The sequence below is a fragment of the Labrus bergylta genome, chromosome 13 (genome assembly GCF_963930695.1).
Source record: "Labrus bergylta chromosome 13, fLabBer1.1, whole genome shotgun sequence".
Taxonomy (NCBI): Eukaryota; Metazoa; Chordata; class Actinopteri; order Labriformes; family Labridae; genus Labrus; species Labrus bergylta.
This window is the reverse complement of record NC_089207.1, coordinates 4,382,161-4,526,339: the sequence shown is the minus strand read 5'-3', so window position 1 is coordinate 4,526,339 and position 144,179 is coordinate 4,382,161. Positions and strand designations below refer to the sequence as shown.

General features: G+C 39.5%; 5 protein-coding genes across 18 annotated transcripts; 2 read left to right on the top strand and 3 right to left on the bottom strand.

Moving 5' to 3' along the window:
• Positions 1 to 1,506: 1,506 nt before the first annotated feature.
• On the top strand, positions 1,507 to 28,115 carry impg2a (interphotoreceptor matrix proteoglycan 2a). 2 transcript variants are annotated; one of them, XM_065962498.1, is made up of 22 exons: positions 1,507 to 1,816; positions 1,917 to 2,153; positions 4,231 to 4,397; positions 4,497 to 4,516; positions 4,636 to 4,668; positions 5,196 to 5,242; positions 5,494 to 5,585; positions 6,326 to 6,481; positions 7,314 to 7,372; positions 7,457 to 7,477; positions 9,779 to 9,990; positions 11,672 to 11,715; positions 13,535 to 13,715; positions 13,881 to 14,569; positions 15,389 to 15,676; positions 15,776 to 15,995; positions 16,738 to 16,948; positions 18,520 to 18,708; positions 20,207 to 20,408; positions 21,705 to 21,784; positions 22,125 to 22,188; positions 23,673 to 28,115. In XM_065962498.1, the coding sequence occupies exons 1-21, from the start codon at positions 1,750 to 1,752 to the stop codon at positions 22,165 to 22,167; spliced, it is 3,258 nt and encodes a 1,085-aa protein (XP_065818570.1). In that variant the 5' UTR covers positions 1,507 to 1,749; the 3' UTR covers positions 22,168 to 22,188; positions 23,673 to 28,115. The 2 variants fall into 2 exon arrangements, with proteins under 2 accessions (XP_065818570.1, XP_065818571.1); XM_065962499.1 differs by lacking the exon at positions 4,636 to 4,668.
• A 26,375-nt stretch (positions 28,116 to 54,490) lies between these two features.
• On the top strand, positions 54,491 to 85,768 carry LOC109996896 (target of Nesh-SH3). Of its 12 annotated transcripts, none has more exons than XM_020651227.3 (24): positions 54,491 to 54,817; positions 61,531 to 61,710; positions 62,517 to 62,585; positions 62,663 to 62,795; positions 63,800 to 63,990; positions 64,334 to 64,377; positions 65,164 to 65,212; positions 66,872 to 66,937; positions 67,145 to 67,240; positions 67,905 to 67,931; positions 69,091 to 71,055; positions 72,482 to 72,559; positions 72,943 to 73,131; positions 73,939 to 74,004; positions 77,875 to 77,937; positions 79,067 to 79,189; positions 79,577 to 79,666; positions 79,806 to 80,015; positions 81,204 to 81,309; positions 82,789 to 82,868; positions 83,479 to 83,508; positions 83,656 to 83,814; positions 84,453 to 84,575; positions 84,663 to 85,768. In XM_020651227.3, exons 1-24 carry the CDS (start codon positions 54,712 to 54,714, stop codon positions 84,776 to 84,778), a joined length of 4,359 nt encoding a protein of 1,452 aa, XP_020506883.2. In that variant the 5' UTR covers positions 54,491 to 54,711; the 3' UTR covers positions 84,779 to 85,768. The 12 variants fall into 12 exon arrangements, with proteins under 12 accessions (XP_020506883.2, XP_020506882.2, XP_020506885.2 ...); XM_020651226.3 differs by having other exon boundaries at positions 73,936 to 74,004; XM_020651229.3 differs by lacking the exon at positions 67,905 to 67,931 and having other exon boundaries at positions 67,145 to 67,222; positions 73,936 to 74,004.
• Positions 85,769 to 87,810: 2,042 nt separating this feature from the next.
• On the bottom strand, positions 87,811 to 105,578 carry tfg (trafficking from ER to golgi regulator). The gene is made up of 8 exons (XM_020651225.3): positions 105,418 to 105,578; positions 102,330 to 102,543; positions 102,147 to 102,230; positions 97,882 to 98,028; positions 96,511 to 96,678; positions 96,227 to 96,373; positions 89,192 to 89,284; positions 87,811 to 89,088 (listed from the first exon to the last, which is right to left on the bottom strand). The coding sequence occupies exons 2-8, from the start codon at positions 102,511 to 102,513 to the stop codon at positions 88,658 to 88,660; spliced, it is 1,254 nt and encodes a 417-aa protein (XP_020506881.2). The 5' UTR covers positions 102,514 to 102,543; positions 105,418 to 105,578; the 3' UTR covers positions 87,811 to 88,657.
• A 1,036-nt stretch (positions 105,579 to 106,614) lies between these two features.
• jagn1a (jagunal homolog 1a) lies at positions 106,615 to 108,552 on the bottom strand. 2 transcript variants are annotated; one of them, XM_029280649.2, is made up of 4 exons: positions 108,425 to 108,552; positions 107,750 to 107,850; positions 107,168 to 107,637; positions 106,615 to 106,979 (listed from the first exon to the last, which is right to left on the bottom strand). In XM_029280649.2, exons 2-3 carry the CDS (start codon positions 107,836 to 107,838, stop codon positions 107,175 to 107,177), a joined length of 552 nt encoding a protein of 183 aa, XP_029136482.1. In that variant the 5' UTR covers positions 107,839 to 107,850; positions 108,425 to 108,552; the 3' UTR covers positions 106,615 to 106,979; positions 107,168 to 107,174. The 2 variants fall into 2 exon arrangements, with proteins under 2 accessions (XP_029136482.1, XP_020506890.1); XM_020651234.3 differs by having other exon boundaries at positions 106,615 to 107,637.
• A 930-nt stretch (positions 108,553 to 109,482) lies between these two features.
• col8a1a (collagen, type VIII, alpha 1a) lies at positions 109,483 to 123,971 on the bottom strand. The gene is made up of 3 exons (XM_020651240.3): positions 123,815 to 123,971; positions 113,465 to 113,768; positions 109,483 to 113,248 (listed from the first exon to the last, which is right to left on the bottom strand). Exons 2-3 carry the CDS (start codon positions 113,757 to 113,759, stop codon positions 111,312 to 111,314), a joined length of 2,232 nt encoding a protein of 743 aa, XP_020506896.2. The 5' UTR covers positions 113,760 to 113,768; positions 123,815 to 123,971; the 3' UTR covers positions 109,483 to 111,311.
• Positions 123,972 to 144,179: the final 20,208 nt, after the last annotated feature.

The following is a 144,179-nucleotide window of genomic DNA, read 5'->3' as shown; positions in this document are numbered from 1 at the left end:
CAAAGTTAATTTTTCTAGAATATTCCTGTTTAAAAAAAAAACTCCCTTTTGCACTATTTAAAGACGAGAGGAAATATGAAGTCAGGCTGTGCAATATGTCGCATTGAAGGCAGCGAGCAGCGTTGAAACTGCTAGTCTAACAACGATGATTTTAAATGTATTTTAAATATGTAAAATAAATCATTTTTTCAGTTAAAGATCCCCTCTACTGTTGGATGTCCATTAAATTAAATTCAGACATTTATGGTCCCCAGAGAGGATGAACCATCATAACTTAAGTGACCCCCTCTATCGCCACCATGAGGTTGTAACTGGGGTTTATAATTAACTATCCAAACAACTGTTGGAAATAAAAAGAATGGGTTATTAGATTCATGTTCTCCAGAGGATGTATCCGAATGATTTTCACTACACTAACACTACAGTTGTGTCCGATTTTAACGTCTTCACCAAAAACAAAGACATGGCACTGTATTGCAATTGTTAATTGGAAAATGTTAGCAAAGCTTATATTATGAACATGGTTAATGGTGTACCTGCACCAAGATATTAGCATTATCCTTTAGGCTTATTAGCATGTTAATTTTGGTGATGGCGGGACATAATCATATCGTATTAACACATTCCCACATAAATTAAAATACTAAACAGAGCATCTTGGATAAGTAGATGATATGTAATATTAATTAATTAAATTTTTTTGTCATTTAAATTATATAGACCCTAAGGTTGTTGGCCCTCATTACATGCTCCTTTCTTATCTCTTTCTTTTCCCGTACGCAAAGGAGCCACTTAGAGATAAGAACAGAACGCTTTCCCTTTTAAAAACAGGATAAAGCCCACGGGGAAGTGTTTGGGGGTTAAAGGTTGACTCAAAGCTAAGCTGCACAACTCTCACTGTTGTTAATATATACATACTGAGAGGATTTCAGTCACTGCTCCTTAGCTCATGGTCTCAGCTGCTGGACCAACCTGACGCGTCATTGGTCTGTATGTGTGTGTGTGGGAGGGGAAAGGGGGACTGTGTGTTGAAGATGTCTACAAATAGCAGTGGTTCTTTGTACAGAGTTTTTTTTTTAGATTATACAAATTATTAGTGCTCATGAAAGAATTTATAATCGAAAAAAAGATGGATTTTTTTCAAATGTCCGTTATAACAGTTAAAGAGACGGTCCTTAAACTGGAGGATTACAACATTATTTAGAGGCAAATATTTGCTTCTCCTGCAGAAATCATTCAAATTCTGCTTGGAAAAAACAGTGCACTATCATAATATACCAAATGTAATGATCCATATTGGAATGTGCTGTTGATTCTGAGGCCTGTGTAGCTCACCTCCGTCCATGTTTCTTCCACGCTAAGCACCCACCCCTTCCCACTGGTGCTCCAGTAACTTCTTGGCGAGCTCCTCTAAAAGGCTTAGAGTAAACAGGATTACAGAGCATTAAAAAATCCTCCTCTCTCCAAGAGCCATCTGCCTATCTACCTGACCGTGGAGCTGTCCTTTCAGCACCATGCGGGCTACACCTCTATTCAGCTGCAGGGGGAAAGAAGGAAACCAGCGTGTCATAGAGTGCCACTTCATGTTTTTTAGCTTGGGCTTCTGTGATCTTTCTGCACCTGGAGACTTCTGAACTATGCAAACTTGTAAGAAGCTGTTAGCGCTCCTATTACATGACTTGAGAGGAAGTACATATCTACTTGATCCTTTTCCAACTCCTCGGAATTAAACACATTTACGAATTTAACATGAAGATTGTGTCGTGGAGATGTTTTTTGTATTCAGTTTTATTTATTTTTTTGGATATAAGGACAGGTATGTATCATTGAAATCTTCTTTCATTCCACTTACTGAAAGAAAAGTCTTGTTTTTTAAGTCTAAAATGTGTTGTTTATTTGTCACTGTGGTATTCCAGTTGCAACACAGGAAGGTTCTGCTATGGGTTACCTGAATCTGCCTTACAGCCAGGAGCCTGAGGTGTATCCAGGTGTTGATGTTGCTCCTGCATTTGATGACAAGATTTTAAGTGAGGACCTTGCAGTTATCCCCAGACGGAAACGAAACATCTTTTTCCCGAGTGGAATCAAGCTTTGTTTTCAAGAGACCGTCGAGCAAGTAGCTGCAAACCACTTGAGCTACTTTTACCTCAGAGGTAAGACTGAACTGAGAAGATCTCTATACATTTTATATGGATATTTACATAGCAGGAAGTGGTTTCAGCAACAACAATTAATATCTTTGAATAAAGGTGCAGTGTCTGCAAACTAATTTATCCAACCAGTAAGAGTTTTAACCTTTGTTAAACTTACCCCGAGAGGTCCAGGAGCATGTCAGCCGACATCTGTGTGGACACTAGTTACAATTAGGTGTTAAGAGATTTGCATTTTAAACAGGTCAACTTCTGATGTGCTAGATATAAATCCTTTCAAGGTCAGCTCAAATTAAAAAGAAACATTTGTTCTTATTATCTCAGGTATGTGCAGATTCAAACATGTTGCAGATATTTTTTTTAAATTGTGACAAGGTTTAAATATGTAGGTTTAAATATGTAGTCTAAATCAGTAGACTTCTCTTAAAAAAGAGAAGTCTGCTGATTTAGCATTGAAATTATTAGATGCTAAGAGCTGACATTGATAAAAAATATTAACAACTTTAAAAATACATCCAGCAATACTAAATATGTTTCTTCCTTGTATTCTTCATTCTTGTAAAGACATGGCTCCTACATTTCCCAGAATGCTACTCAAGCGTTGACAGTTGGGTCAGAGCTTGGTCAGGTGCCTTTAGCTTCAAGCTAAATGTGAGGCTCAAGCTTCAATGTCTGTTAAACTTACTTCTTCTTAACTTTAACCCCTAAATGAATATATATTTGTTTTAACAAGTGACGTGACTTGAGTCGTTAATAAGGAAAAAATGCTTCAAACACATGCAGTAGGCTAGAGCTACTAATATCAATTTTATTCTGAATTTCTTTGTGATGCTCAAGTCAGAAAACATATCTAAAAATAATCAACACCAGCATGTCTTTAGGGATTTTTTTTAGAGATTTTTTTCCGGATGAGGCATTTGAAAAGTCGAACTTTGACAAAAATATCTAAAAAATAAATGAGCTTTTACCGCCTTTTTTCAGCAGAAACTTCTGAGTTGGAGAGGACACACTGACCAAAGTTGTGGGATCTAATTAAGTAATTGATAACTCAATTTTTCAAATTTGTGAACAAATGTATAATATTTTGAGGCCCTTGCATTCGAGTTTTAAAGTTCTTTACTACTTTATAATTTTACTCACAACATTTCAGACAGAATTATGATACTTCTCATGACACCACTTGTATAATAGAGCCTTTAGTACAAGTTGCTTTGTTCATTTTAAACATAAAATATACATTTCACCAACATTATCGAATAAACTATCAACCAACAACCAATAAGGGAATATTTGATCATATAATATGCATGGGGGGGATTTGCCTTTACACTAACCCTAACCCATTTTTTGTAGTTTTAATTGCATAATATTACAAATAAAGAAGACTCTTAAGTGTAAAAGAGTATTTATCTCGTTAAATGCTATTTCTTAAGGATATAATCTAAATTGTTCGTGCCTCACCATTGACAGACTGTAACCTCCAGAAATTAGTGGGAAGATATAATTTCTTATATAGGGGAATTAGTGTTTTATCTTCTTATATATATATATATATATATAAAATGTCACTTATTGCTAGAACAAATTGCAGTTGTGCAGCAGTTGGCAGAAATCAAGGTATCATTTCATGGGCAGCCAAATTTAGACAAAGACAGTTGTCATTGTTGGCGCCAAGCGACAGTCTGACTCTGTGTCTGTGAAAAGTTGAGGTTTGTTATGTAAGCTCGGGTTGGATTTGGAGATGACCTGTGGTGACTCACTCTCATGGACAGTGTTGATTAAAGAACACGGTTTAAGAATAACATGTCTGTTCATTGTCTTTGGATCAATGCTGTGTAGGCTGATTCAGGAAAAAGGTCATGTCATGGGGATAACATGGAAATGGAGGTTCTCCCAACCTCCAGCTAATAATATGAAGGTCTTATTGTCATGATTTGCATTTAATTTACCTGCTAAAGGACAAATTGAGACCATCACAAAGATTTGATTCGTCCGTCTAGATGTCATTCCAACCAAAGTTATTTGGAAACAGGTTCAATGGGTTTTCTAAGTCCATTGTGTCTTTCTCTGGTCTAATAAGTGTGCCAGGAAACCATATGGGAGGCTTTCAAGATCTTCTGGGACCGTCTGCCAGAACAAGACGAGTACCAAAGCTGGATGAGCAAATGCCAGGAGGGTGCAGTCACGGCACAAGATGTTGGCACCTACTTCAGCCAATCAGAGGAGCATCGGGCCCTGGTTAAAAAGGTAAGTGGAGCAATGAAGCATCTGTAAGTAAAACCGATCCTGATACTCAACAGGTGGCTGTTACTGAAACTCAACCCTTTATCTTTTTCTATTCCCCAGAGAGCGTCAGTGTTAAACAGGTAAAGGAAAATACTTCAGTACTTTCCACCAGTGCTAATCCACCATTTTATTCATGAAGTTATGATCGTGTCATAAAGTGTGTGTTTTGTAAATGTGTCATCTTTCCCACTGTCTGTAGTGAGCCCACGAGGTCCTGGCAACATATGTGCAGGTGAGGTTGTTAAAGCTCTTCAACCTTACCTGTTCATATAAAGACTTCAGAGTCTCATGTTCATTTGTTTCCTTTGTTTTTGTTTTATTTTGTTTTTTATTAGATTAGATACTTCTATCTAAGCTTTACTGTATATGTGATTTCAAATGTTCTCAGCCTAAAACAAAAACACTCTGGCATTCTTTTATCTTTTTATTATTTGCAACAAATCCCATGAAATGAAAAAAAAAAAAAGCTAACCATTAAAAAGTAACCAGAGGATGATATTTTTATTGCTTGTTTCTGAGTCTGATCTGGATAGGTTGAATTAAAATCAGGGTAGTAGAATTTTTTCTCAAGAACAGACAAACAAAAAGCAATGAAAACTGGTCGGCTGGTTTTGGCATGTTATGGGGATTTGTAGTAAAAAAGTAAAAAAAATAAAACAGCCATATCCTCTCTTGTAGTCCTTCTTGTATCTGTGCCCACAAGGTTATAATAATCATTTTTCTATCAGCATTATTTAACAGTTTTTTTTTCTTTCTCAGCACTCCGACACCTGACACACCGAAATCTATTGAGGCCCCTGAGCTTGGTGAGTGACACACATGCCCCCATGCATTGTCTTTGACGTGTTCATATTCTTAAAATGTTCATGTTTATGTTTATGTACAGTCAGTTAGTGACTTGGTAATGTTTGGCATGCAAGTTGGCTGTAGCCCACTCCTACCTGAGATTTAAAAAGCACTAAGGATCAGGGCAGTGTAATCATGCATACAGTCAGCGGGAATCAAAGCACTTTGAAATAAACCAAATCTTCCTCGTTTTTTGTTTTTTTTACCCCAGAACTGAACCAAGTGCAAGAATTCGAAGAAATCACTAAAGAAGACATGGGAGACAACGCAAACGACATTATCCCAGTCCTGGAGGAGAGCTCAGTGTGTACACACACACACACACACACACACACACACACACACACACACACACACACACACACACACACACACACACACACACACACGCACAGATTTACTAATGTGCAAGCTTGAGTAATATATAGGGTTATGTCTTTTATATTTGTTCTCACACTGATACCTGTACCGGAGATGGCTCCAATACTGCCTAAAATGCATTATTGGTTATTGTGAAGTACGCCAGCCAACACACACACATGGCTTTTAAAGGCTTTATATGCGAGCACCAGCATGAAACCAAAACAACTCGCGCTGCATTGTTGTGTTAGCATGCTAATGCTAGCGATCTTTATTATGCTGGTATCTTCACACTGCATGTAAATTTACCTGAAATGAGCGTGATCTAGAAACACAGTTAAGCAGTGAGTACAGTATGTTATTCTTCTTTTCTCTAGTCCCTCAATTAAACAACTTTTATACACGAGGGGAGGAGTCAGCCGGCCGTCCGGGCGATGTAAACAAACTGAAGATAGGACTCTGAAAACTCTGAAAACATCACAGACAGTGGGACTCGGGTGTTACACCCATTGTAGACAGTCATGACTCAGAGAGTTATTTTCAGAGGATATACTTGATTTCTACATTTAAGTGTGAAAAATCACATATAAAGCCTTTTTTTTATCTCACTAGTATCAGAGCGATACTCAAGTCTAGGTGTAGAAAATGTACTATTATAAGAGCTCTCATTTTTTCTTTCACAGCTGGACAACGACATTGCCGTGCAGCCTCCCACTCCTGCTGTGCTGGAACAGGTGGTGAAGCTCAGCATCCTCCTGACCGGAGAAACGTTCAGCAACAACCTGGACGATCCGAGCAGCCTGCAGTACCAAACACTCAGCACACAGCTCGCTGAAAAGGTCTGTCTTTGGCTCCAACTGCTTCTGTCTGTCTCTCTTTATGACTCCCTTTAGTGCTACTGTATCTTGGCTTCAGTCTGTTCTCTACTAGATCCTCTGGTTTATGGTCTGTGATGGATGCGTTGTTAGCTTTTATAACACAGACTTTAGCAGCAGGGGTAGTTAAATCCAAACTGTTAGGCTAGACTTCAAAAGCACAAGTTTTATCTGTATGCATTACGTGTTCTAATGTGTATTGTGTCTGGTGTACCTGGTGTGTGTACAGGTACGTAGCTTTGGAAGCACCTAAAGGAGTTTTACAGGAACTTGAAAAAGGCAATACATTTATTTCGGTACTTTTTCCTTGAAGTAATAAGGCACTTGCATACCATGTAGATAAAAGTAATATTCAGAGCATATATTCAAATTTTTTGTCTTCAAGGCAAGGCCTCTCTCTTAGTCGTTGAACTGATATTTTTCTTGCCCGAATCTGCCATATGAAAGATTTCTGCAAAACTTGATTTACTGCGTTCACATAAGCTCTCATGCCTGAAAGAGATTACAAGTCGATGTAGAGGAAGTGAAGTAGAAGGGAGGACAGGGGCTCAAGATTCAGAGCTACAGGGGAGGGAAATGGAGGACAAGCTGGGAGACTTAAGGCCCTGGAGACCTATTTTCATCCTCTATCTTTAATGGAATAAATAAACGTGGTCAGGGGGAGTCAAAAAACGGGATTAGGACTGTTTTATTCGTAGTATAGAAGCAAAAGATGATCACAGAGCAGTCATGTAATGCACGAAAAGACACAAAAGTACTTTGAACTCATTCCTAATGCCTGATTTTGTTCTTGCAGATAACAGACGCTCTGAAGGGGCTTCCTGGATTTAGGAGTGTGTCTGTGCTCGACTTCAGGTAAGTCCCTTTGCTGTGAATCTCGATCGAATATCGATGTAATCAAATGTTTGCATGAACACATTTTATCTCTCCTTTCAATAGACCCGAGAAGGACAACCAAGGGTGAGTCAAAAGTTCTGTCCTATAGTGGTAGTTTAACCTTGTATGGGTCTCCCTTCCTGTGCTCTATTTAAGCCTCCAGATCCCTGCCAGCCATTGTCTACCTAGAACCCACGGGCGTGTGTGTGGTGGTGTCACCTTCATCTCCCACCATGTTCCCCTGTGAGTGCGGGCACGTGTATAGACGTGTCTCTGGTTGCCTGTGTTAATGGTCTTAGTGTGGTCACTCACCTGGTAAGTGGGATCAGGATGGGTTCACTGGAGTGAGCAGGTGCTCCTCCATAGAGACGATTATCTGGGCTTTACGACCGTGCAGGAGGGCTAGAGGGAAAGAGGTTGTGTGTGTCAGGGGAGCAAAAGAGCGGAATAGAAAAAGACGCAAGTAAGCACAGGTGGAGAAGTCAGTGGGTAATGATGTGAGTGTGTGTCTTGCAGGTGGAAGAAGGATTCAAAGTTTCCTTAATGGTCCTTCATTCTGATTTTTTAAAATTAAACAATAGATACAAATTTTCTGGCGGGGTAAAAATTGAATTAGTTAAATATTTAGCTGCAGCTGGTTAGCTTTGCATAGCACAAAGCTAACCAGCTGCTAATGCCTTGCTTTGTCCAAAACGAAAAGAATACACTTTTTTAGTTGCTTTAATTCTCTATATTTGTTGCAGTTAGTCAAAGTGGAGCTAAATTGACCAATTTTATTAACTATTTTGCATTTTAATCCTAAAAATGAACAATATTGAGCTGCCATTTTTCTTTAACCTGACATGACTCATATGTTCTGCTTTCTCCTTGTAATCGTTTTCTATTAACTAAATGGCAAACAGTGATGCAGTGATTCATTTAGTCTGCTACCATTGATTGCAGGTCATGGGGCACAAAAGCGGTAGAGTTTTATTTGTCTGCCTCTGTGTGTGTGTGTGTGTGTGAAATTAAATGGGGAAAACTTTGGATCTAAATGCAGCCGACTGTGGGCTCGCATGTGCTCAGCAGTCCGCCAGAAACCCGTCAAACTAGGTCACAGTGGAGGGCTCCCAGCAGTCAAATTTAGGCTGATAAATTGCTTTTTTCCATGGCCTGGAATCTGTTGTGAGGCTTTCCATGTTTATTATGATGATATTGATCATTCTGCTGACTTTGCAGTTTTTTGGCCTATACGGTTGAGCGTGTGCATACCAAGCGGGAGTAAATCTCTTAAGTCATCAGTCATCTGTGAACGCTCGAGAATGTTTTTTTTCAACAGGTTTGACATATATAATAACGCATTAATGCCTTGGCGATTTAACATCGTCAAAGAAAAGTAGTCTCGGGTCCAGGAGACGTTATTTCATACTCTCGTCCTAGTACACACGTCTATAAGATAAATGTGAAAATGTTGTTTAGGTGCAGTTTAGGTCCAAGTGTTTTGACTGGGAAATGTGTGAAAAAAAGAAGCAAGAAACACTCAACTGTTTTATTGCTCTTGTGGAGCTGTACGACGGCCATTAACAAAAAAGTCAGATAAGCAAATCCAGTTAGTGCTTTACTTGGTCTTTCAGATTTCAGAAAATGTAATGAAATATCAGTCCGTGCAATTAAAGGCTTTAAATGCGATTTTTCACACTTAAATATAATAGAAATCAAGTATATCCTCTGAAAATAACTCTGTGAGTCATGACGGTCTACAATGGGTGTAACACCCGAGTCCCACTGTCTGTGATGTTTTCAGAGTTTTCAGAGTCATATCTTCACTTTGTTTACATCGCCCGGACGGCTGGCTGACTCCTCCCCTCGTGTATAAAAGTTGTTTAATTGAGGGACTAGAGAAAAGAAGAATAACATACTGTATTCACTGTTTAACTGTGTTTCTAGATCACGCTCACTTCAGGTAAATTTACATGCAGTGTGAAGATACCAGCATAATAAAGATCGCTAGCATCAGCATGCTAACACAACAATGCAGCGCGAGTTGTTTTGGTTTCATGCTGGTGCTCAAGGGCGACATCTGCTGGATCAAAAAAAATCACATATAAATCCTTTAAGAGAGAAAAATTACCTCTTAAATCATCTTGTTTTGTCCAATGGTCTGTCCAGCTCTTCTCTTGTTATTACAAACACCTATAAATATAATCTAGTCTAGTACAACACCAACGCATCCTCCACATGAAATATACAACAAAGCCAAGAATAACTGAAGATTATAATCTATCTAATTTGGAACATCTATTCTACTGCATTGCATTTTATAGGAGTGTCTATTAAATTAGCCTGGGAGTGAATATCACGATCCTGAAGGGATCAGATGTAACTGGTTTGCATTTTTGTCTTCAGGCAAGATGGCGTGATGGTGGACTTTGCTGTCACACTGGTGGTGGATGGAGAAGGAGCAACCAATGAACAGATGGACTACCTGACCCTGCAGTCCAACCTGGTGGAGAATTCGTATCGCGAGGTCATGGAGCTGAAGCGTCCTACAGCCTACACCATCAGCGAGATCAAAAACTTTGTCACTGAAGCCATGCAGCCACCCGAGCTGGAAAGTGGTAAGATGCTGGCCAGAGTGCGACGGCTGAATCTTAAAAATACTCCCTGGACTGTAACAGAACACACAAATGCCACCATTAGAGCTATTTATTTAATTGGCATGGCAGTGAAGTCATCGGGGGAAAGCGTTGGCAGAGGGAGTGCAAGCAGAGCAGGGGAAAACCTCCAAGTGTCATATCAAATAGAGACGCGTTAGATCCAGCATTGATATTATTACATGCACTACACCACTTGAGAAAACATTCCAGGGACTTAATAGTTTCATCTGTTTCTAATTTGTCTGCTCTTTCCGTCAAAGAGGACAGAGACATATTTATAAAAAAGTATCGGCTCAAAAGTGGGGCATTTCTAATGGACAAATTACAGAGTCATCAGTTATAGAAGCTGTGTATTTATTCAACGCTACAGTTTAATCCTCATCATTTAACGGTCTGCGAGAGACGGGTAAGAAAAAAGGATGTTTGAAATCCGAGCCCTCGTGGTGTTTTTTTTAGCCGTACTCAAGTCTTTACTTTGGCTTAGACCAAGTGGATCCTGGGTAGTGACGGAGCCAAGAGTTGGTAAATGATGAGCCTGCAGGATGAGACAGGGCGGTGTGTCTTTCGCTCATGCTGTTGTGTTATACATCAGTTCTAATCCTTGGAGGCTGGCATGCTGTGTTTTATCAATCACACCAAGGCTAGAAAATAATGGCGTTGTTTGGTTTAGCTAAAATACAAGAAGTCATGATGGTAGAGCTCCAAACTCCATTGGATCTGCAGAGTCCCTCTGCACCTTTAAGAAAAAGCTAAAGACCCAGCTCTTTCATGAATACCTACTAACTTAATGATGATGGTCTCCATATTATTGATGATGATGATGGTAATGACGATGGTTTTTGTTTGATAACGACGACTTATAAGATGGTTTCTATACTGATTAGAGCTCTCAAGAACTGCCCTCAATGTTGTGCTTTGCCTCTGGTCACTTCCTGTCAGCACCTGTGTGTCCAATCAGACTCAAAGCTGATCGTTTGCTCTTACTGACATTGTTCCCTTTTTTCTAGATCCTTGCTTGTGTTGTTCTTACTTTCTGATGTACGTCGCTTTGGATAAAAGCGTCTGCTAAGTGAATTGCTTCTTTACCCCATTATTGTCGAATCTCTATTTAATATGGTGCGATATGGAGGTGGAGTCCCCCTTTCTTTCACAAACATTGACGATCCTAAAGAACACAGAGAGATATGAAACCCTGCTTGTCTTTATCTATACATCATTTAGAAAGATAGATAATCCTCTGCAGAACGCTGAGCTCGCTAAGCTTCCCTGGAGATCAATGCCAGCTGATGCTTTTTATGAAGAATGGGCTTGGACAAATGATAGCTAAACACTCTCACATGGCTGTCATGTGTGGCTGCGGGGTAACTAAAAGCCACATCTTGTCCTTGTTTTTCCTCATTTGTGGTGATGCTGAAATTGCTTTGGCCCACAGCGAGATGCTAATATTCTCTCCAGATTCAACACTGATTTGTGGATATTTACCCTCGAAGGTGATGCTGTCAAAATAAAGTCAGTGCTGAAAATGGTAACGATTAAAAGGATTCTGTAGACTCCTGCAGGCACGATTGTTTCAGCCATATGGCTCATTTGCCTCTTTTGTGTCAGTTTGAATTAATATTTGTTTCCCCGCTTGGTTCCACAGTGTCTGAGGTCCCCGAGTCTTTTAACACCGCAGGAGGAGCCGCGGTGAGTAACAAGTTACCTCCACATCTCATGACAACAATCCCTCTCCAGGGTATCCAGCTACTTCGAGCTCCCCTACGTTGATAAATCACTTGTGTTTAAAAAAGCTGGCAGTTGTAGTTTGACTGATGTTGCAATAATATGGAACTGGCTTGTGATGTTCTCCAGACCACACCAGTGCAGGTAGGGGATGAGCTCACCAGCAAGGATGAAGGGAGGCTTTCAGGATTAGTGTGGCTCTTGTGGTAATAATCCACTGCTATTTTGGGTAAAAAAAGCTACAGGACACCTTGTCATAGATAGTAAAGCAAACAGACAGCACATGTTATTTTTTTGCAGACAAGCAATGCAATCCAAAGTCAGTCATCGCTTGCGGGTGTTCTTGTGGTAGACTGCGCTCTTTGATGCTAATCAGTGTTTGGATTGCATTAAATGTGTCTGCTAGTTCACTTTAGAGCTCAGCTTGCTCAGTGATTAATATGACTCATTATTTGTATTGGGAGGGCTTGGCACACTTCTCATTAGTAACTGATTTACAGGCATGAGCTCAGACCTACGGAGTCTGTGGGATATTTAACATTTAGTTAGTGTGTTTTTTTTTTTACAAGGATCGTACATTTTCTAATTAAATTTGCGCTCATTGGATTCATTGATGAAATCAAAGTAAAGTCTTTCTTCTTACAATGCATAGAAGTGCGCAGAAATGCAGTAATATCTTGACTTTTTAAATACGGCAACTGTGCAGAAACACATCAGTTTGCAAAAGGGTGATCAGCGTTCTGTATCTATGACTGCGCCTGCACTGGACGCCATCGCAAAAGAGCGTTCAGCTGACACCAGTTGCCAGAAGTAGCCAGATAATAATTTAATTTTCTGAACCTTTACATCATCTGGTTAGATTCTAACTGACATCTGATGGGTAGACTTCTCACTTTGCTGCTGTGTCCAATGTGTCTCGAACAGTCTTGAAACTTCAGGCAAACATGGGGATGTTTTTCTAGATGACCTTTCAGCTGGTTGTTAAGCTCTTACTAAAAAAAACCTTTTAACAAATATGTTGTATATAATTCTAAGTTTTTGAACTTCAAGCCTTATTAATGAGGTAATTATTTTTATCGAGGTTCAAATATCCACTATTTTCTATCTCTTCTCAGCATCTACGATAATGACATATTGGCTCTTTATTGGTCAATATAAAGCACTAATTAACACATTATTCTACATAACTATGTTGTACAACTACTCAGATGTTTGATACGATACAATTTATCTCAATGACTGTCACCTAGTAACTGCAGATCGATAGCAGGTCAGTAAGTTGTAAATTAATTACAATGTTATTTTCCCCTGCTCTGTTTTGTGGTGTACAACAACATCTTTACATTCAAAACGCAGAAATTAAATGGTCATTATAACTCATCAAATACAAATACAAAGCCAAGATGCCCTAAATATACATGCTAATAATTAACTGGTTACAAGTAAATATGTGTAACATATTAGAAGTGTAATCAATATTTCTTTTTCACACGTGACTGCCTATAATATTCCATCTCAAAATTGTTTTTTATTGTTACGTTCCAAGTTTACGCCTTAAGTTTATGTTGTACATTTTGTCATAGTTGCTCGTAGTGACAGATGTTGATGCATAATATCTTTTTCAAATGATGTCAAACCTAACTGAGCACTAGCAGGAGCAGGAGCTTGAATTGACCTGACCAGCAAATTTAAAAACAGCCTCTTACTTAAAACTCCTATAGCTTGGCACACTCTATGGAAAATGTGTAAATAGATTAGACAACAAAGCCTGATTGTGATGCAGGTCAAAGCTGCAGATGAGCCACAAGAGGTCACGATCATCAGAGAGGACAACGAAGATGTCAACAAGGAGGATGTTCTCAGGGCGCTGCAGGCGACCGCGGAAAATGATGTCATCGTCCTGGAGGAGAGCACAGTGGCGTCTCCTGCTCCTGTCCTGACCACGGCTGCACCTGAAGCCCGCAGTGAGTGTTCATCATCCAAAACCCAAGCTCACATTCGCATGTACAGTTTATTCCAATGATTTAAATCCTAGTTTATCTTGTGGCCTCTGAAAAAAAAAACAGTTTCTGTAAGAAGAGCCCCAGCAGAGAATGACTTGAGTTTCTTGTTGTCTTTGTTTTTTCCAGGCATTGAAGAGGAGGGTCTTTTGCTGAAGGAAGATGTAAAAAACCCTCCAATCAAGGAGCCCTCGGATGTACTTCTGCCCGAACCGCCAGTGGAAATTGAGTCCTCTGGTTCAGGCACAGAAGACCTGGAGGTCACCACGAATGCAGGTGCAAAGGAGGTCACTGCTGTGGGAGAAGAACCAACGGCTGCAGTAGTGGTAGAGGAGCATCTGAATGAGCTTGTTGTGGAGGAGGCAGAGAACCCAGAAGAGCTGGAGACCTCTACAATCACAACTGAGACCATAGAAGAAGGCCTGCCTGATTTGGTCCCTCCGACGGCGGCGGCTGTAGAGCCAGTGAGTGACGCTCTAGAGCTGGAGACGTACACAGAGGTTCATGTAATCGAAGAGAGCGGCATAGAGGAAGTGGCACAGAGCGAGGAACAAGAGGTGAAGGAAGCGATCGCACCTGAAGCTCCAGCAGTAGAAGAAAAGTCTGCAGAGGCTCCAGCCATCTCGACAGAGGATCTTACCGAGGATGAGATACTGCTCGTCGACAAAGAGGAATCAGAGCTAGAGGTGACGGGCACTCCGAGTCCTCCTAAACCGACTGTTCTGTCTCCAGAGAGAGAGTCGCCTTTCACCCGTATCTATGAAGGAAACCTTGCCTCTGAAGGGCAGCCAGACGTCATCATCTCTTCAGTGGTTGAGGTAACGGACGAGAACCTTATGTTGCAAAAAGTAGCAAATGTGACAAATTTACAAAGTCCAACATAAATTTGAATAATACAAAAAAGCATGAGGCTTCTAGGTGACCATTTCCCTTAGCAATGATTCAAGATATGGCAAAAACACTAATACGAAATGTCTACTCAACTTTTTTTCAAGTCTACGTAGTGTTTCTCTTTCAAATGAAGAGAATACTCGTATTAGCTTTGCTTGCTAAGATTAGCATTGATTCCCACAAGACATTTATTTTCTTTGATGTTATTTCAACACCTGTGTTGATTGATAGGAACAGTTCCTGCAGGTTTTGTCATGCATTACAAAAGGACCGTGTTTAATGTAGCAACAAGGGGACTTGTTACCTCACCTCATGGTTCATTACCAAGTGTTTTAAATCACAAGTCATAGGGGGTACTCGCTACTCGGGTAACACTGAAAGCAAACAATGTTGGACCCTAACTTCCCTTGTGGCCACTGGAGGTGAAACTTTCTTTCATTCTGTTTTTACTGCCTATCCACGTTGATACAGCACAAATAAAAATAACCAAAAATAAAATCTGCTGCGCTATCCCTCCAGGTAGATAAAAACATCTTAAATAATTTTTTTCTCAAATGCAATTTGGACCAACTGTCGACAGACAGTAAGTCAAAACAATCAGGGACATGCTCTGACATTTCATTTCAGTTTCACTTTAACATTTTAGAAGTTTGCGGCACAACTATAAAACAGAGGAAACACTGTTGTACATTTTGGTAGATGTGAAAAGTACCAGCTCAGAAACAATCCCCTCTTTTATCCCACAGATCCAGACCATTGATGAAGACCCTGATGATGCCACCACTGGAGACCAGGAGTATGATTTGATTCAGTACGGTTATGGTTTGATTAATCACACTGAGGACGGCAGTACTAGCTTTCCGTTCGGGGTGGCACACGGCACAGACCAAGCCAGTATCGCCATGCCCTCTAACCCTGGAAGAGCACTGATGGTTTTCTTCAGCCTCAGGGTGACCAACATGATCTTCTCTGATGACCTCTTCAACAAAAGCTCTCCAGAATACAAAGCTCTGGAGCAACGCTTCTTAGAGCTGGTAAACGGACACTTACTGTACCTGTCGTTATCGGTATTACCACTGTGTCAAGGCCTCCGCTTTCAACTTAAAACTGTACCTTTTGTAATCTTTCCCCAGCTTGTTCCCTACCTGCAGTCTAACCTGACTAACTTTGAGAACCTGGAGATCCTGAACTTCAGGAACGGGAGCATCGTGGTCAACAGTCGGATGAAATTTGGCAAGCCTGTGCAGCAAGCCGTTACCAGCACCGTTTATCTGATCCTGGAAGACTTCTGTAACACAGCCTACCAGACCATGAACCTGGCCATTGATAAGTACTCACTGGACGTGGAGTCAGGTGGGTTCTCAGCTCTGTACACTGTAGTGTTTTTAAAAGTGCTTCGATCTAGACAACCCCTGTGTTAGCATTAGTTCTTAAAGGAATGTTTGGTATGTCGGGAAATGACCCAGCTGACGGTTAATTAAACTAGTAAGAAAAAGGGTGTCAGTAGGTAAAAGGGGCTAGCCTAGTTCCATCCAAATGTAAAAAACACACACTCAAGCTTAGTTGGAGTTGTTGGATGTAGTTTTAATTGAAGGTACAGATGTAAGCGTTTATCTTACTTCTTTCATTTAAGAGCATATTTACCAAAATGTTAAACGTTTTCAGTGGGATAAAAGAACATTATATTGTAAAGACGAACAGAGCTTTGTAAAGAATCTGCATCCAGTTTGTAGTGAACATGTGTTAGTGTGTCAAACGGCTGGGGAAAGCAGCTGTTGAAGCCCTGTCGTGACACTTCCTGAATTTAAGAGGCAAACGGCACGGTCTCATCAGCAGATGATGAGTTAATCTTGGCTTTCATGGGCAGCCGCCAAGTTAGCACTTAGCACACATCATTAACTGCACTTTGACAAACTGATTACTATGTGCAGCTCTGGTTAAACACAGTTTGTGTATTATTAACATGGATCAGTTATGGACCTCACAAACTACTTTCTTATAACAAGAAGAACCATTAACAACTTCAGCAAAACGTCTTTCTTTGAAGTTCTTCCTAAACCCTAAACTTGGCACTTATTGGTTTTCTCGTCTACAGGTGATAGAGCTGACCCCTGTAAGTTTCAGGCGTGCAACGAGTATGCCGAGTGTAAAGTCAACAGGTGGTCGGGGGAGGCGGAGTGTGTCTGTAACGCGGGCTACTTCAGTGTGGATGGCCTGCCCTGTCAGAGTATCTGTGACCTGCAGACAGACTTTTGCCTCAATGACGGCAAGTGTGACATCATCCCCGGTCAGGGAGCCATCTGCAGGTGGGTGGGGATTAGTTGGAAATGATAAGCATGTGTGTTTGCATGTGAGTTTGTAGGTTTGCAGGACCAATGTTTCTGGGAAGTCTGAACTGATTTTCAAACACATTGTCACAGCTCATGCAGGAGGCTCTTGGTGATACTGCTCGGCTGAATGTTGATCAGAAAGATGACATATGCAATATCAAAATGCAATACAAGAATGTGTTCATTAGCATTTTCTTTTTAGATTGGCTGATCATTGTCAGGAGCTTCAATTTGTGTACTAGTCCAGTAGTTCCCGACCTTTATTTTTGTATCTTAGAAAAAGTTGAACCTCCACGAAAAAAAGTGATACATTACTGTCAAAAATTCCTTTTTAAATGTACTTTTATTTACTTTTTTTAAATAGATAAATTCCTATTAGAATAGGCATGAACACTCTTGTTCTTACCAAAAGACCTCTGTATAAACTATCCAGTAAGTTATGATTTGATTTCAGGTATGCAAATCTATTTTAGACGACCTCATAGCAGACAAAGTCTACTGCCCCGCGGGTTGGGAACCATTGTTTTAGTCTAAGGAATTACAACCACAGCCAACTAGATAGAATACAGATTTAAGTTACACCATGTTGAAGCAACAATCAACCATCACCCGCACGCTTTATTTGCCTGGATAACGTGTTTTTAAAAATATAAAGTTAACAAGATTTGCTGTTTGTACTAAAATCTTTGGCACTTGACCTTTTTTCATTTAGTCCATCCCTCTGGCAGTAAAGAATTATAAATGGAAACAATGAGATCCGTCTGGGAAGTCATAATTGATTATTATTGTGATGCATTGTTTTCAGCCCCAGGATGCACATTATCACATTTTTGTTCAGTTAAATATTGTTCATTTTTGTTTTATTGAAGATAAGTTTAATTCATTTTTATATATAAAAAAAAAAATACTTGGGCTTGCTTTTCAACTGTTTTCATGTGTGTGTGTTTGTGCATGTGTTTCCATATCCAACACAGACTTTTCAGAGGATTTTGTCTGTTAAATGTGACAGAAGATATCCCAATAATCCAAATCAGAGACAGAAAGCTGTCTTTGCTTAAACTTGTTGTGTAAAGTGAACTTCAGATGAAATGATTATGAACAAACAAACAGGACATTAGCCAGGCCAAGACAAGCAGTAACCTCTGTTTCACACTCAAACTAACATCATAAAACACGCAAGCAGCTCCAGATGCTCATGGATTCTTATTGATTTCACATCATGATTGTCCCACTGAAAGCTCTGTGTTGTTCCGTAGAAACAGGAAGGAAATATTTTGAATTATTGCACATTCACAAACAAGGAAATCATTATTTTATGACACATACAGAACATTACAATTATACACGTTAATAACCAGTTCAAGAGAAAACGTAACATGAGGATTCATTTATTTTTTAATATTCTTTAGAAATTCACAGAATAAAAACAAAATAAGAGTTATGCAAGTCGTGTTGTACATTTTGTCTCTAAAGTTTTAGGAAAGTAAGTTCTAGTTTTGGAACTTATTCTAAGATATTGCTAATATTTCCTGAACTCGTTGTCTCAGGTGTCGTGTTGGGGAGAACTGGTGGTACCGAGGGGAGCACTGCGAGGAGTATGTATCCGAGCCACTCGTGGTTGGCATAGCGATCGCCTCAGTAGCTGGATTCCTATTGGTGGCCTCCGGAGTCATCTTCTTCCTCGCCAGGACGTTACGGGATCAGTATGACAAGGATGAGTCAGAGGACCCCATAAGGTAAGGAGCAGCTTAAGTACCTATTGTTACCTTAATGAAGGAGTCGGACACATTAATGAGATAATCCATGACTCATTGTATTAACAACACAGACTAGAAAAACTTATTTCAGGTGGACGCACCGGTAAGTAAACTTTAATCGGAGGGATTGAGGGCATACATTTCTGACTCTTTCCATCCGTCATAAGTCTTTATCAAATTAATTTATCATAACTCTTTGCTACTTTACAGTATGCAATTCCAGATTCCAGTTTTTTTTGTTTTGTTTAGTCATCCGTGGGTAACAGTGGTGCAAAGTTTTCCCATATTTAACGTTTTATTCAACTGATAAACCACTTCATCCATCTTTACATTGTGTTAAAATAATAACAGAAGAGGAGGAATCAAGACACTATGAAGTCAATTACATTATATCTGTTTTACATATGACCTCTGTTTTTATTTTATTTTAAATGCACTGTATGTTCAATCAATCAATCAATCAATCAATCAATCAATTTTTATTTGTATAATGTCAACTCATAACAATTGTTATCTCGAGACACTTTACAAAAAGCAGGTAAAAGACCTTACTCATTGCTATATTACAAAGTTATCAATGAGTTAACCAACAAGACGATTGTTCTCCAGCTGCCAAAAGATTTTAACTTAATTCATGAAATTACACAAACTTTACTTTCTCATTCATCATGAACAGAAAAACTTCAATTTAGTCTTTGGATGAAAATAAGTTGACACACCCCATGACTGTATCCTCAGAGTCTCCTGCAGACTTAAGACCTGCATACACTGTTGGTTGTATTAAATTAATGGGGGAATATCAGCTCATACTGAATGACTGATTTCGTTTATGATCTGCGACAAAAGCTCACGATTTATGTGCTCACACTGTACGACCTGATTGTTGGATAGGACCTTAGAACTCACGCTGTATTGTTGTCAATAGATATATGTGTATTTCAGTTGTCTCAAATGCCAACTCAAATACACACACAGACAAAAACACTCTGTCTCTCACACACATTAAGCATCACCAATAAACACAAGCTTACTGAAACCTAAATCATAACAAATATTCCCTGTCAGATTGAGGTTTGCCTAACCCTAACCCTTTACAGCCGTTGGGCAAACCCCCTTCCTGTCCATTCTTTTGATCTCTCCTACTGTCCGGCTTTGAACCTCTATTTCCTGTTTTCTCTCCTTTTTGCAGACGTTAACACACATAAGTATCTGTTCATTATCCTGCTGTGAGTGCGTGTGGCGTGGTTCCCGGAGCACCATGTGGAGAAACCTTTTGCTAACCTCAGCCAATTAACTGATCAGAAATGGTGCTAATCTGTTCTTAAAAAGCCTTTAACACCTCAAAAAAAAAAAAGCCTGAAAGATCCGGATCTGGATCCGGCAGAAATGCACCGCCACATCCAAGGTTAAGGTCGATTATTTTATCATCAAGGCGCTGCATTGGGACTGATTTCTCTCTTTTGGTTTTGCTTTGCAGGCGAGCGGAGAGTCTGCCATCTCTGGAAAGGGCGACCAAGTACAACCCCATGTACGAAAGCGAGGCCACCACAGGTTACAGCCACTACTACCGCCGCTACCCTGAAGCTCTGGTGTACAGCAGTGCCAGCGCAGAGGCCTCCACTGACTTCAGCAGCGAGGAGATACGACACATTTATGAGAACAGTGAACTGACCAAGGAGGTGTGTGTTTGCTGCGACCCACCACTTGATTTAGAAGAGAGCCACATAAAGGCAGCATTTCAATCCCATGACCTTTGAAAAAACGTTTTAATGTTTACCAGCCAATCAGGATAGGCTGCTGGGCTGCTGTGATGATAAGTTCATTATTTTATACTTTCAGTGTAGTGTGACCCACATCAACATAAAATGATGGCATAAAAGGTGACAACCCTCGACCTCAGAGGTCTGAATTTTAAGCAAGGAAAAACCTCTTGTGTTGAAAAATGAAGCCAACGCAGATGTGAAAAAAAACCCTGCAGTTCCTTGAATGTCCACTTGAGGCTGACTTCAGAAAGCAAGAAATCCCCTGGCCAATTCTTGCAGCAGAAATCTAAATGTTTACAGTCTTGTACAGTTTTGGTTCTAATAGCTAATTTCTTAATTTGTAAACTTGAACTCTTACATACTCATACATTTTGATTATATTAAGGCTAAGAGTTATGCATAATTAGGCATAATAAGGTGGCTGTAATGACTGACATGCGGGCATTATAGCTGTTTGCCAGGAGGCAAGGCATGACTATCCAAATCCTGTTACTGGCCATGAACTCTTAGCTCTGTTTGTGCTGTTTTCATGTTTTGAATGTACTAGCTTGTTGATGAGCTAGATGGCTGTGTTTCAGCAAATAAGACATTTATTCCTACTGCTTTAACTCCACCTCTTTGCCTGCTTCCAATACGGGGACTGCCATCGCTGGCCTTCATATTTGCCCCTTTAGAAACTAAAACCATGTTTTATACAGTATCTGCTTTTAGGATGTATACATTCTACCAGTTAGTCAGTCAATATATCATCACTTCCAGTCCCAGAGGCATATCTGAAGAACATTTTGATAAATTACGATTGAAGTGAACAAAAATAAACACTGCTTTAGGGTCATCAAACTGCTGGAACTGAGACAAAAAGAGGCATATTGTTATTTAACAGGCCTAATGTGAACTGGATTAACGCTTTTTTGTGGAAATGTATTTTCTCATGTAACATACAATTCCTAATGTTCTTAATGTTTGAAAGTAGTTAATGACAAAAGCATAGAACATCACTCTTATTTACTTTTAATTTTATCTGATAAGTGTTTTAATTTGGAAAACCTAGGATGTAAAGTTCACCAGCTGGCATTTAAAAATCAGTGCATCTATTTGGAAGGTTAAATGTGTCATGATGTTGATCAGCTTTTGACAGCCTGTAGTTAACTCTTCATATGCCTGTGATGTAATGTTCTTAACCAGACTGCTATCATGTTTTTTTTTTTGCAGGAAATCCAAGACAGGATACGAATTATTGAGCTCTATGCCAAGGACCGGCAGTTTGCAGATTTCGTACGGCAACATCAAGCGTGAGTGCCTTTCTAGCTTTTACCTTTTGTAGTAAAAAAAAGATAAACACACGCCAAAGAAGTCTGGGGGGGGGAGTGGGGGGGGGAGTGAAGGAGGAAGGAGGGAAGTGAGTTTAAGATAAAGGAGTCTTGGTGAGACAGGAGCCATTAGAAGAAAAAGTCGTCTGCCAGCAGCTTGGCAGTGGCAGTGTGTTTGTATGTCGTGCTTTTAAGTTGTATCTGGCTGTAGATCACCGCTCTGTGTGCCAGATACAACTCTGTGTACTTGTTGAGTAAATAAAGCAACAAACTCACTTAGAAAGATGAAATCTTATTGGTATTTGTTTATATTTTTCTGCAGTGTCCTGGATACCCGCAGGGAGAGCTCCTCTGCACAGGCATGAAACTCTCCTGTGAACAACAAGGTACTTTTTCATTTTATATGACCGTGTAGCAGTTTCTTTCTTTTTTTTCTTTTTAGAGGTTTAGAGTTTGTAATTTTGAGCCCCTAACCATACAATTAAAGGTTTCATATAATCCTCCTTTTCAACAACTTTAAATCAGTCTCAGAGGTTCCAAAATATGCCTGTGAAGTTTCTTCCGAAAAATCCACTCTGATCCTGTATTTGATCATGCCTATAAACCCCTCTATTTCAGCCCTGCTCAGAACAGGCTGTTTCTGTGTCTGTACCTTTAAATATGTAAATGAGCTGTGTCTGACCACGCCCCCTCTCTGGAAGGGCTCGGGTGGCTCAGACTTTCTTGCACCACGCCCAATTGTTTACGGTGAGAAGTCAGACTCAGAGGGCAGAACAAACACCTAGCTGTGGGAGTGTCACCCACCTGGGGGAGGGGTTACTGCCCTTTGTGATGTCATGAAGGGAAAATCTCAAAATTGCCTTTTTGAGCACACATTTTCTGAAAAGTGGAGCAGGCAAAAGATGGAGGTGATGGACTTTTCTTATGATTGGGGGGCATAAGACAGGCTAAGGACACATAACAGACTTTAAAAAAAGTCTATTATATAATAGTGTATTTAGCATAATATGTGACCTTAAATATACTTTAAAACTAATTAGATTCTGTACAACATAATGAGGGAACCAACCGCTAACAGCTACAGTTGTTTTCTTTAATCAGATTGAGCATGAACTAATGGAACAATTTAATTTTGAAGAAGGCAGTTGAGGTTTAGAAATGTTTGTAAATGACCGATGATGATTTGTTCCCTTGTGAAGGACAACAATTCTAACGGAATTGTTAGAATTTGTATTCATCTGAAATACAGAGAATAAACATATTTTTCTTATTATGGATTTTCTAAATAGTGTTATGATCTTAAACCCAAAAGCAAGACTAGAAAACAGGGTGGTGGGTAAAGGGGTATTTATTGAAGTGAGGCTGGGTGGTGAAGCGCTGGAGCTCGTTGGTTGGAGGCACTGGAGAAAAAAGAAGACAAGGGAATATTTAGTGACGGGTAATTCAAAGCACAAAAAAAGTCTACTGATACTTAAAAGGCGATCTACCACGGTGTAGGCGGAAATAATCTGGCAGCTTGGGAGAGTTGAAACAGGGTATAAATGCTGCAGCCGGTGATTACAGATGACGAACAGGTGAGTGATTGCAGAGAGCTCCAGCAGCCAATAAGCCACACCCAGCCTCTGAAAGAAAAAAACCACAAGCACCAAACAAGGAAAAATACACAGAAATGTCCAATCACCACAAATAGCTTACAGAATGTTGTTTCCTTGGCTTCCTTTTTATCTTTTTAAATAAGTAAGAAGATGGAAGAGACTCTGTAAAGTCAAATATTATTGAACTCACCCTTTAAAAAGGTAAAGACTGTGGTTTGTTTAGCTTTAAAGTATTGTTTGTTCCTGCATGCTAAGACTCTTCTTCTGCTTTACAGAAACATGTCTCTGTGTTTGAATAAAAGAGAAGCTCCCTGTCAAGACTCTCCTCTTGTTCATCACAACACTCACAATCTGGAGTGTTTAAGGGAGACTTATTCGGTCAGCAGACTTATCTGCTCCTCACCAACGACCCCTCTTGTTACCTGTTTGGGCCGGAGTTCTGACTGTTCGTCCTCCTTCCTCGGTGCCTTCTCTTGACTGGGTGAACAGGCCGGCTGTGACATCGAGAGATATGTTCACTGTTGTCATACAACCAAAGACTCCCCTTTGGGGGAAAACTGGACCATATCCTGTTACTTGAAATATTGGCAGATATATCAAACCTGTCTACACTAGAACTCACCTTTAGGAGAACCATCAATTTAGTAACTGTCCTCATTTTAAAGGCAACAACTTCAGACTGTGAATATGTATAAAATGTCCTCTACTGTTTGTCTCGATGAAGCTCAAATGTACTCTTTAGGTCGTCTCAGAGGCGATGGGAGAGCTCTTTGTAGTCAATGGTGCTATCTTTAATTTCAAGAAAAGGAGTTGTTAATAATGACTCAGTTGGGGCGGCTGTGGCTCGTTGGTAGAGTCGTCGCCTCTCAACCCGGAAGGTCGAGGGTTTGATCCCCAGCTGAGCAACGTGTCCTTGGGCAAGACACTTAACCCGCTGCTTCAGTGGCAGTGTATGAATGGATTACTGTTGTACTCTCTGATGTACATTGCTTTGGATAAAAGCGTCTGCTAAGTGAATTGTAGTTTAAACCCAACACTAATGGATCGGTTGTAAATATACTACTGTACATTACAGACTCCAACAGTTCTGAAAACATTTGAACAACTTGAGTTGAAGCCTTTAATCTGTCGAATATGAAACTATTTAAAAATAATTTAGCCCAAATACTCTAAACAAGGTGAAAAAGCTTACCTGACTCTGTTTAAAATAAACCAAACTGTGTCCATGGAAGTATGGACATCTGAAGAAAACAGTAATTTAACATCAACCAGAAGGACACTGAAGAGCACAGGCTTACACATCTTCCACAATGTGCAATTGTGCAGGTGATACTACTACTATACAGTATTTATTGATACACTTCCAAACACCCCAATCTCCCAGAATAGAAGCGTCTCCCTGAATCCTTCAGACAAACAAACAGCACCAAAGACAGAACCTCCTAGGTGAAAGTAATTAGTGAGCTTCAGAGCTTTAGGCACCAAAGCAGACTAATTACGGATTTCACAGATTAATCACTGAGAGTAGGTGTATTTTGAAACTTTTTGACAAAGCCGGCTTGCTGTTTGCAATCTTTGAGCTAAGCCAAGCTAAGCGGCCATACACACAAACAATTATAGAATGAATGCAAATCTATAAAAGCAGCATCGATCTCTTCATCTAAATATGAGCAGAAAACCAAGAAATGTCAAATTTATCCTGTAAGATGGCGAGTGTATGAACTTCCCTTATCATATAATCGTAAGACTGGGTGGAATGTTATTCTTGCTGTTTTTCCTACTGACAGGTCATTTTAAGAGCTTAACGAATCACAAACTTGTGTTTTTGTCTGTAAATAAATGGTGTGTTAGATGTGAAAACAGTGGTGATGGGAGACAGGCAGATAGCATGAACTACATGAAATACATGTACTCCTGGATCCTAAAATATGTCAAAACATGTTTGAGCGGAAAAAATCTGGTTGGGAAAGCGGCCCACGGTTTTGATCTAAAAATCTGATATGATGTATGTAATGCAAATGGGGAAACAAACAAATAGCGAGATGAAAAACAAATTGCATTCTTTGGACAGACAGCCTCACACTGCGCCTCCTGTTGAAATAACTTAAAGTTTACAAGAAATACATGAAAAATGATCTGCCCTGCAACTTACTTCTTTGGCTGTGATCCGGCGCCTCAACCTGGAACCTTCTGACAGACGAACTCCAGCGTGGTGACTAATCCTTCTTGTTCCTCAAGTGGACCCTCACAGCTGCAGCTTATAATGATCACTATGTTTTCCTCTGATGTAGGCCAGTGTGACCGTTAGAGGTCAGAATCAGACACGCACTGCACATCATGTCCTAGCTTATTGTTTACATTACATGCTTCTTGTCATTTGCTCTTCTTTTAGAAGTCTACACGAGCGAAAATCACCAGCGAAGCAGACTCCCATCACAGTGTTATGCCTTTGCTGTTCATTCACATTTTTTATATGCATGTTTTTTATTTCTGCAGACAGAAATGTCATCTGCTACCAATAGTGAGGGCCAATCATCCCACACAGTGTTCTATCATGTAAATAATATTGAAGATATTATCAACGGCTGTAGAGTGTAAATCATGTTTTATCTCAAATGTTTCAATCTATGAAAACATTCCTTTTTATACTGATAACTGTTTCATTATTTAACAGTGTTGTTATTATACCGCGCAGCTGTGTAAATTACTACAATTAATTGTGACATGTACAAAGATTAAATATTTTATATAAAATGCAGACCCTGGTTAAGTGATGTTTTGTACATTTACTTAAGCTCTGTTGTTAAGTATAATTCTGAAATACTTTGTGTATGGAGTTTATAAAAAAATGTGATGATTAGTCAGCAAATAAAACTTAACTTCAAGACTACCTCAGTAATCTACACCAATTTACTGCTAAACTGTCATAGTGCTAATCTAATGATGTAATATAGTCATTACGGTAATATGAGGATTTATGTAGGTGTTTGAAATGTATGAACTTTTAGAATTGATACTGAAGACTTACATTTCTCTAGTCTTCCTGCAACTTCCTGTCACTAGTCTCACATGTGAGACAATATGAATGCAAGAGATCAGCGTCCAGTTAGCTCAGGCTTGGCTCTGTCTTAAGATCAAATCTGAAGTAGCTTCATATTTTAGTTTACAGACCAAGCAACAACTTACATATACACATCACAAAATGTCAAAATATTCCTACAGACACAAATTCTGAATATGGGACTTTTACTACACAGTCATTTATACTTTTTGATTGGCTTAAAGCTCCTGTGAGGAACTGTCTGTCCATGTCATTTTTGGCGCACCCCTATGGACAAAGCTAAACCTCTTAACTCTTTACTGAGCTTGTCCTGTACATGTGTAAGTGGTGTTTTCTGATGGATAACCTCTTCTTGCTGTCTTTTAAACAGTCGTATCACTGAGATAGTTCTTTGTAGAAAATGTAAAGACTGTTTTCTGGATTGTTCTGTAACGTCCATAGGTTGCTACATATACCTGACATCAGCAGTAATAAGCATTAAAAAATAACCATCTTCAAATGATCAATCTTGTTGCTCATGGTCTCATTCGGTTTTGTAGGTCGTATTGAGGCATCAGTATTCATTTCAGTGGATTTCATAAAGAGTCAAAAAGTCTTCACAGCACTTTAAGTATAGGAAAAAAGTAAGAGCAGAGGGAGCAGACTTGCTCATATATCGTCTTTTTTCACCTTGGTGCTAAGCCAAGTGTTTAGCCTCTTGCGGATAATCCAAAAAGCAGATTAGCCTCACTGTGTATGGATTATAGGCTCGTCATGTCCATTTACCGAAAGGATGTATACCAGTAATCAGACTGCATCACATGACCATGTACTGGAATTGGCGGGGTGATTCTATGCATATGTGTCAGTAGGGATTTGGTCTCGGTCTCTGGTGTGGACAAAGTCTGGAAATTGTATTGGTAGCGGTAGAGTTGCCAGTTCACTTCCTGAGCACTGCCAAGGTGTCCTTGTGCAAGGCAACGAACCCCTAACTGCAAGGTAGCTCTTTGTGCAGCCCCTCACTCTGACATCTCTCCATTAATGCATGTCCATAGAATCCTGTCTGTGCATGTGTGTGTGTATTTCCTGTGTCTCATGTCTCAATAACAGAGTGTAAAAGTAATTACAAAAACATTGTGTGTACTTGTACTACAGGAAGAAATTGGATCCAGCTGCTGTTGTTTATTGTTCTACTTTGGTGTGAGCATTCTTCCAGATTGGATTATATTTGGTGTGGTTAGGTGAGGTCATTGGGTGCGTTGGTTGGCAAATGGTGCTTCATTTTATTAAATGTTTATTAGACTATCAAAATGGACATGATGATGGAGGAGGAGGGTGTCCCTGCATGAAGGAAGGATCAAAAAGCAGTGACAACAAGGGGGTTCCTGCACCTGCGTGAGGAGGAAACCATAACTGTATTGCATAGACTGGTATCTAATGTTTTCAGTGTGGAGCACATTAAAAGTTACTGGGGGTGGAGGACATGCAGATGAGGTGTTTGCATGTCTGAGAAAAGCTTGCAGCTTCAAATTTCCAATCAAGTTATTTGGTGTGTTATTCATGACATCAGAATTGTGTGCGAGCAGCCATTAGAACAGTATGAAAACAAATGTATCCCTCGTGCACAGCTGACAAATGTGTTTTGTGTTTTAATGTTTGGTGTCAGACAAATCTCACTGCTTTATAAATAAACTATAAACAAAAAAAGGTGACATGTTTTCAAATCGAATATTATATATTATAGGGTGGTTCTAAAAAAAGGGTGCAAGTAGGGTGCAGTACCCCCGCTCCAAAAAGCGTCACTCCACATTATCACCCCCTTCAAGTACAGTGACACTTTCTCTCAGGAACCAACAACAGAGAGCAAGACGGCCTCTCCTTCTTAACAAAATACTAAACGATTAATTAAATTTAATTGGTCAGTTTTTTTTAATTTTTTAAATCTATGGTCTGCACATCCACAAAGTGAGGAGTCTGTAATCGTTCTTATCGTGTGCAACCACAAGAGGGCCTTGAATCTGTTTGTCTACACTCTCAATAACAACAAAAGAAAGCTTGATTTTCATGTTCCTTTGAATTAATGTTTTATTATTTTCACAGGAAAGTTGTACTTTGAAGCTACTCTCAGTGTAAATGTTGACTAATAAGCCAAGGACATGGAAAGTAATCCTCAGCTCTTCCTGGTAGAAATAAGTGACAGGACGCTGACAGATCTTTTTCCCTTCCTTTCTGCCTCTTCCTTGACAACAGGAGGTAATTATGCTGATAAGCTTACTTGGGTGTTATTTGATATCTCAATGGGGCTGCAGCTCATTCTCTCATGTCCCTGCAGACTCTTGTTAAATGTCTTATAAATGTCTGCTGATTTATAGGCAGATGAATGAGTTAGTGGAAAGTGCAACCCCGGGCTCCTCCAGCTGGCTGTGAAATGCTGCACAGAACTATGGAGTTTTATCTCCTGTAACTGTGCAGCATGAAGAGTTCTCCATCAGTGCATCTGTTTGCAGAATAAAAACCTATTTGGAAATAAGTATGTTATGCATTCCTCTCTGGAGCTATTAGGGAAGTTTATTTTTGTAACTTTTAAAGGTCTTGTTATTGGGTACATTAGCAAATCATTTTCCCCCCCAAGGCAACACATAATGGCAAATGAAGTTTGGTTTATAGAGGTCTTCTTTGACTTGTCAAGGAATAATACAATGTTTTACTCACTTTCGCCCTTTTTAGGTTATTTGTGGTAGTTCTTTTTTTAATCTCTTTCCTGAAATCTGTACTGCACCAGGCCATCCTTCCAACTTTTATCTACAACTATGTGTTTTTCCTTCTAATCCTGATGTGAACCCATTAATGCCTTCAGTATGTTTTTTTCTGTGGGTGTGTGTCAGTGGGAGAAGGTCGGAAGAGAGGAGCGAATCAAATTGAAGGAGGAAAAATCCAAAAAGGCACGTGGCTGGATCACTGCCCCCGTTTTGGCCCACGTGTCTCACCCAGCAGTGTGGTGCCTGTTATGGGTGACCAAGAGTTCAAAAACTGATGGGAGTGTACGGGCCATCGTTAGCTTTTCACAACTCCTACTGGCCTGGCCTTTTGCATGGGCTCAATCTGAATTCTATTAAAAAAGCCAGACTAGAGTCCTTATTTATCTGCTGCAGTGAATTAGTGTTTAGCAAGTGTGACCACACATACTGGATTGGCCAGGGTTATCCAAATGTATCCAGGGCTTGGCCCAGGTTCAAGCTGAGTGACCTGACTCCTTTTTACAATTTATCGGTGAAACACAAATGTGTCAAATTTCAACATTTATCACAAAACTGACCCAGTTTCATACACAATTAAAATTCTAATTATAATATTACACTTTTTAAATTTGAGAAATCACTGTCTGTCCCAGTCACTTTAGTTTATTCAACACAACCATATGAACCTTGCAAACAAGCATCTAATTTCAACACTGATTTGTGTGTCATTGTTTCAATCAGTCCATGGTCCTGCTTATTAATGACTTGTGATACTCTGATAGTATGCTAAATGTTAACTGTAAGCCCTGAAGAGAGCTGGTCTGATCAATAGAGCAACGAGAGGCTCACTCCAGTCTTTGAAAATGATCTTAGTAGCCCAAGTTTGGACTTTTGAAAACAACGTCTCCTCGCAATAATTTACACAGTTGTTTTCGTTTTCCAGCCAGAAACTTACCTGTCTTGGTTCGAACTGGTTGCTATAATAAGTACTAAAATGTAAGGCTTGTGTTCACTTTTTTTTAGAGTATCTATGTGATTCCGGCAACATTTCACATTGAAAATGGTGTTTCTCAGGGAAGTATTCTAGGTCCTCTCCTCTTTTCACTTTAAGCTGCCTCGTGGTAAAATGGGCTTAACCAGGGTCAAGCTAGACAGTTAATTTGATGGTTCTTAATGTTTTTGTTGTGTGTTTCCTTTAACTGATCTATTTTTCACAAACACTTCGGGCTGCATCTTTACATAAGCGGTGCTATACAAAGACAAAATAGTTCTTATAATCATTCTTAATGCCATATGCATAATTCTAGTAAGTTTATTTATCCTGGCCTGAAATCACAGTGCTGAATACTTCCTTTTATTTATCATATAATTCATAGTAGTCTAGAAGGAGCCAAATCAGACAGATTAACGTCCACACATTGATACAGACCTCTGGTGATAGATTTAACATAATGGGGTGTTGATTTCAGTTTGCAGTCACACCACCCAAGTTTTCAGTCTGCTCCTACTTCTCATTCTCAAATCCCACTTGAAGCATCATTTCATATTTTTGGCAATTAAAGGTGATGTATTGCAGTTACTGATCGTTAGATTCCTTTACGCTTGCTTGGCAGTTGCTGCCAAAGGCTTCTCCCCCTTTGACTCTGAGGCCTTGCGGTTTGTGAGGTAACCTTGCTTAGGGTAATTTATGCTACCCAGATGTTATGGGACGAGCAGTTATCCTGTTGGGAAGTAGGCTAGTGTGTGTGTGTCTCTGTGTTGAGTGTAATGCCATTGGCTGTGATACAGGGCTGTCAATGGTACTCTGCCGGGGAAACTCTTAGGACCTATTGTTCTACAATTTAATATTTATATTGACTATCAAAACAGGAAATAGCAGTCGACTATCACAATGGTTCAGAACCTTGTCTGTTTTATGAAAAATGTAATTGGTAAAGTCGGGTACATTTAGCATTTCTACCACAATATACAGTATATTTCACAGTAACAATATAAACATTTCAATTAATTAACTTCAAATTCTATCTACGTCATTGTTATCCTAAATCTTTTTCTTTCTTTTATCAAATAAATGTCAGCTTATTTAACTGTCTTTTAAATTAGTTTTTGCTTAATGTTTGCTCTGACTACCCATGTCGAGCTTTTGGCTAGCTAGTTCAGTGTTTCTAAACATTTTGCCAAATACTTTTCCATATTATTTTCTTATTGATTTCAACTTTTAATATTTTACTATTTAAATCTTGTATCATGCTTTTCTCTATAGAATTGCTTTTGGCAAACAATGTACAGTATATAATGTATGTATTACTTTTAGCTGAATATTTACTCTAATCCATTCCTTTAAGGTCACTAATTAAACCTAAATTTGGGCTACCAATTTCATCCATTACCAAGTACTTAAATCTATTTCAAAGAAACAAATAGAGACCTAAGTGAAACATTAACCTGTTTTTTTAAGCCAACTTATTCAGCCATTCATCCATTTCTTTAAGGTCATACTTAAAAATTGCTCCATTACTTTACAGGTTGAATCACATTCAGCTAACTTTCCTGTTAGCTTGCTGACAAATGTATTTTTTGACAAACCTTTTTTTGTGAGGTGTCAAAGTATAGATTTATTGAAAAAATCATATTGTTGTAATTTTTCATCCACTCACAATCTCCAAATGATCTCGTCAGCTGCAGAAGTTGGCTTCATTCTCTTTTATATCAGACTGCATACTTGTCACTAAGCAACTTTTGTGATATATACTAAAGTCGTTTCTCCATCAACAAATTGATTGACATTGTACATTCTTCTTTCCTCACGGGAATACATATATAACGATTAACACTAATGAGCTTCATTGTGGGATAAAGCTTAAAGTCAAGAGCAGCTCTTGCTCTCATCTATCTCTAATCAGGGATTGATTCAGACCGGCTTCTTTGGCTGCAAAACGTTCTCTTTGGCTATACATCAGCCAGTATCAGTTGTAAGTTTGGCAGCGGTTATGCCTCCATTTAGGTTTCTGTTGTTGTGTTTTGCACTCAACAGACCTAGAGTAATAGTCTGAGACAGTCTGTGTATGCGAAAACACTCTGAAGCAATGAGGCACTTTTCCCCACTGACATGAAAAAATGGAAATTGAATATTTTCTTTCGGGTTTTTCCCAATTATGTCCCTGCACTGTTATGTAATGGAGTATTTACTCCATAACCTTATTTAAAACTGCCTGCACTAGCAAACATTAAATCAAGAGTGTGAAAAACATGATCACAGCTGTCTTGTTCAAGAGACCTCAGGGTTGGGTTGGTACAAAGTGTTCCCTTGAGGGAAAAGATGTTGTGGAGGGAAACATCTTTTGGCTTGTCAATACTGAAACATCTTCTGGCTTGAAGAGCAAGTGTCCTGGATTGGAGAAATGATCCTCACTCAGCTCAAGAACCGATGTCATTCACCTTCATTTAAGTTTCCAGATTTTTACAAAGATGTGCAAAATAATAATATGTTCTGGTTTGATTCATTAATGTTCTCTGTTTATGAATTTATGACTTTACAGTATCTGTTTATATGAGATCATCAGAATTATTTTTCTGTTTTGGTTGCATAACCGCTCCATGGTGTTAATGTGTCAGAGAGAGTTTCCTCGGGTCATTTCGAACAAAGTCATAAACATCGTTTCGTACTTTAGTGGGCTTTCTGTGTTTAATAACAGTTCTCGATTATCCCCAAGTGTACTCTCACTGTGATATCACAGTGTCTTTAACAGGACTGGGCATGCCAGGAAAGCCTCTGCTCAACTCACTTCTACAAATCAATGCACTCTCTCTGAGCGTTTCTTTCATTGGGTCCAAAGTGGTGCATGGGGATCTTTCTATTTGCAGGACAAATCCTTTTCCATTACAGACCCTGATGAGATAAATCTAAAGATTAATATTTTAAGTCAAGCAATTCATTTATATAAATACTAAAGTGTTGTAATAGAAAAAAACAAACACCACCACAGCAGCAAAGACACCTTATCCTAATTGGAAGTGACGCAAATGGCCTTAGATCAGATTTTTCAATTGTTTAATTGTTCTTTAATGTGCTGCTCAAATCAAATCACTCAACAACCTCCAGTTTTTAATGGATCATAACTCCTCCTTCGGCCTTGAGCTGTTTATTAAAACAACTCACATTTCATTCAATACCTCTGTAAAACATACCAGCGGTAAATCTGTAACCTGTGCGGAAAAAAAGATTGGAAATCGTCTATCTGCTGTGTGGCAGGGTGAAAGACAGATGAGAAGCAGACAGATCAGTCTCACATAGTGCTCCTCTCCTTTCATCTTCGGACATGCCTCACAGCAACTACAGAGCCTGAGAGGCCGTTTGTAAAACACTGCCAAAGATCAGCCCTGCATGGTTATTGTTGCAACGGTGGGGGATTAACTGTTTTGACCTGATGTTTGAGGGTTATAATATTTGTTACATTGACCTTTCTTTTCAGTAGTTACTTTAAACTTTTTTGTTTTTATCATGGCCAATTTTGTCCGTTACATGAACACTTTGTGTTTTGGTCAGATTTACACTTGTAAACACCAAAATTATGTGTTAGAAAGTTTGTGTTACCTTTGGTCAGATATCCAGCAGTTTTTTATTGCTTCCAGTCCTTATGCTAAGGCATGCTAAGCTAGGCTAAAACAAACTTGTTTTTGCTAAAATAATCCAAGCACATAATGTAATGTGCTTCTGGCTCCAGCTACATGTTTGAAGCCTCTTATTTTCCATAATGTCACAAAAAAATGTTTTTAATAAATGTAGGAAATTATGAACTCCATCCACATTCCCATTAGGGCGACTCAGGACTTTCTTGAATTTATTATTGGGTAAAACAGATTTTATACAACAGCTTCAGCCTTGTGTTTCAGTCCCATGGTTTATTTACCTTAGGTATCTTCGTCATATCTATGGTCGACATCAATAAAGTGTAAAGTGTAAAGTCTAATGTTACAGAGGAAATCACCAACCAGCAGCAATAACTGGATCAATATAAGATTTTTTTTAAACAACCAGTAGTAGTAAAACTTTCTTTCAAATAATCATTTGTTCCACTTTTGTATCTCCAGCCACATCTCAATACCTTTCATGCTGTCCAGTGTGATTTCACTCCTCTTCAACCCACTATTTTTGTGCTAACCTCTCCTTCAACTTTGTTTTCTCTACTGGCTTTAAAGTTGTCCAACTGGCCTTGTGACATATCGCCGATCTAATGGGCTGTGTGACAACTTCGACAACAGATCTGGCTATTCCTCATAGATCGGGGAACCCTCATATCATCAGAAACATGTGCATGAACTCATTTTAACCTCTGTCGATTTTTACGAGCAGGAATTGTGTTTTCAATTAATCTTCACCTATTTTAAGATTTGAATTGAAATCAGGGATGAATATCAAAAAAATATGCAAACCCCTAAAATAATGGTTAAGAATATCTAACAATAAAGGAGCAACTTTTTTACTAATTAAAATTAATATTACAAAGTTCTTAGACCTTTTCTTGGATGGAAACAAGGTCATGAAACCCACATTTAAAAGTAAAGAAATAACCTGCTGCGAGATTATTGGGAATTACGTGCCAGACTATCTTGGCTGGGCTCAGTTACTTCCTGGTTTTGCCAAGAGACTAGCGGAGACTCCAGAACATAACACATGACCGCACATAATCCCCCCGTAAAACCCCAATTTGACGTTTTACACTTGGATTTATGTACAGAATTGACAACATAATCTGTTTTGGGGCTTGCCAGTGGAAGTCATTTAATTAACTGGGAACAGAGGCAAGCTAGCTGTCCCCCCCTGCTTTGATTCCTAATGTTAAGCTAAGCTAACTTACTGTAGCTTTATATAAGCTATAGTGGACAGATTTTCATTTTAGCCTGGGGAATTTAGACTCAGTGCTAAAACATTAGCTTGATAGCTATTGCACATGAACTATTCCTTATTCCTAAGCAGTGTTGGGGGTTCTATGTTACAAAGCAAAGCACTAGTGTACTAGGATTACTGTTTTTTACCTAGGAAGACTACCCCCTGTTTCTGTTTTCTTTCCAACAGGGCAGGCAGGTAGACTGGAGGCGACATTTTTTCCCCTAGCTGTGTGCATGCTGAAAGCAGACAATTTGGCTAGCATCATGCTACCCACCTCTGCTGGCCAATAGTTTTCCGGGAGGCAGACACGATACTTTTAAGAGTAAGATCAAAATGTAACTTCTTGGTAAAGCTTACAGTTAGGGCTCACGCAGGCATGGACCAGCTCCTACTTATGCTGCTATAGGTTTAGACTGCACCCTGAGCTCCCATCTCTCCTTCTCTCTGTGCAGTCACGTCATATTACTGCATGCCTTTATCTGTAAATCTAAGTTACTAAACTCATGTTTTCCTGGGAGCTCCTGAGCTCTCATATCTCGTAGGTTCTCCTGGATCGTTGGTGGGTTTGTTTTTGAATAATGCTAACATATGCACTTGTAGTTAGAGATGTAAAGACATTTATTAATTTGTGTGCAGCTACTGTTGTTTTAAATAAAAAATTGGGTGCGATAGTACATTCATGGAGCATCCATCTTTGTGTTGGGTTTTTTAATAGATCAGAGGGCTTTCTCTTCTATTAAGGAAGCAAGAGAAACTCCGCCAACTGCTGATCTAAGCAGGGCTGATATTTTTTGGTTTCCGGCCAATAGTAAGAGTTGTTCCTGAAAGACATATGGAAACCAGATGGTGCTTTACCCAAACAAATCTTCCAAGGCTGTAACCAGTGTGTGTAATCAAGAGATGGTGGCTTACACACCAACCTGTCAAACTTAAGATAAACAACCCAGTCTTGTGTGTTTCATAATGCCTAGTGTAATACAATGCATCTATGTGTGTGTATGTCACCAAGGCCTCTTTGAGTCCAGGTTGTTCTTCGCGCTCTGATTATTGTGGATCTATCTCCACTGTTTGTTGACACACGCAGTGGTTTGTTTGCATCATGCTTCACCGAAAGCTGCCCACACACATCCAACTGCTAATATAATAAAGGTTGGAGGCCAATTGGGATGCTATTTGTATTTGTGTGTGCATGTTTGCATGCGCCTGAGTATGGTGTGTGCAGAGTCGGCCAGGTGGATTAAGGAATGTTATGGAAAATTAAAAAGGCCTGTGAGGGAGAAGGGCCAGTCAGGGTGACTGTGGCATTTGGAAGCAGGGGCAGTTTTCCAGTCAGTTCATCGTTCGCTAGCTGGTCACCTGCTCACAATTAGATCTGGATGTCTTTCCTCCTCTCTCCTCCTCTGTCTACAGCAATCTTTGTCCAGACAGGGCCTCTCTCACACAGGTCGAAAGACTGGAATCAAAGACAGAAATTGCAGCCAAGAATTACACTTTCATGTCAATGAAATTAGCTCTTTGGTTTTGCTATTCAGCATTTCATAGTTTTTCTAAGAGATGCAAAACGATTTAAGCGTAGCCACTTATCATAGATTTAATTAAACTGTGATATCATTGTGCAGCTTTGACCAGGGAAATGCAAGGTTAGTCAAAGAAAACATTTTCAGTTATTTGAAAGTCACTATAATAATCATTCTAATTCAATTTAAATTGTTCACAAAGATGGAAAAGGGGATGCATATCTAAGTTTGTTATTTTGATGCTATCACATAATGGAAATTGCCATTGATGGGGCAAACAGATATATCATCACGGCCTGTTTCTGTTTGCTGTTGGAACATAAAGGACCAGAGCCGTTGAAATGTCTCCACTGCACCACGCCATAGTTGTTCTGATAACTTCAAAGCACAAGTTTAAGACTATGGCGCGTTATATAAAAATGATCACCCAAAAAGCCTTGATGGAAAAGAATACAGAGTTCCAAACCCGATTGGCTGTAACAATGTTCAGGTCTGCTGTGAATTTCTGCCTTTTTAAATTGGGAACTTGTCAACTGGGGATTGACTAACTTTTTAAGCAAACCTCAATGGGCTATTGAAGGTACTGCAGATTTTGACATTTCAATGTTCATAATTCAACAATATCTATCTAGTTGGTAAACAAACAACAAATTGGAGGGAAAATGGCTCCAAAGCTTAATAGCTATGTCTAAATCAAATAAATGATACACTCATATAGTTGATTCAGAGCTTTTATCTCAGATACTCAGTGCGTTTACATGGGGTAGCTTGATAGGATTAAGCCATATACCGATTTTCTACTCAAACGGACAGCTGTCACTTGTCTGAGTATATATGCCGATCAGAGAATTGAATAAATGGCCGGAGCATGTCTGACGCCGCTACGCTATGTGGCGCTGTACCCCTTTCAACAAGTGGTTATAGAGCCACTTCCGGTTGACTTATACGTCACAGCAACAACAAACTATCCGGCGGCATTCAAACAAAGATGGTGTACGAGGAGATGGACGACGCTACAGCTACGTACATTTCGTGCATTATTTACATTTTAATAATGCATATTAGAAGAACAACAGTTCTTCACTACTATTTATTATGTCGTCTCCTTCCACTTCCGAGTGAAAACCTCGGCGGAAATTCTCGAGCATGCGCAGAACGAGAAATCCGATTACGATACGATGGCTGAGTTTACACGCCGTTAGTTTGCCGACTATGAACGACTTATCCGATTATCTTTTCCGATTATGAGATGTCTGTTATGATCAGATTTTGGTCCGATGTACTGTAGGTCGGACTGTGATGTTTACATGCATTTAAAAAGTCCAAACAGTGTCGGAAATTCGAATATCTAGCGCCATGTAACCCTACTGAGTGACGAGTTAGTTTGACTATAATTGAGGATTAACTGATACTTAATCCTGATGTTGCTAGAATAGTGTGACTTAAAAATGCAACTCTTTCAATATAATTTTGAATTATTTTAGATACATTTTTTTGCATGATTCTTGTCAATTACTAGTTTGGTCTCTACCTTTAAACTTTTCATTTATAGTTTTCCATCGTTAATGCTCACTGTATTGCCATCCCCTTGTTTAAAATGTGTTAACAGGACGGTTCTATAAGTACAGTTCACCTCAAATACCAGTAGAAGTTTTGCAGCTGGATAAAAATCATGTGCCTACAGATGGAACCATTTTGGTGTACACTTCATCCTCTGTCAAATGTCTTATTTCGCACACATTGTCCATATGGTTATCTTTAACACTCTTACCTCAGTAACGTAAATTGCTTGCATCTTTCAATCTTGCAAACTGCAAACAAAAAACATCACAATACAGCAGATGCATATAATTCTAAATGTTATTTGTAATGTTGGCGTTATCTGATTTATACCACAATTGATACTTAACATAGAGTAACGTTTGTTTAGAGGATTTAAAAATAGTATAGTACGTTCTAAAGACTCAGCTGAACAGTTAAGAGCGTAACAATTGGAGACGGTCCATGAACAGATTCAGGGTCTAGAGTTCATCTCAACTGTCTGGCAAACGCTCCAGCAGGTATTACCTGAGGCTGGCTGTTTCAAATCCTCTTCCCAGTGGCTGGAAACTATTTTAATGGAAAACACAGGGATGGATAATAATAAAAAAAAAAGAAGTTAAGAGTTAGAACTTCCCTCTTCTCCAGTCCCAATTAGATGTTGGCCTGTTTCTGTCAGGAAACTTTCAGCAGTTTTTCGGGAATCATACTTTATTACACCAGCAGCCCATCTCCTCTTCGTAGTGGACGGTATATGATCCTCTGAGAGAAAATGGTTTTAAAAAACAGCTGAATATTTACACCTGTATTTGCCTGTCATAATATCCCGTTTGCTAATGAATTGGAGTATTATGCAATAATTGGACCTTGTAAATTGTTAGATAATATGGTCATTTGTATGAAATTAAATGCAATCAGGTATGTGCATGGTCATAAGACTGACCCTGACTGCTGCCATGGAGAATATCTTCCACGTGCCGCACATGATGTCAAGTTATCTCCAGTTCATTGTAGCATATCCCACCTCCATTAACTTTAATTTTTCTGGTCTTTTAGGGAAGCATTTGCGCTTTAGATGTAGTAAGGGTTGATTCCACTGATCATTAATGGTTTTCACTTGTGTGTTCTTCTGACAGTTACTTGATGAAAGGACAAAGTCTGTGCTTGGGAATGTATTCTTAGGAACAGCGTAGGAAAACAAAACCCTCACGAAAGAGGAAATGTGGATTACATGTGTGATACAAGTTTGAACTCTGTTGTCTGATGATGTGAGGAAGGCGGGTGTATGTTCAACATGGAGTGGTGTTGTCTGTCTGTTTCACCAATGTCTGACTTCTTGGTAGTCTTGGAGTCACTGAGTGCAACAACCAGAAATATAGAAAACACAAAACAAACACCACTTCAATAAAATGAATTAACACTTAATCACTCAATTACGTAACGAAGACAATTAAATAATCAGCTGCATTAATTCCAGCTGCAATAATCTGAAAACAATGGTTTCCTGGATTTGGGGAAAATTTATAAAAAAATGGCATGCTGGGAAATGGAAAGTAAAACAGTATCTAATGGCCTAAAACATTCAAAACATCGGCAGGCATGTCATCCAAAGGATTAAACATAACTTGAGTATCGCGGCTCTAAGATCTGAGTTTACACTGGAAAGCTCTTACAGTATATTTAGTCCTTTTTCTTTAAAGGTCTTTAGTAGATGGTGCAACTTTTCCCAAGTCTCCTTGAAAGCCTGCAACAACTGCAAAACATTCTGTAATCACATCCATCTCTATCCAGTAGAAGAGTTTGTTGCTGCTCTGTATGCAGCAAAGTGGTGTTGATGAGTTGTCATTACATCTTGAATAGTTTCCAAGTTCACCAAGTCACAGTCTCTGTGGCTTTGTGTGGAAAACAATTCCTGCCTGGCTTGTATTGAGTGTAATCCTCCCCTGCAGAGAAGAAAATCCACTCTCCATGTGAGTCCATGTGAATGGGAATTGAGTGTTTTTGTCATTAGGGGAGATTAAAAACACAGTAAACAACCAAAGACTAATGTATCGTGACTCGTCCTGTCACTTTAAGGATATGACACCATAAATAGTTGCTTACAGAAAAGTCTTGTCTGTTCTGTTTGAAACTCTAATTCATCTGACAAAGTTTGATATCATGTTTCGTTCTGTTTTTGTCTTAAAACTCCCAGGTACTCTGACCTCTATCATCAAATAAACTCCCTTTCCAAGTGTTGGCTCTACAGGACTCTATCTGCTTGGAACTGGCTCGAGCACTTTTCTGCCTTGTTTCACTTCTGATAATAACTACTCACTGTTAAAGGAGTACAGCGAGGATGCAATGTACTGCATTTTTTGTGGTTTAAACTCAACACGAGCACAGGCAAAAACTGCGCAGCATTTCTTTTCTTACTTGAGCCTTGGGGGGGGCTCAGTACTTTTAACATCTTTGCTATCAATCATAATGTATGTTTTAACTTAATCTGGATGCTAACAGGCTGATAGCTACAAAGGCACTTCAAGCACAGAGTCCTCTTCAGTTTAAATTTGAAGTTTGCATTAGCTTTTACCAAATCAGTGTTTTTTTGCTATTAATAACCTTCACAACAGGGTCCTAAGTCTCTAACTAGACTCTTCTCCTCTGTCGCCCCCCGGTGGTGGAATGAACTTCCAAACTCCATGTGATCTGCAGAGTCCCTCTGCACCTTTAAGAAAAAGCTAAAGACCCAGCTCTTTCATGAACACCTACTAACTTAATGATGATGGTCTCCATATTATTGATGATTTTGATGGTAATGACGATGGTTTTTGTTTGATAACGACGACTTATAAGATGGTTTCTATACTGATTAGAGCTCTCAAGAACTGCCCTCAATGTTGTGCTTTGCCTCTGGTCACTTCCTGTCAGCACCTGTGTGTCCAATCAGACTCAAAGCTGATCGTTTGCTCTTACTGACATTGTTCCCTTTTTTCTAGATCCTTGCTTTTGTTATACTTACTCTCTGATGTTCGCTTTGGAGAAAAGCGTCTGCTAAGTGAATTGTAGAATAATACAATAGGGTACTTTCTCACAGATTATTTTTTAAGATGGGCCAGCTCAATTTTGGTCTACTTTAGAGCCTGAATAATCACCAGATTGCTTGTTTCTTAGCCTTCTTGGACCACTCTGAATAAAGTCCTGTTTACAGACCTAAAACATTTTGAAATACTTGTGATTAATGTGATGTGATTAAAACGTCAATATGTTCAGTTAAAAACTACAATGGTGACACCTAAATTGTTATAATTATGACATTTCCCTTTAATCGTCCTGAGCAGTTAAGTTGTACAATGTCCTATTAGTTCTGCCACATGGACACTTTAACCAAGGACATTTTGAAAGAAGAGTTTTCTTTGTGGGAGAGGGACATCTGGAGTTTTTTGGGCCATTTCCATAATTTCTCACAACTATTTTTTAATATGCTGCTCATGTGAAATCTTTCTTCACTTGTTCTTGTTCACACTGGGCACTGAATACTTTTTTTTTTTCTTACAATTGTTTTCTATGGCTTAAACTATTCTATTCTGTCTGCCTCTTCTTCTTTCAATCCCTCAATCTATCATTTGACGAATCCCGTGCCAGTGTACGATGCACTCGCAAGCTCTGCTTCAGCACAAACCCTCCACTGTTTCAAATGAAGACAAATAGATGAAACCCTGCAGACACACCTGTTGAGAGTTATGCATCTCATGTGAGGTCAAACAAGGACTGCACTGTATCTGTACAGCACCTCTTAATTTATCAACTGTCACATGTTTTCCCTGGTTCAAATCCCCCACAAAAAACCGAATTTTTCAAGTCCAGACGGTATGATAGATAAATGAATGGAGACAAAAATGGAACGACTGAACAATTAGTTTCTTTAAAAAGTGTCACATAGCAGATTTCCAGGCTGTTACATCATTTACTGTAAAGTATAGTGATTGCATTCAGTCCTGCAAGTGTGAAATGATGTGTCAAGGTGATGTGGAGTGGGTGATTATTTTCCACAGTCCCACACACTGGCCTCCCTTTTTGCTTTCACCTATACTGAGCTTGGTTATACTAAATCTGTCCAACTCTCTCCTGTTCCCTCCGTTCTGTCTTCCAGAGCCTGTCTTAGTTTGATCCCGTGGTTTATTTATCTTAATCACTCAGAGGCCCAAAGGCGGAGCCGAGACTAAAGAAGGCATTAGTTCAATCATATTACCAAGCCAGGAAAACAAACTTGCTTCAATCAGAGGTTGTTTCTCCATCTTCTCTTTCTTTCTATCTGTCTACCTCCCTACCAGTCACTCTGATAATTAATTAACCGGTCATTGAGTGGCAGGCCTCATGGCTCTGGGCTAGATCACCAAAATCAATATTTCACTTTTATTGGAAAAAAAAAACCCTGCTAAGTTTACATTTAGCCTCAACATGCATTCCCTTTTCTTTGTGAGACAACACATACCTGTCCATGGAAAGACACGCTAACAGTAATTATTATCATAAGTTATAATAACATCACTTCTACTACTACTAGTTCCACTTCTACTGGACCGTCTTGGTGAAGAGGAAGCTGCAGTCTGGAGGCAAAGCTTCCAATTTACCAGTTTTTGGTTGTGACTGAAGGAAAGAAATCTCCTAAGCATGGTTGGACCCAGCCTTGGAGATTAGTTCAGGAGCTAAGACATCCGGAAGGAGCTGGGTGTAGAGCCGCTGTCCCTTTGCGTCCAAAGGAGCCAGTTAAAGAGGCATCTGATCAAGACCTCCCTTGATCAGATGCATATACTGTATAGTCGATCTGGCCTGAAAACGCCTACCCCAGGAGAAGCTGGAAAACGTAGTTGGGACGTTTGTGTCGACTTGCCTAGCCTGCTACCTTTGTGATATGGCCACACATAAGCAAAATAAAATGATTGGATGGTTGGACACATTGACAAGTAATGGTTCAAGCTCTTTGACTTTCATTCATTTATTCTCCTAAAGTCTGTAATTCTGGATACCGAGCTGTTGTGTAGAGGCCAAAACGAAGTCTGTCACTGTTGCTAAGTCAAGGTGATATGGGTTCCCAACCGACTTTCCATTTTTTGGCAATGCACCAGGTGAAGAAAAACGACTTCAATTCAAAGCTGCCTTTTTCATTTTAAAAATGTAAACACATAGCAACACTGATGTTGATGTTTGTTCTCTGGACATTGAAAATGGCAAGAAACTATCTATATTTGTTCACAAAACTGATGTTTTGATGGAATATCAATTTTGAAACAGCTTGCTTTCTGGGGAAGCAGTTTAACTAACGTCATCTCATGGTGTTTGTTTTAGCTCTGGAGCGAAAAGTGCATTGCTAGATCTAAACTGATGAAGTGCAGGTATGGAATAAAGTGAACTGTGAACAAACACATCTAAACAGTTTATCTGTTGGCTCTTGAAGGTCTCCTGTGTTTGCTCTGCTGCATGCACGCCGATCCCAATCCAGAGAAACTCACATACAGTACAAGACTGCCCTCTCATAGCCCGCCAATGTTCCACCATAAAATGTTATTACAGAAATGTGTCCTAACCTTAAAACTCAATGTGACGCTGGATTTTTGCTTGATAGGAGGCAAAAAATAAGTGCTTTTCATGGTGTTAGTTCCTGAAAATGACTTAAGCAGAATGTCCATCTGCAATGTGATTTTAGTCATAAATGTGTTTTAACTATTGTCAAAGATGCGGCCTCTTCCCTGTTTGACTGGCCTGTGTTTTAGATTTAGATGCTTAATGGACTAGTGGAATCTTCTTAACTGCAGTCAATATTGTAATATTTTAAGGTTGGTTGGTTAATAACACACCTCATTAAGCCTCAAGTTATGTTTGTTTTGTCATTATTCATTCTTTTCCTGTTATTCACATAGCAGAAATGTTTTTCTGCGTAAGCTTGGGTATAAGCTTTGGGTCCTGTAAATAGAAAAGTATTGGGTAATGTGCTTTCACTCTTTCTTTCTGCTAATTTATTAACATATTCTAACCTTTGGTTTATATAATAAATAACCTGCTGCTATAGAGCCAGCAGCAGGTTAGCTTATCATACAGACTAAAATTATGGCAAGCGTGGCTCTGTCCCAAGATATAAAATCCAGCACCTTAAAGAGTTTTTGGAGAACATTTTTCCATGTAAATCCAGGTCAGAGATAGGCTAACTCTAGGTGCTAAACCAAGCTAACCCTCCCTTGTACATATGTTTGATTTTTAACTTTTAACTTCCTATTTTTGATAATAATATTCCTGTTTCCTGTTTCTTGAGCTGTTGTGACAAAAAAATTTCCCCCATGGGGGATCAATAAAGTTCATCTTTATCTTTATCCTTAGCCGGAGGTTGGTGCCCAGTGATATGCAGCTCCACACTCCCAATACTATTCAGTAGGGAAGCAAGTAATTTTTTGACTTTTTTGCCGACTGCGTTGAAGTGGATAAAAGCTTAAAAAAACACTGATGTATTGTCACCGTGAAGTCGACCTTGTGAGCATTCAGTTGCCTTTTGGCCACAGGAAAAAATATCAGTCCAATATCCTTCTCTTTCAGCTCTGGTTTTCGTATCAATCACCCGAAGAAAAACATCTGTGCTTTAGCTGCTACATGCTCCCCTTTGTTAACCTTCTATTTGCTAACTGAACTACCTTCTGTTTTGGGCTGGGAAGGTTTTTTATCGCCCGTTTTCTTTTTGTAATAGCTTCTTGCAGAAACTAAAAATTATGCAAAGGGGAACGATGAAATATAGCTGCTAATGGGCAAATATTATAATGTACATTTTCCCAACAAATGAATCTGTAACCTGGATCTTTGGTACTGAGATTGTTGAAACTCTTGAGGGTGATAGCATGGTGCAGTAGCAGAAAGAGAAGATGTTGAAAAATGTGGGACTTTTACGAGTCCTACATCTGTGTGTTTTTGTTTCTGCGTATCAGTGCCGGATTCTCACTTAATGCCTGTGGATTTGTCTCGTATCCTATCTGCTGTCAGCTCTAAGCTGCAGGCCTGATCCTCCCTTGTAATGTGGTTATTTATCTTTCATATGGAGGATCCATCCTGACAAGAGCACTCACATACTTAAAGCATGCACACATGCACAGACACAGTGAGCGTGCGCATATACGAACAAAGGCACACAAAATGAGAACCACATTGAGCTTTTGGGTACTGTCTTCTGCTCTCAGACAAATTTAGAGTGGATGAATTATCTCTTTTTTCTGTCCTTGAGTCCCCCTAAATACTTCGGCATCATCATGCAAAACCTTGTCCCCCATCACTTTCCAGCAAGAAAGATTTGCTGATTGCCACATGGCAGTTGGCAATAACACTGGTCTGTCATCATATTGTGGTTATGGGTCTAATTTGCACAAAGAAATTGCTGGTACAGGCTTGTGGAGTGAATGCCAAATTTAGAACCTATAAAAGAATGATCTCTTATGTAGGTTTTTGACTTTTTTAAAGTATTTTCAGTAGATGTGGAGAGATGCACACGTGTTGTTCACCTGTCCTGTGTACGTGTGTGTGTGTGGGAGGATGTGAAGTTTTGTGCAGCTATTGAGCAACAATCATAGCAATTGTTACGGTATTCATCGATGAAATCACACTCGAGAAGGATCCAGGTATCGCTGCGGTATTGAAAATTACAACTGAATAGTATTGTCAGTAACTTAGTAGCTGTGATCAACTATTTTCTACACAAGAAGGAGGAGGTGTGAGTGTGCATTGTGGCTGCTTAACTGAAACTGAGTGAGCCCATGACCTCTGAGAAACTGAGAATATTTGGAACAATATTCCATACATCATCATATTTTCCACTTTTCTGCAGAATGCAGAGCAGAACCCTTTATCTGGCAAGAAAACCAGACTTACTGCACTACCACACATCCTGACAGGCACATAATAAATTTCCAAAAATGGAGCAGGGTCAGATGTCAGAGACTTTTTTTCCATCGAATGTATTGGCACAGAGGTTATAATATAGGAATGTGATGATACATATTGATGACAAAGTGGTGCGACTTCTACGGTGTGGCATGAAGTAGAGTATAAGAAGTGTGAATACGAGTCTTTTTAAGTCTGATACATTTTTGCCCTCAAAGTGCTCTGACCTGGGTATGGAAGCCACTGTAACTTAATAAGCCACTCCATTCATGGCATCAGCAGATTGGAAAAAGAGTGGAAAAAAATCTAAATTATTGTCTTTTTCCATTCTCAAAAATCGAAACCAGTCCAAGTGAGGAAACTTGCACACACTCCACTGAGCTGTGAAAGACCTTCTGCTCTTGGCCCTGGCAGCAAAAGTTTTCCAATCGCATGCACCTAGTAGCTGGAAGCAATCAAAACGGGTGCAAGAAAAAAAAGTCATGATCTTTATTTAAACTTTGATATTTATATTGTAAAAGATTCTGTATGTTTCCACCCAATTAAAGGTAATCCTTTTCCAGGTAGTGAAGTGGTTCACTAGAAAGAAGTCTGATTGTTGATTTTATCACCATCAACATTACTTGATATGCAGGTATCTTAGGCCGCTTGACCTTTTTGGCATCCTTCCTTGATACAGTTTTCAGATAGTGGGGTGTTGGCCGGTGGGGATGATGATGTGTTGAAAATCTATAAAAGAAAATGAATTACGATTCTTTCAGGACATAGGCAGGATGAAGACGGTTTGCCTGCCCAATTCTCCTTAAGCGATCATGGTCACAAGAGGGGAATAAAAGAAAAAAAAGGGGAATGACTTAGTGAATGCAGACAATTTGAGAAAGAATTTATAGATCTCCTTGTTGCTTCTGGCTCTAATGTCTTTGAAATTGTACTGAAAGTATTTAAGGGCTTAAAAGGTCTAATATGTAAGATATCTCCTCAATTAAATCATAAAATTACCTTACTATATCATCCGACATCAAGGAAACATGCTTTGTTCAAGTGCTGGCTTCTCTGACAACAACAACAACACAGCAGCCAGTACTGTGGATGCCCAACAGTTTGCCAGGCAAACAAACTAACAGGTTTTGCAGCGATGGAAGCGGGCAAGGGTTCTGGTTCGGATATAACTGATTCTCACCGAACTAAAAAGCCTCAGCATTTTTATAATAAGCTTGACGACGTAGAAATGTGGTAAACTAGAATAAATACTGGGGATGCTTTTGAAAATTGGAGAGGTTAGAACGCAGAAAGGTTTCAAGACCGATGCAAAGCTGGCTAAACACTGAAGCTTCAGTGTCAGCGACGTGGCAACCTGCGTACACATCAACTCCAGAGAGGAACGGTTTTGAATTTGGACTGCAGTACCCATTTTAAAAGCTAGGTGACATATTGCTCCTATAAATCCAACCCAGTCTCATGTCAAAATGTGTAATACCTACGTTGGTCCACAGCGCAAAACGTAGTAGTTTCACAGCCAGGGCTCTAAAATTGTGACATGTACATTTCCTTTTGCCTATTCTTTTGTATAGGTATACCTCAGGTCACGTGACTGCCCAGTTTTCCCCTGGCGAAAAAAAAAAAACATGGCGGACATCCCTTCAACTTTTGGTGGAAAATGCAATATTTTAAGATAGTTTGAGGCTTAAGTGTCGTTTTGATGAGATGAAATGATGAGATGAGATGAGATTCAACTTTATTGTCATTACACATATACAAGTATAGAGTAACGAAATGAGGTTATGATAACCTTTCTGGCGACAAATGTACATTGTATCTTCATAATCTTTGTTCGGTTTATGTTTATGATCTTTAGTTTGTTTGTTTCTACAAAGATTCTTTCAGGTCTCGATAGAAAAACGTTGGAATGTTACGTTTTCTACTGTTGCTATGGTGGTAGCTATGGATGCTATCAACAACGAACTGGAAGGAAGTGGACGTTCGGTTCGCGGCTCTTAAAATGGGTTACATCAGACCCTAGACATCAAACTAAGCTCCTATGCAATAAATAATGATTTCTGTTACATTTTTATGGATGACTTTCAGTACGACCAAATTTAATAAAAAAATTGGAACAGATCGATGCACATTAGCAACATTATAAACTATAACATGTAATAATCCTTGATACATAAAGACAATACTGTACAGTTTGTGTGATTTATATGATTTAATAATTTTATTTAACAAAATAATACTGACAGATTAAAACTATCTTTTAAAACAGGTTTGATTTGACCACTTTTCGATAGAAAAACGTTGGAATGTTACGTTTTCTACTGTTGCTATGGTGGTAGCTATGGACGCTATCAACAACGAACCGGAAGGAAGTGGACGTTCGGTTCGCGGCTCTGTTCCAATCTTTTTATACAATTTGGTTGTAATCAAAGTCATCCATAAGAATGTAACAGAAATCATTATTTATTGCATAGGAGCTTAGTTTGATGTCTAGGGTCTGATGTAACCCGTTTTAAGAGCCGCGAACCGAACGTCCACTTTTGATTGATTGATTGATTAAATTCATTTCAGACATATCAAATAAAATGAAACATATCAAAAATACAAAACAAAATGAAAAGCATGAAAATACAATAAACAAAAAACAATGTTCAAATTATTTCACAAAAAAAGAAAAAGAAAAAGAAAATTACATATATTCAATTGATATGCCTGAAAAGGAGTAGGAAGAAGTATAAAACCTATTTAATCCTACCCCTTTTCCACAGCTCAATAATTTATATTTATTAAATTAAATTCCTGTGTTCCTTATAAGCTATCTATATACAATTTGCTATACTATTATTACTATCATTTATATATATTTTTTCCTTCTTAAAGCTCACCCTCATCCCTGTACCTTTTGAAAATCATTGCTTTGTAAATTTTTTTAAACTGGATCATGCTTGGACAATGCTTTAGCTCCGTGCTCATACCATTCCACAGTTTCACACCACCAATTGAAATGCATTGACTTTTTAAAGTTGTGCGAACAGCTAGCATCTTAAAATGTAACTTTTCCCTCAAATTATAACCCCCCCTCTCTGTCAAAAAAAAGTTTTTGAATATTACCTGGTAGCAGTTTGTTTCTTGCTTTGAACATGATTTGTGCCACTTGATAGTCAACTATGTCAATGAACTTTATAGTACGGGAATGTAAAAACAACTTCCTTCCGGTTCGTTGTTAATAGCGTCCATAGCTACCACCATAGCAACAGTAGAAAACGTAACAACCCAACGTTTTTTCTGGCGAGACCTGAAAGACTGAATAAACTATATCATTCGCAATGGATTGTTGCATGGGTAGTTCCTTGACTCCGGACGAAAATGATGTACACAGTCTTGAACCTATACCTTTGTTTCCGTTTTTAACGCCGTTTTGGTGCCGAATTGAATGTACTATAGTCACGAGTGTTGGGGTAGCTTGTTGTCTTGGTCCCAGGCGCCAATCTCTTGATATAAGGATTTTGTGAAAAATCAATGGAGGATTTGAATGGGAAAATTTAATTCCGGAACCAGAGTAGCCAAAAAAAAGAGCCGCGAACCGAACGTCCACTTCCTTCCGGTTCGTTGTTGATAGCGTCCATAGCAACCACCATAGCAACAGTAGAAAACTCAACATTCCAACGTTTTTCTATCGAGACCTGAAAGAATCTTTGTAGAAACAAACAAACTAAAGATCATAAACATAAACCGAACAAAGATTATGAAGATACAATGTACATTTGTCGCCAGAAAGGTTATCAAAACGACACTTAAGCCTCAAACTATCTTAAAATATTGCATTTTTCACCGAACATAGAAGGGATGTCCACCATGTTTTTCTTTTCGCCCGGGGAAAACTGGGCAGTCACGTGACTTGAGGTATGCCTATACAAAAGAATAGGCAAAAGGAAATGTACAGCCCTGGTTGTGAAACTACTACGTTTTGCGCTGTGGACCAACGTAGGTATTACACATTTTGACATGACTGGGTTGTATAAATCATATATCTAAATAACCAATGTCATTAAGATTTGGTGATAAACATTAAGTGTATTCCTTCACATCAGAATAGTAAACAATAGTAAACAAGGAAAAACTGAAAGACCTGACAACTCAACTGAACATCTGATACAAAATATGATAAAAATTACACTTGTCAGTGAAGAGATGAAAAAACTGCAATGGATGATATAATCAGATCTTTGATGAGCGAGGAAGACACAGTAACCATCCTCATGATTTTTTGAAGTGAACATTAAGTCATATCCAGCTACATTTTCCATACGTTTCTATTATTAGATTTTAATTACATCATGTTGTTGCTCTTCTCTCATGATTTGTTCTCAACTTCTTACTCTTTTGTAACAGCAGTGAACAAAGACACACTGTTCTGCAATTTCATTCGACAATTTTCCTGGAATTTTGTTCCGATTTCAAATAAATTAAGCTTGAAAACCTGTTTCATGTGTTTTGTTGTACAACTAATGGAAAGCACAGATGTCTTAGTTCTGTTTTGTGTGTATAAATAAGCCTTACCCTTCGCTTTCCTTAACTTCCTAGGACATATTATATTCCTTTTCCACCTTTTAAAACAGTCCCCCTGTGGTCCAAATAAAAATTCTGTGTTGTGCTTTGGTCAAAATATTACATCAATCAAGCACCAGAGGAGGTTTGTGACCCTGTATAAACCAGCTCTCTCAGAACGCTCCGTTTTGGTGTGTGTGTCTCTTTAAACGCAATGAGCCCCCCCTGAGTTTTCCCCGTAGACATCACTCCTCTGTAGTGAGAATAAAAATGGCGGATCTGCGCAACAGTTTTGTTTTAGGCTAGGGGTGGAGCTACCAGGGGAGGGGAGGGTATTATTTTTTGAACCAGAATCCAACTTGTGATGTCACAAGGAGAGCAAATTTGGAACGGCACATTTTTCTCTGTGTTGTAAGACTTATGCAGACCACAAACAAAGGACTGGATATGTTTATTTCACATTTTGTGGGTCAGTAGACACTCAGGTTACCCAAATATATGTTCAAAACACTGTCAAAGTGGATTTTTCACAATATGTCCCCTTTAAAAAAACTATCATCTAAAACTCGCCTGGTGGACAGGTAAACCTGAGACGTCTTGTGATGAATAAGTGGGTAAGAAAGAAGCAAAAACAAAGTCTTGCACCTTATCAATATTCAGTTTTGGACCTTACCAGCCCCCATCCCTTCCTTTTTTTTCAAGATTTTGGATAATTTCACCACTTTGGGTCTGAAACTGTAACTAAAGTGAAACCATGTGAAAAGTTGAAAGGGGAAATCTCTCTTTGATCGAACCAATAAGACTTTATAGACATCTGGAGGCGTCACAAACCAAAGAAAGTGGAATCACTGCTTTAATGTCAACTATGCATTTTTTGTATCGTATCTTATAATTTGCAGTCAAAGAAGCTGAGATTAATATAGTGGTGTAATTATATAATACTATCTGCCCTTACCTTGAAGAGGAGAAATTGGTTATCCCCCAAACCGTTTGATATACTTTCACATAGGGCAGTTTACGATTCGTCTGTGTTTAATGAGTTCAGGCGTGATCAAAGCTGGGGTTCCACTGCATCATTTTTGTTCAGGGACTTCCTAAGACACACCTCCTCTGGCATCATTTCCTGTCTCGTGTTATGACGTGTGATATAATCAGCTGCATTGGTGGGTGTGTGGATGTTGGAGTGCGCACATGCACGTGCAAGCAGACATGTGTGCGCCTTGCACAAACATACACACACCCCTTGTCCTTGAGGCCCAGTTCTGGCTAAGAGTTTCTGGCTGACCAGAATTAAAACTGACTCTAGGAAACATACACACTCGAAACACGTACTCACACACAATTTCACACCTAAGCAGATGCAAAAACTGAAATAAGTGGCTGTAAACAATGATATACTTTACTTCAAAGAAAGCCCATGATGCAACGCTGTCAACATGTGTTTGTGATGCACCAGAAAGTCATGTCTGAGTGCAGGACACATGGCTCCAAATTGCACGTTTCAGTCAGCTTGTCTGTGGTGCACGTGATCTGTTTTCTGTCATTGGCAGAAAGAATATTTATAGATAGGACGATGAGAGACATTGTTTCCATGGAAAATAATGGGAGCCATACACTGCACACTCATAACCTTTTGAAACACACAACTTTATGACTTTTTCAATTACCCTTCAAATTATTTTCCGTTTGTTAATATGGAGATGTGGGGACCCAAACCTGGGAGCCCACTTTGCGGCACAGATTTACCTTCAATCTCTGGACCAGATCTATGCTCCAAAATAAACTTTTTATATCGGGGTTACAACATTTAGTTTTTTGTTGAAGTTGATGATAAGGCATTAAGGTAAAGACTGTTATCATTAAAAATATGCATTACATGACAGTTTAGGTAAGATATTATAGAACCCACACGTGTGTGCAAATATTGATGATGGTTTCAGAGCTGAGGAAAACATTATTATGGCACATTTTGTCACATTGTTTTTGTCTGCAAAGCTGTGAGAATGATATATTTGCGTTTGTTTGTTTTGGCCAAGACTTTGTAATACTACAGAGCTTTATGTAGTCAAGGTCCTTCTGTGAACTCTTCTTACGCACTGTTAAACATAGGTTTGTCCATCCCAGAGAATGGATCCATTTGTTGCTCTGCTTGTGATTTCATTCAGAGCTGCTTCATTCAGCGTCAAGTTAAGGAACATCTAGTACAGCCAGTACCAAAGTGGTTTTTCTTCTTCACCTACAAAGAGGGTCTGTGTTAAGAGAATTGCAAATGTTTTAATTGGACCTTCCCTTAATTGTAATTGTCTTTTAGTGGCCATTATAATGCAGCTATTTAAATTGCACTTTTCAGTCATGGTGACATGCTCAAAGGTCTTATATTGACGTTAAAAAAATGCGGACTGTATAAAATATTGGTGTAGATGCAGTAAAGTTACCCATTGTTTTCTGAAGCTCATATAGGAAATGCTTTCTCAAACTAGTAACAGTGCAGTGTTTGCAATATAGACATATATTCATACTTTTTATTTGTATTTGTCAATATTTCTGCTGTGAACATGGACTTATGGGGTGTGTACTGGACTTCAAGGTCTTGTGAACACAACCTCAAGTAGACACTTGAGAAACTAGAGTTTTTTGCACTTCCACATTGACTTTAATATTTAACACCAGAGGTTGCTGCTTGATAAGAACATAATTTATATTGACACAGTCAGATCAGCATGTGTTCTGCTTATAGGGAGGGTTGGCCCGGGATATCAAACTGTTTTTTTTTGCACTTCTGTGTTGGCTTCATTCTTCAACACTAAAAGAAAATGGGTCAAGTTAAGCAAGCGCAAATACTCAGTCATTAAACCATCGATCAAATGAATAACAAACATGACAGGTGCAAAATAACAAAGAATTGTGCAACTATAGGACAACATATTGTGTAAAAAATGACAAAACAAAGGAATGCATTGGAACATTAATACATTTTGGATCAATTATAATACAAAGGAAAGGTGAAAAGTAGTTAACGGCAGTCTCGGAAAACTTTTTAAGATGTGAAAATGTTGGTTGTCGATCTGTAGATTCTCTAAGGTGTCACGAAGGACTATTAAACAACAAATTAGTTATGTGGTGCAAACCAACAACACTATCCAACCCCAGCTCGCGACCTGGACTCACGTTGCACATCTTGTGCAATATGGGTAGTGTGCAATATATGTTGTGTTGTTTTGCATTAGTATATGCCTTTCTGTTCTGTTTTTTTTTTGTTTATTGATTCTAATGGAAGAAGCTGAATGTTGTTTGACAGCACTTCGAGTCCAAGACAAATTTCCCCAAGGAGACAATCAAGTGTATCAAATCGTATCGTAGAGCCACCATAGTTGCCAAGTGCAGAGTATTAAGTGAGAAATGTTGCAATGTGACTTTTTCACAAATATGCATATTCATTCACAAATTACATATTTTGTGTGTTGGTTTGGTGCACAGACAATTAAAATCTGAATACTACTAGATTCATGGCTATGCAGAATTTGGAAAATTTCTTGTGAATGTCATATGCAGAATATTAAGACTCTAAACCCTAGAGTGCATGAAATCATACTACAGCGTTAGACGAGCTAAGAAAATGAGACAGAAAAAAGAGGGATATAGAGAAGGACTATGAGAACAATGAAAAGTGTCAAAAGGCCTCCGCAGATGGAAAAAAGGATCGCTGGGACCACACCAGACAAAGCAGAGAAAAAAAAAGAAAACAGAAAAACAGACAAAGAGGGGGCAGGAAGCTTTGAGAAAACTTTCATTCCTTTTCCAGAGAAAAAGAGTGTGAGGTGAAGCCAGAGAAAGGGAGAGATGGGGGGAGGGTAATGGGAGTGGGTGTGTTCAGTTCTGTCTGTCCCCTCCCTCCATAACAGAGGTATAGATGGTGCAGGAGCATCCACAAGTCCAGTCCAGTGAGCTGCACTAGTCCTGAGAGCCACTAGCTCAGAGAAGTAGTCCAGCCACTCCAGAAGCATTTCAGATCCAGAACCTTGCAGCTGCAGCGAACACCAAGCTTAAACTTTTCATAGATTTAACTCAATCATTGCTGAGTGATAGCCTCTTATTTCTTCATCACACTCCTGCTCATTCAGATTACACCTGAGACTCTGAACACAATTGATGATGGGGATGCAGCAACGCTCACACAGCTTTCTAGTCCTTCTCCTCATTGTCTTCATCTTTGGGATTGCCCTCTCTGGCCCATCAATGCCCCGCAGGAGCAGAGGTAAGGTTATGCATGAACCAGAGTTATTGCATGTTGTGTGATGTTTGTAAAATATGACCATCTTTGCATGTGGGTGTCCAGTTCAACATAGGTGAAAGGGATCATTAGTGTTATTTTTGCTCTGTGTTGGCGCTGTGATCCACTGATGGCTTTTCAGAAAATGATTTCAAATGCATGCTGGGATATGCTTGGAAAGACAATGTGTCACAGAAAATAAGAATCTTGAATAAAAGACAAGCAAAAAATATTTTTTACCATAACCATCTTCTGCAAAGTATTCTGAGTGATGGATACCACATGATACATATCATTTGTACCATTAAAACAAAACTTGGATGAAGGGGGAGTTTACAAGTTTCAGCAAAAACCTTTATTGGCAGGGCTGTCAAAACATTTATCACGATTAATCACTGAATTTGAATAGTTAATAGTGATTAATCATAGTTTTGCTTTTTAATTTGTGTACTGTCTTAAGACTGAGGGCACTCTACTTCCTGTTTGGATACAAACCTGCATTTATTTTGAAATAAAACAAGGAACTTCCTGTAGAAAGAAGTTTATATTAACTTAACGACAGAAAAAGAAAACGTTACAGTTAAAAAAAAATCATCAAAACAGCTAAAGGGAACAGTAAAGAAGTGAAGTGTTTGATGTGACTAGGTGGATATTCATTTTGACTCAATTGTCCAATGAGCTGTCTGGGAGTTTTTTAAAGTAAAATGAGACATTCAAAGGTGCAGCAGGGTCGTTCCTTTCCATGACTGTGGCTACAGGAAGGCTTACCTATCATCTTGGATCAAGCTCCTGGTTTTACCCACAGTAGATGCCTTAAGGGACAAAATAGCATAAAATTAATGTGATAAAAAAAAGAATGCATAAATTGTGAATGATGCTGACAGCCCAATTCATTTGTTTAAATATCTGGGCAAGGAAACGCTTTAGGTGCTGGCTGCTTTTCCAAAGAATATTTACTAATTACAAACCCTGACCACAACATTTGGCTTTAATAAAAGGTGCCGCAAGTGTTTCTCACAGACTTGTTTTCTATGCTGCACTTGTGAGGAGTAGAGTTAACTCGAATTGCTGGTGTCTTTCAAGAGCAATGTGCCATAATTGTACCTTAAATTGCAGTTAAAAGACTCTTTCCAGCTCTTATATGTTTAGAGTTGTTGAAGCTTATTTGCTCCTGATACAATAGAACACAATACATGTGCACACACCTCCCACACTAAGGGATTTAACACACCACATACTGACTTATAATACCTGCACAATGCTGCTGAACCCAAAGGGGGAGCCTCTTGAGCTACCTGTCAGGCTTTCAAATTACCTTGATTTTTTTTACAACCGGTTTGTTTGATCCACGTTTCCCTGAAATGAGGCGAGCAGACACCGTGAAAGTGTCAGTTGCCGCTGAGAGGTTTTAAGTGAAAGTGTTTCCAGGTTTGGGGGTCAAGGGTTAGACTTGTGGACATGTGGATGGGACGACTTTCCTGGAACTGTGCCCACCAAGCAGACGATCTGATGAGTTTATAATTCGGGTCATTATTTTCATTCCCTTCTTCAGGAAAACGTTTTTTTTTTTTAAACTACACAAATACAGTCCTAGCCAGTGCAAACACACACTGTACAGTGTTTCTTCAATGTCATAGCATCATTTGCACTATATGAGCATTCACAAAGAAAGTCACTATGGTGGATGTCACTTGTTTGAAGATAACCAGTTTCACAGCTCTCACCCCTCTCACTCCCTACATGGACTGTTTTCTTTTCCAACCTGCCTTTAAGCAAAGCTCTCTGTCTGATTAGGAGACTCATGAACAGAAAACTTTCCACAAACGTTTCCCTGCACTGCCTCATTATCTCACTGCGGGGTCAGTGCACAAACTAACACACACACACACACACACACACAAACGCACTGCCACACACTGACCTCTGGCTTTTCATCCCCGGCTCTACTCTTTGCAGTCATCCTCTTGTTGCTTGTTAGATCTGGGTGGCTTTTGAAGACTTTGATGTAGTCGAAGTAAAGCGAGGTTGGCAGTCTGGATTTGTTATGGAGAGGTAACCGGGGTGGTTACACTGTGAATAAAACTAATTCCACTGCATAACTTGCTTGCTGAGTTTGGCTTTGCAAACAAATCTCAATGTGCAGCTTTGGGAGCCAGATGAAAGGAGCTGTGTGTGTGTGTGTGTGTGTGTGTGTGTGTGTGTGTGCGTGTGTGTGTTTTGACTTTGGGTGGAGAGTGTAACGTCTGTATCTCTGTTCATCTTGGATCAAGCTGCTGGTTTTAAGAATGACTCATCGTATCCAATGCCAGTGAGTAGTGTTTGTTGACCGTTTCATAGATATTGTAGAATAAAACACTTGGCGATGACAGGTGCATCCACTGTTAGTTGGTCTGAATCTCACAAGGCTTTTAATTCCAGGTTCCTCTACTACATATGTTTCCACTACTTAGAAAAGGGCAGAGTGTGTGTACATCAAAAGATCCTATATCTGAAAGAGTTTAACTTTTTGTAATATGGGAAATAAGTCATCACTTCCCCTCATCAGGACAATACGTGGCTGGAAACTGCCAAACAAAACGCGGGCACATCTCATGAACAGATAAATACGGATGGAAATATGGAAGGAGATGGGAAATTGGAGGACCAAACAGATAGATTTGGGGAACTTAATGATGCTGAAAGAGTATCAGGTTAATGCTGACACATATAGGACAGCAGTGATTGAGTGAAGGAGGAGAAGGATGGGATGGAGCAGCGCCACAGGGGAAGAGAAAACAGCTGTTGCTCCGTAAAGCCTGACAGGGGAGATATATAGTGTGAGAGCAGAGGGAGACCAGCAAGGGCCAGGAGTATAATCCCAGGCGCAGCTTGGCCGTGCTGGACCTCGAGGTGAGGATTCTTAAGAACCCGAGAGATGTGATTTTCCAGAGAGAACTGCGATCAAAAAGGGTTCCGAGGGCTGGATTTCAGCAATTTGCAGGCTTGAAATATTAGAGCTAATATAGGTCAGCTCGACTGCCCTTTACTCGCCAGCTAAATGATTTCAAACCCTCTGTGCGCTGTCTGGCGCGAGGGCTCGGATACATTTTCACACTTCATTGCCTTAAATGAAGGTGACTTTTTTCACAAAGGGGCCATAAAACATCTGTCTGTGTCTCCACTGTGTGGGAAGCCAAGACTCCTCTCCACCTCTCCTCTTTTCAGAGCAGAAACCAGAGAGGCTGAAACATGTTAGAGCTGCATGAAATCACACACTAGTCATTCACAGGAGGAGGGATATTATGTGTGTTTGTGTGTGTGTGGAAGGGCGTCATTTGCTGGCAGTTTGATTGATAGTATGGACGTGACATTGTGAGATACATGGGTGTTTTTTAGAGCTAGATGTCATACCAGTAAATGGAGTTGATACCCTCATTTAGTCAGGGGGATTTACAATCTGCAGAACTCAGCTGTGAGGTCCAGCTACACAAAACCAGACAAATGAACATGGCTTCATTATTCTGTATTCCTTCCATCCATCAGGACTTAAACATAGTCCTCCAGGAAAAGGAAGAAAATGTCTTTCATTTCTTCCTAAAAAAACAAAACAAACTATCTTTTTGAAGGCTCTGCTTTATAGATAAAAAAAAGTTCCCATGTAAGTTGATGTAAAGTCTTATTATGACCCGTGTTCTCTTACAACCCTCCTCGTCATCTGAACCGAGAACAGTTGAGCACAAGACCGCCGCCAGTGCTGGAAATCTGTTTACATCCTGACAGTAAATCAGGATGTGTTCATGCCAGAACTACTCAATGCTGTACAGATCCACGCTTTAAGATTTGTTTTCAAGCACACATAAACATATCATGTTACTCAGAAGCTGAGAGCAAAAACAAGTGTGTCAACCTGACAACCCCATTAACCCTACTCCCACACCCTGAGGATCATCTGTTACTGGCCGTGACTGCCAAGACCGAGCTTCCAGATTGATGTCGTTACTAATTGTTCGCCATATAAGGCAAACAAAAAAAAAAGAGAAAAGGATGGGAAATCTGGTAAGATGTTTATTGAATGCCGTGGCATTGTTTATTACATGATCAGATTTGTTTACTGGCTAACTTCGAGCACAAAGATGGATTTACTCGCACTGTTATGGTTGCTAAATTCTCAGCCCGAGGGAAGAAGGCTCGCCTATGTCATGATGTTTAGATTGAAAAGGGATTCATTGTAACAGTGAGAGTTACAGGATATTATACTAAAGATCGTCACTCGCATCAAGAATGGGAATGACATTTGAGGAACTGTCTCCAGAACCTGTGACCAACACAGTGGAGAGCAACTTGTGGTTTGGTGTCTTGCTGTATGACACTTCTGAAATGTATATGCCAACCTTGTGATAAGTGGACGACCCATTGATCGATTGTGGACGACCTTATGTATTCCATTTTATGTTAAAAAGAAATATAAACTGAAACAATGGGCTCTGTTTCTCTCTGGTACACCTGTTAAGTGACACATTCATAATTATTCAAGGCAGGATTATGGATTTAATTAAACTTTAGTTACATTCCCTTTGGTAAGGTTGTAAATCTTGTGTACACCAAGCAAGCACACACACACAACATGACTGTATGGCTAAGCAGTTTATTCTTTGAACTGTCGTAGATCAATGTTATGACCGAGGGGCAATTCCTGTCGCTTTATTCATTGTTCTCTGGAAAAACTGATAAGTCTTTACAGTCCCAGTGTTGGCCAAAATGGCTTATGACAGGGTGTCGCAGGACTGGGCCGGGGTTTGCTCGTACTTGAGTTTAAAAGCACAACGAAGTTTCCTAATAATAATAAAACTCCGAGCCCCTCTCACCCTGAGCCAATCTCACTCTTGTTTATCAGAAATATTGATGGGAAAATCAAAACAAATACAGTTTTGATAGAAAACACATAGCTGGAAGAGTGTGAGGGTATTTTTTCTTATCCAGGGCTTCCCCCTCTTGCTTTCAGTGTCTGATTTGGCATCTTGAAGCTGTTGGCATTTATCCTCAAGCAAAATTCCATTATTTTCCATTATATCATTTGATGCTGAAATATTAACCAAGGACATGTGCTGTTGAAATAAAGTGCAGCACAAAGCATAATCGCTAGCCTTGTTGACTATAAGAATTTGAAGTTTGACCTCCCAAAAGACTCATTTGAGTTTTTCATAGAGGAACATGATTCAAACCAAGTTCAATTAACACATTTACCCTAAATATAACTTGATTTAAAAACACTCAAACCCTGGTTAAAAAATAACCTCAACATAATGAAAACAGTCTCAAAATGACAAACCTGTCTTTCTTTCTGTTACCACTGCTCCCCATTTATCATCCTCGGCTGCATTGGTGTGGTTATTTATTGTTTTACATGTGCAAAGGTCCAGCTGTCAGTCATAAGTCACGCTTCTGGTAGAGTTGCAAAAATTCAGCTAAAATGTCTGATCTAGACTAGCATGCCTGCTACAAATTGGATAATTGTTAGCATGCTCATTTCTTGGCAACCAGCAACATGGTGAAAGCAAGAGAAGAATTCACATTAACTGAAGTCCTAAGATTGCTTATGACTTCACTTAATGTGAAACGTTAAACAAAGTACATCATTATAATAAGCTAGCTTTGGAAAGTGAGAATTTTATTTCAGCAATAGCCATTGGCATACATTGTTGTGGAAATGATATACTGTAAGAGATTGAGATGCAATTTTGCAAAGCTGGTATGTAAAAAAATACAGATTTTTAGAATTTGTGCCTGAATGTAATAAGACTAAAAGACAGAAATCTACTGATCCACCTTTCAGTGCTGTCACCAATTAATTCAAATGTGAGTTGGTCATGAGCACATACATTTTTTTAATGGTTGAGTGGTTAAGTTTGGAATCAAGTACTCTGCTGGTGCTTTCTGTGCAGTCTCTGACCTCAAACTAAGTCAAGTTGTTTATGCCTGCTTTGACCAGTAATAAACAAGCTGTCTTGGCTTTGCTTTATTCTTACACGCCCATCGATGCCTGATCTTTTCTAATGTCTGTTCCCTGGCTGTACTGATTAGGACTGTTTTCTGTAGAAGTCAGCTCTGGAAGAAAATGTGAGGTTTCTTGTAAAGTGATGTCAATGTGCTCAGATGTCATTTGTGTGCCAGCATGATATCACATCCTTTTCTTCTCAACACCAGCTTTTGTTGCCTTGCTTAAGTTTTAATAACTCATGCTCACAGATTTAAACTTATAGAAACAGAATTCACATTTCAGAAGCTTTTTTCTGAACCCACTAACACCCCATTAAATATATTATATTATATAATATAGGATGTTTATGCTGCTTTAAGTGGCAGATCCTTAATATGAATCTCTCTGTAAAAGTTATTCTCTTATCCAGTTAAAAGGCACTCAAAATATTAAGTACTTCTTCATGCAATGTTCTCCTTGAATATAATCCCCATTATTAGTTTTCAGTAGAGCTTACAACTCAGCAGGTTTTAAAAACCAGCAACATCTGACTACATGCATCCCTTTCATGCACCTGTGAGATTATGGGGAGTAGAAGTTTTGGATTGGAAAAGTCAAGGTTGTACAAATAATGGTTTTTACATAACTCTCTGATATTGGAAGGGGAAGCAGAGAATATTGTATGTATATAACATGGTAAACTTTCCATTTGGAACAAATGTGTCCTCTCTTGCCTCCCCAGTGAGACGTCAGAACATGAAAGTCCGTATCAACGCCACGGGAGACACCATCGTGATGAAGTTTTTGCGTCCCAACTCCGACACCAAGCTCGAGGGCTACATCCTCGGCTACGGCAGCAGCATGTTCTCCAAACAGTTTATTCAGCTGCCTGAGAACGGACAGCTATATGAGACAGAGTTCGGTAAGGCTGTTGCTACGTATGCTTTTAAAGTTTCTTTTGAGAGGTGAAAAACATCTGCTGTGACTCCTATGATGCACATGTGAATTGCATTTTAACCTTTTTAGTCATGGTAAAAAGAGAAAGATGTTCGAGCTCTGGGGATCTATAAATCCTTAGTTTGTTCTTCCCAAGCAGCGACCTCTGGGGCTGGAAAATGAAGCCAAGGTGGAAGTGCCAAAAACTGCAAGTCTGCAAAAGACACTTAAGGTTTAAGGCAGGTTAGCCTATGTCCACATTCATGGCATCTTTTAAGAGAGTTTAAATATTTTTTAAGCCACACATTAAACTATATTAAGGCAAAAACACTAATGGAATTTTGAGGTGAAGTGCCATTTGGGTGGTGCTAGCAGTCTGTTGGGTGTTACCTAAGCTTAGGGCTTTCGGTGTAGCCAGGGGATGTCCATACAAACAAATTGTTCCGAATTATCTGGGCTGAGAACCTGTTTTTAAGCCCCTTGCATGTTTTACAGTCCCGCTAGTTACTTTGGAGGTGAAAATTGAGATGAAAGATGACATCATGTACTTTTATGCAATTATTTATTTACAGAAATGAATTACAAGCAAAATTAAATTTGGTGATAGCCAGCGGGAGTTTATGTACGAGTTATAAAAATAAAAAATAAAAAAAACAAAACCCTCATGACTCATGCTCCAAAAATACAAGACTTGAAAAAATCCAAAAAGCTTGAAAACAGCTGTTGTAAAAAAAATGGTTGTAATCCTGGTGACTATGTTTGCTTCCAGTGAATTCTCTTCTTTTTTTTTAGATGCTGAGCCCAAGTACCTTATAGCTGTCCAGCCCATCCCAACCAATGACGTGAAAAAGCAATGCACAGGTAATGCTTTTATCATGAAGGTCACATAGTAAACATAGATTTAAGAAAGTGAAAGTACAATGTTATTTTCTTTCCAGGTAAAGTGGAACTGGAGAAGCCACTACACTTAGTCATTGGGTCGGTAACGCCAACTTCAGTCCTCCTGTCCTGGGGGACCCTGCTGAAAACCCCCTATGAAGGCAATGTCATGAAGGACTGTGTTGAGGATGGGTAAGCTTCCAGACAAGCAAACACATACTCGTTATCCTTTATCATACACTGTGTTTAGGCTCAGCAGCTGAGTATATCCTACAGAGAAACAGCTGGTTTCAAACTTTGAAGAATAGTACCAAAGCATTAAGATTTCAATAAAAGCCTTTTGATTTCATGTAAGCAGTTGTAACATAGTTTAGATGAGCATAGAAACAGATGGTGGAAGGATAGGTGACTCACACACTGTTGAACACACAAACACATGTTGGTTTGGGCACCGACTCGGGTAAAACTGCGTTAACAGTAAATGATTCACATGAGTCTCTCAGGTTACATCATGCGGCACAAAGCCATTCTGAAAACTTTTGATGAGAAACTCTATACCTGCACTTTGAAACAAATCTCCTCTTTTGTCAAGAATAGTTTTATGTTTGGAATAAAGTTACAAAGCCATCAGCCCTTTCATTGCGAGGAGTATTTTCACATCATCAGGATGATGTTTCCTGCCCGTCAGTTTCATGCAGAAAAATTATTGTGAAACAACACTGGCAAATTTCAGATGGACAATTTGTTATATTTTCCGTAAAGGACAACTTTGTCAGCATTGGTGTAATGAATATTGAATACTGATTGAAAGGAAAACTGGGTTTATGGTATCCTGAAATAATTAGCAGCACTTACTTGACATTAGCTGTGAGTGCTCTTGATTAAACGTCATTACCCCCTCTAGTTGGCAGTTAAATCGTCGACACACAATATGGTTTTGAAACCATATTTATCATGGTTTATCTGTGTTAAGTAAATTGATAACTTTGCTCAGTGTTTTAACTTTAGACATGTCAATCTTAATTTAAATTTCCACCAGTAAATTAGTCGCCAGGATAGGGTGACAATATGTCTTTGAGACAAAAAAGGCAAATTCATTGACTTTCCACCATTTGTATTTCTATATTCACTTTTTGTTTTTCTTGAAAAACAGAATTGAATGTTTAGGAAGTTCAGTTTTTCTGTCTTTGGCTCAGACACTACACGGTGCGTTATCGTGAGAGGAACAGGAAGTGGAACTATCAGACCTGCCCAACTAGTGACACCGTCATTGACCATCTGAAGCCTAATGCAGTCTACGAGTTTGGTGTTCAGCCCAACTCTAAAGATGGCACTGGAGTGTGGAGCAAACCAGTCATCCACAACATAAGCTCAGGGGGCATAGAGGGTAAGTGTGACGCAGTGGATGGATTGTCGTGTCTTGACATGTGGACAAATGTGGCAGTATTGTTATTTTTTAGGGATTTTTGGCCTTTATTAGATAGGACAACTTTGTAAGGAAAGAGACATGCACTAACAGTGTCAGAATTGGGATGTTTAGAAGATATAGTCCTGCTTGATCAAAAACATCTAGTGGAAGCTTGTATTATTTCACAACTGAAAAACTGTCCCTTTACATTTTCTTTTTAGATAAAATGCATCTTAACATGCTTGTAATAGTGTTTCATAAAGTTCATTCACTTTTATTGTAATCCTCTGTCCTGATTTGATTTTTTGTGTCACATTTCCAGAGAAGGCCATCAGGAAAATCTTTAAACGTCCAGTCCCCCCTGTGGTATGTATAGGACTAAATGAAATTATTATCAAAACATATGCAGCCCATTCTACTAATATTATGAAGTCCTTTTTCTAAATTTCCATTTGTGTCTCTTTTACTGCTTTGTGATACAAGTTGAATTTGCCAAATGAAATCTGTCTTAACTTTGAGACTGAAGTGAAGTACTTAGACTGCACAGGTACACTTCTCTTCAGAATAAATATTTTTGGGAACAGGGTGTATATTTGGAAGTGACCGCATGCTTTAGAGTCCATGGTGTGTGCTTGTACAATTCTCTGGGTTGTTTGCCTCATTCATTTTCCACCCAACTGCAGAATGGAAACAGCACCAGTCAGCCAGGACCGGCCAAGCCAATAGAGCAGTCTATAGCGAGCTAACTTTTGGAGTGGAACAAAATACGGCGGACAAATAGGGAGATAGAGGGATGATGATGACGATGATGATGATGATGTTGAAATGAGTTTAGAGGAGAAGGGTGGCACTGATTTACCGACAGTGCAGGGGTTATGTTTCACATGCTTCCAGCTCTGTTCTCGTAAAACATCACAGCTGCAGAGAATCTGACACAGCCCTCCCCTAACCGACAGAAACCTTGAATAACAAGCTTTTTGCCAAGGATTTCACCAATTATACATAGAGTAGAGGGTCTAAGCATTATGAAACACAGAGAAAGCCGCAGAGAAAGAGATGAGATTAAGTTCATATGCTTATACTGACTATGTTGTTATAATAGGAAAGACTATGACCAATAAATGTCCTTGTTTTTTTCCCTCTGCCCTTTAGAAGCCGCTAACGACAGATCAACTCCCTTTCCCCTTTGCTCCTCGTCATGGTAAGCCAATAGAGGTTTGTTGCTTTTGGTCAAACCCACTGGACCCTTTTCAATACATCAGCAGATTTCTTTTTTTTTATGTACTATGATTTATCACTGCTGAGCAATGTCTGTTTGAACCTTCCCATTGACCCCACATTTAAGACTCATGACTGGAAAAATTTTCACTAAAACTTTGATTTATTGTTTTGCTGAAGGGACTTCACTTTGTTGAGTTTTTTTTTTAAATTCAGAATTTTTTTCTTTGATGGTTTATTGCAGGTCCCAAGTATGGTTCAGATGTTTTCAAACTTTGACCATGATGGAGATGGAAAAGAATTTCCAATCAGTATCAATAGACACAATGTTACCCAAAACCCCTAAAAAAATGTATAAGGTTGATCAGAAATGATTTTGAAGCAAATTACATGAAAGTTTTGGCAAAAGGAGAATCTACTCCAAGTGACACCAGAAACTTCTTTAGCTGACCACTTACGAGCATTAATTATCTGCTCCTATGTTCACATATTTTGCATTGGAAACCTGAAAATTTAGTTCCAAATGACCCACATGCTGCCCCTTAAATGAATCCCAGGAGACCCCATTTACAATAGCAAGCTACGGTTGTGGTAACTGCCGTTATGCTAGATAACTTGGTGTACACATCTTGTACCTTTGCCTCTTCTTCGGTTTTTTTAATGCCGTTTTGGTGCCGAAAGAAATGTATTGTAGTCAGGAGTATTGGGGTAGCTGGTTGTTTTGGTTACAGGCCCCAGTCTCTTGATATAAAGATTTGTGAAAAATCAAGGGAGGATTTGATTGGGGAAATTTACTTACGGAACCAGAGCTACCGTAAAAGTGGATGGTCACTGTTAAGCGCTATCTCTGTTAAAAAAAAATCTGATTTTACTGCTACAGAAGCACGAGGCTGCAATGATTACATTCTCCTCCATTCCTGACGTTATCATCTTCTGTCAATGCTGATTGGCTGTCAAATTTGTTGCTGAAGTTGAATATATTTAACTCACGGGTAGACATGAAAATCAGGGCACTAGTGTGACAATTCTATGTAGTTGCATAGCGTGACAATTACATTTGTGAGTGTACACAGCTCTCGGCCAATATACAAAACGTACTATAGTCAATCTTACATCCATTCTAGCTCTACTGAAGGACCTTAGTCTACTTTGACGTCTGAACAGAACACTTCTAACAGCAACTAGAACATCACTCAGCCCATGTTTTTGCTTATTTCATTGGCTTAGCTCCAAAAAACCAAAGTACACTACTAACCGTGCAACTTACAGCAGGCAGAATAAGTTAACGACTAGCTGGCTAACATATTATAGAAGTTAAAGTACCAGATGTTACCTTTGTCAGTTGGTGATCCAAAACTGGCTAAAAATAATGAATATTACCCGCAGGGGTATAATAACATGTATTCCCCATTCCATATTCAGGTCATGTTATTGCTATGTTTACAGCTTGTGTCCACAGCTTCCATGAGGTCAAACAGCCTGAGATACCAGTTATTTGTACTGGGATAGAAGCCAGAATTATTTTACAGTTACTTTAGTTTGCAAGAAGATTATTCCCTAACATGACGCTTTTTTTCAGCATATTTTGAACTTGTTTACTGTGTGACTCTGACTTAAATCTTTCTTCCTATGTTCTTGTCAGTTCCCCATAACAGGACCAAGAGCAGAGTAACACTCATCAGGGAAATGTCTCCAAAGACAACTCTTGGTAATTCAATTTCTGACCTAAAACTGGATTAAGAAGTCAGACAAAAACTCTTGTCCTTATTCCTGACCTATTCTACATGACTTCTCTATTACTATCCTGCAGATCTTGGCTCCTCTTTATTGTTCAGCAGGTTTTTCTGTTCATTTCACAGGACATATACAATTAAAACGTGTCTCCTGGTCTTCTAATGCACATTATATTTCTCAGCTCCAACCACAACTACTAGGCAGGAATCTCTGTCAACCCCTGGACCCAAACTACCTGTGGTCACCACACTGCCTATCGGTAAAAAAGACAATCACGGTTAGTTTATAAAAAAGCTTCATGGCTCTTACTGTGGCTGTATGCAGTCATAAACTTGGCCTTCAATAACTGAGATGCTGTCAGTGCTTCACAATGTCCTTGTAATGAGCTGCATGAGCAAGAGCAGCATGCTCTGTGTCAGTACAGAAGCTAGACTTTCCAGAGGAAGCCCATGGTGTCAGCTGATTGGGTTGTAGTGACAGTAAGATAGGTGGCCTTAGCTGCATGGCATTTTAGCAATGTGACTAATCTTGGAAGGATTCATAAATCCTTCAAATTGCTCAGTGAAAACCTTCATTTCATATCTCAGAAAGACGCTGTATCAAACTGTCCCTGTATCTGGCTGTGTCATGTAAATGACACAATATTGCAACTGAGTTTGGGAACAGTGCATACACACTATATTAATATATCATACCCTTCAATACTCATTTTGCAATAATATTTTTTTTCTCTATTTTAGCTCATCACAAAGCTTAGACTTTTGCTTTCAATGCAGTATAGGCACTGGTGTGAAGTCTGCATGACAAAACTGCATGAACCAAAAATGTAATTCTCTCCAGCAGGAACCCAAGCAGAATTTTCATGTTCTACCTTTCTTCTTTTTTTACTGTATTCTTTATGTCCCCTCAGTAAACATTCATAATTTCTTTTTTATTTGCAGGTGGTCTTCTTACAAAACAACGCTACAGTAAATAAATGTCACTCTCCCTTTTTCCGACTTCCTATTTCCTGTCTCTTTTATTCTGTTTCACTGAGGATAACTTTTGATCAGATTGAACAATCAATTTAATTTGGTCTATAGAAAGGCTACAGAAAACAATCAACCAGCAACTTTTAATCTCTAATGTGTCATAGCTTCTTAAAGGCACAGCAAATGGATTTCAGTGGCCTTCGCTCTCAGGCATCCTGGACCTGGTAGCTGTGTCTGTCTGTAGTAACACGGCTGTTACACTGCAAAGACCTCCATATGGTCTGTCTTCCTTTGAAATTGGAGACAAGTGCCAGGCAGAAGCTATTGTGTAACTTTTGCTTTAGTCCAGATTAGCTCTGTGAGTTCTCAGGCCAAAAGCTGTTGGCACTCCATCGGATCTAAATGTCAGCTGTTCCCTGGCTGCTTTTATGTCTGACACTGAACTTCCACCAGATACGTGTGCATTGCGTGTCCGCTCCGGTCCGTTTTGGCTCTGTGCACCCTTATCCGTCAACATCCACCGGCTGCGTTCTCCGTCTGCAGCACGGAGAGCACAGCCGTCAGCTGGAGTGCCGAGATAAAGGAATTCCCGCGATAATTTAACAAACTAACTCGCGGCAGTGCGAGATAATATGATGAATGTGGTATAAAACTCTATATAAACCTAATAAACACATAAACAAACACACACACGGTCATTTTTCTGAACCGTTAAAACGGAGTGTTTTATTTTTAAAATTAACCAGATGTTTTAATGTTGCATCGGTGTCTGACTTCCCATCCCACTTGTTTTTTTCTGTGCTAAATTGATGCGACGGGCTCCGGCAAAAATAGAAACCTATGTATCTGCTGCGGAGGGCACCGGACTGCTGGAGCTCAGACGGAGCTGAGACGCAGCGCAGCGCACCCAGTGAAAGCACACACATTGAATAAAATGAAAACCTATCACCTCCCCTGCCGCCCAGAGCGGAGACAGACCGGCACACATCTGGTGGAAGTTGGCCGTTACTTTCATCATTTTCTAGAAACTATAATAATATTTTGTTTTATTTCGTAAAAAAAAATCCTGCATCCTGAAAATGATACCTGAAATAATATAACACCACAATGTTGTGGCTTTACTCCCATATTTTCTCTCTCTCACAAAATCCAACAGGAGGAGACCAATCCAGATCTCTTTTTCCTCCTTCCCTGGAAATCCCGTTAGCTCCCTTGCCAGCCCCCCAGGAAAATGTGGAGAATCCAGAAACTCAAGCAAACCCTCAGCCTCAGCCTCAGCCAGAGCATCAACAATCAAAGCCCCAAACCCCTAACACTCAAATTAAGAACTGGGCCAAGGCCCAGCCTCAACCACATCCTTCACAAACATCACAGTCCATACCCCAAACCCAACCAAAAATGCAACCTGAACAAACATCCCAGTCCAGACCTCAGACAAAACCACATTCCCAACCAACATTCCAGAACACATCTGACACCCAACCCCTACCACAAATCAAACCAGCTTCCAATCCCATAGCAGAGATGCATCCCCAACCAGCATCCCAACCCACTCTACAGACCCAACCACAACCAAAATTCCATACAACCACCAAGCCCATACCCCAGACCAAGCGGAATACTCAACGAACATCCCAACCCATACTACAAACTCAACCCCAACCAAAACTCCACCCAGGCTCCAGTCCCATACCCCAGACCAGGCCAAACCCCCAACCAACATCCCAACCCATTCTACAGACCCAACCACAACCAAAATTCCATACAACCACCAAGCCCATACCCCAGACCAAGCCAAAACTCCAACCAACATCCCAACCAATTCTACAGACCCAACCCCAACCAAAATTCCATCCAACCACCAAGCCCATACCCCAGACCAAGCGAAATACTCAACGAACATCCCAACCCATACTACAAACTCAACCCCAACCAAAACTCCATCCAATCTCCAAGCCCATACCCCAGACCAAGCCAAAACTCCAACCAACATCCCAACCGATAATGCAAACTCAATCACAACCAGAATCCATGCCCATAAATCCGACCAAGCCAAAACCCCAACCAACATGCAAGTCCATACCCCAGTCCAAACCCCAAGCAACATCTCAACCCATTTTACGGCACATTCCTCAATCACAACCCCCTCCAGCATCCAAATCTGTTCTCCAGATCAAACCAAAACCCCACACAACATCCCAAACCATACCACATACCGTATCACAACCACATCCTCAACAAACCTCCCACCACAAACCGCAGATCCAACCAAAGACCCATCAAACACCTCATCCCAATCTCCATACCCTTCCTACTTCAGCGGCTCACACAAAACCCTATTTCCAATCAAAGCCTAAAACTACAATGCAGCTCCCAACTGAACACAAACTTCAACCAAAACTCCAGCTAAAACATCAGGTCCATTTTCAAACACAACCACCTGCTAAGACCATGACACCGGACAGGGTTCAAACAATAACCCATCCCACAATTATGACACACCTACTGACAAATCAACCAACACTTCAGCACATACCTCAGACCCAACCAGCACTACTGAAGATTAATGTCAAACCCCAACATCAAGCAAAATCTTACTCCACAGTTCAGCCTCAAATCGACACACAACCAACGATTAACCCACAGCCTCAACTAAAAAGAAGACCTGAGACTGAAGGAACAACTAAGCAGCAGTCAAAGAAGCATCCCAAGCCCAAAACAAACCTTCAAACCTGGGACAAAACTAAGCCTAAAACACAGCCTAAACCAAAGAGCCAATCCAAGCCTCAACCATCACCTCAACTAAATAAACGAAAGCTTCAACCACATCCTCAACCAAAGAACCAAACGAGGGTCAAACAAACTCACACAAATAATAAACAGTTGCCAGAATCACAATATCCTATTAAGACCCAAACCCAACCTGCACCTCATTCTAAACATCTTCTTAAGCCTCTACCTCTACCAAAGGCTCAGTCTAAGTCCCAACTTGATCCTCTACCCAAGCCACAACCTACATCTAGGTCCCAACAACAATCTCAACCAGGGCTTCAGTTTGAGACTCAGTCCAGGAGCTACTCTGATACCTCCAACGTCACACCAAGGCAGGCTGTTGCTACGGGTAAAGACCCTACCTTTTGCCATCCGCAATCCACACATCAAGTATTGAGACCTCATCTAAAATTTCACTTTAAAAGGGGCATTTGAGTTACATTTCCATTATATTATATTGGGTATTCTAAGAAAAGTTAGGGCTGTCGCGGTAACCACAAAAATGAATTACCATGATATTAACAAGTCAACTTCGGAGCATGTGAGGCCACTGTGACAACTGCACGTGAAGTTACCTCACCCCTCATCATGTTCAGACGGAAACAATGGTAACTGCACTGGTACCTAAACCGAAAATAATTTTGCACTTCGGGAACAGTTCGGCCTTTAGCCAAATGAAAAAGGAAAACCAGCTAATTTAGACGAAGCAATTTGTAAAATCTGCGACAAAAAGGTCCCTATGAACAACAAATGCATAACATTTTTGGTCTCACATAACAAATAGTATCTTGGCCACAAGTTATTTTTTAAAATTGTGACTTTTGTTTATTTGATCTTTGATCCTGGTGTTGAAACAAAGCACCGTCACGGCAGCAAGAATCATATCTTCCTTGGCCTTTTGCCTACTAAAAAAGCACACAGCGTTTTTAAAACCTGTATAGTACGATTTGGCTACAGAATACATAATGACAGGATTAGTTTACTTAATGTCAAAACTGGCATCTACCATCTCTCTCACTGATGGTGAAGCGATTCTACTCTTGGTAGGTGGTTTTGTTGTGTCTTGATAACAAGACTCTCTACATAAGGCTCACCTGCTGTGATAACAGAGTTGCAAGGGCAACATTTAAATGGGAGTTTTGTTGTGTTGCACGGAAGAAAAGACTTAAAAGCTGTTTGCAAATCTGCGCCAAAGGTTTGCAAATCAGTGCTCACAAATTTCTAATCTGTGGGGAAGGTTTCCTAAACTGTGTGCAGAAATTTGCACTGGAAATTCGCTCACACAGATTATAAATGTGTGCGCTCAGTGGGGTCTGGATGATGTTAATGTCCGTGCAGCCTATCAGCTCTTGCTCTCTCTCTCTCACACACTCTTATTGCATAATGTATTCTAGTTCATATATTCTAAAGACAAATTGTACTGTACAGGTTTAAAGTTAAGTTGTCAGCCACTGATTCACAAAAAAATGTGCTAAATAGATAAAAAAAGGGATTGTGTGATAGGTCTATTGAATCACTGCATGGGGAATTTCTTTACCGCGACAGCCCTAGTCATAGTTCAGCTTTGTCTGATGTAAGATATTTTTAAGGATATCCTGATTAAAGCAAATACCCTTACCCACCCTGCAAGGATTTTACCTAACAATTATCTCCTTGCATTTCAACAAATAAGGGTAGGATATGCCCCCTTTAAAAGTTAATAATATAATCATGTAAATGCAGTACTATCTGATTATAATAGTATATAGATAAATAGTGAGTTTTCTTTCATACAGCTCCTAGTCCACCAGAAGAGGGCAAGCCTCTACCAAGACCTGCCCTGGCTACAGAGAAGGCTGGTAGTAATAATCAGGGTAAACACCACAAGTTTGTCCCATCACCATCTCTGCTTCCGTAAAGTCACGTGAAACCCAGTTGTCCCTCCAACCATTGGATGATATCACTGCTTCCTCATCACCATCTCTATCCTACCACGCCACACAACCCACCCTTCATTGTTTCTTTCTCTATGTGTGCCTCCATTTTCAGACCAGCACACTCACCTCACCTTTGCCCACTTACAACCAGTCCCGTCTTGCTAGCTCTCCAGTCTCTCATCTGTGCCTCTCTATTTCATTCATTGTCCAATCTTCATTGTTTTCACTAATGTGCTTTTCATTGATTTCATCTAGGTAAAGATGTCATGCTCAAACGTTGATTTCCCCTAAACTCATTAATTGCCTTTCTGCTGATCTAGGTACTGGTTTCGTCAAATCATCCATTGCAGAAGTTCCTCAATCTCCTATTAGCTCATCAGTTGCTCCAGCAGGAAGAAACAGCACTCAGTCTCGCAGCGGGGTTCCTCCAAATTCCAATCATAAAAGTGTCCGACCATTTTCTCCATCCAAGAAATTCCCCTCCTCTCAAAGCTCCAGCTCACCTGGTGGTAATCGATTACTCACTTTCCTTTCTCTCATCCTCTCTTGTCTTCAGTAATACTCTCCTTTCAGCATCTTCTTACGTTCCTGCTGCAGCCGTGCATCTACTGAAGACAAACAAACTGTCTTTTGGTTTAGAGCAAGATCTTTGCTTAAATGTATGAAGTAGATGTTTGGACAATTGTTCCTTTCTACCAGACTTTTTCAATCTTCTGCTTTAACTCATCTTTTGTTTTGGAGGGACGGCCCCCAACTGATAAACCTAGGCTGCCAAACACTGCCTCTTAACATCCATATGTTCTCACCGCTCTGCCACATGTGCGCGGTGTGTATTTCACAGCTTTACCACGAGCAGCAGTGGTGTCTCTGGGGTCGGGATCGTTAACATGATTTACGGGCCCGCTCACTGGCCGGGTGGGAAGTCTGGCCATAGCACTGGCCAGGACACACCACATTTTACACCAGCCAAGCCAAGCACTGTGCAGACAGAACAGACACCACAGCCAAGCACACTCTCTCTCTCCCTATCTCCATCAAATGCAGCACATATTCCGGAAAGAGTTTCAGAAGTGCAGAGAATTAAAATGTCAAACAATATTATATATTGTTTGAAGTCATAGCAATTCCATGTGTATATCCTGAACATCTGTCGAACTAGGTTACAAACACAAACACATTTCCAGCTTTATTACCACTGATGTTAGACTTGAAGAAAACAACGAGTAAGAAAGACAAAGCCTTTTTTGACCTCTTGTTTGGCTGTTTGTAACAAGACACAAAACATTTTATAATAGACCTTTTTCTTCTTTCAGCAGTCGGTGGAGCGCATCACAGGGGCAATGCTCTTGCTAAACCTGCGGTGTGGCCAAGAGAGAAACCTGGTAAAGACAAACCAAGATAATTGCCTTTCAGTGTTCCTCACTCACTAACCAAAGAGGCACTGGTGTGTCCATCCCACATGGCCAAACTGATCTTTGCTTCTGCCACAATCTTCTCATAATTTTGAACTTGTTTGTCAGTGTGACTTTTTGCATTTGCATTATCAAAAACAAAAATCCCTGCAACTTAACCTCGACTGAGACTGAAGCGTTAGAGAATTCTTAATTTGGCAATACCTAGACCTTCATATTGTTTAGTCACCTGCACATATGGAACTGTAATCATGAGGTGGTTTGTATTAGTTTAAGAAGAGCTTTAGCATTCTTGTACTCAAAAAGGTGGATGTGTCTTTTCCCTTCTTTTGGTGGGTTACATTTTTTCCGTTCCGCCAAGCAGGCTCAGTTAATTTGAGTAATTAAATCCATCTTAAGCAGTAATACAAACCACGTCTAGACCACATGTATTAATGGTGACGCTGTGCTCACTCCTTGTTGTTTGGAGTTGTGAAGAGAGGTTGTGCTTCAGTCCCATGTCACAGCTGGTGTGTGTTATTTCTGGAAACTTGGAAAGTTTCAGAGGTCTTCAAGGAGTCACAAGGCTCTCTTGAAGCAACTCTAAGGCAAAAATAGTCATTTTGCCTACCACCATGAACATACATCTAAGAAGAAAGCTGGTAATGACAGTTATCTTAAAAGTCATAGGTGTAGTTCACCTTCCTGACCCCATGCACTGAGTGATAACCCCACAAAACATTATTACTTCTTAAACAAAATAGTACTCAGCCTTTGTGTTTGTTTTGAGAGCGTGTTTGCAACATTTTTTAGAGCTCAGTTTACAATAACTCTCTACAATAACTGTAATGGATTACAAGCTCTTTATATAGTGGACTTTAGGTATAACAAGGACACTGTCCATCTACAAATGTGTTGCAAAAACAGAAACCTCTGTCAGTTGAATAGTTGGATTGAGGTGAACACACATTCCAGCCTTCACTCGAAACTGAAGAAATCATCAGGGCTTTATACAAAAAATGTTCTCACATAAACAATAAAACAGTCTTTATCAAGAAATATGAGAGTTGGAGAGTCATCCTCACCATCTTCCGAGTCCGAATGCAGTCAGTGCTCGAGTTTGAGTCTAAGTCAACAATGACCACAGTGATTTGAGACACCAGTATGTAGTTTAGGTTGGAATATTTTATATTATTATTATTATTATTATTATTATTATTATTATTATTTATATTAGACTATAAATAAATATCCTGTTGTTGCATGTGTTTTTATTTATTTCTTTTACTATTTTTCCAAAAAATAGTTTTCAACCGCAACCAGGGCTCACACCACTGCTTCTGTTTAACATTACAGATGTGAGTCTGGGGCTTTCGCACTTGAGAAATTTGATCTGCTGTTTGAAGGATGTATTATGGACCACAAACCAAAAACACCTGCTGTAGAAACTGAAGCACTCCAAACAGATCATATCATATAGATCGTAGACACATAGTTGACATGGATGTTGTTGACCTCAGATCTTATCACATTACAACCCAATGCCCGCCCAGTTAAGCATGAGTTAACTCTTATGAGCTGTCAGGTGGGCACAGTGTGCAGTCCTGACCCCAGAAGCAATGGATTCACTTTGTCAATATGGAAAATACTTGTGAAATATGCTCATTTACTAATTTAACAAATCAGTCCAAAAATGAACCAATTAGGACGGCATTATGATACACCCACGACCCGCGGCTGCATCCGACAGTGTAAACCTATAGTATAAAACTTTAGACAGTCGAAAGTTTTGTTGTTTTTTGTGCTCATTGATCCTTTTTGTCATTTGAGTTTAACCACATCTTTAAACTATTTGCCTTCTAATCTTGGAATAACATTTAATTCTATGATAGAACATAGTTTTTCTGCATTTTTTAAGTCTGCATTAAAGTGAACTTATAACCAATACAGCAGGCACACACACTGACCACCATCTGTGCAGGTCAGACCAGGGACAAACAAACATCGTCTTTGAACATAGCACTTAAATATATACTGAACTATCCTGATCATAATAATCCACCAAACTGAGTCCCCACGATTTAAATCCAGCAAAAGATTTAATCCAAACAAGTTAAATCCATAACGATCCACGGAACTGTTAAAAACCGCCGCTATTCCGCTGACCTTTTCATGACACTAGATGGCGGCGTATAACTGCCAATGAGAACCTTTTTTAAAAGGAGGTGCATCCTCCTGTTCTGATGACCAGTTGAACGCAACCGTGCCAATTTCTGAAATCTCTTGTAGCCAATGAAATTCTCTAAACATGGATATGTAGCTTCTATCAATACTGATTGATTTAAAGTATGAGTGGTTTTCAGAACTGCATTAAGCATTAATAAGGTGATATTTATACCAAGATAGGCTATGAGTCATTAATTATTTGGATAAAACAGACAAATCTATGTTAAATTAGACATTAAACACCCCATATACAGTAGCTGGAATGGAATTATCCTGGCCCTGACGATCGAGTCATCGAATACTCAGCTACATCGGATCAGGCAGCACTACTAGTTTCCACAGAATGACCAAATATTAGGTTGAGCTTTTGTGTCATAGCACATCCCTGTTTATTTGTACAGTATATCTTGAGACAGGCATTTAGTTAAGGAGATACTCCTAGATCGTATTTTTAGAGTTAATCAGTGACTTGTTGGCAGATGTTTCCGCTTGTATGGCCTCAGCTCCTTTCTCTTGGTAGAAGATGCCAGAGATCACTGATTTATGCCGACCAGCAGGAGGTCAGCTTCAGGGAGGAAACAAATCCAGGAGAAATGTTTCTGCCATGTTTTGGCCCAAACAATTGAAAAATTACAAAATGTTGTCAACAGAAGGACCCCCTTGATGAATCTCTGAGATAAGAAACGACAAATGGCAAAGGGAGTGGATGCTCTGGAGGTGAATCACTACAGTTAAATGGATGATCTCAAAACAATTCAGATGTACAACATTTCCATGTGTCAAGCCTCCCGAAGCTTTTCAGCCTCCTCTAAGATATCATAACAAGGTTTTAGGATACACTTCTTTAACCACACTAAATCGTAGCAGAACCTTCATGTTAACACATCTGAGTTTCACAACTTGCACTGTATCCATTGTGTTTTCATTGAGAAGACTTGTTAGTCTTTGTGATCACTTCTCCACTTCACTAAATCTAATCAGTCCCTTGTGTTCATTAAACAAGTCTAGAGTCAAACTGATTTGAGTTTCCTATGATGGCTTGGCTTGATCTTTAATTTCTCTGGGGTTCAGGGATTTTGTACAATGCTTGGTTGTCAAAGTGCATTTGGTCCAAATTAGTTAATCACAGAAGGGGGTCAAAATCCTATTTACAAAATATTGGCCCTTCTCCCTTAATTTCCTGATTCAGATTCAACAAGGATTTTAAAATTCCTGAGTTTTTCTTTGGGGGATCTTGGGTGAGTGGTTAAAAGCACGACTTAATGGTTTCAAGGTTGTTAAACACTGTCATGGTTTTCATTAGTCATAGACGGTGGTGGTTCTCTATGGCAGCACTTCATAAAGAATTAACATGCAATCTGCTTGGCTTTTATGTGCTTTATTGTTGTTTGTATTAAGCCTGTGTTTTTATTTTCATTTTTCAGAACACAGTACAAGTCTGAAGTCCTCTCTCTGCTTAATGTCTCCCAGTCTTTGAACCTATAAACTTGACATTCCTTTTTCCCTATTGCATTATTAAAATAACCAACAACACTTGTTTTCAGTTTTTATTCCCTCCTTAGAACTGACCACCTGCTCTGTTTCAATGTGGTTTTTGACTAAAAAATGACTCTTGTTTCCCAGATTTCTCTGCAGTTCAGCGTCCATCTATTCCTGTCAACAAGACACCCAACCTGGTGGGGAAACCCAGTGACCATGGTGAGGAACAGTGAACAGCAATGGCTGCACTGACCACTGGCACTGCTGCACCTTAATACCTGTATGTTGTAGTTACGCACAAAAGAGCGAGACCAAACTTTCAAGCCGGTGGTTTCTCCAACTTTTGTCTTCATGCCTTTCCTTAGATGCAGAAAACTTTTAACGTCACCAACACCTCGGCTAACGTTTTGATGTATTGTAGTCAAAGAGTATGAAAAATATATTTAGCAACGTTTCATCGATGTTGACACAGACATATGCCTGAGTTAGACAGTGGGGATACAATGCATTGGTATTGGACGCCAAAGGATGGGATTGTTATTATGACACTAAGCAGCAACGGAGAGAATTAGCATTGCTTGAGGTTTTCTTTTTAGCATCTTACCAAAACGATTAACAAATCTGAGAAAAAAGAGGACCTGCTTGCCATGTAAACACTTGTTTTTCTTTTCTTCTGTGTGAAAAAATGTCTATCTCATTTGCTATGCTTCCTGTGCTTCCTTTCTCAGCACAATCCTTAATGCCTTGTACGCACTTTTTTTGATTTTAGTCCAACATGAAACTTAATTAACTTTAACACCCCACATATTTCCACATCATCAAGAATGTCTCTGCTGTGTAGCTCTGTGCTCCATGCAGTCTGAAGCAATACTACGCCAATAAAAGAAAAGATCTTAGAATTTGAAAATTGCTTTCATAGAATAAGAAGTGTTAACTTCTTAACAAAACAGCGTTCATCTTGACATACAGCTTAACTCATTGGCCTTGTGGCAAAAGCTCTTTCCTGGACTTCCTGAGTCTTTGTTCACTTTGTCACCTGTTTCTATCGCTCTCCTTTCTCTCTGTTTGGTTTTAAGTGTACTTTATGTGCAAAAAGTGTTTGAGTGAATGTGTTTGCGCACGTTTCTGAGCATCTGCGTACCCCTGGTCTCAGAAGAAGTATTCTGGCAAGGGTTTTTTTTCCCTTTAAAGACTCAAGAAGCAAATTCTGATCTTTCTCGCAGCACGGAACAGGCCACTGAGTTGCTCAGTGAGGATGGCCAGAGCAGATGGATCGCAACTGTGCATGACTGTGAGTCAGATGATGAGGGTGAAGAGCTGATCTCTCCTCCTCCTGCTCTGTCCTTAGATAAACCCATGGACCTGAAACAAGGAGAAAAGGAGTCCATCTTGAAGCCATTCCCTCTGGTCACAGCCAAACCCAAGCAAGAGCGCAGACAACAGACAACCACCTCCGCCCCTGCAGTAAACAGTACGATAAATACACTTTGAATGTATTTTTGGAGGAAAGCAACGTCTCATTATCATGACAACTTCACACCAGCTGGAAAAATTAAGTTAATCATGGACCAGGAAAAAAATCGGAAAACGCTTTTTTGACTTCCGTCAATGCATGCACATGGTAATAATTAGTAGATATTGGTGATGCAGCTTGCAGGTGTGTCTTGTAGTAACAGGAAAAAAGATATTCATCATACTAGGAGATGGACAAAGACGCTGAATTCAAGCCAGAGCAGGTGCTGGGTGCTAGCATGCAGCTGACCTGGGCCAGAGCTGTAAAACTGAGGACAGAAAGAGCTGCCAGGGACTGCTGGCAAATAATCCTAAACCCAACTACTTGCTTCTGTTTCCTTTTCAGGCAGCCGCTTTGACATAAATGAAAATTCCTCCATATTCAGGCCCATGCCTGCATCTGAAGTAGACATCATGGGCAAGAAACGCTTTGTAGGTAAGACTCCTTAGGGCAGTTCTCCACAGTGGGTTCCCTAGTAACACTACTCTGAAATACTGCATTTACCTAAGCAACCAATTCAAAATGATAGCCTCCATTAATGCATAGCTGCTGTATTTAATGTGCCTTCCCCCAGCTCCTCATGTGATCTACAAGACTGATAAAAAGCCAGATGAGCCGTGCTCCATCACCTCCTCCCTCGCTTACTTCCCTGATGAGGAGGGGGCTGATCAGAATGTGACCGGTCCTCCCCGCGTACCTCCTTCCAACCTTACCGTGGTTACTGTAGAGGGCTGCCCGTCTTTTGTCATTCTTGACTGGCAGAAATCTGACAACGAAACCCGAGGTATGAGGATCATAAGGCTGGTTCAATAATTTCACCTCATGAGCACACTTGGAAGCATCCACTGCATAAAACAATTTCAATTGTTTTTTAGGCACTTGAATGAGCCTTAAAGGTGCATTCTTCCTCATGTCAGCAGGGGGCAACTCCACTAGTTGTAAAAAGAAGTCTATGAGAAATGGTTCCTTTTTTCCTCACTTGATTTATGACCTCAGAAAGCAATTTCCCTTTGAGCTTCGTCTCAACTGTTGGTCTCAAGTCTTCTTTATCACAGCATGACCCTCATTTTGTGAATTATGGCACCATTTAAGGGTCAACCAAATGAAAACAGGGTATGCATGAGAACATGGCAACCATCTGTTTAAAAATACAAGGGGCCACTTCTTAGTCTGGATGAGGTGTGAAAAAAATACTCCCTCAACTTTCTCTTCCAAATAAGTCATTTTTGAGGGCCAAGATGAGGACAGCCAAAAAGCCATTTTTTAGGGCAATGTCACTGTGGCTACATAAACTTCTCTGTGAGGATGCACCAATGTTTCAGTTGAACTCCGGTATTGGTTTGTAATTACCCTGTTCACTGACTTCATCCCAATGGCAAAAAAACAACATTTTTTTTTGGGTTTCACAACTGATTCCGATTTACCATGGCAACGGCAGGCATTCCTGTTTAATGTGTCTCCCCCCTTCGATCATGAAAGATATGAAGAAGAGGAACTAAAGCAGGAAATATTTGTGTTTGCTGGTGATGCTAAGTGTGTGGAAGTGGGAGAGAGTGTTTTTGGCCGTTCAATGATACAACTTACTGTGTGGGAGTTTAACTTCAAATCTCATTGCTTTTAAAAGTAGACACTGAAGCATTAGAAGTAGAAGTATTCAAAATACATCAGTATCAGAATGGACTATTAGCTCAATAGTTATTGTAAAGATCAGTATCAGTAAAAGGCCCGACTTTCACAACCGGGGCATCTCTACTTCCTTATTACGAGCTATACTTAGTTACAAGTCTACTTTTGACAAGGGAAAAAACAACTCTATGGGCAAGAACTCCCTAGCCACTCAAAGTGTGTCATCACTAATGACAGCCAGTTGTACAAGGCAATTTTACTTCCTTCTATTTTCTCCATCTCATCAAGAAGTTGAAGTATATTCTGTGCTACTTCATGCACACTAATATCCCTGCTGCTTTGTCAGAGTATGACGTCATATCCACCACGAAAGGACCAAATGGAGAGGAGGTGTCTATACTAACAACCAACCAGACACACACAGCTGTGGAGAATCTGAAGCCAGAGAGCAGGTATGTGTCTGGAAGAACATGTGACATTCTGCCTTAACATTTTTCTCCTTCAGTCCTCCAGCTTGTCGGGTACTCTTACCAGGTCAAATAACTAAGATTGTCAAGATACATTTTTGTAAAGGTCCCTGTAGAGTGTCTGGCCTGTACTAGCACTGTTATTTCTAGGATTTGGTCCAATGTGGAAATTTCTGGGAGAAATGAAGCAAATGCAGGGATGCCAAAAACTGCAGTTCCTAAAATGACCACTAAAGGCTTACACCAAAAGCAAGGCACTGTTCATAGACATCAATTTTAAAATGGCAAATATTACAGCAGAAAAAAACATATCAACTGCATGAGAAAAGTAAGACTATTTTGTATTTTTTTTTAATTCAACCTTGTGAATTTCATTATGCATTATTGAGAGAGTGGCTGTTTTTGGTGGCCTGAAGGGTTCACTTTGCTGTCCGATAGGCACCACCTCAGCTTTAAAGTCACTGAATCAGGCCTCTTGGTTATCCATCTACTTGTATAAATGATAAATATGGTCACTTTTTCATCAAAGACCAAGACGGCAAAGGCCAAAATGCCAAAATGCCAAATGCAGAGCTTTGAAATGATAATCTAAAAACCAGTATGTGATATCATCTTGGTTATATCCAATATTATTTGTCTCTGTTTTCGTTGTAAACACACACATCCTATCAAGTGAAATAATAAACAAAAGCCTCGCCAGTTTTGTCAAACTATTGAAAACATCAATCGGCATGAAACTTTGTCAACGAAGACACTAATGCCCCAACAGATGCAGCGGAGAATAACCTTCTTACTGGTTGACAAAAAAGGTCAACAACCATTGTTCCCACAGTTACCTCTGCAAATGTTTTCTGAGAAAGGAAATGCATTCATGATGTGTTTTAGACCTTGGGGACAGCCACAATTTGTTTTGATGAGTAAAACAGAATATACACATTACTTTATTTATCAAAAAAAACCCTCCACAGGGCACCTCTAACAAATACAGAATGTTTGAACTACTGGATCATTAGATTAGTTCGCTTCACTGTAAATCTCCTAAAGGACGAGGGAATAAAATGGCACTGCAACACGCTCCTTCAGCCTATGCACTGACTCACTTTGGGTTTCCATATACCAAGCGGATAAAGCGACACAAAAAGCTGACGATATCTGGGTGGAGTGGGTTTTTAATTAGATCCCAGCATCTGGAGTCTCAAAACTCACCAGAACCCTCCTCTGGGCTTGGTTTTCTGGCCCAACTATTGGCCAAACTCTTGCCAGGACATCTGAACGCAGCACGTGGAATAACCATCAGCTCATTGAATGTGTGTGATCTTGTGTGTGTGACCGATTCTTAGCTGTCAAAGGCATGAAAATATAATGTGTCCAAGCTCTTGAGTTTTGAGGATTTTTTTTTATCAAAGTTTGGGTTTTTGCCTTTTAATTCTCTTTCCTCCCTTTTTTTTTTTTGTTATATTTCAGTTATGAATTCACAGTAACACCAAGAAATGAGCTGGGAACAGGACCCTCCAGTGATCCTGTGTCTTTCAACACAGAATCAGGCAAGTTTTAAAAACTCTCTAATCCTGTAAAGACATACCAAAGAGATTCCTCATAATTCTAATGTTTGCTGACAGAAAATACCAATAAGTTAAATGTTGATGCGATTGTGAATGTTGCTCATGATTAGGCAGAGATTAGAATTGGGATGAGTCTCAGAAGTTGGACTGTTAGGCAGTTGTTGGTCTAATGATTTCAACATGGCACTGAGGTCTGACTGATTAAGACTCCAAGGACTTTTGAGCTCAACATGTCCTTGGAGGATTATTTCAAACATATCATCCACTCTGTGATCTGACTGATCAGAGAAATCTGAGCTAATGTTGCATCAGTTATAAAGCAGATAAAGTACAGCCCTGAGTTGATCAGATATTGTGTCTTAAACTCACAATGACAACACTAAGACGAGATGGCTCTGCTGAATTGGCCTTGTGCCCCAGTGCAATCAAAGCTCAGTATTTTGGGGCTAAACATTATAAATAATGTGCCAAATGGGCTCTGATACAAGCCTGAGTTTGTCTTGCACAATAATTCAAGAAGTTGTGTGTCATTGTGTTAATCTGAAGTTATTTTGACGATGTTGTTCATTGCACCTTTCTCTTATGTTTGTAGCTGATCCGCGAGTGAGCGAAAATGTGTCAGGTGAATACGTTTTTTTTGGTCTTCATATCGCTATGTTCTGGCTTAATACCATTTTTTTTTTTTTTTAAAGTTTTTAACTTTAGGATTCTTGTTTATAGAGATGTCCCTTTGTTTATGAATCCTTCACTTTCAATGATTTCCTCACAGGCAAAGATGCCATCTGGACTCAGTTCCCATTTAAAACGGATTCCTACTCCGAATGCAATGGAAAGCAGTACGTGAAGAGAACTTGGTACCGAAAATTTGTTGGCATCCAGCTCTGCAACTCTCTGAGATACAAGATCTACCTGAGTGACTCTCTTAATGGTAATTAAAGAATCAAGCAACAGTGAACTAGTAGAGGCAGCAGAGACAGCAATCTACTCTGCCAATGTCAAGTACAATATGCAAAACTCAAACAAAACCAGTTTGAGGTTTTTTTATACCAGTGTATCTCCAATATTGTTCATGCATTAGTAGGATCTGGATCCTGTCAGAATGTATGGGATTTTTCTTAGTCCATGCTCCAACCTCCAATCAGGTTCATTAAAATTGGGCCAGTAGTTTTTCTGTAATCTGTAATCTGTAAACCAGACATGGCACTAAAGCAGCATCGAAAACATAAACTCCTTGGTAGAGTTGACTAAGCAATTGCTTAGGGCCAGAAATAAATTACAATCAAAAATGTCAGCTATGTGTAAACTCTAATTTGGACAACTGTGCATTCTTTTCAGTAAATAAGTGCTTCTGTTTTCACCTTAAAACTGGGTACAGTTGAAACTCTTTTCCAGTATATTTATGGTGGAAAATTAACTATATATAAGCAAACAACTACAAATAGAAAATGTAAACCCTGGTCATATTATTGTCAATAAATAATCAGGACTGTTTCTGACCACTTTAAATTCATATCAATCTTAACTTTTTGTTTTTATAGCTAAAAACATGCTCCTTCTGTCCAATAGGGAAATTCTACAACATAGGAGATCAGACGGGACATGGTGAGGACCATTGTCAATTTGTGGACTCTTTTCTGGATGGACGGACTGGCACTCAGATGTTTGCTGACCAGCTGCCAAGCAGGCCAGGTAATTTGATAGCGCATGAATAATCATTATTGTGATTAATCTATCATTATGTAGAATCTAATCCCATCCTCTTTGTATTTGTAACAGGGTTTTATAGGGCCTTAAGACAGGAGCCTGTGCATTTTGGAGAGATTGGAGGGAAGTCACATGTTACTTATGTTGGCTGGTATGAGTGTGGTACACCCATACCCGGGAAATGGTAAGACCCACATGGCTATGAAGGAGGGATAACTTGCTGCAGAAGTAGTAAAAGAAGAAGAAGAAGAAGATGCCTAACCAGGCTTGAAGGGATGTTGGGCTTTCTTTCATATTACCATGGACACTGTAGATGGGTCTGTTTGTTTGAACTCAGCCCTCTCTTCCGGGTATGATCCTGTCCAAGACTATTAGGTGTCACAAAACTCAATGGAGTGTATTTGTAACATCGGTCTCCGTTTCTGTATTTATCAAAAAGGTCACAATGGACGCAAGAATGCAGGTGAACTAAAATGCTGAATATACAGTAACCACAGAGAACTTGTTGGGAAGCTGGCTCCCAAAGTGTCATAACTTGTTTGATGTTATTTATCAAGGAGATTGTTATTGAATTTTCTCTGTGTCCTCTGGCTTTTGATATAAGAAAGTTAAAACAGTACTTGCATGTCGGCATACACATTGTACACACACATTTGTATACAAAGAGTTGACAATGATACTTCACTGTACATTTTGATTATGTAAAATACAAGTAAACACAGACATGCAGAATCAACCTTCTGCTGGCCCAAAGGGATTATTAACAGTTGCAGTTTGCACATTATTAAACTTGTGTTAATATATGTATATGATGTCAAATGCAATTTGTATACCAGGGATAAAAAAAAGTTTGGATCATTTCAGGTAAAAGAAGAAAAGCTTTGGCCAAATGAATGATCTATTGCAAGCCGAAGCTTGATACTCCTATGGTGTCGTTTTGAAAAAAAAAAAAAGATTTGTGTTTTTTTGTGTTTGTGAAGGCTCAGCCTGTAAAAAAATATATATTTTTAAAAATAATAACAAAACTGAGGTTCCATATGAAATGAAATAACAAATGACGTTATTTATGTTTTTGTGTTCAAAGTAACTTCATGTACATAAAGCTTTCAATTATTGGAAAGAAATGTTCACTCTGTTAAGCACAATGTTTAATTTCAGCAATAAATCTTGTTTTCATATTTACTGACTTTCTTTTCAATTTCCATTTGACTCCAGAGGTTTATTTATGTTTAAGAAAAAGTTTGACACTTTTAGAGATCTCACTTGCTTGTTTGCTTTCTTGCCAATAAGAGAACTGGTAGGAATTTCCCCCAAAAATGTGAACTACCAAGCAGTTGCCACACGTCAGTTGACATAAAGCAATTTGCTCATGACAGAATAACAAAGTTCCATCATGCTGGATATACCGGTGCTTAAAATATATGTTACTTATAGGCAGTTTTTTCTTACCACTGTAACTTTTGCTGCTTTGCTAAAGTGCTCATGATGGATAGGCCGGGTCTTTGTAACATAACAATGAGTAAGGTATTTTACCTGCTTTTTGTAAAGTGTCTTGAGATAACACTTGTTATGGGTCGACGCTATACAAAATAAAAATTGATTGATTGATTATAATGTACCATGCATGAATGAATAATCAACCCTCAGCAATACTAGTGAACATAAAAAATGCGTAAAGTAACACAACCAAATATTAAATCAAAGTCACTACAAAGCATCATAATACTTCAGCTGTGAACAAAATTGCATTTGAGTGTTCAACAGCACTTTATGATAAAGCAGATTCATTTAATGCTGCCATGGAAAAAAAAAAAAGTAATATGCAACTCCTGCTATTAAGCTAGCGTTAGCCCAAGAAACACAGCTCATGATAAAGAAAAAGCTTACCTTCAGCAAATGTGTTTAACTTACAGTATTAATGCAGCTCGTTTCATACAGCCATCTTCTTCATTCTCATAACTGTCAAAAAATTATCCTCCATTTGTAGAAAAACATTATCAATCAATCAATCAATACATTTTTATTTGTATAGCATCAACTCATAACAAGTGTTATCTCGAGACACTTTACAAAAGGCAGGTGAAAGACCTTACTTATTGCTATATTACAAAGACCCGGCCTATTAGCCTCCTCCTTACTGGAATTAGCCGATCGTCATCTTCACTCCATTCTCCCTCGTTTTCGTTGTTGTTGTTTTTTTGCGGAGTTTTTCCAAGTAGACATAACAACAAAAGTACGCTCCAAAATCAGCGGCGTAGCTGTAAAACTTTACCGGACAAACTTATTGTATTTAACTTGATTATTTTTTCACACCCTCAGTGACTCAACTCCTGTCCTTTCAACCTTTTGTTTAAGTTTACCTACGCGCCTTCAAGCTAGCTACAAACCGACCAATGAAATCAAACTAGTAGAAACGTTCCACGTTTACGTCATTCAAACGTCACTGAAAATATTAGATTTCTATACATAAAACTCACATAGGTGTCTCTCTTTGTATTTTTTTCCTTTATCTTTTTTTAAATCAGAAAATTATTGTGAGGGGCGCCAGGGGAAGCAACAACTAAACTTTGAATGGAGTCGCTTTTTCTTTTCTAATTACCAGGCTGTAAGCTGTTTGCTTGTGTTTCTCTCATTTATCTGTATCGATATGAGAGCAGTATCAGTTTATTAAAATAAGCTTTAAGGCTTAACACCTCAAATACAAAATTAATTTGAATGCATCTTGTGTTTTAATCTTGACCTAAAGGGGTTGAATCATAAAAAAAGTGTTATAAAGGATTCAACTTCCAACAATATTAATCGGATTGCTTTACATTGTGCAAACTGTCGCACTATTTTCATTGGACAAACCCATTTAAAAAGAACGATTTCAACTTTGCACACGCTAGATGAAGAGCAACCAAACACAGCTCACTAAATTGTCTTCAATAAATCCTGTGTGCTCAGTTCTTCTCACTCAGACAGACAGATTGACACGAACGTCCAACCACATACTCCCATGCCACATGTCCCTGCCAACCACAACCCACAGGCAGAAAAGGCTAAATAGAAATACCAGCATTACCACAGTTTTCCAGATCAGGGTGGAGGAGAAGAGAGAAGGCCAAACTTAACAGAGACATGAACTCAGAAACCACAAAGAGAGTGAGTGTTGAGGGAAAGACATAAAGGAAACCAAGAGCCAAAGGCAACTCGATATCAAAACAAAAAGCAGTCCAACTGGGTCTCAATCATTTATTAGGTTCAAGAAAAAAAATGTTACAGTTTATACATGACAACTAATATCAACTGAAGGTGGAATTTAATTTATTAGTAAAAACCAGTGATAAGATAAAGAGAAAAAGAGAGGAATAGCAAGCTTTACTGGAGGTGATATAACACGCTGAAGAAAAGAAGCCTTCTTCATGACAGTGGGATCTACGCCTCCCATCAGCCATCACTTCGCTAGTGTTCCCAACATGGGGCAGTTCAGTTTCATTGACACATCATTAATACCGACATGGTGGTGAAATTGCTCAGATAAAGAAACTAAACAGACAAAACAAATAACAAAAGGGGGGGTAACTTTTCATTTAGATAGTGTTGTATGGATGCATATATACACAGTAAACAACAGGTGGAGATGTCTGTCATTAACATGTATGAAACATTTTGAATCTAGATGCTCGTTTCCCTCCTAAATGAAATGTTACCATGAAAAAGAAAGATAAACAGTTTGTGCAACAGCCTGTTTCGGTCTCCCAGGTGTGTGCATACAGACTGGTTACATTTTTTCACAATGACAGATACAAGAGGGCAGAGCTGACAGCGACGGAAGAAAAATAACAGCAGGAACATACACCGGGGTCAAAACAGAGCGGTATGTTGGAGAGACGGCATACAAACACTAACCATCAGACTGGGGGGAGTTTCTTGTTTCATATTTGGATTGATATTCGTATGATGGGGGGGGGGGGGGGGATGCAGAGCAGTAGTTTTCTGCACCCACACCAAACAGTGGGAGCCACAATGTGAGGAAAGGGGTTAAGGGTGTACGTGTGAGGATCAGTAACATCCACTCTCCTCTTTTACCGGTATCCAGGGCCTGGCTGAGTGTAGCCCTGGACGTAAGGGGGGCGGTTGCGGGCGTACGGGTTAGCAGCTCCTGGTGGAGGGGTGCTGCCCGGAGGCGGGGTGTATCCAGGTCGAGGTTGGTACCCTGAGCCGGGCTGGGAGCTGGGCGGCATGCTATAGTTGGCAGGCTGGGAGGCTTGGGAGGTATAGTTTTGGGGAGGGAAGGCTCCTGGTGGATATTGCTGGGCTGCCTGAGATGGATGGGGCTGCTGCTGCTGCTGCTGCTGGCCACCCTGGAAGCCTGGAGCTGGAGCTTGAGCAGGAGCCGGAGCAGGGGCAGGTGCAGAAGCCTGGGAGGAGGGAGGAGGGTAGTTCTGAAACTGCTGCTGCTGCTGCTGTGGCTGTGGGGGGCCAGGCTGAGGGGCTCCAGGCTGAGTGCTGTATCCTAAAGAGAGAGCGAGGAAGGAAGGGAGTTCGTTTAGCATAAAGAGGGGGAAAAAAAACCCAGCTACCCTTCATTTGTCAATCCCAACAGTTTTTAGTTTTACCAGAGTACTGCATGCCATACTGCTGCTGGGGCGGGACACCTGGTTGCTGAGGCGGGTAACCACCTGGGGCCTGGTACTGCTGGTAGACCTGACCTGAAGACACAGGAACAAAAGACATCAGTACACAAGAAACAAGACATTAAATTAATCTCCCAATTTACATTTAACGTATGTTGTATCCAACGAAAATCCAGATGTTATTATTCCAATTTTTAAGTCATTTATCAACACGTAATCCCCTTTTCTTAGATGACGAATATTATTGTTATGATCCTTGACCATAGAGAGAAAACAATCATACAAATATATTAATTTTTTAACCTTTTTTTAATACTATGACACACTTGGTGAACAATCAATGTAAGATTTGTAAAGTAAGATGAAGTTTGATTAATGGACGTTTACTTGAAAAAATAAAACAATGCACTGTGGTGCGCCGTTATGTTGCACGCCCCATGTACAGTACGGAGGCTGTCGTCCTTCAAGTGGGAGGCCCGGGTTCCACTCCGACCTGAGGCCCCTTTTCTGCCTGTCATTCCCATACCTTATCCTTGTTACCGACTCTATCCCATGTCCTATCAACAAAGCGTTAAAGCCCCCAAGACACATGCAAGACACATGCACTTTTACTTTTCACCATATCATTCTGGGATTAAAAACTACTGAACTGCTATCTTTGAGCTAAATTCTTTAGAATAATATAGTAACAGTTCAGAGGGGTATGGGAAAGATGCCTTCATACCCCTTGAATATCTACATAGAATGCAATGAGATTCCTAACTAAGCTCAAGTTCATTTTTCTCCTGTACTCTTTGCCTTTTTCACATCAGATTCAGTACGCATAAAGTAAATACACACTCCGTATTATCCCTATTCTCATGAAAACACCTGTGCGTCTGTTCAGAATAACACAAAACTGCTCCAGTGAAAACAGCTGCAACCACTTTCATACAACTATTCGTTGAAGAGGGTCCAGTACCCACAAATATCTCCGTATGCTACATTACAGTGAGAACTGGCTCCCAGCTAGAGAACAGCATGCAGGTGCCTGAGCCGATATAAACAAACATTAACTTGATTTGAAGAACAAATTGTAGTAAGTAAATAAAAAAAATTGCAATCCTTCAAAAGTGAAGCTGACATGTTTTTTACTTTTGAGACTACTACTATTGGCAGACCGATTATTGACAACTCTGCCTGAGGGGTTAAGAGCTGTCCTCCGCTCCTCCAGACATGTCTCTATTTGTAGACAGCAACGTCCTGTCACACTTTTTAGTGACGATGACTTCACCAATCCACACCGCCGACGTGCACATGTGGAGGACGGTCAGAGTCATTTCTACAACTCAAAAAAGATGGCATAAATAGCTTTTATTTTCATTAAAGCATGAAACATGAGGTTATTAGAGTAGCTCCACAATTCATCATTAATATCTTGCTTGACAGTGATGCCATTACAAATCTTTTTTTTATGTTTCCAATACATGGAAACTTTTATTCCCTGTTATTTTTGACTTTTTCTCATCAAGTTTTCCGCTTATCCCCTTAGTGTTCAGCAAACATGCAAAACATTGGCAAACTAGTGTTCTTCCTTAAGAGGCATGAGTTGTTCTCCCAAATCTCCCGCCTGGCATGTAAGTGGGGTGATGAAACTTGAAAAGAAAAAAAGAAACAAAATGAGGCCACCACCAGTATTCACTGATCTCTAAGTGTGTCTTAAAGTGGTGCTGAGTTCCACTCTTTGGGAGGTCTGATATTTTGACCTTTTTACAAATCAATCAGATGATGCTGCCTCACTCTCCTCAAATGGAGTTTACATGTTCACAGTGTATCAAGGAGTCCATCTAGTAGATCAAATGTTCATATTGTATTGAGACAAACAAAACATTTCTCAATCAGTCCTTTAACCTGCATAGATGTGGGAGACATTTGACATCTAGATGTTTAACTAGAAACAGTCGACCGATACAGTGTCTTTTTAAAAGATGTGGCAACCATCTGTTACCTCACTGACAGCACCTTTAAAAGTGAACACCGTGGTCTTTATTGGCTCAAAAAGGCCATGTGTGTTAAACTGGCTTCTTCACTCTGTAATCCATCATGAGCAGTTATGTAAGAGTGATGGAAGGGATTCGCGGTTGTAAGAGCCCTCTAACCTCAGGAGTTGGTTTTACTCCAGTGTCAACAGGAGGTGTGTAAGAGAGGTCAGCTGTCGGGCCTGCTGAGCCCTCATGGGACAAAGAAACGTCCGGTGGCTCACTGAAAGACGGAGCTGCTTTTTGCTTCATGGGGAGAATCCCCAAAGTCAAGCAAAAAGCCTGTTCATTGAAACAAAGACCCTTGGCTGAAGCTCTGCTGACCTCCAGACATGCCTTAACAACGAGTCATGAGAACACGGTGCATTTTTAAATAAATATTTCACACCGAATACGTCTGCCCATCTGATAAAGTGCCTCAGGCTGACGTCTGAGCTGTTTGCTGCTGCATACATGTTTTTATAGCTCCTTACTTGTGCACATGTAAATTATTGGCAAGAGTCTATCAGCAACTGACAAACAGGTTGAGGTCTTATTAGCAGCATTCTTTTTCTAATAAGGAAACTTAAGACTGCATTGAATGTGATTTTAAGGCTACCCTTTAAAGGCCACACAGCATCAGTGAAATATGATTTCATAAACTCATTGACCGGCTGCTCGGGTTTTGCCTTGAGGTGGCTGTACTGACAAACAGTCTGCAAGGGTGAGGACAGGGTTTGAGTGGGAGAGAAGGGCTGGGCACAATCTGGCTTAACGTCTCAGATGCCAACCATCTGCAGCCTTGGACGTAAGGAAACAGACGGAGAAGGGAAGCTCCAAGTAATGGAGGAAAAAGGGGATGAACAGTTTTGAGACTGATCTCTCATCTTGCTGCTCGTTCACACGATGGTATCGAGGGAGAGCTGCCAATTACAGTACACTAATACTTTACTGATCTCTATAGGGGAATCAGTTGAATTCAGTCTATACTATACAGCACATCTAGAGGTGTTCGAAGAAGTCTGCAGTCTTCAAACTATTGCTCCTGGAGGTGCACCGCTCGACCGGCCAGTCCTCTCAAATGTATCAGATTCTGTGCCAATCTCAGATTGACACTCATGAGCCACAGAGGGAGGCAAAGAAGTAAAAGAGACTGCAGGTAACATCCTAATGAAATAGTCACCAGTGTAGTTTATTTGTTGGGTAATTCATTATTCCTTCAGGAGTTGGGGAGAATGCAGCTGAAGAGAGTGAATCACCTTGGATTGGTCATGTAACCGAAGTGCAGCTTCTTTTAATAGTTAGCCTAACTAAGAGTTTCCATGGATGAAAAGTAAAAAATAAAGGTTTGTTTTCGCTGTCAATGATATCTCTTTACAGAAAGAAAATCTGAATCAGCCAATATCTTATATCCTCACCTTAAAATATTCAATGGATTGAGCAGTTCTGATGTTAACAGGTAGACTGTTCCACAAGTTTGGAGAAGCCACCGCAAAGGCTCCGTCACCTCGAGTGTTTTTAGCTGCATGATGGGACATCCAAGAGCATCTGGTGAAATGACCTCAGTGCCCTGACTGGAGCATGTTGGTGACACAGCTCAGACAAAAAGGAAGGTTTAAAACTGTTCCACACAGTTAAGATTTGGTAAAAATAAATAAATAAATCTACATTTATAAACTTGAGTTATGGATGTGATATGAATGAAAGATTCCTGAAATAAACACCACTTTGTACATCTCAACTTTTATCCTAATTTCTTTTGCCATGTTAAAATCTTCCGCTTGCTTTCTAACTAGTCTTCACACACTTTCAACTGCATCATAGTGAGATGTGCAAAGAAGACTTGCACACAACGGTCACAGAGTGGTAAATGGACTTGAGCTTGTATAGCGGTTTTCGAGTCTTCTGACTACTCAAAGTGCTTTTACACCGCATGTCACGCCTACCAATCCACACACTGATGGCAGAGGCTGCTCTGTAACGTGACCATCAGAAGTAACGTATCCCATTCATACACATTTAGACACCACTGACAAAGTGTCTTGCCCTAGGAAACATCGGACATCGACCGACTCTACCTACCGAGCCACAGCCGCCCTAAGAGAGATATATTATGATTTCATACAACATGAGCACCTTGACTCTATATGTCAACAGCTGTACCACATACATGTTCTCTCATTACTTCCAGCAGACCTGGACTTTCAAGACCTCCACGATAGCATCCCCGCATCTCCACATCCATAAAACTCCAAAAATCACATTATAAAGAAGATCAAACCAGCAACAACAACCCCTAATGGGGACAAGAAAGTCTTGTTTTATTCTCTTCCCTCGAGTCATAGAGGGAAGAGGGGGAAAGAAAAAAACAGAGGATAACTTGCCATTGTGCTGACTAACCCCATGTGTGTACAAGTCTTCATTCTGCATCAACAAAACTCTTAGTGAACCCCACGGAAAGGCCCTGCACGCTAACAAGGCCAAACCACAAACCACCAGTTAAATGAAGGAAGTCATACCACATGTGTGCTGATCTCCAGTGTTGCAGGTGCCGTCAGGGCTCAGGAGTGAATCTGAGTTGAGAGTGAGTTACGGCTCTCATGGTGCGACGGGGGAAAAAAGAAAGGCATCTCCTTTGCTTCAGCCGATTCCAAATTGAACACAGCCAAACTACAAGCTGAAAACAATCTTCTCTCTGCGTATTGCATTGTGATAAACAACACTGAATGATACACTTTACCTCTTGGGCTGCACCTGTCTGGACCTTTCCTTTCAACAGAACAAGAAACAAGTCAGACAACCTCCTTGAATTAGATTCTACAGATACGTACTCTTACTATTGAAACAGAAGACCATTTCCTTTAAAAAAGTAAAAAAGAGTCTTGTTTGTTTTTGCCAGCGTCCGGTCTAATTCTTTCTTCATTTATTCTAATCTCTGCATCAGGTTGGGGTCCAACACATGTTCAAAATCTAAGACAGAGGAGAGCTGTGATAAGGTCTGCCGAGTACGATAAACTCCATGGATACTCGTGTTTACACAGTGTTGATTCAGATTCCACTGTGGTGAGACTCGAGCATCACCAGCAAAATGTGCTGCTTTAACAGGAGAGCAGATCAGATTCCCACAACCTTTGATTAGAGTCCATGCAGTAAACACTAAATCAGTTTACTTAGTAAGGAGTTTAGGAGTGTCTGGCACAGTCCTTGGTTCTACTCTGCCATACAATACTGGAATAACACATTGATATGTATTTGTTGTGTCATGTCATTGACTAGAAATGACATCTCACATACAGGTCGGATTTTCTATGTTTTTTCGCATCCGTCCCTCTGTGTGTGTGTGTGTGTGTGTGTGTGTGTGTGTGTGTGTGTGTGTGTGTGTGTGTGTGTGTGTGTGTGTGTGTGTGTGTGTGTGTGTGTGTGTGTGTGTGTGTGTGTGTGTGTTTCTGGAGTGTGCCAGCTGCTGATCAGGATCAACAGCTTTGAGGAAATTGTAAGTGTTCTTATTAATGAGTGGTTCCAGTATAGAGAGCAGCGTATCAAACTGGATCCTGACATACACCTGGAAGCGATCAGGATAATTCTGCAGCTCCTCATCAACCAGACAAAACTCCTGTTGACAGATGAAACTCTCCTCGCTCTCGTTTTCAGGAGAGGACAGAAAACGTTTTTTTTTTGTTTTTTTGTATTGCTATTTAGTGAAAGAACCACTAAACTGCGTGATCACTCTGCATGATGATTACGAGACACTTGGCCTCATACTGTGAATTTTTCACAATTAATAGCAAAGATTAACGCATCGGACTCAGAGTGCAAGGTGTCTGTGTGCATGTTTTGCAGTGTGCAAAATTCTTAAGATTGCAAAGATTTTTGCACCGCCTGCCTGAAAGGGCGTCGTTTTGCAAAAAGATGACAGCGTGCATGTAGTGTATCGTGAGTGTCTGACCACAGTTTAAACAAGACTAAGCTCATCAAAACAACATAGTAAAAAAACAATAATGAAACTTCTATTTAAAGTATTCCATGATTTCTTCTTTTCCTTTTTACTCTCGTACATTTTTTGCAGGTTTTTTATGTTTTTCAATACAGCACAGTCTGTAGGTTGTGTGGCAGGGGGATTTATTTTAACTTAGAGGGGAGGTTCGCAGCCAGGAGGAGGGTTGCCTGATCAAAACAGATGGAAATGAGCTTGTGTCTAGTTCTGGTTATTTTTCCAGACTTATGCATTTTGTAACTGCTTCCTGATGCTACTAAATTAAACAAACATTCAGCATATAAAATATATGCAGTGTCATAGAAAGTGTCATATAAAAGACACAGGAGTCTTGTGAAGCTCGGGGTTCTTTGTCTTTATTGGATCGTCTCGTTCTCCAACAAAAATGTTTTGTCTTATAAGTCTCTCCTTTGGATATAAAACTCTTGCTAACATGTTTGATTGGTTCCACCAAAAGTCCATAAATCATGTATGGCTATATTTTGAATAACAGCAAGACATTTAGAGTGGAGTAACATATCTCTCGAGGCGAAGGACTGTTATAGACACAACAAGAACCAATACTGCTCATGTTAAAATGTATTAAAATCTGGAATGTAACTCAACTCATACTCCATAAAAACTCAGCAGGGGATTTATATTTAGACTCCCTAGCATGGATTTATAAGACTGGATGCAGAACTACCCTGGAAAACAAAAGGGCCTGGACTCGTTGTTGAAGGAAACCCATTAGAATTGACTCAACAGGGGGGGAGACATTTTTATGAGGCTATGTTGGTGGTAATGTGGGGAAAATGTCCAATATAACAGCACCACTTTCAAATAAAGTGTTAAAGCCTAACCCCCAAATCGACAGGGTCTCTTAGTCCCTGTGCTCATCATCCAGCTGTGAGTTCTTTCTAACAGCGACAAGAACTACAAATCAGTGTATGTGTGCGTGTTCCCCAACCACGCTGTATTATATATGGTATGTGTGTATTCAGGATTTCCTAAGGAATAGAATTGTTGTATGTGCATGTAACTCACCATCCATGCTAGCTGGGGGTCCCTGCTGTACTCCTGGATAAGGGGCCTGTGGTTGGGGAGGCACTCCTGGCTGAGGGGCAGCAGACGAGGAAGAGTTGATGCTGTCAGGGGTTCCTGAGCGCTCCTCTGGTGCCACTGCTTGGGGAGCTACTCATACGGTACCGAGGGAGACACAGAGAGGAGATTTTGATTATTTTATGGTCAGCAGCTTACAACTGAAACAAAAGCAATACTTAAAGTAGAGCCCTCTGCTTTTTTGAATGTGTTGTATTTGCGTGACATACCTGGGGCCTGATCCTCGCTCAGGCCAAAAGCAGAGATGACATTCTTGCTGACCTCGTCCTGGTTTTTTAACGGGTCAAAGGCCGACATGCTGGCCGCGCTGACTGGAGTGACCTGTTTCACTGTGGGGTCTGCTGCCATCACTTTACCTTCACGTCCGTCCACTGATTCTGGAAAACAACAAACCACAGAAGAGGTTTGATAATGAGCAGAGACAAAGACGCTGACAGAATGAGGTCATGTTGCGGTGCCTGTGCGCAAATTACACTAGTTTGAGTCAAGTATGAAAACGTTTGTGATTGCATCATTGACAAAAGCATGCAGCACAAGTTATTGAGCATTTTTCACAAACTACTAGCCTTGACTCCGTTACGGGGATTCACTCAAAAACAAGTAAACCTGTTTATCTCAGCAAAGGGGCCACTTGCAAACTCCAGATCACCCCTTTTTATTCATTCCTTGATGCCAGCAAAAGTACTGGCAGCCTGGGTTTGAATCTAACCTCTGGTTTCTTTTCTGCATGCCATACCCCACTCTCTCGCTCTCTCTCTCTCTCTCTCTCTCTCTTTCTCTCGCTCTGTCTCTCATAAAAACCCCCAAAATAAACCGTAAAAAAAAAAGAAGAAGACAAGACTGAAGAAGCTGAGGGAACATGGCCGCACATGTTCCCTACATACAGCTGTGGTTTAAATTACAATGGGTGTTTTTCTCATTGAATTTGGAGTGGGTGTGTTTTACTACAGTCAAACTGGACTAAACCAGTATGTTTTATAATAGAAGCTGTGTGTCTTGTTATTCCAGACAATTTGTATTAACATAAAAAGAAAATCATGTGAACAGTCTGGTGTCAGTACCCCGACGGTATATAAATGTGAAAATATGAACACGTTTTATTTGTTAAGGAGGCTGTGTGAACCAGAAGAGATGCACAAGGACTATAATCTGTGATTTGCACAAAAAAAACAAAAAAACTAATATGACATGTCTGATAGATACTGGATGTTTAAGCCAATGAAGGAATAGATAATAAAGTCAAATATTAAAAAGCTATCACCTTAGAGTTTTTAAAGATATATAAATTACATGAACAACAATATTGAAACTGATCTCCTTGGTTTGTAGAGAAGGTGACCAAAATACAAACTTAGCAAAAACACTTTATTAATCAATAACTCTGCACATTTTTCAAAACTCTCTTTTTGAAACTATGTCCTTTCATTTGAAGCTAAAACTTAGTTTGACATATCTGTATTCAATATGGACTCAGAAACTATTTACACAAAGCTAATATTGACTAACTACAGTAGGTGGTCTAGTTACAGCCCATGTTTGCAGATGTTGAGTGTGTGTGCATGTGTGTGGGGTTTGCTTACCACTGTCGGGGGCTGAAGCAGCCAGACCGGGCTCTGAGGGGGGCTCCAGGCTGTCCAGGAGGTTGTTGACTTTATTCCTGAGCTCGATGAGCTCCCTGCGCAGGTACTTCACCTGACTGGACTCCAAAGGCCGCGGCTGTCCATTAACTGTAACGAGAGACGAACACGGAGGACACAAGAGGGGAAAATTAAACATATCTTGTGTTGTTTGTTTGGCGGAGATCCCTCTCTCCGGCTCTGCACAGCTGACTCCACTTGTGTGTTTGACCTCGGGGATAATGATGGATAGAACTCGGCTCGTGATCGCTTTTACAGAAAGTTTAAAAAAAAAACGCCTCGTCTGTACCATTATTAATGGGGCATTTTTCTACTTTACTGAATCTGGATCTCATTAGTGGCGCTCATTTGGGACAATGTTGTCTTGAACTTGAACTTCTTGTTCACACAGGTCTTTGGACTCGATCTGAGGCATTAGCCATAAGGAATATCTGGGTCAGCCTGTAAAGAAATGTGTCAGCAGCCAGGCAGATAACCAAACCACAGGAAAAAACAAACAAAAAAAACGAGATTGAAGAGGAATTACAGCTTGTGAACTTTATACAGAGAAAAGAGGAATTTGGTGGAAAAAACAGCCATTTAAAAAAAAAAAAAAAAAATCCAAGAACACACTTTGTTCTTCGCTCCATTAAACATGTTACTGGTAGATTTGGGTTAAATGGTTAGTATCCATTCTAAATGATACAAAGAGAGCCATCAGCAGTAGAACCGGACAATTATCTGCCAATATAAAACAAACACACAGATTTAAATCATGTGGTTCGTTTATCTGGAAAAGCTCTTGATGCAACAGTTAAGTGTGTGGATATTGTGAATGATGATCTGCCTCAACTCTTTTGGCGCCACACTGTAAACACCGGGGATTATAGCGATCATCTATCACATGGTTGCGTCCACAAAGCCTTTCACAATAGCAGCTAAATTAACAGGGAGTGAGAGCTTCATCATCACACACTTTGAGCCAGGTAATTAATGAACAATGGAGCTGGAGGAATGCTGGGCTGACAGGGCAGTTGTTTGTCACGGTTAAGAGATGCATTCAAATGGATTCAGGACAATGGGAGATGGCAAACAGGGCATCATTTTTTTGTTTGAGAGAAGGTTACTCGATGACAGTAGGCATAGTGAGACTGGGGACGGTAAACATGGCCCCCTCACATAACAACAAAGTATGAGCAATTATGACAACTTGGAGGAAATACTTTTTCACAGCCTTTTTTTTAGACTGCGGGTTCTGCAACAGCGCCATAACGAAGCGCCACCCTCATTATGTCACATTGATTCTGCAATGGCGTATAATATGGGTGTCCAAGACTGTGATTTCAAATTGTGTTATGGCGTTGCGGAAGCAAGAAAAAGTGGGCGCCACACATACACACTCAGACATTCAAGTGCTGTTCTCCCTGGTACCATCTCGCCTCTGTAAAGCCTGTGTAACAACATCCAACTGCGGCACAGATGTGACATTTTATGTCCTACCATTACGCCTCTATGACATAAATAAATATTGTAAATATTGTGTTTTGAACGGGCAGTCGGAATAGGGATCAGGCAACAACCCACCATGTCTTTCCTGCATCAAACAAACAAAGAAAAGGGTCCAGTTCTCCTGTCACTCATGTTGGAAATTAACAATTCACCTTACATTTTACAGGTGAGTTTGAAGCGGTTATCAAGTGGTTCAGAGTTTGCATGTTCTCCCCTTGCATGTGTGGGTTCTCTCCGGTTCTCCGGCTCCCTCCCACAGTCCAAAGACAACCTCGTTAGGTTAAATGGTGACTCTAACTTGCCCGTAGGTGTGAATGTGAGTGTGGCTGCTTGTCTGTCTTTATATGTCAGCCCTGTGGTGGGCAAAGAGGTACAGATAATGGATGGATGGTAATCAAGAGAAAGCTTTTTTATAGCTACATGCATTACCACAGTATGTGTTTATGTCCTCTTGTGACCTGACTGCATCTTTGTGAACACAGCAATACTTAATGAAATATAATGAAAACAACATACTCTTAAATTCGATTATCACAATGATAATCTGCTACAACCAACTGAACATTTTCTTAGAATTCTCTAGCTGATACCCCAAAGCACTCGGGCACACCACCAACTTTTTAAGACTATATCTTTTCCAATGCAAATTGTGTTGACGAGTTGAAGTTTCCGACACCACAGAATAACTTCTAAGAAACAGCAGACCCCCAAAAAAATGCCTTACACGTTTCTCTGTTTGAGCGGATAACATTAAACAGAGACGCATGGGGGTCCCGAGGCCCTGAGCTGACACACAGGCTGCCACGAGATCCCAGCTCTCGCTCGCTGCGAATCCACACATGTTCAAGAATATCAGTTCCACGTGAGGTCATGACATGTAAAGATGAGCCAGGACTCAGGTTTTCTTGGGAAAAAGTCCAAAATCTTTTTTTTTTTTTTTTTTCTCAAGAAGAAGAAAATTCTTACAGATCTTAAGCTAATAATAGCAGTAACAAGACGACAGCTTGACTGGAAACAGAGCAAAAGGAACGACATCATGTTGTCATTACGGCTTCAAGGGTGAGCGTGTGTTACTGTTATTCTAACTCTCTGTGCCATTTGGAGATTTTTGAAATCTTGTTTGGATTATTGAATTTGTAAGAGACAAGCCCATGGTGTGCCTTGGTTTTGAGTATTTTGTTTTCCCAGCTGATAGCAATATTCAGATATATTCATCTAATATTGGAGACTCAATATCTTTTGACTTTTATAAAGTGTATGGCTTTCTTCCCACACTGAAGGATCTCTCAATCAACTTTATTTCCTGTAAGAAGAGAAAGCTCAGGAATACAAGTTAAAGGTGGATGTTTCACTGGTTATGTAACTAGAAATGAATAAAGATGCCTTCTTATGCCCTACAAAAAGCAAAACAGGTCATCGGGGAATAAACTGATTATTGCCTTATAGTCATTTCAAATGTCTTTATGTGCTGCTGCAAGGTAGGTGTCAGACACAGCTATTAGCAGCACACTGAAGAAACAGCCTGTTCTGACATTTCCACGGCAATTGACACGCAAGACGGCTGAAGAAAGCCGGTTCAGATTTTTTTTTTGTCAGAACACACATAAACATGTACATCCACACCAGAAAAAAATCACACAAACTAAAAGTTCATCTCAGGAGCTTTGGGATATATTTGCAGGACATAAAATAATAAAACACTAAAAACACTGAGAGATACAATCAGTTCAGGTTGTATTTTGGCATTTCATATTAAGCCTGTGTGTTGGACATGACCTTTCATGGCCTTTTGTTTTCACATTAATAAAGAGATGTATCCCAGATGTCGACTCTGGTCAGAAAAGAAGAGTTCCATGTCAGATGGGATTGAACCCGGGGCCTTATGATTTGTAAATTATCTTTGTTTTTTGCTCTCAAATCAACAAATTCTGTAATTTACCAAAAGTTAACCGATCGTTTTGTTCTTTCTACAAAACAGAAACAGATGCCCTGAAATGTTCGGTTAATAACGAATACCACTAACCATCTACCGGTATGTGTTCAGGGCATGTTTGGATGAATTCTATGATAATGTGTGGAGTTAATCAAGTTTCTCTGAAGGTGTAGTGATTAAATCAGACAGCATATACCTACAGGCTTTGTAAATACTCGCCTCACTTTTAAATTAGATTCTTGTTGCGGCAATAATCAAAATAATACTCAAGGCTGAGTGATAAATGATTGTAAACACATCTTTATCCAATGTGTTGTCTCAATGCACAAAACCAAGCCTTCACTAAATGTATAAGGGTGAGGCTGACAGGTTGGGGAAAGTGATTCATCCGTCTATGGCGTAAAGCTGAAGTCACACAGCTCCAGGAATACAGAATAACTGTGGACCAAGTAGGGCTTACGAATTTTCAAAGATTAGCATTAAACCTGTATAACTGGTCAGGAAGAGCTTTAGTGAATGCATCCAGGTATTACCTGTCACTTCCTTTGTTTGCTGAACCAGCGCTAAGGAACACATAGAAATCACACCCTTAAGTTTGTCAGGAGGGAGAGCAGAAAAACTTTCATTTGAGCCGAGTAGAGCCGAGGTTGTTTGTGTAAAAACTTCAGCTGGACTGCCCTCCAGTGACTGCTCGCTGTAATAGCTGCGGGAAACATGTTGGTCTACGGGTTTGTCATGATGTCACAATCACATGATTTCAGACTTTGAGCAGAAACTTGTATCTTACCAAACAAGGTGAGTTTGAGTATTCTACTGCACTGGATGGCAAAGGAGAGGTCAGAGCTGTCAAAGATAGTGATGAGGTCATCATCTAGAAAAATGAGAAAGACACCATAGGTTACACTGTTAAGAGACATGATCTAGACAACCGGGTCGATTTTGGGGGATTTTGACCCTTTCCCCGACTTACCTTCATCCTTGTATTTGATGGTAACCTCGTCGTTACTCTGCAGCTTTCCCCTGAAGACGCGCTGCATCATCAACACTAGCTCATCATATGTTATGTCTTCGTTATGGATAGGTATGCGTCTGATATCATCGCCCAACTGGGCTTTGATGATCAGCTTCCCGCTCAGGTCCAGCTGGCCGTTCATGGTGCCGTCCGACCTCTTCTGCTCCCACCACTGACGGGGAAGAGAGGAAAGGTCATTTACAAAAACATAAACAAATAACATGTCCATTGTCCTTCTTTTTTTTTATCACTATCTCTTATTACTTAACACAAATGTGAACCTACTCAAACATACATCTTTGAAACATGACATATCTGCCAACAGCAGAGTTGGCCTTACCTTGAGAATGTATTTGTTACAAAAGAAGAAGAGTTATGATTTGAAAAGCAATGCGCTACAGCCAATTAGGAATGCAATCCAGTGGTTTCACTTTTATTATTATTACTTAATTTAATGTCCAAAGGCACAATTAAATTTTGTTATTAACCAAGAATTTATTCAATAAGTCTTTCAACATGTTTGACAATGAGGCAATTCCTATGCAAGGTACGATTTTCTCAAGCTAGTTTATCCTTATTATCAACATACAAAATGCAATCAGAAGTGTTCCTAGTGGTCAAATATCATACAGCTACACTTGAGACTAAAGGTCAAACATCACTGAGTGAGGTGGCACAGACTGTTCCCTCCAGCAACACTTGTACTATAAAGATCAACTCTATTTTGTTAATAAAGGTTTTATTCAATAGGTCTTGCAACATGTTTGACAATGTGAGGCAATACCTATGCGAGGTACTATTTTCTCAAGCTAGTTTTTTCCTTATAATAATCTAAAATCAAAATACAAAATGCAATCAGAAGTGTTCCTAGTGGCCAGATATCACTTGAGTCTAAGGGTCAAACATCACCGAGTGAGGTGGCACAGGCTGTTTGTTCTCTTATCAGACTTTGAAGAGCTCAAAAAAGCTCCAGCAACACTTTTACTATAAATGTCCTACAATTCTAGCAGACGCTTTTCTCCAAAGCGACGTACATCAGAGAGTAAGTACAACACAAGCAAGGATCTAGAAAAAAGGGAACAATGTCAGTAAGAGCAAACGATCAGCTTTGAGTCTGATTGGACACACAGGTGCTGACAGGAAGTGACCAGAGGCAAAGCACAACATTGAGGGCAGTTCTTGAGAGCTCTAATCAGTATAGAAACCATCTTATAAGTCATCGTTATCAAACAAAAACCATCGTCATTACCATCATCATCATCAATAATATGGAGACCATCTTTTTCTTAAAGGTGCAGAGGGACTCTGCAGATCCAATGGAGTTTGGAAGTATACTATAAAGATCAACTTTATTTTGTTAATAAAGGTTTTTCACTCTTCATTCACACTTAGTTAGTTGGTGAAGTTTTGCCAGAAAATCCCCCTATGCTCTCACAGTATCAGACTTTGACTTTATCAGTTTGAAAAACATGAAAACAAAGCTTTTCAGAGTCATAATGTGTATGCTTGACACATGTAACCATTTCTTTAGGTGTGTTAAGATCTTTCACACATTCAGCCTGTGATAACTTTAACACATCTCACCCCACACATCACAGACTAAATGGACAGCTGACCACCTCACAGTGCAATACAAGTGTGCAATATTGACCTTAAAAATAAAAAAAACAATGCAATTATATAATGTAGAAAAATATGTGTGCATTAACCTCAGGTGCAATAAGAGATAATAAGTGCAATAAGAAAAATTATGTTTTCATTTCATTGTACAGTGTTCCCCTTGTTATTTTTATTTTTTTGTATTATATCTTTGCTTTTAATACAGTTTATAACTCCTGTACAGTTTATTTTAATTTACTTAGCTGTTAATACAACTTGTTTATTTTTATTGTATTATATCTTTGCTTTTAATACAGTTTATAACTCCTGTAAAGTTTATTTTAATTTGCTTAGCTGTTAATACAACTTGTTTATTTTTATTGTATTATATCTTTGCTTTTAATACAGTTTATAACTCCTGTACAGTTTATTTTAATTTACTTAGCTGTTAATACAACTTACTTATTTTTATTGTATTATATCTTTGCTTTTAATACAGTTTATAACTCCTGTACAGTTTATTTTAATTTGCTTAGCTGTTAATACAACTTATTTATTTTTATTTATTGTATTATATCTTTGCTTTTAATACAGTGTATAATTTCTGTAAAGTTTATTTTAATTTGCTTAGCTGTTAATACAACTTATTTATTTTTACTTTTTTGAACTCTTTCTTTATTTTTCTTACAATGTTATTCTATTTTATATATAATTTTAACTTTTTTTTTTGACTCAGGGAGAAAAAGCACAAGAATTTACCTGTACTGTCCTGTACCTGTGCAAACGGCAATAAACATCTATTCTATTGTGTGCCACCACCATTTGGGATTAACCATGACGTAACTGCTGATGTTTTTATAAAGTCGGACAATATACAACAGTGGATTTAAATCCAGAAAACGCTCGCAGGCTTTGGCTCGCTGCAGTGCCAGATGAGTAATTGGCTGGATGCTAAGGGATTGTGTTGTTGCTATCAGTTTAGCACACACTAATGGGACGAAAACAAGCTGGTTTTCTTACCCCACCTCACCTGGTCCTACTCCAATAGAGATCTGGGGCCTAGAATTGAACATTTAAAACGATGTCATGAAAAAGGCATGTGTAGTAAATGTAGGATGTAAAACCAGGACGCAGAGTCATCCGTCTGCGGCCCATACACAGCAAACTGCAGCTCATGTTTGCAGGGCCGTGTCTGCATAACAACAGCGTTAAAATATATAAACTTCACATGCAGGATGAATAGAAAACATGCAGTGATGTCCCGCTACTCGGTTACACAAGAGGCATAAAACAATCTGGTTTAAATTCACTTAGTAATCGGTCGCTTGATAGTAAGCTAAACAGTTAGCTTGCGAGCTAGCACACCCAAACAGGGAGCTAACACCAAGTGAAACTATCCGCTGAATACCCCGGATGACGTGAAGTTTCTTTCTGTTTTTTTTTATACCTTAAATCAGACGACTTGACCCCGCTGTGTTTCACAGGTTTTCCCCCAAAACTGTGGAAAATCCAAACGTAAGCTAGGCTAGCTTCACCCCGGGTTGGCAGCATCAGGAAGTGTCCTCCAAACTGTCAACGTCAAACAGTACGTGGCATTCATTGTGCGCATGCGCAGAGTTCCTGGACCAAAGTGCGCTGTGATCTAATTGGACATGATAGTCAGTCTTAGTGTAGCATTCAATTCTTGTTGAGTCATACTCAGGCCTTTTGATAATGAATGATATATCTTTAAAAAAAAACAGTACAGGCAGCTGTTGCGATCACAATCTTTATTTTTTAATGGTTTAGATCAGGGGTGGGCAACTGGCGGCACGGGGGCCACATGCGGCCCCCCATCAACCCTCAATGTGGCCCTCAGGTCAATTTTTACACAACAATGAATTGGAAACATGAAGAAAATGTGACAAAATCTGCCATGAAATCATGAAAACCAGAAATACGTCCATAATAATGTTTGATCACTGGCATATGTTGAGTTAAATTTGAGACATAATTGATTTTTTTTAAAATAATTTATTCATAATTGATCGTTTTTGTATTCTACAATTTGGCCCTTTGGCAGGGAGAATTAATTGAATGTGGCCCTTGCCGTGACTAAAGTTGCCCATCCCTGGTTTAGATGCATTCTGCGTAAAACACAATGTGGAAGGTATTTTTAATAAAGAAGATGACATCATCAATGGGAAATGTGCTTCCTCTGACAAATAAAATATAAATATATGGGCAAAATGAGTCTTTTGGAGCATGTATGCTTAAGCCGTGCTATTATATAAGCATAAAACAAACAAAACATGTCCTGGTCCTCCTGGAAAACTTGTTTTTCAGCATGGAAGAAAAGCTGTAGATTATGAAGAGAACTGGAAAAGACTGAATGCAATGGATGTGGACTTGATGCAACTCCTGTTTGTGTGTTCTGGACAGCCCAATATCTGCTTTTAATCTACAAGACACACACACAAAAAACACATCCCTCTATAAATTGTACATCTTTCTCTATTTGACAGATATATATTTCATAGAACAGTTGTGGTGAAGGAATGATGACGAAATAAATAACATAAATAAGACTCATAAGTTATTGATTCACTCAGGCCTTTTGATAATGAATGAAATATCTTCAAAAAATTAACAGTGCAGGCAGCTGTTGAGATCAAAATCTTTATTTGTTAATGGTTTAGATGCATTCTGCGTAAAACACAATGTGGAAGGTATCTTTAATAAAGAAGATGACATCAGCAATGGGAAATGTGCTTCCTCTGACAAATAAAATATAAATATATGGGCAAAATGAGTCTTTTGGAGCATGTATGCTTAAGCCGTGCCATTATAGAAGCATAAAACAAACAAAACATGTCCTGGTCCTCCTGGAAAACTTGTTTTTCAGCATGGAAAAAAAGCTGTAGAGTTGATCAAGTTATGAAGAGAACTGGAAAAGACTGAATGCAATGGATGTGGACTTGATGCAACTCCTGTTTGTGTGTTCTGGACAGCCCAATATCTGCTTTTAATCTATAAAACACACACAAAAAAAAAAAACAGATCCCTCAATAAATTGTACATCTTTCTCTATTTGACAGATATATATTTCATAGAACAGTTGTGGTGAAGGAATGATGACGAAATAAATAACATAAATAAAACTCATAAGTTAAGTATAAATTAACACTGAAACAGTTTTTTTCCCAAAGTTTTTTCACCCCTCTATTATTTCTTCTTCTTCTCCTGAGTGGCGTTGAACCATGAGTCCAGCAGCTTTTTCATGTAATATAACTGCCAGGCATGCACTTGCACGGCGACCACCATGATGAGGTACATAACAGTCACAGCAGAGAAGCCGAAAATAAAGCGATAGGCCTTCCCGTGGCGATAGAGCTGCTGCGCGACAGGAAACATCTCCATTCCTCCGTAAATGAGAGGCGCCACTGAAAAGAGCCCAGCGCTGATCATGGATATGACCATGTAGCTGATGTTGTTCTTCGGAAGCGAAAGGCTGCTGCAGAGTAGCGGGAGAAGACTGAGCAAGTAGGGGTACTCCCACTGGTACGGCATGGACACTGTGTCGTGTGACACCAGGTCGAAGTGGCTGACAGTCACCTGCGCCGCCACGAGCAGCCAGATGAGAAGGTGGACCAGGTTCAACTTCCTCACCTCGGACTTTTGAGAAGCACTAAAGAAGAGATCAAAAATAAGCAGTAAGAATGTTTGTTGTTTTTACAAGTCAGAGTATATATTCATGTTCAACGGCGAAAATTTGAAATACGATAGATGGAATTACTTGCCTCATTTGGTATTCTGGTGCCGCCCTTTCTCTTTGTTTGAAGTCACTTCCATTCGTACCGGCAGCTCTGGGTCCAACACGTGATGTCATGTTGAATTCTTACTGAAAAACAAGACACAACTTATTTCAGATGACAAAAACTATAAGGATTGCAACTTGATTTTCTTTAATTATTCAATGAAAAGCTAAAAATCCTCCCAACTTGAAGCTGGAGCAATGGACTGGGGTTGACTCTGTGCTTAAAGTGAACATCTAGTAATAATAAAAATGGTTTCCACTTGTCTTCTTTTGATCAAATTAGGTATTTTTTATCTAACATGCCACAGAATGGACCTCCAGTAAGGGTTGTTGAGGTAACAAAAAATGTGCCATCAGGAGGAATAGAAAAGTAAATAACTACATAAAATCAACAATATGAAGCCAGACTGTTGTCTTATTCTGATATTAATTTAGAAAACAAATATCCAACCTAGCAGAGGCTTATAACAGATGGATTCAATGGATTGTTTTCACGATCTGATGAAGGTTAGCACGTTAGCTCCTATTGCTATCTTACCTAATTTAACCTCAGCTTTAAAGAGAAACGTCCTGTATGTTTGTGCTGTCGTCGTGATATCTTCAGCAACGACAATAAAACATCACAGCATTTTAAATGTAGGTTGCTTTCAATGCTTACCGCAGCGTGATTCCGTTCAGTTCTGCTGAGCTCCTCGTTTGAATTTGTACAAACAAAAGATGTGATCTATGGATGTTGTAAACCGTACTGCGCATGCTCCAAGTCGCAGAACACAAAACACCTCCCACCACCGCAGCATCAGCATCTGTCAGAGCAGCACGCAGGCGGATGTGGGCGATTTGAACTCGTTTGAACTGGAACTGGCAAATTTGTCTTATCTGTTGATCCTGTAATTCATCGGTTTATTTTTGCCCAAAGATTTTCTTTAATTTTTTTCTTTGGACAGGCCTGTAGCAGTCTTGGCCTGAAACGTGCTTAGCAAAAAAAAAAAACAATCTTTCCATTAATCATAAGTCTATGAATGATAATTTAATTTCAGTAATTTATGTTTTAGTTTAATTGGATTGGATTAAATTATCAATGACATGCTTGACCAGATAATGTGTTTATGGAGTTCCTCTTTAAAGCTTGACTATAATTACCACATTTCTCAACTTCTAGTGTAATTAATGTTGCACTGTTACCTTATCAGTATTGTCAATATGCAGCTCTCAGAAATATCACCAGCAAATCAGGTAACTCTTACTTGGGAATAACACTTGCTTGCAGCATCAATGTCATGAATATCAACGTGAAATTAAAAAAAAAAACAAGTTTTATATGAATGTATGTAATTAGATTTTTGTCAGGGGAGCTGACTGTAAACAGGCAAGGCAAGCAAACACTTGGGGCCCCAGGCAAGTAAGGGGCCTCCCCGCGTTTAAACCACAGCATTGGCTCAAAATATGACAGGAGGACAAATCTCACAGGAGTCACTCTTGTTGCACTGTCAAGCGTTGCATGCATTATTGCTGTGAAAACATTTGTTTGTCAATGAAGTCGACGGTTTTTACTGTCCTTCATATGTATGTTTCACATTTATTCATTATTTTTTGTTGGTGTCATATCATTTATGACATAATGGTGATAAATTCTGGTTGGAAATTTTTCCTAGGGCCCCAACATACTTTAGAATCGCCTCTGCTTTTTGTAATCTTAGATGTAAACACAACAGCAGCTTTTTCATTTGAACAATTTTTATTAAGAAAAACAGACAATAATAACAGACATAAAACATAAAGACATCAAATCTTTGGTTATGAAAATATTAGCACCATGGTACAAAGGAGAAATACATTATATTTTTCCCTTTTAAAGTTGTCATATTCTATGTCTTTGTCTTTGCATGTGGAAGATCAGCAAACAAAATACTATAATATTAAGTTAACTGTTGTTATGAATTGCAGCAACATTCAATTTTTTCTCTGAGTCTATCAGTTGTAATACATTTCTTTTGTGTTTCCCATGAACCTTGATTTTAGACAAATGGATAGTGTGCCACCTCCAGACTTTGCAACAGTGGAGGAACTTAATATCTTCAGTGACATTATACTGCCCTTCCAAACGATAATGAATTAGGGTTACAAAACAGTCCCACAATATTATTGGTTGAATGATAAATAAAAAAAACATTACAAAAAGTACATTTCATTCTTATGCGTTTCTTGATTTTCTTTGAAATGAAACTAAATACAAGCAGAGTCAAAGATAAAATACTCAGAGAGATTTTTTTCCAAAAGCAGAATGGACTCAATCGATGCATATGTCTGTTAAATATAATGTTCTAGTTTTAACTGTTAAACTGTTCATGTTGACAGGTTGGATTTGTATTTTCTGGTATTGACCAAAAGCCACTTATACCAGTTTAATCTTGCAGTTTAGTATTTGACATAGAGATTATTTAAAAATTGTAGCACACTGTTTACATGTTGTAATATAATGTATGGAGTGGTTTTTCATACTTCTGAGCAACTAAAGAGTATTCTTTTCACCTCCGCATTTCTGCAAAAAACATAAACCTTCATGCAAACATTAAAAAATACAATTAATATTACATTCTTACTCCTTGAATCTCACTCATGTGAGCAATTGTCTGTCATCAACATATATCATGAATGTGATTATTTATTTTGCCCGATTTATTTTTTGTGCTCCTACAAATGCGTCAACTGCCATTCAAATATCCCCTAAAAAGCGTAGGTGTCATTTAGTTTGCTCCTGCACTGCATTTGCAACTGAGATGGTAACTTGGGAGGTTGAGACATTGAGCTATTAATAATAAGAAATAGATAGAATACTCAACTTAAGTCCAAACGTAGTCTTTTACTGGTTGCATGACCAGAAATGCGTTCACTCCAAATACATGACCAAATGGCTACAATGCAAACTAATTTACATGATGGCCTTTATCAATAGCAATGCAATACATGGTAAGGATCCACACATTTTCTTCCAAAATGAAAAACAACCAAATGTTTCTCATGGAATTTCACATTCTTTACCACATGGGGTAGCTGCCTGTTTTGATGAGGAGCAGGGTACAAAACAATGTCACCAGAAGTGTGTGGTTTTTTGTATTTTCTTTTGCATACACTTCACATTATATGCTTTATATGTTTGTGCCCTTCTGGGGTTTGGCACGTTTCTTTATATATAATACATCTTGAACAATCTTCATATTGTTTTTTGACTGACATTTATATATTTTATGATATTGTATCTTCAAAGCTGTCAAAGAAAACATCTTTTTTTTTCATTTCCACCAATTATAGGACTCCAAGGCAGTAATGGCAGTATAAAAGCTGTTGAATATGCAGACTCTCATACCTCAGGTTTTTCCCAAGAAATTATATCTTCACCTCTCATCTCTGCTGATAAGATCAAAATTTGTTGACTTTAGATTAGGAGATTGCGTGTCTGAGGTGGTTTATGATCATGATTAATTTCATACAAGTACATGCTACCCTATGTACTCACTGAAGCCCTTCCTTCCCTGTAGTTTTAGGTTTTACATCGGATATAACAAATACCCAGAAAAGGAGGAGTGCACATATTGCCCAGCATAAAGTCCTGATGCCTGATCTGAGGGCAGCTGTAAATACACAGTGTCCCCAGGTTGTAGAGGTAATACGGCACTCCCTGATGCTTGATCGAGGAAACCCTTCTTGTATTCGTCATATGTATACATCACTGGCTCGTTGTTCCTCATCAAAGCCACCCACACATTAGCACCTTTGCAATGAATGTGGTAGGCAAAGTAATAAATGCCAGGCATGTCACAGGTGAAGATTCCTGTCTCGGGATTGTAGTTTTGACGACCATTGTACAAGAGCTTTTCAAAGACAACTGGAGTGCCCACAGGTGGAAATGGAGTCGTTACTATTGCTGTGAAGGCTGGCATTTCCAATCCACTGGCCCCCATTACTTCTGCCCCATTGCCTCCATACTTGCCCATCTTGTCATAACTACCAGCCTTGACACCATCTACTGCAGGGCCCATCTGGGAAAGCACTCCAGCCATGTCAGGAGACACACCAGATTCTCCAGGTGGGCCTGGGGGTCCAGGAAGCCCAGGCTGACCGGGTTGTCCAGCGGGTCCTGATAGACCATCTTTGCCTGGAGGTCCTATGGGACCAGGAAGACCTGAGGTCCCCACACCTGCAAGCCCAGGTGAACCAGGTGTACCGTTATCTCCTTTTGGCCCTGGAAGACCGGGAGGCCCAAGTGGTCCTGCTGTGCCATCCATTCCTGGGATTCCCTTAGGACCTTGAGGTCCTGCTTCACCTGGTAGTCCACCTTGTCCTTTTGGCCCTGGAAGTCCTGAAGGACCAGGGTTACCAGGTAGTCCTTTATGCCCATTTTCTCCTTTGGGACCACTTGGTCCTGGCAGACCTCTTGGGCCAGGCTCTCCCTGCTCTCCAGGAAAACCATCCTTACCAGGTATCCCTGGAGCACCCTGTTCCCCTTGGACTCCATCAAGCCCTTTAGGTCCTCCTTTTCCACAGTCTCCTTTAGGACCAGGTGCGCCTATACCTCCTGGGGGTCCCATAGGGCCAGTAGGACCTGCTGGACCATTTGGTCCAGGTGGTCCAAGCATACCAGGTAGTCCTCCATAGCCCTTGTCTCCTTTTGGTCCTGGAAGTCCAGGTGGCCCACTCATACCTTTATCACCCTTTGGTCCCGGAAGTCCTGGTTTACCAAATCCTGGCAGTCCTGGCTTTCCTGGCAAACCTGGTGGTCCTGGATAACCTTTTACACCTTGCAGGCCTGGCTGTCCTGGCAGACCATTTACACCTGGCTTCCCTTGACCAGGTATACCTGGTGGGCCAGGCTGTCCTCCGTCACCAGTTGGTCCAGCTGGCCCTAGCTCTCCAGGATGTCCTTTATCTCCCGGTGGTCCATGTGGCCCTGGTGCCCCATTCAACCCTGGCTTTCCAAAACCAGGCAGCCCTCTTGGACCAGCAGGACCTGGGGGCCCTGGGAATCCTTTGTGACCAGGTTGGCCTGGCAGACCCATCCCCTTGTCTCCTTTTGGTCCCGGTAATCCCGGTAGTCCTGGAAGACCTTTGTGTCCTGGCTCACCTTTCAGCCCTGGTTGGCCTGGCAATCCTTGTACCCCTGGTTTACCTATTCCAGGTAGGCCAGGTGGTCCCGGGGTACCCTGAGGCCCTGGCTGTCCTGCTGGCCCTTCTTCACCCCTAGGACCCATTTCTCCTTGGGGCCCTGGCTCCCCATTTCCTCCTGGCTTGCCCTGTAGTCCTGGTGAACCTGGTTTTCCCACTGCAGGCACTCCTGGTGGACCAGGAGATCCAGGTCTCCCCGCAGGTCCTGGCTGTCCATTACCTGAAGGCCCAGGAGGTCCTGGAGGACCCTCTGGCCCAGGGGGTCCAGCTGGGCATGGCTCCCCCTGGGGAATTCCCTCAGCTCCACTAGGGATTGTTAGACCTATGAGTAATGAGAAAAACGTGCAATAAGATTGTGTTTATCGGATTGTCAAATGGGCAGCAGCACACAGTAATTTAATACAACTCTATACACTCTCTCTATACATATCTAATAGAAAATAAAGAAACTTTGTGTCTTGTTTTGTTTGTTTGTAAGATTTTTATTTTATATTTAGAGGACTGTGGGTCACTGACAATTGGAATTTTTGATTCTCACCTTTGTCTTGGCCACCATTATAGCCGCCCCCTTTGCGAGGATTTTCTTTGCCTTTGTGCATTGGCATCTGGGGTAGCTCCTTCCTGTATTGGGGATACTGTATATAGGGCCCCTCTTTGCCAAGGTACTGCTGTTGGGGATATCCTTCCTTGCCCATGCCCATGTGTTGGAGGTGCTGCATTGGCTGGTATTGCTGAGGATGTTGCTTGTGGCCATAGTATGCCCCGGCACTTACACAGGTGAATACTACTAGTTGTAGCAGTGCAAGGATGAGGAGGGAAGGGAGTGGAGGCATGGTCAAGGCCTGTATAAAAGGTAAGAGTGACAAGATATGAGGGAGGGAACAGCTAAGCATTTCTTGATGTTACATTGTCCTCCACTATCACTGAAAAATTATTGTAACAAGAGACAATGCTTTGTCTCCCTCTGCTGGACATACATTAGATCTGCATACTGGTCTTATGAACAGTTAAGTCAGTGGGTTGAATTTTGTTGTAGGGTCATTGACAGCTTAGAATCAGAAAGCTTCAATTACTGTATGCCATTTGCACTTAGCAAAAGTTATCCTTTCTCCAAGAATAACCTTGAGCATTTCTTCTATAAAAGCCACAATAAAGATTTCAATAAACAAAGATGTTTTGAATGTTTTACAGCCTAAATTACATTAACTTTTAGCACTGGACCCCATTGATATACATAAATACTGTTCTAAACACATTTAATATGATAATAAATAAAGTCAAAGGGTTAACGTAAGGGTTAGTTCAAGTTCAATCACAACCACTGCAACAAAAGCATTTATTTTAAATATAAAAATTACGCACAAAATAACAGTGAGGAAATGATTTTGAAAGTCTGTGCAGATACAACCATTTAAAACATTAACATCTTGGGTTGCCTCCACCACAAGGTTCCAAATGTTGCAAAAAACTGAGGGAATAGATTTTTGACCTACTGCTGTATGAGTGAAAGGGGTTGTGCTCAAGAACAATGATAGTAATACATGTAATATACAATTTAAGTTACTATCTCACAAGCCCAACTTGGATGAACTGCATGTACTATGGTTGTCCACAAGAGGGAGCCACCATCAGTGTCACATAGAAAAGCATCTTCAACATTTAAATCTGAATGAAAGTGATTCCTTATGGAAACTGAAATAATATATTTTTATTTGCAATTGATTTGCAAAGCACCAATTCCCTTGTTATTTCTAGATTGACAAGTGTGTGAGGGTTTTCTGCCACATTTTAGTAAATTAACCATGGTGCACACTTGTGATACAGGTGTTAAAGGAGCATTCTTGCCATTCCTGCAGCATAAAATCAGAAGTTGACACATAAAATTAATCCTAAGACATTTTAAATTGAAACAATTCAGAAATATCTTAAGCTACCTACAGTTTCCACAAAACATTGCAGTGCTCGCATCCTGTTGCAGAGGGCCACGCACAAAGGAGCGAGGAGCTTTGTTATAAGCTTTTTGGTCTGCAATAAAACGTCTGATCCAAAAGTATACATTTGAACGAACACAGTTGTGGTCCAGCTGTGCCGTTCAGGATCATAGCAGAGCATTAGATAGGACATTTGCTTTTGCTCTAACCCCACGATCATCTTGCTTTAAGCTGTTGGTTTATTGAGTTTTATTTGAAAGCCATCTACACCTCAATCTCAGTCTACTCACTTCCTGCCACACTTCCCAGCCAGGGTTAAACTGCAAACCCGGCCATGATTTTATTCATTCATTTCTGCTGTAACCACATCCTCAGTGTCCAATCCATCACTCGCTCTTTGGATCTTTTCCGCCCTCTGACCTTTTCTCAGTCGACTGGTGATTTTGACATGGCCGTGCCACTGTCTCCCCCAATGAGAGCCGGTCTTTGAAAGAAGCAAACGTAGTCTCCACAGCGACAAAGACCAGACATGCCAAAGAGGCCACCGAGGAATGCCAATGTGTTTTTCCCAACAAGAAGTGAAACCTATTTTCCCCCAAAGAGTGAAAGCTGTGGTATTTTCCCAGTTTCATAATTAATGATAGGACATATAGAGAGTGTAAGGTGTGAGCATTAAGCCTTTTCTATACTGTGTTTGAAGCTGTGTTCAGATCCTGGAGTGCTTAGATGGACACTATCTGGGACAAGACTGACTATGAATAAAGATAATAGAAAAGAATGAGAAAGTAAAGATACCATCTGTTTTGTTCAGGGAGTAAAAAAAACAGGAGTGCATCTTAAGTTAACGGGTAAAGGAGGCCTGAGGATGTTTTTGGGATTAAAACACTCTCACAAAGGTTGTCGATAATTTAATGCACTGGATTATAAAGGGACAGACATAAAAGGCTTCTAAGATTTGACGGCTGGATTTATAGGTTAGAAGACAGAGGTGCATTGATGCTAAGACATTTTTCAAATTTTACTATTCAGACACACTTTGCCTACAAATACTCAAGAGTATCAATGAACTACAGAGTTATCAAGAAACTATCTCACTTCATGCCAAAGGCAGAAACGTTCTCTTCTTTTTGACAAAAGAGAACCATTGATTGGCACTAAAGCTCCAACAGAGCTGAGTGATATGGATAACACCAAATGTACTTGATATGAAATAATTTATTCATTTATTCTGATTTCAGAAAATTAAACTGTATTCTACAAAAGCTAAGATTGCATCAAAATTATTCTGAAATGATGAACATGTGTGCATACACACACATGTTCATAAACACATGATCCACATTAAACACAGATTTAATTTCAGATATTTATCCACTTGCAGAAACATTCATTGGATTACAGTTGAATTAAAATCTGGAAACATTTTATATATTGTATAGAATTTAGTTGTTATGTATATAATAGATAGTGAAATATCGGCAAACATAAAAACACATTTAAAAAATGTCGATGTCTATTTTATTTCCAAATTTCTGTTGACATGTTTTTATAAAATATCTTGCTTTGAACAGAGTTTTCTTATTGGACACTACAAAATGACAACTTCAATGTTGAGTCATGTTTTTCTTTGAATAAAACAAAAAATACAGAAACGAATTGTTTAAATGATAAAAATCAAATACCGTGGCAAATTTTCACCAAGTAGAGTGAATACAGATTTGTGATGTATAGTGTGATATAGCATGTACAAATATTTCACAAACACACGTTAGCACGTTGTGTGAGCTGCTGCGACCGGAAAAGAACGTCCAACAGCATCAAGCCACCATGGATAGTACAGTCCAACAATCTGTGTACCACTGAACCATCACCTGCACTAATTATCTCTCTATATAACAGAATATACACACAGACCATTAAGCTGCAAATATGCTTAAAAAATACATTCTTGGGCGCTGGTAGTCCTATGGTTTGCGCGTCCCATTTAAGCAGGCTGTGGTCCTCCAAACAGGCGTCCTGGGTTTGAATCCGACCTGTGGCTCTCTCTCTCCCTGATTTCTGACTCTATCCCCTATCCTATCAATAAATAAAGGCACAAAAAGCCCCAAAAAATGTATTTACATTTTTACATTATATTTTTCTAAGTTCTATGTAGTCATCGGTATATATTTTAAGAGCAAAGTTACATTTTCAACTTGTATTTTTAAGTTAAATACACACTGTTTTATGTGTAAACAGTTTTGTTATACTGTAATCCTTCTCAGCTCTAATTTAATATTTATTTCAAGTTATTCTTTTATTGTACTTAATTAAGTTTGTGTTATTTTCACTTTGGCTTTGGCAATGTAATTGTATGTTTTCCATGCCAAAAAAGCCCTTTTGAAATGAACTGAACTGAAAGAAAGAGAGAGAGAGAGAGAGAGAGAGAGAGCGAGAGAGGGAGAGAGAGAGAGTGTGTTTATGTGTTTTTAAAGGGTTGGGAATATTCTGACAAAACGTGCGACCACAGATCAGAGGGACTGCTCACAACGAGGGTCTGTTCAGTGTCACATAGCAACACTGTGATGTTGTCATGACAACTGCAAAGTGATGCAAACACCTCCTGTCTTTACCTGCTGTGCTTCTCTCCAATACATTATTCTACATAGGTGTTCGGCCCAGAGCGACTGGTTTACACTTTCATAACCTAACCAGAAATGTCCATATCTTTAGAAGTAGCAGAAAATGGAGAGAGAGGTATTTTTGGAGTTTAACAAATAGACTAGAGCAAAGAAGATGTCATATCAAACCTTAATATTTTAAAAGCTAGAATCATACTTCCATCTGTATTCATACAGATGTCAGACACGGAGCAATAAACTAATGTGCCACAACAGTGAGAAGTCATGATGGCGTGAGTGACATGTTGTGAGCTGTTTCTCACATTTGTCAGATGAACGGTTTTAATTTCTCACACACTGGTGTAAAACAGTTTGGCTCCATCAGTGATGACTCTCTGACAAGCAGCCATTTGCAACAGGGACTAAACAATACTGCCAACCATGTTTTACATTTTCATGTCAGGGTAGATGTCACCCATCTGTCATACAGTTAACACCTTTTTTTAGACCTGTTTGTTTTCGTGGCAGGAAAAACTAATGGAACTAATTTGGGGCTAACACATCAAAATGCAAAGCTTTCTTATTTTTTATTCAGAATCCATAGCATATACAGTCTGTGTGGTTTATTAAGGAGGGGTGCCTCATGTCTGATTGAGCTGTGAGCTCAAGTTTTGGAAACATGAACACAAAGAGGAAATATTGCAGACAAAAGAACAAGTGTATAAATTATCCTAATTTGTTTAAATCTGAACTTTAAAAAAAATTTAAAAGCCAATTTTTTTTCAACAAAACTACTGTAAGGCTAGTGACTGTGTGTGGCTGCAGGTACAGTGTCTCTTTGAGTCAAAGCTAACAGCAGCATGCTACCAGTGAAGACATCCCTCATCCCAAATATGCCTCTGTACACCCACCGCAACCAAAACAGCATTGCCACCTTCAACATGCAAGCTCCAGGTCCCCAAAACTCATTTAGTCCCACTACACCTCGGGCTGTGTGCTCCAGCATCCCAGAGTCACCCCCCCCCCCCCACGCCGAAAGCTGAGTGTCATACAAATCAACATTTTTAACCAGATTGTTGCTCTAAAGAAAAAGTCAATTAAACAAAATAATGTTGCAGCAATGCCACATCTGATGGAAAGCAGATCGTTCCAGCCAAAGGTGAAATAACTTACCAAAGGTAGAGTCAAGGGACCAAACCAAAAAATATTGACCCTCTTGTCATGAATGTGCATATCTATTCCTGCAGTTGCTAAGATCTTGAAAAATAATATAATATAATAATAATAATATAATTTTATAATGATAAAATCTGAAAAATAACTTGTAGGTAGCTTTTGAGTGAACACCCCATTGAGTAGTTTCTTCCAGGGAATAATCAGAACTGATTAGACGTCCTGAGTTCAAGTCCTGGGACTGTATCCACTGTCCTGTCTCTAAATTAAAGGCATAAAAAGCCCCAGAATAAACTTGATTTACATTAAATTCATCTTACATTATATTTTCATTTGTCTTTCAGTAAAAAAAAAGTAGTACAAATGTCCAAATTTGGCAGAATTTAATCATTTACATTTCTGAGCCCATCACCTTCAGTGACGTTCAAAAATCAGATTTTACCCAACCTGAGACAACAGCGGAGGGTGACGGCCAGGTACAAGTATCCGCTTGGACTCTTAATTGTTCAACATCTGCTGCTAAAATAATATGTGGCCGGTCACTCACCACTGAGTTCACAGCACGTCCCACCTGTGCCAGACGGGCTCAAAAATAAGCCAAACCTCAAAGTTGTCTGCAGTGCGCTGTATGTAAAATGTGTGTGCTTATGTTCCTCCTGCTACTTCCAGATGTCCATAAATTTGACACCTTAGAGAAACAAAACAATGAATTGTCTGTCAGGCATCAGAGGACTCAGTCAGTCAGCCTTCACGAGGTGTCAAGTTCAGATGCAATCTCCAGAATCACATTAAAACAAAAACAGCCGTGCCGATGTGATGAAATGATACTACAGTATAATCAAACCGTGCATCTCTCATATTCCCATTGGCAATTTAAATAACAGAGGAAGGCTTTTCTACACCATTTAAAAAAAAAAATATTTAAAATATTTTCAAAAATTTTGAAGGATGCTAACTAAGCAAACAAGCAATAATTTCACATTAGTTATTTATTATTATAATGCTTTTTTTTGTGTGGGGCGAAGGCTTAGCCCCTCCCCTAGGAATTTTGTATAAAAAAAATAAATAAATAGAATTTTGACGTGAGTTATGACTGTTGATCTTCGTTGCTTGTTGACTTGATGGATTGGTTCGTGTACCTCAATATTGTGTGGGAAAACAGAAACGTATCGACGTAAACTAATTGACAGTTAGGTCAACTTGATGTTACAACAAGTGTCCCAGAATTTCCTCTAACAACAATAAGCTCATGTTAACCATAAACGAAGAAGAGTTGAGTCAGCTGAAACAATGACAGATGGCTGCTACTGTTTTGTTTACATCGTGATACCAAATGAGAGGAATATGCTTGTTACTGTTTCCATAGCAACAGATGAATCATCTTTACAGTCATAGGCCATATCTCTTTTTGTTCACTGCTAAAGCACTGAGTAAATGCACTCTCTGGTTGTGGTAACTTTTGGTTGTTGTTGTTGTTGTGTACTTTTGTGTAGCCTATTTATAGGTTGGAATTAATGATGCATTTCAGTTCTGTACATGGAATAAATTCATATGTTTTATTGTAGCCTAGATATATTAATTTAGCATTTTTTGTAGGCTACTTAAAAAAATCATTACAAGGTACATAACAGGTCTTTGTAATTGGCTGGTGAGCTCTTAAACATGGCTGTAGCCTACTTTAGATTCAAGAGGATTTCTTAATCAGCAAAAATAAATTAATGAATAATTCTTCAATTTCTTGACAGGCTGAGATACTGTTATTTTTTTGGGGGAAAAGGGGAATACCACATTCAATAAATCAGTCTCTGTGTTAAAGCCAAATAATTGAATGCGAAAATATTATGTTACAAAAGACCTGTTATACTTTGATGGCATTTGAATTTAAAACTTTTATGTGATTGAGGTAATTTGCATTAAACACATCAACATCCAGTAATGTAGAAGAGGAAGGGGGCGTAATTCAGAATTGCTGCTCATGAAAACACATTTGGCTTCCTTGGTTTGTAATGCATACACACGCACGGACATACATTTTGTTTTTTACACTTAATACTCCTAAAAAGCCGAATCATGGACAAGGACTGCAAATTATCCATAACTAGATGGATCATCAACCGATCCTATTGCATCGGTTGCACTTGAATTAGATGTAACAAAACCTACATGTATTGTCCGTGACAAATAAACTGATAAATAAAATAAATAAATCCAGGGACAGGGCAGCAGACTCACACAGCTCCCCTCTCATTCATTAGTATCAGATGGAAATATTAGCTCTGGGTCTCCAGACACATCTGTCTATTCTCTCTCTGCTGTCAGATCTCTCCTCTCACCATCTCCCTTTCTTCCTGTGTGTCTGTGTGAACAGAGCGATGCCTGTTCTGCACCATCTTTTACCGTCTGCCTCGGTTTTGTCAGTTTGCCCTCGCTGGCCCTCTCCCTTCCTTTGCGAAACATCCCGATTCATTGACCTGAAGCCTCTCTGTGACCTTGCAGACTGCGAGACTTGATGTCTCTTTCAACCTCCTCGCTAAAGCAAAGAATGGTGCTGCAGAAAAGTCCACTTGTGCTGAGATGTGAGCGGTATTTATCACAGTCTGGGAAAAGAGTTAAATTGACCATTTCATCGTTTGGTGTTTGGAGTGTTCTCACTCTCGCTTATGCGTTTACTTTCCTTGTGCTTTATGTTAATGCATGCATGCAGAAAGAAAACATTACAGCATTCGGGACCTTCACTGTTCTCTTTCAGCCAAATAAGCTCTTTGAGTCTCTCTCACCGCACATAACGAGCAGCCTGACCAAAAGCTGGTGTTTAATTCTCTTGAACGTGTCTGGCAAACCACTCCGCTTTCCTACACACACACACACACACACCGCAAAACCATTTACAAATTTAACCTTAAGCCAGCGGTGCTCATGCACTCAATCTTGGTAAGTAGCCTGAAGTTGTGGTTTCTCTGCGAAAGGAAAAAAACATTTGCAGCTCCTCGGCTCCCTAAACACAACTTTTATCGCAAAGCACACCTCGTAAAATTAACACCTCCTCAACTGACGCTGCAAACGTCCTCATTCAAACAAACCCAGTACACACACCAGAGGAATACAGCTAACACACACACACACACACACACACACACACACACACACACACACACTTTGCCACAGCTGTGCAGTTAAATGACCAAAGTGTTTGCATCTCTGCCTCTTCTCTACACAACCATTATTCTTGCCGTCCATTGAGTCCTGTGCATTCCTAAAGTTTGCTGAATGATGTGTACAGCAGGGTACAATGCAGGATGCACACAAACACACACAAATACAAGCACACACACATTCCAAAGGTTACTTCTTGCGCACAATAGATATGTTAAGGTCCTCTTCTACTGCAGCATTTTTTTTGCACACCGAGGTCAATAAAGGGCCAAACACTGATTTTACAATGACGCAATGCAAAGATGAATATAGGAACATTGGAAAGAAAGGGAGAAAGTGAAAAAATGTTTACCCTTTATTCATTTATGACCGTTCATTCACAAAAAGGGTGAGCAGTGCTTAAATCCTTTAGAGACAGGTTTGATAGTTTCATTTGCATAGGATATTATTTGTATTTTAAGGTGTATTCCTGATTATCATGCACACAGATCAGGTTAGACATTTGTTAAATCAAAATATTATAAACATATGTTGACTTAATATGAGAAAATGATTTAAACTTTATCTTCTTAAAGGATCAATGATTTGACAAATAATTGCACTTCTCAGTATATTTGAACAGCAGAAACTGCTTTCAATCCAAACACACACCCCAAATCCAAAGGTCTGAAATGGGCCAAAATATTTTTCTTTACACCGTTTTCATTTATTGCCTGAGGAAAAAAAAAACCTACATTTATAATTTCTTGGGTTCAACTTGTGAGTTCTTGATATTTTTCTGATTTTATAAAGAGAATTCTGAATAAAACTGAGTTCAAAATGAAAGCACCATTTAGCTAGTGAACCAATCGGACACTTTATCAGAGGAGTTCATTAAAAAAAAGTCCAGAAATCAGGCCGGAGAGACAAAGCTGCCCAGAGAAATCTGTGAGTGTGTTTGCACTGCAGTCTCTTCTCACCAAACTGATGCTTTGCCCCCATCACATACATCCGACAGTTTGGCTTCAGCTTTCTGCATACACACATGCACACAAAACACTTGAATGCATGTTTGCCTTCAGCACAGGCATTCTCTCACAGGACGGACATACAGCACACACTACACTAAAGCTCTCTAAGGTCCTGGCTGTAATAATCTAATATAAGAGATGCTGTAGCAGCAGCCTGGGAGTCAAATCTCTCTCAGTTAGGAGATGTTCTGCCTGCTTCTCTGCAGAATGATGACGTACAGCCATGAACCCCACAGCTGAAGGCCATATTTATGAAGCCTTTCAGATACACCAGCAGCTCAAAGATGATTGCAGTGACATCAAATATCCCCCCCCCCCAAAAAAAGTTTGACATTCACAGAATTTCTCTTTAATGGAATATAAAAGCATGTCTCTGCAGAAGCAACAGCAACATCTGTATTTCTTTAAAAATAGATATTAAACTATATATATTGATTGACATCTTGTAATTATCTATCTTGTTTATGAAATATTGATATTAAAGTGTTTTAATAAGAGCCTCTCTTTTAGTCTTTCTTCTATTCCTAATTCAAATTAATGGTTTAAAGAAACCATTCCATTTCAAAAGACAGCAAAACGTAAATACTTTGTTTTACTTTGTTACGCCTCTTTCTGAACATATTTTCAACAGATATTCCTTCTAAAGCATGGCTGCAATAAAAAAAACTTATGTTGACTCATTAGAAAATGTATTGGATAATTAAAGTGTTAACTAAACTCAGACTGTGCAAGCAATTCATTTAAGTTCTTTAGAACTTCTTAAGGTTCTTTAAAACGTTTGGGTAGATCCTGAAAATTCCACATTTTAGTAGATTAAAATTAAATGAATAATAAAATCCGGAAACACTTACTGACGTTGTGGAAGTACTTACAATTCATGAATGCAGTTCATTAAGGCAACAACAAACTTTCAAGACAGTTTTTTTTCAAGAAAACATGCATTTATGTCCTGTAATTAAAATGGTAACAGAGATTTCAATCAAATGAAAAATAAGCATTAATAAATAAGGTCAGTGCTTACCGTCGTGAGTGACTGGTTATAGGGGAAATAATCACTGCAGTCAGACAACTAGAAGAAAAAGCAGGCGGACAGACCACCACACGGAGGGAACCCTGGGATATGTGCTCATTAGAGACGCACACCTTGTAGACACAGCTTATATTTGCTGGAGGGTGGAGCCAGCCGGGTGGGTGGGAGACTGAGTGGAAGGGAGGGATGGAGACTAACTTGACTGAGAGTAAATATCACCTCTCGAAAAAAAGTTATTCCAAAATTTATAGTGGCAAAACATGTTCACATCCCCCTGCTGAGCGCCCACAGTGTATGACAATGATAAACAGGAATGTTTCCCTCATTACTGTAGTGATGTTCAGGGTCAGTGAGTGCTGTAAAAATCACAGCAGTTCATTATTCCTACGTTAGGAGCCAAGACACAGGAGCCGCTTGTTTCACCTGTCCTGGCACTCACCTGGGGAAAATAAATTATAGCACAGGCGTGGTTCAATACACACAGACGAACATCATAATCATGATTTGAAATTAAACATTTAAATCGCACTTTAATGTTCAGTAATCTATCATTTAAATAGATCTCCAAACAAAATAAGTAACATGATGTACTTACTGCGCGTGTAATGAGACTTTATTCTATTGAAATTCAACCTCAACTACCTCATTGAAACAAATCTAAGAAAGTAGAATACAACTTTATGCTGGTATTAAAAACACGTTTTAATTTTTTTAATCTAATATGATAAAAATGATATAAATGATATAAAAAAAACAATGAGGTTGTGATAAGGCTTTAAAAAGTGCACAACCTCCTATAGATCAAAGTAAGAAGCCAGTGTGAATGGACCGTAATCCTGGGGTTGTTTTGTTGGCCAGCAGGGGTCATCTCCACTTCTTGCAACAACAAAAAAAGAAGGTCTTGGCAAGTCAATAAGAACATGACTCTGATTGTCACTTAATTTATAAACTCAGTTTATAATCTGTGAATTTTTCTAGACTAGAGCGTTATCATGATGCCAGATTTAAAAACTTTATTATAGTTAAAATCAAACAATAACCATACCTGTAACGATACCATGACATGACGGCACTCAATATTGGGTAATTTTTTGATACTGTTAAACAAAAAAAGCAAGGAAAACCTTCGCACTGTCTCAATTGCACAAATTCAATACATTGGTAACATTTCAGTACAGAAATGGTATGCATGAGATTTAGACTGTTTTCTCTCTTTCAAGGTAGCTTTTGGTTAAAATATGACAGACAAACCACTTTAAAAAAAAAAAGGTTTAGCACTTTAAAATTGTTTCGATCATTAAAATAATGAAGAGATTTTTATCATTTTAAAACATATGGTATCGAAAAGTATTGAATTATCAAAAAATGTGAAAAAAAATCAGATACTGCAGTGCAACAATGCAGAATTTAATGTCTTTTAAATCTCCATAAACAGATACGTACATTCAAATGTAGCCAACAATCCTTTTGTTGACATTGTACCTTTTAATGCCGACCTTCTGTAACCTAAGTTAGTAGTCGACTGTAAAAAGCCAGAACTGACAAATAATATCTTGAACTGAGGCCGAAAAAAAAATCAGGTCCCAGAGGCTATATGTGTTTTATTTTTTTTGCCAAAATTAATATTTCAATCAATACAAGAGTAAACATGAATTACTTAGCATTTGTTTAACCCATCTACACTCCAACCCAACTTTCATAGTAATACACACCTGTAAGCAAGAGTCCTGCTGGAGGGCAAAAAAAATGTAATTTAATATAATTTAATAGCAGACAAAGGTGTAAAACACAAGGATGTACGACTTAAATGTAAACTATTATAATATTTCAGAGGTAAAACTAGCCTCTGTGTGTAAAATGATATCCAACATAGTATGAACTAGCAACGTAAAAGACATGAATGCATCTTTATTTCTAACTTTCAAAATACTGTCACACTACTTCTTAAGTCGATTTTAATAGTATAATAATATTTATTTTCTAGCTCTGGTTAAATTGATTTTTTAAAGGACTCCATCCATCACTGTGTTTTGTGCACTCAATTGTAAATAAACGATGTTAATGATTTTTGGGTTCAATAACATGAGCGTCATCTCCGCTCAGTGTTAGAGTAACATCTGACTTCGTCCACAAGCTGAAGGAAATACGACATCCTTGCTTTTACACCTGTCATAGCAGCAGTTTGAAATATTTAACCAGCATTAAACATGGCTGATGAGTACTTAGAGGAAGCCTTCAGTCACGGCTAAGGACTAAAAATACTCATTTTCTCAGAGGTTCTTTGTTAGGGTGTGACCGCAGACACTTTCCAGGGCAGGTTTGACACCTGTCTACAACAACCTGACGTGTCCAGTCACTATAAGCAACACATACACGTACAGCAATGACCGTCTATGACCCACTATACCTCCGTGATTCTGTTTGTTTTCTCTTTAATTTCCTTTGCGTCAATCGCTCTGCTCTTTGCTCTCGTGATTTTAGATACAGAACAGAGGCCTGCAGTGTGTCCAGTTCGAGGATGGCTTAATGTGTGTGCGTGTGTGTGTGTGTGAAGCATCTTGGGTGCGTGCGGTTCTAAAGTGACACAGTGGTGTTAAAGGGCGGATGTCCTGTTGCTTCTCCAACAGCTTAGTGCCAGCTTAGTCAGCTAAATGCTCTCAGCCCGCCTCTCGAACCGAGGGGCTGTCAGTCTTTTGTGATGATGTGATTATGTTCTTTGTGGTCCTTAAAGTTTGGTTTCTATGTCTATGAATCAGCATAGCTTGTAATTGTCCCCCAACCCGCCCACTCAAACACCAAACTCATATAGAGGTAATGAATGCAACACGCACACACACACAGGCACACACTTTGAGTTGCGGTGTGAAAGGTACACGATAGCCAGGGGGTAATGAGTTGTGTGTGTTTGCCCTCGTGCTTCAATTCTCTCCCTGTTCCATTAATGAAGCCTCAATGGGCCTCACAATTGCCTCTCACCAGCCGGCCTGCACCTGTTGTACTGTGTGCTGCTTTGCGTGAAAGTAGACCCGTTGCACGAGTCCTTAGCTTATCTCAACCTCTTTAGCGAGATGACCTCCAGAAAGCGGCCATTTCCAGTCCAATGATGAAATTAAAAAATACATCTGAATGAGTAATGTTAAATGAATGCCTGACTCTGTGTTTCCCAGAATGTATGCTACTGTTTTGGTTCAACCTCAATAAACAAAGTGGTGACATTTACTCTCCAACAGCTCCTATGAGTCACAGAAGAGCAGATGGCTGTTTAACTTTGTCACCACTGTAACTTTGCTAAATCTTTGCTCATGATGGATTCATCTACAAATCGTCTTTGCGGATAACTTTACAGCTGGAGCGGGATGTGTCTTGTCGCGGCAGCTGCCATGATAACCCGAAATGTTTTCATTGCCAAGGAAACACTGGATGCTACGTCAAAAGACTGCTGCATGAGGAAGCGGGAGCTGCTACTGAAAGCTGACGTAGTGTAGCTGTGTCCTGCTGTGATATGATACTTGGATACATCCTCAGGTCGGTTTCGCCCGTTTGTCTCGACTACTGTCAACACTGAGTTTGAGAGAACTCCAACGATTCCACGCTAGCCTCGACGCCATCATTTGTTATTATTTTGATTGAGAGCCCCCATGGCGAGCGGATTTTACATACTGTGCGTTTAAGTTTGCTGCTACCTTTATCTGAAACCAATGACAAAAAGAGCTGAAACTTAATGAGATGTTCTCATTGGATGGTTTAAGAGGATGTTCAATGACTTGGAGTCAGACACATGTGGCTGTAGATGTTGTTTTTGATGTATTTACAGTTATTTATTGATATTTGCTGTTTAAATGTGTTATTTTGTGTTATTTTGTGTCTTTTTAATGTTTTATAATTATGTATTTTTTTTTATCATATTTCTGTGTATGGCTGCTTTGTGTTGTTAACTGTGCTGCTGCCTGTGTTGGCCAGAACACTCTTGAAATTTTAATAAAGGTTAAACTAAAAAAATAAGTGAACATAGTTGTGTATAAACTTACCAAATGTATAAGATTATATTATCATATCTCATAGAAGTAACGTTGGATAGTTTTCCAGGGCCTGGGGATAAAAAGCATGTGTGAGACACATCATGTTCTTCATTGCTTTAAAGGGTATGATTCCTAACTAAGGGCGCACATAGAGAAGAAATATCTCAGAATTCACACGCGTGCATATTTTATATACACTTTCCCAAATACAAAATTGCCTGAGTATATATACTATAGAGTGTCTTTGTTTTCCCACCAGCTGGCACGTCGCCCCTGTGCCCCAAAGAAACTTTATGATGCGTATTATGCATGACATTGTCCAGAGCACCCGATGAGAGTTACACTAGGTATTTGTGTTTTTGCCTCAGTACTCCCTTGGAGCACCCAGACTCTGAATGAAAGCACTTACTTGGTCTTTTATAAATGTGGCTTATCAATAATCAAAACAAGTAGATGGCAGGCAGAGAGGCCTTTAGACAGAAGACACAGTTTGCATGTCAGTGTTTGGAAATGTTTTATTTGTGTTTTATTTGTAATTTACAGGGCAATCTGTGCCCAGTCCGTCATATCTCACTGTCGATCTCTTGTTCTTAATCTGCAACTTTCACAGACAATTTTCTATGACCTCCATTTTTCTTCTGGGATGTGAATGCACGCACATGGTCTTCAAATGTGTACAAGTACCCAGCAATTCACTGTATGTGCTTAAGTTTAGCATGGCAACTGTCAATGCATTTTTTTTTCAAACGTTTGCACAGCTGAGAGTTTACATTTTACAGTCATAAAGCCGAGAAAACTAGCCTATCGCCACAGTTACTAACTGTTAAGAATCCGTTTTTAACAGTTTAAGGGTTGCTATCCCGTAGTCTTGTCACATATTCAGATGACTTTATGGCATCTGAGTTTGTACAGCCTCCACATTCCTGACTCCTTCTCTCTTCACCATGAGGCAATCTTGGAATTTGCAGTGCAAACAGGAGTAAACATCCAAAAGTGTCCATGTCACTTTGTCAGTGGGGACAGAGCGCTGTGGAATTTAGACCTGCAAGAGAGCACCCACATAACCTAGTGATCTAATAAACATTCAATGTCATGAGCAGGAGTATGACTTGCTATAAAATCCCTAACTTATCACCTATTGATCTACCTGTTGTTGTAAAGCATCACAAAACCACATCATTATCTCAATAGATACTTGAAATATTCATGACCTTCTTGTCAGATTCTCATCCCTTCCTGAGATAATATTTACCTCCCCATGATGTCACCAATGGCATCCAGCTGCTTTGGGATTCTTTCAGCAGAAAGCAAGTAAATCAGGGTTATACCTACAATGCTTTTCAACAAGTGTGTGATCAGCTTCTGTCTTTTTAAAGAGTTTTACAATTTTGAACTTTTGCCTCAGTGCCCAGAACAGTGAACCTTGACCTTCCCTCTCTGAACCTGTAGGTCACGCTGAACAAACGCATGAACAATGGGGGACATAAACTCCAAACATCCAGACTACGTCAATGAAGCTTGCATATACCGTCCTCTGCATTAGTTTCACTCCCATTAATCCAGCCAGTGTAGTGGTTTACATCAAGGTGAAGAGGAAACTGACAAACCCAAAATTTGACTTTCCCTGTTTTCTGAGCTGCAGAGGAAAGGAACCATCCGGCTTATTATCAGTGCTCACTTAAGAAGTCAGAATCTGTGATGGTACAGTTGTGGGTTAGTGCATTCGGCATGGGTTACCATGCACATTTGTGAAGGCACCAAAACCAGCGTATTTCAGCATAACAATGCCAACCTCATTCTCGACACAACTGTTCAGTTTTAGTTCCCAAAACGCTAACAGAGTGTTGTTAATAGAAAATGTGATTAAACAGAGTTTTAAACATGACCCTGTCCAAACCTTTTTGTATGGTTCTGCTGGCATCAAATTCAAATGTGGTATGACATTTCCAAAAACAATGAAACTTATCAGCATTTTATATGTTGTCTTTGTGCAATGTTCAATTAAATATGGGCTTTAATTGTTTGCAAAACATCATATGCTGCAAAACATCATATTTTAGGATTATACACAACATCCCAACTTTACTGAATTTTAGTGATTCTAAATTATAAGTCACTATGATTGATTGTAAAATACATTATATTATCTATGGGCTACGTAGCTGACCGGCTAAAATTCTACAATTCACTTAGCAGACGCTTTTATCCAAAGCGACGTTCATCAGAGAGTAAGAACAACACAAGCAAGGATCTAGAAAAAAGGGAACAATGTCAGTAAGAGCAAACGATCAGCTTTGAGTCTGATTGGACACACAGGTGCTGACAGGAAGTGACCAGAGGCAAAGCACAACATTGAGGGCAGTTCTTGAGAGCTCTAATCAGAATAGAAACCATCTTATAAGTCGTCGTTATCAAACAAAAACCATCGTCACAACCACCATCATCATCAATAATATGGAGACCATCATCATTAAGTTAGTAGGTATTCATGAAAGAGCTGGGTCTTTAGCTTTTTCTTAAAGGTGCAGAGGGACTCTGCAGATCCAATGGAGTTTGGAAGTTCATTCCACCAGATAAAAGATTGATTGAAGGTCTCCGGTTGCTTTGAAAGTATTCAGCCCGCTACATCATCATCTCATCATCATCTTCATCAGGTCATGATGGTCATACTGTCCCAGCCTTCAACCCACACCTGCTACGCTCAGGGTGGGTACTTTTCATTTCTTGCCCCCTTGCTTGGGTCTGGCAATAAATCACTGGCTTTAAGAGTCCCCTGTGTCACTTCAAAAATGCCCCTCTCAACACCAGCAAGAGCCAGAGGTTTGTTATTCAGTTTTTTAAGAAAACAACCTTGTTTCTAGCGCAGTGGGGCTCCCATGACTTGTACCACCATCCCCCCCTCCCTCTCTCAGTCTCTCTCAGACCTCCACCCCATGAAACAAAATGCACACTGTGGGGTTTGAGAAGTGAAGCATTCCAATGAGTTCAAAATCCCATAACCTCACTTTATCTAAAAAAGAATCAGCCATCTGTCACATGTGTAGTGCTTGAATTTACTGTAGAATTTGAGTTAATGACTACAAAAACTATTTGATCACATACTTTGCTAATTCTTTCCCAAAGCTGAGTTAAAAGTATCCCAAACCAGAGGCCCCAATAGCTAAGGCCCATCCGCAATGAACTGACACTTTTACCCCAAACACCCAAGTCTCCATTCAGTCCACCCAGCGAATTTGGCTAATGGTACAAAACACAAAAACACTTGCTACAATCATTTATTCATCCCACTGTACAGGTATCTGGGCCTCTACGTGAGTAGTGGGCTTATTTAGCTTTGTGAGTTTGCTGTGAACATACATGCGGTCCACACACTCCCCCGCTCACAGCTGGCCTTGCACTGAGACAAGTCTTCACATAGGAGTGTTTCAGCAAAGCCCCCCATACTATGCACAAAGATGTATGCACAAAAACGTGCAGTGTATCTTTTCCATAGTCTCCTCACGCCACATGTTAAATAAAACTTACATACACTGCAGCCGGCCCACAACCCTTTGCCTTAATCAACAGGCTGTAACATTCCAGTTTCTCACCCGGGGCTGTCGGACGATGACATCACTCCACCAAGAAAGACGGCCACACCGTTTACAAGGTATGAGGTGTTTTGAAGGGCCGAGATCATTTCCTACGGCCCTGCAAAGGGCTCACACAAAATCAGCAGTTTCTCCAAAAGACATATTTAAACACGATTTTTCAACTTTGTCAGATGTTCTTGAAGGAGGGAGAGGGGAGTGAGTACATGGGACTTTTGAAATAAGGGGGCATGACTGTTGATTAGCCTAGCTTAGCATTAAGACAAGAGGAAAAGATGACAAGTCAATACATCGCTCGCTTCAAAGTCATAAAATATAGTTTTGAAATCTAAAAAATGACGTATTAGCCCCTTGTACCTTAATGGTTTTAACAGTAATCCTTGAAGGGAGAACACAAATAAATAAAATAAAATATAAGTGCAAATTTGTGATTGGTAAGAGACGCTCCCAAATCCAAGAATTATGCTGTTTTGAGTTATAGCTTGTGGTAGGGTTGGCTGTATTTTTAAAAAAATTATCTTTAATGCTTACGCAAATAATAATACTGCTTAAGAATTGTAGGCGCAGTATATGTACTTTATTATACACTTTGCCCCGTGCCTTCAGTCTTTATACTAAGCTTGGCCAAAACCTTCCAATTCCAGATCCAACCTTCTGCTGTAATTCCTGTTATCAGAGCTATTGTAGTTAACAGTTTTTGATCTTTCTTGTTACACCAGAGTTATCCAATTTCACTAACATGATGACTGAAAGACCCTCTTCTTTCTGAAATTCAGAACTTTCACCAAAGAAGGCGTTGGAGGTAATTAAATGCAGGTTAAAAGGATGCAGTGCAATATAAACCATAAATATACTTTTCTTTACCCTGCCATCATCAACTCTGCAGTCCAACAACTTGTAAATATGTGACAATTATCAACACATTTATCTCCCTCAGTTGACATTTTTTAAAGAAAAAGACAGAATGACTTTCTCCCTAGATGAGAAAAATTGTACACATTGCCAATTCCAAATGTTGAACTCTTGCTTTAGTAACGTCTGGCTATTTTTAACTCCCATACATGGGATTTGCTTTCGGAGGCAGTTTTTATGGGAATGTAAAGTTACACCTGCAGGATAATCCAAAACACCCTAGTCACACATATGTACTGAGCCCCCCATACTCCCCCATCACACTGTGGTACTACTGCCTGTTCCTATACATCCACAAGTTGGCAAACAGACAGAATTGTATAAGTAATATACTCTCAGACATGTCTGAGGGAGACAGACAGTCTGTAGATTCTTGTCATGTTTGATTTATGTTTGGTCAGATTTTTGTGCGTGGGAGAACAAGTAAGTGATGGATATATTTATAGTTATAGAGGAGGGATGAAGTGGTACAGTACAAGGTCATATACGGAAAGAGAAGTGAACGTTTGTTTCTGGCTGGTTCTGTTTTTCTCCTCGTTTTTATTCCCGATTTTTTTCTAATCTACAGTGCTTCTCCTTTGCAGTATGTGTTTGTAATTGTCTCTCTGATTGTTGTCCTGCTCTGTCAAATACAAATTAAGTCGCTCTTTTGTTTGTCTTTTTAAATCTGAAAAATGCAAACACTGGAAATTAAAATGGTATTAGTCATGTTCAGCACTCTCAAGAACTCTGTAATGTTACAGAAGTTAAAGACTAATGTCATCCCATGGTTTTTAAAAAAATAACAAAGGTATCAGTTTCATTGCCTTAAATGCGCAGCTTTCCTTGTCTTTAGGATAGTGGTCTCAGCAGCATACTATTCTAATAATATTTTTAATAAGAACTTTATTGGTTTATATTGGGGCCAGGAAGGTCACAGACCAAGGCATTCCTCTCAAAACATTACAGGATGTCACTCAGCCAATGAAATTATGCCTCGGACCAGGCACTGCGATTAAACACTGCCTGTGAGAGGAACACACGGATAAATCAGCAGAGAAGTCTCAGAAACACAGAAGCTGAGAAACTAGGTGACATCCACCGCAAGCAGCTTTAAAAATAAATAAAACAAAGACACAAGAAGCTTCTGTTGTTCACGCTTTTATTATGAAAGAGTCATATTAGGAAATTTGTTGTTTTCAGCAGAAGCTTAACACATTTCAGAAACAAAATGTAAAACCTCACAGATTCAGTTAGAGGCTACAACGTGGTTTGAACTGAGCTGTCCTCACAGGGAAAATGGATTGGGTAATGGCAGACATGGGAGTAAGTCACACATGTACAAGTGACAAGCAAGTGTCAAGTCTCAACCTTCAAGTCTCAAGCAAGTCGCAAGTCACTGCGGTGAGAACCAAGCAGGTCAAGTCAAGTCATTGCTCAGGTCAAGCAAGTCGGCGGCCATTACGGTAATGGTGTAGTGGTGTAAAACCACCTACCTTCTCTGGTCAAAACAAAAATCAAACCATTCTGCACTTGAATCTAAACTTAGAAGTAGGGCCCGACCGATATGAGATTTTTGGGTCCGATATCGTTATTAAGTAGAGAAAAAATCTGATACCGATATATTGTCCGATACCTTTCTTAGATCTATCTTCGATCTGTAGAGACAGATTAATATAGACACATTTCTTGTGTTGATCCCTCATATGAAGATTAAACACTTGTGGAAATGATATATGATGAAGAAAAGATGGATACTCAACAGGAAAGTAACTGCACATGTACAGTACGTGCATCACAGCTGGCCACTCTGGAGGGTGATGATGATTGTTGTAATCCATATAGCAAACTGCTGATTAAAGAGAACTTCTAGTTTAATGCAATGATACTCAAATGAAATGCTTTTTGACTGGTGAATAAATCCAGTAATATTGGCACATATCTGCACCAAAAGTAGCCGATACCGATAGTCACTTGATATGCTGATATCGACCAATATTATTGGCTGGACGATTAATCGTTTAATCTACTTAGAAGGAGGACATACTTGCTGCTGCGAAGAAACCAGCACTTTAACCTAGCATTTTACCTTAATGTCTAATCGACCATTTTATGATTTAATTCAGTAGATATCTTACATATTGGACCTTTAAAATATTTGGGGCCAGCGTATTGAAAATGGATTATGGAAGTCGGGACCACAATACATCCCTAAATCGATATTTTGTCCCACCCCTGGTATGTCAGTTCCCTTAACTGTTCTGTAGTTTTCTTTCTTGTAGCTGGATTAACAGAGGTGCTCCTTCTCCAGTCAGATGGCATTAAACCATTGACGTGCTGTTATACTTTTTTGTTTGGTTTTATAATTCAATTTTCACGTCATTTGCTTTGTAACTGTGGATGAGAGAAGATTAAGTCCACTATCATGTTGTCTTCTCAGTATGAAGCTACAGCCATCAACCAGTTTTCCTGACACAGCATAAACACTGAAAAAACAACTGAACCGAAACACTCTTCATCTCCTTCCTTAAACAGCCAACCAACCGGGTTCATCCAACTATAAAACACTTCGCTAGTAAGAGATTTTTTTGAGATTTATCAAACTTCCACAAAAATCTCCCACTGTAATTTCATAGTCTGTAGTTTAACCTGTTGTCCTGTTGCGTGATATTAATTGTAGGCATAATGGTGTCAGTTCCATCCCAGGATACAAACCTTTCTTTTAATGTTATTCTTCTACAAAAAGATAGAGCTATAGCCCCCATTGGGTGAAAAGGAGTAATGTATTAGGCCATAAACACAGGTGTCCGCTGAAAGGCATTGTGGGTAGGGTATTCTGCAGTGAGGTGTTAGTATGTATGGAATGCTCATAGGACTCAGTGTTGACCCGGGACAAACAGATAGCATGCTGGGATACAGCACATGGGGACAAGACAGCTCCGGCCTTTTTAAGAGTGCCATGTGGGAGTCAGTGACAAAGTAAAGCAAGTAATAATTCACTTTTGTCATTTGTAACACCAAAAGGAGAGAAACTCTGACAGTGATAGATTCATGGAAACTAATACGTACATGTATGAAAGTAAACTTAGTGTGAATCTGCTGTATCAGTCCTTAAATTGATGCCTGGTTGAAAACAACAACTAATAACCCAATTTAAATGATAGATCCAGATTAATAAAAGTTATGCTTTTTCCCTTAAAGGCTTGATATGCAATTTTTCACACTACAGAAATCAAGTATATCCTCTGAAAATAACTCTGTGAGTCATGACTGTCTACAATGGGTGTAACACCCGAGTCCCACTGTCTGTGATGTTTTCAGAGTTTTCAGAGTCCTATCTTCACTTTGTTTACATCGCCCGGACAGCGGCTGACTCCTCCCCTCACGTATAAAAGTTGTTTAATTGAGGGACTAGAGAAAAGAAGAATAACATACTGTACTCACTGCTTAACTGTGTTTCTAGATCACGCTCATTTCAGGTAAATTTACATGCAGTGTGAAGATACCAGCATGATAAAGATCGCTAGCATCAGCATGCTAACACAACAATGCAGCGCGAGTTGTTTTGGTTTAATGCTGGTGCTCAAGGGCGACATCTGCTGGATCAAAAAATCGCATATAAAGCCTTTAAAACAAGAATTATTCCTCTGACTTGACTGATTGACTTACTCTTCTATCTACAGAGCCAGAAGCTACAGATTTCCATCTTCTGACAATACAACCAAACGGCACACAAAAAGAATAAACAAACAAGACAGAATTTACAGTCTTCAAAAAAACCAACTGCCAATCATGGTTTCTGTCAACTAGTGCCCTTACACAAGTGCACTATTTAATGTTCGCCTTGTGACTGAAAACACATTGAAATAATCAGTATAATGGTTATAAATGTTGGCACTCCTGGTAGCAGGGCAGAGCAGTTACAGTCCCAAATGGCCCATACATTAAGGCACACTACTCTGTTATTCCACCGTACACGCACTGTTGCCGTCGTTAAATGTCAAACTGAGGGCTCTGACATGGCAGGCGAGCGTGCCAGGTGTAATGCGCCTGACACAAATGCAGCTCCAAAATGTGCACCCAACACTGTGACATGGAACAGTCGCGGTGTGTATTCACTAATTTGTTTGCTTATATTTGACACGCGCAAACTTAACGTCTGCATTTATTTTGTGACACGGGTCTTACATCAGAGTTCCTAAAAAAAAAAACTGAAGGCAATGATGTCACATGAGTTTCAAGTCGACAAAGTAAAGCTCTGAACATCCCAATACAATGCATCACTTATCTTTGTGGTGATCAAAAATATGAATTAAGCCGTGCAATGAGTCATGAATTTGTCACCGGTATTTTGTGCTCAATGTAGTGGAAGCGACTTGTGAAGCAAGTGGTCGATATTCACCTACAGTTACCCCAACAGTTAGCGTGAATGTTGTATAGCGTATAGAAATCAGAGAGAGAGAGAGTTGGGAAAGGGGCAACAGGTGGGATTCAAACCTTGGTCGCGTACTTCAAGAACAACAGCCTCAATATTAAATGAGTACCAAAAAATAATGCTCCAAAACAAGGAAATCAAGGAGAAAGCAGTCAGCCCCTGTTAGTATTTGTTTGAGTACAGAACAGACGAAAATGTGGATGTAACAGTAAACTGCCAGAGAAAAAACATGTGTAAAAGTCTAAATAACTGCTGATGACATAAAAAGTAGGTAGCATCCATAATACCTATAGCAATTAATCTTGAGTATTAAAAAAAACCCAAAAGAAGAGATTACAGAAGAAACAAACCCAGCCTGACTGTTCCCATGTTGAGGCCAACACTTGTTCTGTCTAGTTTTTTAGCATCTGTAAAGAGTTGTTACCATCCTTTTCTTACTTTGAGTTTAAGCACACCACCAAAACCAAACTTTCTGTACAGCCTGACTCGGCCTCTTAAAGAGCAGTGCAAACAGAAAACCCACAATATTCATCCAGAGGTGAACCACATTATGGCATAGTCACAGAAACATTCAAGTATCCGTATTGTCTTCACCACAGAAACGGATCATAGATTCAGACTGACAACATGGAGCCGCAATTATTTTCTACCGACTCCGACCGGACACATATGGATGCACTAATCCATGTATTAGCCTTACATGCTAAACTCACACAACAAAGTGTAATAGTTGAGCTTTTGTGTAGCAACACAGATGCATACTCAGACCACACACACACACTAAAAAAATATAAAAATGCAAGTTCCATATACAGTATAGGAAGTTGAGTCAGACCAGCGAGACCTCCTACACGTTGACCTTCAAACCTCAGAAAAGAGCCGATATAGCAGTTTATTTACTCTGTCTTGAAGGATGAAACACCCATAAAAAGATCTTCTCACCTATTAAAATCTGGTACCAGAACTAATAACACAACCATTTTCCCTTTACCAATGTATTCCATTCTCCTGCTGAAGCTAGTTAAAATGTACAGCATTGAAGGTTAGACCAGAATATCTTAAATGAATGAAAGTTTGGGCTGGGTGCCAGGGAGATGAAACCGTGTATTGTGTGTTTGAATAATGAATGAATTGGGTTGGGAAATGTTTACATGAGAGCTCATGCAGAATGAAAAAGAAAATACACAGCACCTGGACAAGGAATGTGTCCAGAAAGCCAAGAGTGGATCCTGGGCAATCCGAGTGAACCAGCCGTGCAGGTCCAAGTATCTCAGCAGCTCTAGGCCTTGAACCAAAACTAGATATTTCACAACACTTAGAAATATTAAAAAGAAAAAAAAAAAAAAAAAACCCACATGTTTAGAAAATCTGCTCCACTTTTCAAAGCTTCCAACTCAAATCCTGTCCCCAATCCAAACCTTAAACCACAGCTTGTAAAACTCTAACATTAAAATCCCTGGATCGTATACTGTGGATCGATGGGTTATGCTAGACTAAGAGACCAGAAAACCAGAAGCACATGGACAATGTAATGCAATCCACTGTAACGACAACAAAATCTACAACCTCAAAGTTATGTGAATGGACTGCTCAGATATTGAATGTTTGACAAAACATTAATTCCTTGTCTTATTTTTTTTCTGGCCACTCAAAAATAATTTCTCAACAAACTATAACAAACTAACTGATGACAATACTACATGATCTATACTACAGCACTGTTAACTCAATGCTGCTCAGTGCTCAATTTTGACTGTTTTCTGAGTGCTATTATTTTGCTATTTCGTGTGCATTAGATATAAATGGTCAAATTTAGGGCTGAAAATCAAAATGAATTTAATTCTTGATTATTATTCGATCAATCAAATATCAGTTGGTTGAAATGAGAGATGAGATAAATGACAGTATTTTGGGTATAGCGAGTGGCTCTCTCTCCGGTTTCTGCCTCTATCCACTGTCCTATCAAACAAAGGCAAAAAGCCCAAATTAAATCTTGGGAAAAAAAAGAAATTAAACTATTTTAAAATGAAAAGCCACATTCTGAAATAGCTAATTTTAACAGTCTAGAAATATAGACGAGAGATAATGACTAACAGAGGGATTTTCTATCACTGTAGGCGACATCTCCAAACTAAAAACAGTTAGTGAGGATACATCCAGTTAATTCAACAACTTACAAAGTCATTGTTACTATTAATAGGTGGTAAGATCTCTCAGCATTAACTTAAATGTGTCACTATTGTTGATTTAGCTGCTGAGTTGTGTATTTGTGTCCTGTTGTGACTCTGAACAAAACATACTTTGGTATTTCTCTACTGAAAATGCTCCTGTGTTTATGACCTTCACCTGAGCTGACGATCAAAGGTCAGAAAAACTATTGAAGAGAGAGAAAGGGAAAATGACCGACAGAGGAATAGGAAAAGAGATTCTGTATTACCAAAAGACTGATCATTTGATAAAAAAGTATTAATCATCTCCACTAACTTTCTGAGGATGTGAATCATCATTAGTCTAAAAATGTCTACATATTGTTTATTCAAAGAATGGTGATTTTTTACCTTTTTTGTGTACCGGTTTTAACAGAACCATCAAAAGTGCATTCATTTTCATACTATAAAGCATTCTTTGTCTTTTTCTAGGTGTTTGTGCATTCATGTAATGTTGAATGAGCTCTCTGTGCTGAAGTTTATTAGTGTGTATTCCCAGTGAGGCAAATTGACACCCATCATTTACAGTCAGGGTCTGCTGCTGCTGATTTAGTCTTCTTATTAAAAAGTGCTTCTTCCCAGAGTTCCCATTGAAATCTAAAGACGATTCTTTAAGTTAAAAGCCATCTGTGCACAGGGGTCTGATTTCTGCTGATGGTATGTCTTCCATAAAGTGTCTATTTGTGTGAGACGCTTTGTAGGAAGGGGGAGTGTGTGATGTGTGTACATATGTCCACTGTCCCACTGGAGGGTGCTGTGGTGTGAGCACACACTGTTGTTAATACAACAGTGGACCACCAGCCATGATCTCCCATAAGGATACAGACAGGAAGCGGAGGCTGACTCATCACATACAGACTTGTTTATTTAAAGGGAACAAAAAATACGGAACAAACCGGGTGCTCGAAAAACCACATCTCCTTCCTCATTTTTAAAAACCACGGACAACCGCAGACCCTTAGATACCTAAACTGAACCGTTCCTCTGCCTGACTGCAGTGATGATAGATGGAGGATGACACATCTCTCCTATGTGCTCATGTATACACTCAGACTCATGCACACAAACAAAAGACACATGTATGGAAAACACTAGTGGAATGAGGAACACACAGAGCTCCTTTTGTGTGTAGAAACCAGGGCTGCTGTTGAACATTAATGTCAAAAATAGTCTTTAATACATGACCTTTATGGACTTATCAAAAAATGTTGGGACTTGCGATCGGCTGGCGCTCAGTGGTAGAATCGGTCGTCCCTCAATCGGAAGGCCGAGGGGTTTGATCCCCAGCTGAAGTCTGATGTTGAAATGTCCTTGGGAAAGATGGGAAAGACACTGAACGTCACATTGGTTTGAATTGGTGAACGTTACATTCAGCGTAAAAAGTGAAGACTAGAAAAAGGCTGCAAGCTCAAGTCTATTTACCATTTATCAATGACACGTTGATAAGAGTTCAAAAATGTGATCTTGATATTATATATCAATATATATATGTGATATTATATATTGTTAATTGTAATATTATATAATGTTATATATACTTTAGGATTGGTTGATTAATCACTTTAAGGGTTTCATTTCAAAAGTAAGGAAAGTGAAATAGATAACTTTGGACAATGGAAATAAACTCTACAAGATAAACAATGAAAGAACAAAAAACACTAAACCTTTACAAACAATCTTAACTGCAAATTCTCACAGACAACACAAACTACTCCTTGTCTTCTACTCATAAATGTAAGAACAGAAATCTCAATTCTTAGTCAACCACGTGTCGGCAGCAGAGAAATTAACTTACAGAACAGTTTAAACAAGGTGTCATTGTCTTTATACTGCATTAAAATCATCACTAAGAAAATGTTCAATCTGGAAGTGAGATTTTTAGATGTTTGGTTTGTGACACTTTTTAGCTGCAAACGAACACTGTACCGAGATAAATGTAGATTAAGGTTTCTTATTTCCCAGGGATAAGAACTAAGAAAGTATACTGACACAGTGTATGTCATACTGGAAAGAAAAGAACACCCACTGACTGATTTTCACTTATCTGCTCTCTTTACTGACCCCTAGTGGAGATAATAAAAAGTGCACAATAAACCATTTTCACAATAATTAATAACATGTCTCCCTTTTCACTGATTTTGATAAAAAACTGTATGTCCAGATCTTTAAGGTTGTTCATTTTGACTCATCATGAAGGTCTGGTGTAAACCAATAAGAAGCCATGTGTTCAGACACACTCAGGTTGGAGTCGCCATGGAAACTCCTGACCCCGTCGCCACCGTCAGCACCTTGGTTGAATTCTTTAAAGTCCAGCCCTCGTTTTACAACTGAGTGTGTTAGAATACCAATCAAGTTTCCCCCCGCATCTGTTGACCTTCTCAAGCTGACCGGTCAAGAACAGTTACGTGCTCAGACTTCAAACGTTTGGAGGAAATTCCATTACTTTCCCTCAACAACAGATCGATATCTTCCATTACCTTGAGTCCTTTGGTCTTTGCTGTATGTCCTTCACAGATTGTCCTCATGTGTCCATGTCTATGCTCATGAGGCAACTTAAGTCGAAATATGTCATTGATTATTTTTAAAACCTTTAATGACCCCTGTCTTTATTTTATGCACAGCATCTTTCTTATATTAACAGGGCTTGTTTTAAAGCGTTATCTGTTCAACCAACTGCAAGCAATCACTTTGTGGTAGAATTTCCTGCACACAATAAAAGAGCAACTTGTGCTTCCACAGAAACGTCATGGAGAAGTTCACATGCAGGCTCTAAAGAGGACAGGAGGGAGGAAGGGAGGAAGGGAAAGAGACTCAGTAGTGGGTAGAGGGGCGGTTCAATACATTCCATGACTGTTAATTAGACTGTTATTTTCATTAATTAAACACACGTGTGTTTGTTTCATATTTTAGGGTACATGCAGGGGCGCCACCCAGACCTCCAGGCCCCATGTAAAGGTCTCACATTGGGCCCCACCACCACTGCCCAAACTAACCTCTGGAGAATTTCTCTAACCACACCTCCATCACACAAATGACCCATTCAAACTTTAAACAACCATGCTTTGTTTCACACCCTGAAAATGGGAGATAAATAATCACTGTAACATTTCCTCATAGTTTAAAAATAATTTAAACTTTTTTTAGTTTAAAAATAATTTAAACTTTTTGATATATGCACCTTTCAGACATTTGAAATACTGATGCTGTCTGGGTGTTACTTTTTTGCCAAAAACTAAGAAAATTGTTGAAATCGTTATAAGCACACTGTGAATTAGTCTCTCATAGTTATAGCCTACGTATATTAATTAATATGAATAAAAATAATTCATGTTGTAATATTTTTTAGGGTCCCTGTCAGTCATGGGCCCATAGAATCTTCCGAACTTTCCTCCCAGCTAATGTCGACCCTGGGTACATGCATACTTTTCATAGTGGAAACACAACTTGACTCTCTGCTGCTGATGTTGAGCAGTGCAGGAAGAGGAAGAGATCATCTTCAGGAGAAGTTAACATTTTTGCCTTTAAACCATAAACTGAATAACACTTGAATGTCTTCATGAATGTATATATATTTTTTTTTTTTCTCCGTCTTTAACCATATTTGTTGTATGAATATAGTAAAAGTATTCAGAGGGAATCAGTTGCAATGTTTTTGCATAATGAAAACAATTGGACACCTCGATGTTGCCAATTATACTCTTTCAATTTACAGTTCTTTACGGTACAGCTTTATGAACTCTAATGGATTGCTATTAATGTCCACTCTATAACAGAAACAGTACAGTAATTACACTAATACAGTGTTCTATGCATGCTGTCTATTCAGGGCCAGAAACGTATAAGAATTAACTTTACAGCCATAGTCTCTATTGGAATCTTGTTAAATTCTAATGTATTTTTTTAAGTCATATTTTTGGGCCTTTTCCCTTCATTTGATAGGACAGCTGAAGAGAGACAGGAAATATGTGGAGGAGAGAGCGGGGGATGACATGCAGCAAAGGGCAGAGGTCAGATTTGTACCCACGGACGCTGCAATCAGGACTGTGGCCTCCGTAAACGGGGCGCGCAACATAAATTGCTCGGCTATACGACTCTCCAACTAATGTATGTTTTTACAACTGTTTTATTTACTGTATGTTCGGTTGATTCCACTCTTCCTTGTCAGCTACATTGTTTTTGTTCATGTAAAGTAGCTTTTACAACACCTCAGTTTTCCCTTAGGCATCACCACAGTAATCAAGGCTCTTCCCTACACCTTAGGGACACCTTATTACTCCATAGGTTTTGTGCTGTTGTGTGCTAAAAGCTTGGTTGGGAGAAGTGTTCCTGTGTTGGTTTACTAAGCTAAATGTTGTGTAGACCTGGTTCAAGCAGGTACAGACATGATCCAGGCATGCAATGACTAACACTCACTAACTGTCTGTTTTCCCCCTCAAGGGCTTTGCAAAGACCGTATCAAATCCTCCAACATGGGAAATGAAGAAAAGATTTATTGATACTCAATTAACTGTTAAATCATGGACAAAGACACTTGCAAGAAACAAAAAAAGAGTTGCCCTGAGTACAGCCGCAACATGGACTGTGTACAGAATTCACATATAAAAGTGAAGGCGTATAAAAGAAGAAGTGTGAGACAATGAGAGAGTTGCAGATCTGTGTTGTAAAAACTGAAGTGCTCCTGCAATATTAAAAGATATTGACCAGTTGTAGTCATCTTGTTATATTACTTTTTGACCACTGAGTGGCACAGTCTGGTTTGGCAGATGTCAGTGGCCTGAAAAAAAACCTTTCTTAGAAAATACACAGCTTTCCAGCAGAGGTCCTCACTGCAGCAGAGTCTTACTGTCTGCATAAAGTAAAAAGGGAGTTTAACATCACTCTTTAGTCAGAATAATGAAATCTCTTGTTGAGTTCTCAAACACAAGACAACACTATGAATTAATATTATCTCAAAATAGAGTAGATGTGACCAGTACTAGTGACACAAGAGTAAAGAGGATGACTCATGTCTGAAGAAATGATGAGTTCTGATCATATCTGTTATAACAAGTTGCATTAATTGAGTCATTAACGATGTAATCCACAGTAGATTAAATACAGCACAGTGGAGAGAAACTGTGGACAAAATCTTTTGATTTTTTTTTTTTGTGAGGTTGGATATTTGCTGAATAAAGTGCAAAATAAACTTTACATGTGGTCAGGGAACATTTCAGA

Bases quoted from the DNA above. Each gene is read 5' to 3' on its own strand.
- impg2a (XM_065962498.1), top strand. From the start codon at position 1,750: ATGAAGATTGTGTCGTGGAGATGTTTTTTGTATTCAGTTTTATTTATT. The intron at 4,398-4,496 runs GTAAGTGGAGCA...TCTATTCCCCAG, and splicing joins ATCGGGCCCTGGTTAAAAAG to AGAGCGTCAGTGTTAAACAG. The intron at 6,482-7,313 runs GTCTGTCTTTGG...TTGTTCTTGCAG, and splicing joins GCACACAGCTCGCTGAAAAG to ATAACAGACGCTCTGAAGGG.
- LOC109996896 (XM_020651226.3), top strand. From the start codon at position 54,712: ATGATGGGGATGCAGCAACGCTCACACAGCTTTCTAGTCCTTCTCCTC. The intron at 79,667-79,805 runs GTAAGACTCCTT...GCCTTCCCCCAG, and splicing joins GGGCAAGAAACGCTTTGTAG to CTCCTCATGTGATCTACAAG. The intron at 83,509-83,655 runs GTGAATACGTTT...ATTTCCTCACAG, and splicing joins AGTGAGCGAAAATGTGTCAG to GCAAAGATGCCATCTGGACT.
- tfg (XM_020651225.3), bottom strand. From the start codon at position 102,513: ATGAACGGCCAGCTGGACCTGAGCGGGAAGCTGATCATCAAAGCCCAG. The intron at 96,374-96,510 runs GTATGTCACGCA...CCGTATGAGTAG, and splicing joins GAGCGAGGATCAGGCCCCAG to CTCCCCAAGCAGTGGCACCA. The intron at 89,089-89,191 runs GTAAAACTAAAA...CTCTCTCTTTAG, and splicing joins GTATGGCATGCAGTACTCTG to GATACAGCACTCAGCCTGGA.
- jagn1a (XM_020651234.3), bottom strand. From the start codon at position 107,838: ATGACATCACGTGTTGGACCCAGAGCTGCCGGTACGAATGGAAGTGAC. The intron at 107,638-107,749 runs GCAAGTAATTCC...TCTCTTCTTTAG, and splicing joins GCACCAGAATACCAAATGAG to TGCTTCTCAAAAGTCCGAGG.
- col8a1a (XM_020651240.3), bottom strand. From the start codon at position 113,759: ATGCCTCCACTCCCTTCCCTCCTCATCCTTGCACTGCTACAACTAGTA. The intron at 113,249-113,464 runs GTGAGAATCAAA...CATTACTCATAG, and splicing joins TAATGGTGGCCAAGACAAAG to GTCTAACAATCCCTAGTGGA.